This window comes from Orcinus orca, chromosome X (genome assembly GCF_937001465.1).
Source record: "Orcinus orca chromosome X, mOrcOrc1.1, whole genome shotgun sequence".
Taxonomy (NCBI): Eukaryota; Metazoa; Chordata; class Mammalia; order Artiodactyla; family Delphinidae; genus Orcinus; species Orcinus orca.
Window position 1 is genome coordinate 41,782,524 of NC_064580.1, and position 121,896 is coordinate 41,904,419.

Below are 121,896 nucleotides of genomic sequence, written 5' to 3' on the forward strand. Positions count from 1 at the left end.
CCCACTCCAGATTCTCAGAATCAGAAACTCTAAGGATGGGGCCCAATAGCCCATCTTTAATAGGCCCTCCAGGTGATTCTGATGCTCACTGAAGTGTAGGAACCACTGAGTTACCAGATGCCACACAGTCTGGTCCTTGCCAACACTTCTGACCTCATCTAGTTCCACTCCCCGCCTCGTCCACTCTGCTCTAACCCTCTAACCACTCTGGCCTTCTTTCTGCCTGTTAAATAATCCAGGCTGATGTCTAACTCGGGAATGTTTCACTTCTTACTCCCTCTGCCTGGAATGCATTTCCTGAGGTCTTGGTATGGCCTATGCCTTTTCATCTTACAGGTCTGAACTAAGATGTCATCTCCTCAGAGGAGCCTTCCCTAAATACTTTAAAAAGTCACCTTCCTCAATCCCCTATCTCATTACTTTCTTATCTTCATAACAGTTATCACTATAGGGGTGGGAGGGACTTTTCCTCTACCCTCTTAGGGTCAGTACCTGAGACCTTGAATTAAACAGACAAAAGACAGCTTAACAGGAGAAAAAGGCATACATAGTTAATTCATATTTCTAATTTTATGTTGGGGGGAGGTGCTATACAGAAAAGAAGTGAAAACTCCAAAGTGTTAGACTTTATCTAAGCCCCGGTTAGACTAAGCCCCGGTTAGGTACCATTTTAACAAAAGAGTGATAAATTGTGGAACAGTAACTAGTCAAAGTAAAAAGGGATTTGAGCTCCTAGGGGCTATAAATTGTGGGAAGGTAAATATATGGGGGAAACTAATGCTAGATGAGGGTTGTTTAGTAACGTTTGTTATGTAGATTTAAGTCAGTGCCATCTCCAGTGATAAGAGTCATCACTGGTGATTAAGAGTATTCTCCTCTTCCTCTTTTGTGAAAAGGAGACACCATTACAAATGGAAATTTTTGCCCTGCTTTAAGGCAGAAAGGGAGAAGGCAGAGATCCTCCTGTGTCTACTGTTTCTTAATTGCTTTCAGCTCAAAATAATATACCAAAGTGGCATATTTTGGGATGACATATTCTGATCCCCTTTCCCACCTTAAATTTTCTTATTAAGTTTCATTTTCTTAAATTGCTATCTCCTCATCACTATACTGTAAGCTCTGTGAAGGCAGGGACCTTATCTGTACCGCTGGTTCAATAGTTATTTGTTGAATGAACTGACCTGGATTTCTTCTGTCTCTGCCCAAGTGTTCCCCCACATATGTCTCACCTCAAGTAATGTATAAAGGAATATTGCTGTAAATCGATTGGACAGGTTTTTTCTTCTATCTTTAACTTAAAGAGGCAAAAATATGTGGAAAAAATATGTGCAAAATAAAATGACATTGAAAAAGCCACTTCTAAAGGAAAGTTGATATGTGCCTACTGAAGAGATCAGAACATGCCACCCGAAAATATGCATCTTTGACATATGGATTATTTTGAGTCAATTGAGAACCAGCAGACACAGGGAAAGCTCTTTATCTCCCCCTCACTGCCTGAAAATAGAGTATAAATTTCCCCTTTTGTATAGGAAATTTACATTTATAAAGGAAATTTCCATTTGTAAAGCTGTCTCCCATCAGGAAGAGAGCTACTTCTCAGGAGACAACTCAGCACCTGAGAGACTCTTATCTGCATACAAGATAACCCTTATTTACCACACATTTCCTCCCCTCCCCTTCCCATAATTTACCTCCCCAACCCAGAAGCCCCAAACCCCTTTTCCTTTGTTTAGCCTAAGGTGGTATATAAAGCTTCCATCATCTGGCCACCTACTTGAGCTACAGTTTTCTTTGTGATTTCTCATGTGCACATACATAATTAAAATTGTTTTTTTCTCTTGTTAATTGGTATTTTATCAATTTGATTCACAGGCTCCAGGAGGATAGAGGGGGAAAGAGATTTCCTCCCCTATACTACCAGGCCAGGAAATATTTTTTGCAAGAAATGTTTTAGGTCAAATTAATAAAACTCAGTTTGCCCCTTTGAATTTATCTTTATCAAGTGGGAGATATCCTTCCTTCTCAGTCCACTACTAGAAGTTACCTGAAATGAAAAAAAAATTTTTTAATCAAGATCCATATTGAAACAGGAGGGAAGGGGGCAGGGCACGACCCTTAAAGAATGACAGAGCCGTTGTGGGTATGACATAAACTGGTTAGAATCAACTAGGCCCAAGATGGCAGAAGATTCAACTTCCAGTAGACCTTGAGCCTCATTATATGCTCATTTTAATATATTAGCATACACTAAATGACACACCCACAGGCACCATGACAGTTCTGGGGCTAACCATAATAGGCTAAAAAGTGGGCGGTGGCCCAATTCCTGGAACTCCCCACCCCTTCTCCAAATTAGTTGGAATAATCTTCCCACTCTAGCCTATGAAATTATTCAGGCCATAAAAACTAACCATGCCATATTTCAGGGCCTCTCTCGCCTTTTGAGACGGACCATGTTCTGTCTATGGAATGTGTATCTCTCTAAATAAATCCACTTTTTACCTATCACTTTGCCTCTGGCTGAATTCCTTCTGTGCTGAGACATAAAGAACCTGAGCTTCATTAAGTCCTGAGACCAGGTGTGCAATTTCAATTAAAAGGTAGTGGGTTTGAGTCCCAATCTGTGGGTTCAAGTCCCAATCTGAGTTTTGGCTGCATTCAAATCCCATCTGAGTTGTGTGGTTTTCAATATTACGCATCTGGGAAGGTCCCTCTCATTCCAACACTCTTCCAAAATCATTGTCCTCATCATTATCATTAGCATTGGTATTGTTACCCAGTGCTCTGCTCTGATAATTCTCTTCTCATTCACATATCTAGTTTCAGATTTATTTTTTCTCAATGGGAAGCTATTGATCTTCACTGTTTATGTATATGTGAAATAGAGATAATAACTGCTTTTGATTCAAAAGTGCTATAGAAAGGAAAGGTATTATGTCATTATTATATTATTTTTCAAAGACATCTGCATGGGAGCAGATGCTTTTGTTTCCTTTAAAGATTTCCTACAAGCCATTCCCCCATCATCTATACCTACAACATGCATTGATTTTACATAGAATCAAGTAAGATTGCTTATTCCTATAGAGACCTAACCTTAAGTAAATGAGAGAAGCTAGGTAGCATGAAATTCAAGTCAGAACTCATGTTTAGGGAGGGTCTGAAGGAAATGGACATCAAAAAACTAACTCAAAGTGCAGCCATGGACCATCTATCACTCGTCAGCATTGTTCATCAGAGCATGCTTCATAAAGCCAGTTATATCAATACATACAAAGTAAAATAAATGTCTATCATGGATCACTGAATCAGAAATTCTCTTCTGAGATACATTCATGCAAGGGCCAAGCTATTCCCCCTACACAGACTGGAAACCTCTAGAAACATTGCGATTCTCTTTTTGTCACTAGGATTCCATTGTGAAAGCTGCTGCTTCTATATAGCAAATAGAAGTCTGGAGTTCTCTCCAAGGCCCCACATCCTCAAGAGCCCCTGCCTAACCTGCAAAAAGAGAACAACTACATTCCAAGAGAGCAACTTGGATTCTGAAAGAACACGATGCAGTGTCTCATGAGACCCTTTTCCGTGGCCAGGATTTGCATCAGGGCTTACATGCAAATCCTGGCATTATCCTTATTTGTAACAGCACAACACATAAGAACTAGGACAGAAAACCGTAAATGTGATTGTAATTTACAGGACAGTTGTGAAGTCATAATCATATGTAATAACACCTTGTAAAATAATGTCACTCCTGTCCCCTTAGGAGCCTCACGCACATTTCTTTGTTCTCAGCTCCTGTGCTGCAAACTAGCACTAAGCTTTCCTCCCTTCAACTTAGTAGGAGTGAAAGAAATTTTGTCCTCACTGTGTCTGAGCTGGACCTCCAGAGTGGAGGTCCTTGTATTAGTTTTCTATCGTTAGGTAGGAAATTACCACAAATGCAGCAGCTTAAACAACATAAATTTAGGACCTCACAGTTCTGTAAGTCAGGCACAGCATGGCTGGCTCTCTGCTCAGGGTGTGACATGGTTGATATCCAGGTGTTGGCCTGGCTGGGTTCTTGTCTGGATGCTCTGGGGAGAAAATCTACTTCCAAGCTCATTCTGATTGTTGGCAAAATTCAGTTCCTTGCAAGCTGTAGGACTGGAGTCCCCATTTCCTGGCTAGTTCTCAACGGGGGGCCATGCCCTGCTCTTAGAAATACATCATTATTTCTCAGTGCCTTGACTTTTTTTTAACCATTTTTTAATTGAAGTATAGTTAATTTACAATGTTTTATTAGTTTCAGGTGTACAGCAAAGTGATTCAGTTTTATGTATATATATTTTTCAGATTCTTTTCCATTATAGCTTATTACAAAATATTGAATAGAGTTCCCTGTGCTATACAGTAGTTCCCTGTTGTTTATCTATTTTATATATCGTAATGTCTATCTGTTAATACCAAATTCCCAATTTATCTCCCCACCCCACTATCCCCTCTGGTTTGTTTTTTATGTCTGTGAGTCTGTTTCTGTTTTGTAAATAAGTTCATTTATATCATTTTTTTAAGATTCCACATGTAAGTGATATCATATGATATTTGTCTTTCTCCACCTTGGTTCTTGTGCTTCAAAACTCTGCCCTCCTTTTTGGCAGCCAGCCAGAGGACACTCTGCTTTTTTTTGTTTGTTTGCGGTAAGCGGGCCTCTCGCTGCTGTGGCCTCTCCCGTTGCGGAGCACAGGCTCCGGACGCGCAGGCCCAGTGGCCATGGCTCACGGGCCCAGCCGCTCTGCGGCATGTGGGATCTTCCCGAACCGGGGCATGAACCCGTGTCCCCTGCATCGGCAGGCGGACTCTCAACCACTGCGCCACCAGGGAAGTCCTCACTCTTTGCTTTTAAAGGGCTCACCTGATTAGGTCAGGCCCACTCAGGATAACCTCCCTTTGCTACATAACATAACATCAGCACAGGAGTAATATATTCACAGGTTCCAACCGCACTCAAAGGGGAGAGGATTATATAAGAGCAAGGCTCATGGGGAGCCATCTTAGAATTCTGCCTACCACAGCCCAAACGGATAAAGGTGACAGAAATAGTGAATGTGGGCAAGTAGTGGGTATAACAAGCCTCCAGGGTCATTTCAAAAGCACAAACCCTTCAGCTCCCTTATTCCTCCAAGCGTGCTTACCACCCTTTTTAGAGGGCAATACTGAACTCACAGTACTCTAAAACTTGTGTTTCCTAAGGGAGCTTCCCCAAGCCCCCAAAATTCAGGAGATCCTCTAATGTTTACCTTGTCATACAGTTTGTCACAAGGGGCTCAAACAGGCTTTTGTTGTGTTCTCTACAAGATTCCAACTTATGGGTAGGAATCTGTCTTCTCCACTGCAATCTCACCACAGTGCCTGTAGACAGTAAGTTCTAAGTGCATGCCTGCTAAATGGATGGCATATAATAATGACACAACTGTCTTGTAATTCCTCCATGACATACTCCTGTTTGATCATGTTTGCTGGCTTCACTAACCATTATTTTTACCAATCTGTATGGTATTTATGAAACTCCATTAGATCAACCAGCATTTATAAATTGTCTATTGTGTGCAAAATTTTACAGGAGATACAAAAAATAATGAAGATAGGGACTTCCCTGGTGGTCCAGTGGTTGAGAATCCACCTTCCAATGCAGGGGACGTGGGTTCAATCCCTGGTCGGAGAACTAAGATCCCACATGCCGCGGGGCAGCTAAGCCCACGTGCTGCAACTACTGAGCCCACGCGCCACAACTAGAGAGGCTGTGTGCCACAACTACAGAACCCATGTGCCACAACTAGAGAGCCCACGCACCGCAACTATTGAGCCTGCACACCACAACTAAGAGAACCCGCGTACCACAACTAGAGAGAAGCCCACGTGCCTCAACGAAAGATCCTGCATACTGCAACTAAGACCTGATGCAGCTAAAAATAAATAAATATATATATAATTTTTTAAAAAATAATGAAGATGAAATCCCTCTCAAGGAGCTTGCACTCTTAAAAAAAACAAGCAGAAAATAAAAGGAGCTTTCTCTCTGATAGGAAAGACTGGCATATAAACAACTAGAACAAGAACACAAATCTGACCCTGCAACTCTCCTGATTTAAACTCTCAGATAGCCCCTAGATATACTTGGGTTAAAATCCAAAATCCTTGCTGTGGTTTTCAAGGCCCTGTATGACTTGGTCTGCACCTCCCCTCCAGCCACACTTCATTATGGTCCAGCCATAGGAGACACATGTCTTTTTTTTTAATAGAAGTATACTTGACTTACAATGTTGTGTTAGTTTCTGGTGTATAGCAAAGTGATTCAGTTATATATATATATTCTTTTCCAGATTCTTTTCCATTATAGGTTATTACAAGATATTGAATATAGTGCCCTGTGCTATACAGTAGGTCCTTGTTTATCTATTTTACACATAGTAGTGTGTATCTGTTAATCTCAAACTCCTAATTTATCCCTCCCCACTTTCCCCTTTGGTAACCATAAGTTAGTTTTCTATGTCTATGAGTCTGTTTCTGTTTCGTAGATAGGTTCACTTGTGTCATATTTTAGATTCCACATATAAGTGATATCATATATTTGTCTTTCTCTTTCTGACTTACTTCACTTAGTATGATAATCTCTAGTTGCATCCATGCTGCTGCAAGTGGCATTATTTCATTCTTTTTTATGGCTGAGTAATATTCCATTGTATATATACCACATTTTCTTTATCCATTCATCTGTCAATGGACATTTAGGTTGTTTCCATGACTTGGCTATTGTAAATAGTGCTGCTATGAACACTGGGGTGCACGTATCTTTTCGAATTAGAGTTTTCATCTTTTCCAGATATGTGCCCAGGAGTGGGATTGCTGGGTAATATGGTAGCTCTACTTTTAGTTTTTTGAGGATTGGCTGCACCAATTTACATTCCCACCAACAGTGTAGGAGGGTTCTCTTTTCTCCACACCCTCTGCAGCATTTACGTGTAGACTTTTTGATGATAGTCATTCTGATCTGTGTGAGGTGATACTTCATTGTAGTTTTGATTTGCATTTCTCTAGTAATTAGTGAGACACATCTCTTTTTGGACTCAAGGTCTTTAAAACAGTAGTGCACTGATTGAATGTTTAACAATTGCCTCTCCAGAAGAAAAATAAACAAATCTGATTTGTAGCATTCAACAATTTCCATGGTGTAAATACTCCCATCACGGCCAATTTCAAGTTACTGATGTAAAGTCAACCAAATAACAAAATTGCTGAAAATTTAACAATCAGCTCTTAAGAGTGCATTCGAGCCAACTTCCGCACGTCACTGCTTCAGACATATTATTTCTTCTGGTCATCCCCTGTAGTAGGTTGAATAGTATTCCCCCAAAATTCACGTCTACTCAGAAGCTCTGAATGTGAACCTATTTGGAAATAGGGGCTTTGCAGATTTAATTAGTTGAGGATCTCAAGATGAAATCATGCTAGATTTAAGGTGGGCCCTAAATCAAATAATTGGTGTCCTTATAAGAGGAGAGGAGACGGAGACATATGCACAGAGAAGAAGGCTATGTGAAGACACAAGCAGAGATTGGAGTTATGCTGCCACATGCCAACGAATGCCTGGGGCTACCAGAAGCTGGAAGAGGCAAGAAAGGATTCTTCCCTAGAGCCTTCAGAGAGAACCTGGTCTTGCTGCACCTTGATTTCTGACTTCTAACTTCCAGAACCGCAAGAGAATAAAATTCTGTTGTTTTAAGCCACCCAGCTTATAGAATTTTGTCATGGCAGCCCTATCAAACTAATATATCCCCCCAATTTTATCTTGGATGATCCCTTTCTATCCTTCAATCTTCGACTAAAATATCACTTCCTCAGAGAAGCCTTTCCTAACTAAATCAGATCCCCCCTGTATATATTTTCATTATGCTTTTCCTTCGGAGCCTGTATTATACTCCATAATGGGGGGGGGGGAGAGAGAGAGACCAAGAGAAAGAGACACAGAGAGAGAGAGAGATGATAGATGATATGGATGATTTTTTTTAACCTGTCTGTATACCCCACTTGACATAAGGTCCATGAAGGCAGGGACATGGTCGATCTTGTTCACTGCTTTATCCCCAATACCTAGCAGAAATCTTATACTCAGTAGGTGCTCTTCCTTTCTTCTCATTCTTTCTTGGTGTCTCCTCCTACTTCCATGTCTGCTCCTTCTCAGTCTCCTTTGTTGTCTTCTTCATCTCCCCAATCATTAAAGGTTAGAAGTTCCCACAGTTCGGTCCTCAAAGCCCCTCCTTATCCACATCCTCTTCCTAGGTGATTTCATCTTGTTTCATGGCTTTAACTACCATCTATATGCTGACAAATCTCAAATTTATTTCTCCGCTGGGCTACAGACTTGTATACCCAAATGCCTACTTGAAATCTCTACTTCTGTGTCTGTTATAGTGTTTTATTCCTTGAGCCAGATGCAGGTTATGCATGCAGTCACTTTGTGAAAATTCAATGAGTACTTTTCTGTTAGAATGTGATATTTCAATTAAAATTATTTTTAAAGTAAAAAAAAAACTGTAACAAATCCAAAATAAAACTCCTGATCTTGCCCCCCTCACCTGCTCCTTGCACCATCTTACCCATCCTGGGATTTAGCAATTCAGTATTTCTATCTGTTCTGGGCAGAAACATTGGAGTCATCCTTGATTTCTGATACCCCATGTCCAATCCATCAATTCTACAATTCTGCTCTACCCAAAAACTATATCCAGATGATCCCTTCTCACCACTTCCCAGTGCAAGCCACTATCAGCTCTTCACTCTTTGCCCATCAACAGTCTATCAACACTGCAGCCCTGTCATTCCTCAACTCAACACCTTCCAGTGGCTTCACATCCCACCAGAGTAAAAACCCAAGTCCTTTCCATAGTCCAATTTTATCTTCTGCTTTCCCCCTCACTCACTCTACGTCTCTGTCCTCCTTGCCCTTCCTCAAACACGCCAAGCACCATCCTACCTTAGGGCCTTTCTTCCCTCTGCTTGGAATGCTCTTACCCAAAATATCTGCATGGCTCACTTCCTCCCTTCCTTAAGATTTTTACCCAATGTCACCTTCCCGCCAAGGCATTCCCCAATCACCCAATAAAAAATAGTAACCTATCTCTTTCTAGCACTCCCTAACTCTCTTACATTTTTTGTTTTCTTCTCAATGGTTATTCATTTATTCACTAGAACATAATCTCCATGAGACTGGAGACTGTCTATTTCATTCACTTCAGTCTATTTCATTCACTGTTCTATCCCTAGGCCCAGACTAGCACCTAATACATAGAGGGGCCCAACAAATAAATCAACTCAGAAGGCAGATTTAAATTAAGTACCAGAATAGATGTGTAATGAAACAGCCTTGAGAATATTGAAGAGGACGGAATCTATTCCAGTATCTGTGGAGGGGTAGAAATCAATAATGCCTCACAAAGGAACTAGTATTTGAACATATTCATGGAACATGAGTAGGATTTCCATTCTCTGTGAAAGGATAAAAGGCATTCCACAATTCCGCTACAAGCAAAAACATAATAGTATTACTTGAAAATAAAAATCAAAAAATAAATTAAAAGAGTAAAAGGGACTGTCTCATTATTATAAACCAGGACTTTTCCCTACCAATTGTGGGACTAGTTGAAAATACAGGGCAAAACTTATGCTGGATTAAGCAATCTCATTGTTTAATATATCATTCTTAACAGAATCCATTTTAAAGTAAAGAATTCACTAACTTAACTGTGAAAATAGAAATGTGTTATAATGAGATCAGCAATGCCTCTTGAACTTCAGTTGATAAGCCTGCTCAATCTGGTTTCGGCTTATTCTAAGCCTATGCTTATAGGAAAGCAAGTTTTTAAACTACTGGCTTGAAGAGCAGTTTCTTATAACACTAGATTTACTCAAAAAAATTCAAGAACATTTATAAACATGTCTATTCTACTAAGATAAGATTTCTAAACCTAACACTATAAAAGCACACAAAAGTGACTTCAATTTTGCTTGTGCTTCATGTGATACAAAATGTAAATAACAAATCTGAAAATGTAATATCAACATTTCTTTCCTGTACTACTATTTGTAAGAAAAAGAGGAAAGTATACGACTGAATGACTGAAGTAGAATCCATCTGATAAATGTATCACCTCAAAATTTAACACTGTTTGGGCAGCCAAAGGGAGTAAAAACTAAGGTAAACTAGCTCAGAAGATAAAGCCCTGTATTCCCAGGGCTTCCCTGGTGGCACAGTGGTTAAGAATCCACCTGTCAATGCAGGGGACATGGGTTCGAGCCCTGGTCCAGGAAGATGCTGCAGAGCAACTAAGCCAGTGCACCACAACTACTGAGCCTGTGCTCTAGAGCCCACGAGCCCCAACTACTGAAGCCCGCACGTGTAGAGCCGGTGCTCCACAACAAGAGAAGCCACCACAATGAGAAGCCTGTGCACCTCAACGAAGAGTAACCCCCGCTCGCCGCAACTAGCGAAAGCCCACGCGCAACAGCCAAGACCCAACACAGCCAAAAATAAATAAATTAAATAAATAAATTAAAAAAAGAAAAACAAACCCTGTATTCTGATTTTCTGGTCTTGGCTTCGGCACTTATTAGCTTGGGCAAGTCACTGGGCCTCATTTGATCTACACTATTTACAAAGTCAATCCCTGCTCTCATGTTCTATCTGTAGAAGGTAATGCATTTGGAATTAAATCAAGCAGGCATTACGGAAGCTTAAATGTTTTGAAGTACTGGTACAGAAAATCATACATTTTCCCAAGGTAATCTGAGATTCAAGAGGAAGTTATTTTAGCTAGTACAGATTCTGATTTTGACATGCCTACGGCCTCACACCATGGGTCATTTTTTTCCCCTTCTAAATTCTTCCCACGGTGAACTGTGGAATGTTACCGTGCATCATTCAAGTTTTAAAATAACCAATTCACAAACCAGGTAAGTCAGTTGTGAATCTGAGAAGCCCTATAAGATCCAAATCAATTAAATGATACCAGTCTACTCTCAATGAAATCCAAGTAAAATTATGAGCTTTCTATTTTTCTCCTAGGAGAGGAAAGAAGGAAAGAAAGAGAAAAAACACTTCATCTTATGCCCCTAACAAATTCCATCCTAAGTGGTGTTGAATCATGGATGGGGGTATTATTCAGGTCGACACTTACAGCTTCTCTTTCTGTCTGCTCAGAGGACAGCACATGCAGCGGCCTGAAACCTGACCTCAGACACTGGTTTCTATGTGACCCCGTGAACTTTGCCTGGGACAGTTTGGTTATACACATTCATGAATCATGTGGCTATCACTTTCTCCTGTCACAGCTGATTAACCTCAGGGAATTGCCATGGGAACCCTCTTGCCCCATCAGACACTAACAAGATCCGATGCAGATACTGTGTACCTGCCTGAATTGAGTTCCCTGGGAGATGCTTCTCTTTTCTCCCCCAGCATCTGTCTCTCCTCAGTTAGAGGAGGGCTTTGTGTGCCCCCATACACCCCAAGACTTGCACATCTATAATGAATTCCAAACCCAGGAGACTTACTTTCTACTTTTCCTGATGTTTAGATTTGAACTGGGACCTCTGAAACCTAGAAGTTTCCTCATTATTATATTAGCTTAGGAATTCCAAATATTTTAACCAAGGTGTATGGCAGGGGTAACTTTAACACAGAGAAAAGGACTTTCCTGGATGCCAGTGAACCTAGGGTCATGCCAGTGGCTTCAACATGCTGAGGACTCATTCTGGAAATTCCAGGGATGCTTCTGGAGGGCTGCTGGTGCGAGAGAAGATCCTGAAGATCTACCGTTCACTGACAAATTGCCTGGGCCTGGAAATATTCAACAAACTTGCAGGCTTTTGTTATTTGAGTTAAGAATACGCTTGGAAAAGTGCATCATTCAGCTCTGAAACAGAATGATGTGGGCTCTAAATAGCTCCCATGACAGTCTGTCTTAGAAAAGAATGCACTTCACAGACATATTCAGGGATTCCACTTTAAAGAGTTCTTATAAGCTGGTAAGAACTGCACACATAAGATATTAGAAAGAAAGGAAAAAAAAAGCATGGAAAAATCTCCTTTCAAAGGTACTCCTGAGAAACTCAATTTGAAGTTCTTAGGAAAAACAATCTGCCATCATTGCAACCAGAGATTTGCTGGAGAAGAAAAGGTCAGGCTTAGGGGGAACTTCAATTCACTTCAAGAACATAACACAAACATCAATATCAGTAGCACAGGTATTTGCTTAAGCTCACTGCATCAATTGGTGTAAACTTTACTGAGAATTAAATGGCCACAACAAATACTCAATGGCAACTTTCTCAGCAAGTGGGACCAAACAGATCCTCGGGATCCAGCTACTGTTCTTACACTCAAGAAAACTCCAGAAGACCGCCAAACATAGAAAACATTGGTCAGGCTAGTTTGGAATTCACAGACATTCACTGCTACCTGGCTCGACAAGGCTTTTTGGAAACCAGAAAAAGAAAATAGACAGAAGGAGAGTTCTTTGTCTACAAGCAAGTGTGCAACAACTGTAGGTTGATGAAGGACTGTGAACTTCTCTTCACAGAGAAGCTAACAAACAAAATAATGTTTCTTCCCCCATGACACCGACTTTGAGGACAATATCTTGCACTCACTATTAAAATGCCAGGGAAGAAAGAGTTATGGTTGTTCATGGGTAGGGATGAGGTCTGAGGTGAGAAAGAGAAGATATGGGCCCAGATAGTAGAAAAAGCAAACAAAAAAGCCTTACTTATTCCAGAAACTATTTTCACTTATGTCAAGTTTCTTAACTCCAGAGCTAGGCTTGTGAGAATTGATTCAAAAGTAGAAATAACCTATCCCCCACCTGATCATAAATTCCAGGAAATGCCAGGCACTTTGATTATTATGGCCCATATGCCACAAATTCATTAAAACACAGACCTGTTTCTGCTACAGGAAGCACAGCTTTGTGCAATGAGCACCAGAGTGTGTCCTGGCTTGACTGTTCTCTTTTAAGTGATGCTAGGCAATTTGCTTAGGTCTTTCTCTGTGTTGTAACTCTCCAACTCTAAGAAGGGGCGGGGGAAGAAAGAAGGAGAAAGAGAAAGACAGAGAGAGAAGGAAGGAAAGAAATTCTCCATTCCTCCTGCTTATCATTCAGAGATGCTGTGAGAATTGACAAATAGCATCCTTAGAACACTGAGAGGCTTCTGGAAGCCCGATAGGGGGCATCTCCCAGGGCTGCATGCCTGGAGCTAGGCCCATATCACCATAGGACTGCACAGAGCCTGGGATGTTGAGAAGTTGACACTACAAGCTTCTTCCTTCAGCAAGTCCCACTTATAAATTACAGTTCATTGGTATTTTCTGATGTCCCTTGTGTAGGAGGTAAAAGCTGACTGCTTGTTTTAAAAATAATTTTGTAAGGAAGATTTTTTTTTTAAATATCAAGGCATTTTAACTCGGGAAAGGAAGGGAAGGGAAACATCTCATTCAGTGATAAATGGATTGATTCATTTACTCATTCCACAAACATGTATGGAGCAGCTCCAAGGTGCCAGAAACTCTGCTAGACTCTGGGAAGGCAAAGCCAAATGAGGCAGAGCTCTGGCCTCAGGGACTTTATGGTCTCATAGGAGAGGAAGAGGAGCTCTGTGATCTAGCACTGTGCTCAGGGTAAGACCAGGTGCTATGAAAGTCTATTGAGGCCACATCTAAATTGTTCCGGGGTTCCCAGAACAGGGTGTGCTTTTAGCTGGACTGTAAAGACACATAGGAATTAGATTGAGAAAAAGGAAAGGGTATTCTGGGCAGAAAGAGTAGCACCTGCAAAAATAATGTGAACAGGGACTTCCCTGGTGGTCCAGTGGCTAAGACTCCACACTCCCAATGCAGGGGGCCTGGGTTCGAAACCTGGTTAGGGAACTAGATCCCACATGCTGCAACTAAAGATCACAAATGCTGCAATAAGACCCGATGCAACCAAATAAATAAATAAAATTATTTTTAATAAATAAGACATGAACCAGCTTTCCTACAATGTAGTGAAATATTAAATGAGATATATGTGAGGAGCACCTAAGGAAGAGTAGGCATTCAACAAATGGGTGAAACAAATGAGGTAGAGACAGTGCAAGAGCTAAAGAGCTAGGCAGTTGGCAGGGTGGGCATAAGTGTCTCACTTCCTCTAGGAGGCCCTGATGTTTAAGGCTGGTAGGGGGACAGGCAGGACGAAGGGCGTGATACACACAGGATGGCAACCTTGGCCCTCCCAACCTCAGACCTCCACTGTAGTTCTTGCCCCAGCACCATGTTCTTGCCCCCAGAATCACTGATTTTATAAGGTTCCTTGAGAAGTCAGGGACTGAATTATGTATAGATTCATGACAGTAGAACTGTAGAAACTGTGCAGATCTTCTAGACAGTGTGAGCACCCTTAGCTAAAGAGATATAGCCCCCTCTGTATGCGGTGGTCCAAGAGCTTAGAGTTTATGCTTTGGTGAGTTGTAGCAGTTACCTTCTAAAAACACTAATGAAAACCAAACATTTATTGAGCCCTCACTAAACGCCAGGCACTATGATTGCCCTGAGGATATCCAATGACTAAAAAACAGTCCCTTGCTCTCAGTGACCACTGAAAAATTCATTAAAAAAAAAGCAAGCTCCTGCCCAACCTCTAATTAACTCGTGCAGTTTCTGTTATTAGTATTTTAAGGATAGTCATTTCTCTTAGTCGGGCAGTCTGGAAAAGGCATTTAGATCAAAGAGAATCGATCTCTCCATTTACCACAGTTCCAGGAGAGAAAGCTAGAAAAGCCAAGTGTCTGCTGCCCCCATGTGGCCACAGTTCATCCTTTACTTTCCTTAATCACATGAAAGTACATCTCACACACCAACATCAAAAATGTGAAATTAAGAATTGTGGAGAATAAGGGTACAGTCTTGGGTAAGGGGCTTCTCTTTTTCTGTGTCCCTAAGAAAATCCAATGATAAAAATTGAAAAAAAATTAAATCTCTCCAAGACAGCCTAAGAGATCCCAGTAGTAAATTCTGGTTTATCTTTCTGAATTGAAGGCCCTTGTTCTGGCATTCTAAATTCCATAAGTTTCTGCAATATCCAAACTGATAAAACAGTTCATGTCCAGGAATTCAGTAAGCAAATTATGGAAGCTACTTCAACCAACATCTTAGCTACGTGCTGTGAGAGTTGTGAAGAATTCCAACCAAGTTTCATATCTGTTATTTTCAGGTCTCCTTCAAATAATCTTTCCATCCTACACCCACTCCTTAAAAATCTGTCATGCAGTAAGTTTAGCCAAGCAAATACATTTGTTTTTCTCTGTACAGAGGCCAACAACTAATGAATCAAATTATTCTCCCATATTTATTTCAAGCCAATAATTCAGTATCTTCCACCCGAAGGAAAAAACAGAGCCAAAGATAGAAAGAGACAAAGAAAAAAAGACAAAGAGAAAGAATGAGTAGGAACTTATATATAAACTATTCAAAAGTAAGGACTGCACGTTGCCTTTCCATTTTGCCTTCTCCTACACTATTACAATGGGATATATATATGGAGAGAGAGACACACAATAATGAGAGGAGAGTTCAGGATACTATTATTTAAATCCACCTTTCCCAAGAAGAATTTTGAATTTTAACATCAGGTATGAAATATAATGGGAAAGAAAACCATAGCACGTTGAATATATTTCTATAAATGAAATTAGCTTAAAATATTACATTTAGAGATCTGTCTGTTACCTCAGCTAAATGTCAGGCACCTTGCATCTCATGGGTATGAACCATGCCTGCTTTGACTTTTAAAAAAACAGGTTTATTGATGAATAATTTATATGCCACAAAATTCACCCATTTTGAATGTACAATTCAATAATTTTTAGTAAATTTATAGAATTGGGAAACCATCAACACAATCGAGTTTAAGAACATTTCCATCACTCCAAAAATATCCTGTATGATGTTTGCAATCCCCACTCCAACTCCTCACTCCAAGCAACCATTAAACTGCTTTCCATCCCTATAGATTTGCCTTTTCTGGACATTTCATATAAATGGAATCATACATGTTATTTTGCTTCTGGCTTCTTCCATGTTATTACATGTATATGTACTTCATTCCTTTTACTTGTCCATTGAGTGGATATAACCCATTTTGTATTCATATGTCAGTTGATGGACATTTGAATTCTTCCCACTTTTCAACTATTATGAATAATGTTACTATGAACATTGAAGGTCAAGATACAGTCTTTCTATGTTATGTTTTCATTTCTCTTCATTAGATACCTAGAGAATTGCTGAATTTATGGTAACTTTATTTAAGAAACAGCCAAACTGGTTTTTTCCAAAGTGGTTGTCACATTTTATTATATATTCTCACCAGCAATGTGTGAATGTTCCAATTTCTCCACATCCTTACTAACATTCTAATGGGTATGAAGTGGTATGTCATTGTGGTTTTTATTTGCATTTCCCTAAAGATTAATGAGTGTTGAGCAACCTTTCGTGTGTTTATTGGTCATTTGTATGTCTTCTTTGGTGAAATGTGTATTCAAAATTTTGCCCGTTTTAAAATTTAGTTGTCTTTTTATTATTGAGTTATAAAAGTTCTTTTTACATTCTGGACACAGTCCTTTGCCAGAAATACAATTTGCAAATATTTTTTTCTGGTCTGTGGATTGTCTTTTCAATTTCTTAATAATGTCCTTTGAAACACAAAAGTTTTATAATTTTGATGCAGTCCAATTTGTTAATTTGTTCTTTCATGTATTTTGCATTTGGTGTTATATATAAGACATTTTTGCCTAACCCAACAACACCAAGATTTTCTCCTGCATTTTCCTTTTAAAGTTTTACAGTTTTAGCACTTACATTTAGGTCTATGACCCATTTTAACTGAATGTTTGCGTATGTTGTGAATTAAGGGTACAAATCTATCCTTTTACATATGGATATCCAATTATCCCAGCACCATCTGTTGAAAAGACTACCCTTTCTCCATTGAATTGTCTTGGCACTGTTTTCTTCTGAAGTATAGTTGATTTCAATATTATATTAGTCTCAGGTGTACAGCATAGTGATTCAGTTTTTTTATAGATTATACTTCATTTAAAGTTATTACAAAATAATGGCTATATTTCCCTGTGCTGTTCAATATATCCTTGATGCTTATTTATTCTATACATGGTAGTTTGCATCTCTTAATCCCATATCCCTATTTTACCCCTTCCCCCCTTACCTCTCCCCATTGGTAACCATTAGTTTGTCCTCTACGTGTCAGTCTGTTTCTATTTTGTTATATACATTCGTTTGTTTTTTTATTTTACTTTTTTTTATTTTTGGCTGCATTGGGTCTTCGTTGCTGTGCGCAGGCTTTCTCTAGTTGTGGAGAGAGGGGGCTACTCTTCGTTGTGGTGCGCGAGCTTCTCATTGCAGTGGCTTCTCTTGTTGCAGAGCACAGGCTCTAGGCGCACGGGCTTCAGTAGTTGTGGCACACGGGCTCTAGAGTGCAGGCTCAGTAGTTGTGGCGTACGGGCTTCATTGCTCCGCAGCATGTGGGATCTTTCTGGACCAGGGCTCGAACCCGTGTCCCCTGCATTGTTAGGCAGATTCTTAACCACTGCGCCATCAGGGAAGTCCCTAGTTTTTAGATTCCACATATAAGTGATAACATAAAGTATTTGTATTTTTCCATCTGACTTATTTCACTAAGCATAATATCTTCTAGGTCCATCCACACTGATGCAAGTAGCGGAATTTTATTCATTTTTATGCCTGAGTAATATTCCATTGCATATATGTACCACATCTTCTTTAGCCATTCATCAGTTGATGGACACTTGGATTGCTTCCATATCTTGGCTATTGTAAATAGTGCTGCTATGACTGTTAGGGTGATGCATCTTTTTGAATTAGTGTTTTTGGGGTTTTTTTCAGATATATACCCAGCAGTGGAATTGCTGGATCATATGGTAATTCTATATTTAGTTTTTTGAGGAACCTCCACACTCGTTTTCCATAGTGGCTGCAACAATTTACATTCCCACTATAGGTGTACAAGTGTTCCCTTTTCTCCTCATCCTCGCCAACATTTGTTATTTGTAGACAAATATTGAAACTCCCTGGAATAAATCCCACATGATCATGGTGTATGATCCTTTTTATACATTGTCAAATTCAGTTTGCTAATAGCTTTTTGAGGATTTTGCATCTAATTCATATTGGCCTGTAATTTCCTTTTTTTGTAGTGTCTTTATCTGTTTTTGGTATCAGAGTAATAATGGCCTCATAGAATGAATTTGGGAGTATTCAATCCTCTTCAATTTTTTGGAATAGTTCGAGAAAGACAGGTATTAGCTCTTCTTTATATGTTTGGTAGAATTCCCCTGTGAAGCCATCCAGTCCTGGACTTCTGCTTGCTGGGAGTTTATTACAAATTCAATTTCATTATTAGAGATAAGTCTGTTCAGATTGTCTATTTCTTCTTGATTCAGCCTTGGAAAATTTTATGTTTCTAGAAATTTTTCCATGTCTTCTAGGTTGTCCAATTTATTGACATATACCCGTTCATAATTTCTCTTATTATTTTCTGTATCTCTATGATATTGATTATTATTTCTCCTCTTTCATTTCTCATTTTACTTGGGTCCTCTTTTTTTCTTGATGAGCCTGACAAGATTTATCAATTTTATTTACCTTTTCAAAAAAAACAGCTCTTGGTTTCATTGATCTTTTCTATTGTTTTTTGATCTCTATTTTATTTATTTCCTCTCTTATCCTTATTATTTCCTTCCTTCTACTGACTTTGGGCTTTGTTCTTCTTTTTCTAATTCCTTTAGATGGTTGGTTAGAGTGTCTATTTGAGATTTTTGTTTCTTGAGGTAGGCTTATATCACTATAAACTTCCCTCTTAGAACTGCTTTTGCTGAATCCCATAGATTTAGGAAAATTGTGTTTCCATTTTCATTTGTCTCAAGGTATTTTCTGATTTCCTCTTTGACTTCCTTATTGACCCATTTTTTTTGTTTGTTTTTTGGGGTTTTTTTTTGCGGTACACAGGCCTCTCACTGCTGCAGCCTCTCCCGTTGCGGAGCACAGGCTCCAGATGCGCAGGCCCAGCGGCCATGGCTCACGGGCCCAGCCGCTCCGCGGCATGTGGGATCCTCCCAGAGCGGGGCATGAACCCGCGTGCCCTGCATCAGCAGGTGGACCCTCAACCACTGTGCCACCAGGGAAGCCCAACCCATTGGTTTCTTAGTAGCATGTTGTTTAGTCTCCACATGTTTGTGCTTTTCCCACTATTCTTCCTGTAATTGATTTCTGATTTCACGCTGTTGTGGTCAGAAAGAATGTTTGGTATGATTTCTAACCTCTTAAATTTGTTGAGACTTGTTTTGTGCCCCAGTATGTGATCTATCCTGGAGAAGGTTCCATGTGGACTTGAAAAGAATGTGCATTCTGCTGTTTTTGGATGGAATGTCCTGTAAATATCTATTAAGTCCAACTGGTCTAATATGTCTTAAAAGACTACTGTTTCTTTATTGATTTTCTGTCTGGATGATATGTCTACTGATATGCATAGAGTGTTAAGTACCCTAGTATTATTGTGTTATTGTCAATTTCTTCCTTTATGTCTCTTTTTTTTTTTTTCTTTATGTCTCTTAATATTTGCTTTACGTATTTAGGTGTTCCTGTAATAGGTGCATATATGTTAATGAGCGTTAGATCTTCTTCTAATATTTACCCCTTTATCACTATATAATGTTCTTCTTTGTCTTTTGTTATAGACTTTGTGTTAAGGTCTATTTTGTCTGAGTATTGCTACACCTGCTTTCTTGTCATTTGCATTTGCATGAAATACCTTTTCCCATTCCCTCTCTTTCAGTCTCTGTGTGTCTTTAGCTCTGAAGTAAGTCTCTTGTAAGCAGCATATAGATGGGTCTTGTTTTTTTTTAATCCAATCAGCCACCCTATGTCTTTTGATTGGGACATTTAGTCCATTGACATTTAAAGTGATTATTGATAGGTATGTTCTTATTGCCATTTTGTTACTCGTTTTCTTGTTGTTTTGTAGTTCTTCTCTGTTCTTTTCTAAGTCTTCTAGTTTATTCATTTGTGGTTTGATGATTTCCTTTAGTGGTATGCTTGAGTTCCTTTCTCTTTAGTTTTTATGTATCTACTCTAGGTTTTTGATTTGTGGTTACCATGGGGTTCATATATGTTGACTTATAACTATATCTACTAGTTTTACACTGGTAGTCATTTAAATTCAAATACATTCTAAAAGATCTGCATTTTTCCTCTCCTCTGACACATTTTGTGTTTTTGATGTCCTATATTACATCTTCATGTTCATCCCCTTACTCATTATTGTAGTTATAGTTGTTTTACAATTTTTGTCTTTTAATGTTTGTACTAGCTTATATAACTGGTTGATCTTCAGCCTTTAACATATATTTGTCTTTACTAGTGCGATATTTCTTTTCCTATAGATACTTCTTGTTATAGCCTTTTCTTTTCCACTTGGAGAAGACCCTTTACCATTTCTTTTAGGGTCAGTTTAGTGTTGATGAACTCTTTTCGCTTTTGCTTGTCTGAGAAGTTCTTTATCTCTCCTTCAATTCTAAATGATAATCTTGCTGGGTAGAGTATCTTAGGTTGCAGGTTTTTCCCTTCAGCACTTTGAATATATTATGTGACTCACTTCTAGCCTGCAACGTTTCTGCAGAAAAATCAGGCAATTGCCTTACAGGGGTTCCCTTGTATATTACTCTTTGTTTTTCTCTTGCTGCCTTTAGAATTCTCTATGTTTAGCTTTTGCCATTTTAATTATGTCTTGGTGTAGGTCTGTTTGGGTTCATCTTGTTTGGGACTCTCTGCTTCCTATACCTGGATATCTGTTTCCTTCTTCTTTTTTGGAAAGTTTTCAGCCATAATTTCATCAAGCACATTTTTTACCTCCTTCTCTTCTCTTCTCCTTCTGGGACCCCTATAATGCAAATGTTGGTATGCTTAATATTGTCCAAAGATCCCTTTCTAATTTTTTTATTTGCTTTTCTTTTTGCTGTTCTGATTGGGTGATTTCTATTATCCTATCTTTCAGATCACTTATGTGTTCTTCTATATAACCTAGTCTGCTGTTAATTCCTTCTAGTGTGTTTTTCATTTCAGTTATTGAATTCTTCAGTTCTGACTGGATCATTTTAATATTTTCTATTTCCGTGTTAAAATTGTCATTGTGTTCATCTATTCTTTTCCCTAATTCAGTTAACATTATTACTACTAATGTTTTGAATTCTTGTTCTGGTAAATTGTTTATTTCTGTTTCATTAGTTGCTTTTTTCAGGGGTTTTCTCTTGCTCTTTCAATTGAAACAAATTCCTCTGTCTTCACATTTTGCTTAACTTTCTCTGTCTCTATGAAAGTAAGTGAAACAGTTACCTATTGCGGTCTTGAAGGGGTGTCCTTGTGTGGCAGCAACACTATACTGCTTGCATGTGTCCTGTGGCTTTGAAGGAGGAACTGGATCTGACACGAACACAAGTCACATCTTTCCCCAGGGTGTGCAGGCAGTTATCACCTTGATAGGAGGTAGGGCTGGAGATTGAGGGGCTAGGGGCTGAGCCAGGTGTGAGCTGAGGGTTCTCCTCTGCTCAGTGGCCATCCCTGCCCTTTCTGGGTTGGGACTGGATCTCAAGTTGCTGGAGTAGAAACCCTGAGGGTTGAGTCCCAGCTGGCTCCATTCCCTTTAAGTGTGTGCTCTCCCCATTCCCAGCACCAGCACCCTCGCCCCAGAGGGGAGCAGCGCTGGGGCAGGAGTTGATGCAGGTGCTGGGCATGGGTTGGGGTGCAGGCTGTGGGAGTCAAGCCACAGTCAGTGACCCTGACCGCTTTTGATGCCCTGCCTGTGTAAGCACCAGTAATGGCTGCCCCTGCCCTGCTCAGATGCTCCTCTGGGACTGGGCCACCTTTATCCTCGGCTGCAGCAGTCCTTGCCCCAGTGTGGAGCTGTGCCATGAAGCTGTCACTCAGCTCAGACTGGGGTGCACACCAGGGTGGTGGGGGAAACTGGCCAGTGACCCATGAAGATTCAATCTGCCCTCTCTACCCTGTTTCAGGAGTAAATGTGTGCTCACTCTTCATGAGTGAAGTCCAGGCTTCCCACAGCCCTCCTGTTAGTCCCACTGACCCTCCAACCAGCCAAGGGGACTCATCTTCCCAGTGTCAGACCCAAGGGCTGAGGCACCCAATCTGTGGCTCAAACCACCACTCCCCAGGGAGGATCTCTACCTGTGTAATCCCCCTCCTCTTCTGAGTCCCCTCCTAGGGGCACAGGTCCCACCCTAATCACTTCTCTTCTCTTCCTATCCGATTCTGTGTGGATCTTTCTTACAGCCTTGGCTGTACAGGAGTAGTTCTGCCAGTCTCCTGTTAGTTTTCAGGGAAAATTGTTCCACATGTGGATGTATTTTTGATGTGTTCATAGGAGGAGTTGAGTTCCACCTCCTCCTTCTCCACCATCTTGGTCTCCTCTTCTCTCTTGGCATTATTGGGTTTGGCATTTCAATTGTCAAAAATCTACTGACCATAAATATAAGGGTTTATTTCTGGAGTCTTGATTCTGTACCACTGTCTGCCTGTACCACACTGTCTTGATTACTGTAGCTTTTTAGTAAGTTTTTGAAATGAAGAAGTGAAAGTCCTTCAACTTTGTTCTTCTTTCTCAAAAATCCTTTTGCTATTCTGGGCCATTTTAGGATCAACTTGTAAATTTCTGGGAGGCAGGGGGAAGCCGGTTAGGATTTTTGTAAGGATTGAGTTGAATCTATAGATCTAGCTAACAGAATTTGGTTTTCTAATCTATGAACATGGACTGTCTCTCCATTTACTTAGATCTTCTTTAATTCCTCAGCAATATTTTGTATTTTCGGTGTACAAGTCTTGCATTTCTTTTGTTACATTGATTCCTGAGTATTTTATTGTCTTTGGTGCTAGCGTGGATGGAATCCTTCCCTTAAATTTCATTTTCAGATGGTTCATTGCTAGTATATAAAAATACAATTGATTTTTGTGTATCAATCTTGTGTCCCACAACCTTGTTCACCTTGTTTATTAGATCTAGTAATTGCTTTTTGTAGATTCCCGTAGGATTTTCTTACATACAGGGTCCTATAATCTGCAAAGAAAGATAGTTTTACTTCTTTCTTTCCAATCTTGATACCTTTAATTTTTCCTCTTGTTGCATTGGCTAGAACATACAGTTCAATGTTGAATAAAAGTGGCAAGAGTAAACATCTTGCCTTTTTCCCAATTTAGGGAAAGCATTCAGTCTTTCATTATTACATAGGATTTTAGCTGTAGGTTTTTCATAGATGCCATTTATCTAATTGAGAAGTCCCTGCTTATTACTAGTTTGCTGACAGGTTTTGGTTTGTGTTTTTATCTTGAATGTTAGATTTTATTAAATGTTTTTTCTGTATCTATTGAGATGATTCATGCATTTTTAATCCATTACTTGCTAATACAATTTATTATACAAATTGATTTTGAGATGATAAAGTCAATCTTGCATTCTTGAAATAAATTCCACTTGGTAATGGTGTATAATCTTTTTAATATGCTGTTGGATTTGGTTTGCTAATATTTTGTTGAGGATTACTGTATCTATGTTCATGAAGGTTATCAGTCAGTATTGTTTACTTTTTTCTTGTGCTATCCTTATCAGGTTTGGGTATCAGGGTAATACTGGTCTCATAGAATGAATTGGGAAGTGTTCCCTTCTCTGTTTTCTACAAAAGTTTGTGAGAATCAATGTTAATTCTTCTTTACATATTACATAGAATTCACCAGTGAAACAATCTGAGCCTCAACTTTTCTTTGTGGGCAAAATTTTAATTACTAAATTCACTGCATTTACTTATTACAAGTCTATTCAGATTCTCTATTTCTATCAGTTTTATCTATACTCTATCAGTTTTGGTGATTTATATATTTCTAATAATTGGTCCATATTATCTACATTTTCTAATTTGTTCGCATAAAGTTGTTCATAGTATTCCCCAACCGTTCTTTTCATCAATAGTGAAAGATCAATAATGATGATGCCTCTTTCATGCCAGATTGTGGTAATTTGTGCCTCTCCTTTTTTCTTAGTCAGTCTAACTAAGGGTTTTTCAAATGCGTGGATTTTTTTCTAAAAACCAACTTTTGGTTTCATTGATTTTCTCAAAAGTTTTGTTTTTGTTATTGTTTTCTATTTAATTGATTTCTCCTCTAATCTTTATTATATTCTTCCTTCTGTTTGTTTCAGTTTGTTCTTCTTTTTCTAATTTCTTAAGACATAAGCTTAGGTTATTGATTTGGTATCTTCTCTATCTTTTCTAATATACATGTTTAAAGCTATAAAATATCCCTCTAAGCACTGCCTTAGCTGCATCCCATAAAATTTGATATGTTATATTTTCATTTTCTTTCACTTCAACATATTTTTAAATTCCTTTTCTGATTTTTTTCTTTCACTCAAGAGTTATTTAGAAGTTTGTTACTTAGTTTCCAAATATTTGGAAATTTCCCAAATTTCATTCTTTGTGGTTTCTAATTCATTTCTGTTGTGGCCAGGGAATATGCTTTGCATGATTTCAAATCTTTTAAATTTACTGAGACTTTTTATGGACTAATATGGTCTATCCTAGAGAATGTTCCATTTGCACTTGAAAATAATATGTATTCTGCTTTGGTTGGATGGAATGCTTTATAGATGTCAGTCAGTTCAAGTTTGCTAATCTTGTTCAAGTCATTTATATCCTTGCTGATTTTCTATCTAGATTTTTATTTATTATTTAGAGTAGGGTGTTGACATCTCCAGCTATGATTGTTAAATGTCTATTTCTCCTTTCAGTTCTATCAGCTTTTGCTTAGTGCATTTTGGGGCTCTATTGTCATGTGCATATAGGTTCATAATTGTTATAGATTCCTGGTCAATTTACACTTTTATCATCATGAAATATCCTCCTTTAACTCTGATAATACTTTTTTGTCTTAAACTCTATTTTGTCAGATATTAGCATGGCCACTTCAACACTTTCTTAGTTGCTGTTTGCATTGTATATCTTTTTTCATCCTTTTACTTTTAATGTACCTGTGTCCTCCAAAATAAAGTGTGTCTCTTACAGACAGCATAAAGTTGGATCTTGTTTTCTGTCCTAACAATGTCTGGTTTTTGACTGGAATGCTTAATCTACTCACATTTAATGTAATTATTTATATGGTGAATTTACATCTCCCATTTTGTTATTTTTTATATGTCCCATGTCTTTTTTGTTTCACTGTTCCTCCTTTACTTTCTTCTTTGCTGTTATACATTTTTCTATATTATACCATGTAAATTCCTTTGCTGAATTGTTTCACTATTTTTTTTAAGTTACGGTCTTAGTTGTTGCTCTAGGGATTACTATATGTATTTTAACTTGTCACTATCTACTTCATATTAATACTAACTTACCTTTGGCAAAATATAGAAAAATTACACTAACGTAGCTCCATTTCTTCCTCCCCCTTCTTTGTGCTATTATTGTCATATATTATATCTTTATATGTTACAAGCTGAACAAAAGAGGCTTATAATTATTATTTTATGAAACGTTATTTCTTTTAAATTTGTTAAGAAAATGTTTTAAATATATATAGCATTTTATATTTACCTACATTTTATCTTTTTCTGGAACTTTTAATTTTTCTAGGTGAATTAGAGTTACCACCTAGTGTCATTTCCTGTCAGCTTAAAGGACTATATGTATTATTTCTAGAAAAAAAATCTGTCTATAAAAAATAAGGTTATTGGAGAGACCTTCAAGATGGCAGAGGAGTAAGACTTGGAGATCACCTTCCTCCCCACAAATACATCAGAAATACATCTATATGTGGAACAACTCCTACAGAACACCTACTGAACGCTGGCAGAAGACCTCAGACTTCCCAAAAGGCAAGAAACTCCCCATGCGCCTGGGTAGGGCAAAAGAAAAAAGAAAAAACAGAGACAAAAGAATACGGATGGAACCTGCACCACTGGGAGGGAGTTGTGAAGGAGGAAAAGTTTCCACACACTAGGAAGCCCCTTCACTGGCGGAGATGGGGTGTGGTGGAGGGGAAGCTTCGGAGCCACGGAGGAGAGCACAGCAACAGGGGTGCAGAGAGGAAAGCGGAGAGATTCCCGCACAGAGGATTGGTGCCCGAACAGCACTCACCAGCCTGAGAGGCTTGTCTGCTCGCCCGCTGGCTGGGACGGGTGGGGGCTGGGAGCTGAGGCTCTGGCTTCTTCAGTGGTCAGATCCCAGGGAGAGGACTAGGGTTGGCTGCATGAACACAGCCTGAATGGGCTACTGTGCCACAGCCAGCTGGGAGGGAGTCCAGGAAAAAGTCTGAAACTGCCTAAGAGGCAAGAGACCATTGTTTCAGGGTGCGCGAGGAGAGGGGATTCAGAGCACCGCGTAAACAATCTCCAGAGATGGGTGTGAGCTGTGGCTATCAGCGCAGACACCAGAGATGGGTATGAAAAGCTAAGACTGCTGCTGCAGCCACCAAGAAGCCTGTGTGCAAGCACAGGTCACTATCCACACCTTCCCACCCAGGAGCCTGTGCAGCCCACCACGGCCAGGGTCCCGTGATCCAGGGACAACTTCCCCAGGAGAACACACAGCACACCTGTTGCAATGTCATGAGGGTCTCTGCCGCCGCAGGCTCACCACACATTCCATGGCCCTCCCTTCCCCTGGCCGCAGTAAGCCAGAGCCCCGTAATCAGCTGCTACTTTAACCCCGTTCTGTCTGAGTGAAGAACAGACACCCTCAGGCGACCTACATGCAGAGGCGTGGCCAAATCCAAAGCTGAACCCCAGGAACTGTGCAAACAAAGAAGAGAAAGGGAAATTTCTCCTAGCAGCCTCAGGAGCAGTGAATTAAATCTCCACAATCAACTTGATGTACCCTGCATCTCTGGAATATCTGAATAGATAATGAATCATCCCAAAATTGAGGTGGTGGATTTTGGGAGCAACGATATATATATATATTTCCTTTTTCTCTTTTTGTGAGTGTGTATGGGTATGCCTCTTCGTGTGATTTTGTCTGTATAGCTTTGCTTTTACCATTTGTCCTAGGGTTCTGCCTGCCCATTATTTTGTTGTTGGTGGTGGTGGTTTTGTTTTCTAGTACAGTTTTTGGTGCTTTTCATTGGTGGATTTGTTATTTGGCTTGCATGCCCTCTTCTTTCCTTCTCTTTTTTTTTCTTTTTTTATTACTTTTAAATTTTTTTCATTTTTAAAAATTATTTTTTATTTTTAAATTTAATAACTTTATTTTTTCTTTCTTCTTTTCTTTTTTTCTCCTTTTTCTTCTGAGCTGTGTGACTGACAAAGTCTTAGTGCTCTGACCGGGTGTCAGGCCTGTGCCTCTGATGTGGGATAGCGTAGTTCAGGACATTGGTCCACCAGAGAACTCCCAGCTCCACATAATATCAAACAGCGAAAGCTCTCCCAGAGATCTCTGTCTCAATGCTAAGACCCAGCTCCACTCAACGACCAGCAAGCTACAGTGCTGGACACCATATGCCAAAAAAGTAGCAAGACAGGAACACAACCCCACTTATTAGCAAAGAGGCTGCCTCAAATCATAATAAGATCACAGACACCCCAAAACACACCACCAGACAGGGTCCTGCCCACCAGAAATTCAAGATCCAGGCTCATCCACCAGAACACAGGCACTAGTCCCCTCCATCAGGAAGCCTACACAACCCACTGAACCAACCTTAGGCACTGGGGGCAGACACCAAACACAACGGGAACTACGAATCTGCAGCCTGCAAAAGGAGACCCCAAACACAGTAAGATAAGCAAAATGAGAAGACAAAAAAACACACAGAAGATGAAGGAGCAAGGTATAAACCCACCAGACCAAACAAATGAAGAGGAAATAGGCAGTCTACCTGAAAAATATTTCAGAGTAATGATAGTAAAGGTGATCCAAAATCTAGGAAATAGAATGGAAAAAATACAAGAAACGTTTAACAAGGACCTAGAAGAACTTAAGGGCAAACAAACAATGATGAACAAAACAATAAATTAAGTTAAAAATTCTCTACAAGGAATCGGTAGCAGAATAACTGAGGCAGAAGAACGGATAAGTGACCTGGAAGATAAAATAGTGGAAATAACTACTGCAGAGCAGAATAAAGAAAAAAGAATGAAAAGAATTGAGGACAGTCTCAGAGACCTCTGGGACAAAATTAAACTCACCAACATTCGAATTATAGGGGTCCCAGAAGAAGGAGAGAAAAAGAAAGTGACTGAGAAAATATTTGAAGACATTATAATTGAAAACTTCCCTAATATGTAAAAGGAAATAGTTAATTAAGTCCAGGAGGCGCAGAGAGTCCCATACAGGATAAATCTAAGAAGAAACACACCAAGACACATATTAATCAAACTATCAAAAATTAAATACAAAGAGAAAATATTAAAACCAGCAAGGGAAAAAAAACAACACACAAGGGAATTCCCATAAGGTTAACAGCTGATCTTTCAGTAGAAACTCTGCAAGCCAGAACGGCATGTCAGGACACATTTAAAGTGATGAAAGGGAAAAACCTACAACCAAGATTACTCTATCCAGCAAGGATCTCATTCAGATTCGATGGAGAAATTAAAACCTTTACAGACAAGCAAAAGTTCAGAGAATTCAGCACCACCAAACCAGTTTTACAACAAATGCTAAAGAAACTTCTCTAGGTAGGAAACACAAGAGAAGGAAAAGACCTACAAAAACAAACCCAAAACAATTAAGAAAATGGTAATAGGAACATACATATTGATAATTACCTTAAATGTAAATGGATTAAATGCTCCAACCAAAAGACATAGACTGGCTGAATGGATACAAAACCAAAACCCATATAAATGCTGTCTACAAGAGACCCACTTCAGACCTAGGGACACATACAGACTGAAAGTGAAGGGATGGAAAAAGATATTCCATGCAAATGGAAATCAGAAGAAGCTGGAGTAGCAATTCTCATATCAGACAAAATAAACTTTAAAGTAAAGATTAGTACAAGAGACAAAGAAAGACACTACATAATGATCAAGGGATCAATCCAAGAAAAAGACATAACAATTGTAAATATTTATGCACCCAATAAAGGAGCACTTCAACACATAAGGCAAATGCTAACAGTCATAACAGGGGAAATCAACAGTAACACAATCATAGTAGGGGACATTAACACCCCACTTTCACCAATGGACAGATCATCCAAAATGAAAATAAATAAGGAAACACAAGCTTTAAACGATACATTAAACAAGATGGACTTAACTGATATTTATAGGACATTCCATCCAAAAACAACAGAATACACTTTCATGTCAATTGCTCATCGAACATTTGCCAGGAAGGATCATATCTTGGGTCACAAATCAAGCCTTGGTAATTTAAGAAAACTGAAATCATATCAAGTATCTTTTCCAACCACAATGCTATGAGACTAGATATCAATTATTGGAAAATATTTGTAAAAAATACAAACACATGGAGGCTAAACAATACACTACTTAATAACCATGAGATCACTGAAGAAATCAAAGAGGAAATCAAAAAATACCTAGAAACAAATAACAATGAAAACACGATGACCCAAAACCTATAGGATGGAACAAAAGCAGTTCTAAGAGGGAAGTTTATAGCAATACAATCCTACCTCAAGAAACAAGAAACATCTCAAATAAACAACCTAACCTTACACCTAGAGCAATTAGAGAAAGAAGAACAAAACAAATCCCCAAAGTTAGAAGAAGGAAAGAAATCATAAACATCAGATCAGAAATAAATGAAAAAGAAATGAAGAAAACAATAGCAAAGATCAATAAAACTAAAAGCTGGTTCTTTGAGAAAATTTTAAAAATTGAGAAAACATTAGCCAAACTCATCATGAAAAAAAAAGGGAGAAGACTCAAATCAATAGAATTAAAAATGAAAAAGGAGAAGTAACAACTGACACTGCAGAAATACAAAGGATCATGAGAGATTACTACAAGCAACTATATGCCAATATAATGGACAACCTGGAAGAAATGGACAAATTCTTAGAAAAGCACAACCTGCCAGAACTGAATCAGGAAGAAATAGAAAATATAAACAGACCAATCACAAGCACTGAAGTTGAAACTGTGATTAAAAATCTTCCAACAAACAAAAGCCCAGGACCAGATGGCTTCTCGGGCAAATTCTATCAAGCATTTAGAGAAGGGCTAACATCTATCCTTCTCAAACTCTTCCAAAATATAGCAGAGGGAGGAACACTCCCAAACTCATTCTACGAGGCCACCATCACCCTGATACCAAAACCAAACAAAGATGTCACAAAGAAAGAAATCTATAGGCCAATATCACTGATGAACATAGATGCAAAAATCCTCAACAAAATACTAGCAAACAGAATCCAACAGCACATTAAAAGGATCATACAACATGATCAAGTGGGGTTTATCCCAGGAATGCAAGGACTCTTCACTATACGCAAGTCAATCAATGTGATACACCATATTAACAAAGTGAAGGAGAAAAACCATATGATCATCTCAATAGATGAAGGAAAAGCTTTCGACAAAATTCAGCACCAATTTATGATAAAAACTCTCCAGAAAGTAGGCATAGAGGGAACTTATCTCAACATAATAAAGGCCATATATGACAAACTCACAGCCAAGATCATTCTCAATGGTGAAAAACTGAAACCATTTCCTCTAAGACCAGCAACAAGACAAGGTTGCCCACTCTCACCACTATTATTCAACATAATTTTGGAAGTTTTAGACACAGCAATCAGAGAAAAAAAAGAAATAAAAGGAATCCAAATCAGAAAAGAAGTAAAGCTGTCACTGTTTGCAGATGACATGATACTATACATACAGAATCCTAAAGATGCTACCAGAAAACTACTAGAGCTAATCAATGAATTTGGTAAAGTAGAAGGATACAAAATTAATGCACAGAAATATTTTGCATTCCTATACACTAATGATGAAAAATCTGAAAGAGAAATTAAGGAAACACTCCCATTTACCACTGCAACAAAAAGAATAAAATACCTAGGGATAAACCTACCTAAGGAGACAAAAGACCTGCATGCAGAAAACTATAAGACACTGATGAAAGAAATTAAAGATGATGCAAACAGATGGAGAGATAAATCATGCTCTTGGATTCGAAGAATAAACATTGTAAAAATGACTATACTACCCTAAGCAAACTACAGATTCAGTGCAAACCCTATCAAACTACCAATGGCATTTTTCACAGAAGTAGAAAAAAAAATTCACAATTTGTATGGAAACACAGAAGACCCACAATAGCCAAAGCAATCTTGAGAAAGAAAAACGGAGCTGAAGGAATCAGGCTCCCTGACTTCAGACTACACTACAAAGCTACAGTAATCAATACAGTATGATACTGGCACAAAAACAGAAATATAGATCAATGGAACAGGATAGAAAGCCCAGAGATAAACCCACGCACATATGGTCACCTTAGTTTTGATAAAGGAAGCAAAAATATACAATGGTGAAAAGACCTCCTCTTCAATAAGTGCTGCTGGGAAAACTGGACAGCTACATGTAAAAGAATGAGATTAGAACACTCCCTAACACCATACACAAAAATAAGCTCAAAATGGCTTAAAGACCTAAATGTAAGGCCAGACAGTATAAAACTCTCAGAGGAAAACATAGGCAGAACACTCTATGACATAAATCACAGCAAGATCCTTTTTGACCCACCTCCTAGAGAAATGGAAATAAACAAATGTGAGGTAATGAATCTTAAAAGCTTTTGCACAGCAAAGGAAACCATAAACAAGATGAAAAGATAACCCTCAGAATGGGAGAAAATATTTGCAAATGAAGCAACTGACAAAGGATTAATCTCCAAATTATACAAGCAGCTCATGCAGCTCAATATGAAAAAAACAAACAACCCAATCCAATAATGGGCAGAAGACCTAAATAGACATTTCGCAAAAGAAGACATACAGATTGCCAACGAACACATGAAAGGATGCTCAACATCACGAATCATTAGAGAAATGCAAATCAAAACTACAGTGAGATATCACCTCACACCAGTCAGAATGGCCATCACCAAAACATCTACAAACAATAAATGCTGGAGAGGGTGTGCAGAAAAGGGAACCCTCTTGCACTGTTGGTGGGAGTGTAAATTGATACAGCCACTATGTAGAACAGTATGGAGGTTCCTTAAAAAACTAAAAATAGAACTACCATACGACCCAGCAATCCCACTACTGGGCATATACCCTGAGAAAACCATAATTCAAAAAGCATCATGTACCACAATGTTCATTGCAGTTCTATTTACAATAGCCAGGAAATGGAAGCAACCTAAGTGCCCATCGACAGATGAATGGATAAAGAAGATGTAGCACATATATACAGTGGAATATTACTCAGCCATAAAAAGAAACGAAATTGAGTTATTTGTAGTGAGGTGGATCGACCTAGAGTCTGTCATACAGAGTGAAGTAAGTCAGAAAGAGAAAAACAAATACCGTATGCTAACACATATATATGGAATCTGAGAAAAAAATGGTTATGAAGAACCTAGGGGCAGGACAGGAATAAAGACGCAGACGTAGAGAATGGACTTGAGGACATGGGGAGGGGCAAGGGTAAGCTGGGACAAAGTGAGAGAGTGGCATGGACTTATATACACTACCAAATGTAAAACAGATAGCTAGTGGGAAGCAGCCGCATAGCACAGGGAGATCAGCTCGGTGCTTTGTGACCACCTAGAGGGTGGGATAGGGAGGGTGGGAGGGAGATGCAAGAGGGGGGAGATATGGGGATATATGTATATGTATAGCTGATTCACTTTTTTATAAAGCAGAAACTAACACACCATTGTAAAGCAATTATACTCCAATAAAGATGTTAAAAAATATTAAATTAAATTTTTTTAAAAATTAAAAATAAGGTTATTTTGGCTTTACAAAATACTAGGTATCCCATCCTACAGGCAGGTACAAAGATAAAATGGGAAGAGTACAAATATTTTATTTATATCTATTAATTTCTGGAAGATTCATTCTCTTATGTGGTGTCTAGACATACTCTGGAAAATTTAACTGTAAGGTGGCCAAGTTCTTGGGTTATCAGTCCATCATTTTCCTTCAACCTTTGTGAGAGTAGGTTGGATATTTCTTTCTTAAAAGTATTTTTTGAGGGCTTCCCTGGTGGCGCAGTGGTTGAGGGTCCGCCTGCAGATGCAGGGGACGCGGGTTCGTGCCCTGGTCCAGGAGGATCCCACATGCCGCAGAGCGGCTGGGCCCATGAGCCATCGCTGCTGAGCCTGCGCATCCGGAGCCTGTGCTCCGCAACGGGAGAGGCCACAACAGTGAGAGGCCCACGTACAGCAAAAAAAAAAAAAAAAAGTATTTTTTGAAAGGAAATCTTGCTTTAGAGATTACTTTGCTGCTTTCTTTTGGATCTCACCACCACCACCTCAAGTTAAGAAGGGGAGTCCCAAGATAACTCAGAATAATGGAGGTTGCCTTTCAGATGGGGAGGCTGACATCTGTTTCTTCCCCAGCTGCTGAGCTGCAGAAATTCACAGACCAATCCTGTCTCTTGGGTGCAACTTGAGAGAGTTGTTGGTAAAACTTGTCCTCAGGACTTTGGAGTGTTGGTGAAGATAATGACTGATGACTTCTCCCACCTAGATGAACTTGTAGAGCAGAGGCTGGTATAGCAGCCTGAAATGGCAAGATGAAGAAAGAGCAGTGGTGAAGACAGTTTGCATGTCCAGAGTTTGGTGGAGTGAGAGGGTTTGGGTTTTCCCAGGGGCCAAGTGGATGCCACAGAAGGCATCCAGCTGGAAGAATCTTAAAGGGTCTTGACCCAAGTGGACAATCTGTCAGGTGAGGACACTAGGGGTAGGGGTAACCCCTGTGGTAGAAACTGAGGCAGTAAGTAAGTGAGCTGAGGAGTAAACACTGAGGAATTCAGTGCTCTTGGGATCATGGACCATCAGAATGACCCTATATTCCCTCTGGTACTCTTCCGTACTGCTAAACCTGTGCAAAGATCTTGCTGTTATTAATGTCTTGGTTTCACTCATTTGCATTATAAGGTTCCTGGGGATGCTTGTCACCTTGTTTTGTTCAAAATGTAGTCTGTGAAGTTTTTCTTTTGCTATCATAATGGTTCTATTTTTAAGACAGTATTTAGAGAAATCAAATCTACACCATCATCACCTTGCCATGACCTGTTAGCCTAATACTGACTTTTTGAAGAAACAGTGCTAGTTGACTTGTAGAATGTCCCATGTTCCATGTCATCTGATTGTTTCCTATGATCTCATCTCAACTTTTCTTTTCTCTCCTGTATTTTCTACAGACTTGAAGTTAGGTACAGAAGTTTGATCAGTTTTAGGTTAAGCATTTTTTAAAATTTATTTATTTTATTTTTGGCTGCATTGGGTCTTTGTTGCTGTGCACAGGCTTTCTCTAGTTGCAGCAAGCGGGGGCTACTCTTCGCTGCGGTGTGCGGACTTCTCGTTGCGGTGGCTTCTCTTGTTGCAGAGCACGGGCTCTAGGTGCGCGGGCTTCAGTAGTTGTGGCATGTGGGCTCAGTAGTTGTGGCTCATGGGCTCTAGAGCGCAGCCTCAGTAGTGGCACATGGGCTTAGTGGCTCCGCAGCATGTGGGATCTTCCCGGACCAGGGCTCGAACCCGTGTCCCTTGCATTGGCAGGCGGATTCTTAACCACTGCACCACCAGGGAAGCCCAGGTTAAGCATTTTTAACACAAATACTTAATAACTGCCAAGAATATTTCATAGGTGCTACTATGCAACCCCCTATTAAGGATGCAATTAGCAAATAATTTGTAGAATAACATTTTGGTTCTATGTGAGCATCTTGTTCAAACAACCTTTTATCAAATGCATTTAACATCTGCTACGGACTGAATGTGTCCCCCCCAAATCCATATGTTGAAATCCTAACCCTCAATGTGATAGTGTTAGGAGGTGGGGCCTTTGGAAGTTGATTAGGTCAGGAGGGTGGAGCCTCATGAATGGGATTGCTGCCCTAGTAAGAAGAGACCAGAGGGCTAGCTTGCTCCTTTTCCACCATGTGAGGATACAACAAGAAGTTCACCTAGCTACAACCCAGAAGTGGGCCCTCACCAAGAACCCAACCATACTGGCACCATGAGCTCCAATTTCCAGGCTCCAGAACTGTGAAAAATAAAGTTCTGTTGTTGATAAGCCACTCAGTTTATGGCATTTTGTTTTAACAGCTTAAGCTGACTAAGGTAACATCTCTTGAGGTTCCTTACCTGAATCAATTATCTAATTCTTTCTCTATTTATTGGGTGGCATTCTTCTATAAATAATTGCTGTAGTGAATACTGTGTTGCTCCACTCAAATCTCTTTTTTGGGGCCAATACATTATCCCCCAGTTTCTGGGAAAATCAGCTACTGACCTCACAGCTATCTCTCTCATTGGGAACTGCCCTCAGCTACAGGCAACTGCCTCACTCAAAGTTATGCCCTCACCTCCCCACCTCTGCTCAGGGAGCAGGCAGTATTAAATGAGTGTCTTATGCAGGAACACAAAGGTCCAGCCTTCCATTTGGGACAACTCTGAAGGGCCATCCCAGCTCCAGAGCTCCCTGTAAGACTGTCTGAGGCCTCAGTTGCAACTGCATTGAGGGTAAATTCTCCCTCTGTCCAATCCTATCTTCCTCAACCTCTTACAGATGTTTCTCCCCAATAAACCTTCTGTATGTAACTTTCCATTTTTGTTAACCCAGAACTCATTCTAAGACAACGACAAAGAGCTTTCTTCTCTTTTTCTTTCATCTTTTTTTCATTTGACTGTTTTTGGAGTATCAGTATGAACTCATGGTTTTGTATTTATTTAATGTATTACAACAAATTGCAGCCATTTTCATCTTGGTGCTCAAATGATCAAATGTGGCCAGTGAAGGCCCTTCATGATGCCTCCTATGTCCTTTAGACATTAATCTTTTATTTATTTATTTATTTATTTAGCGGTACGTGGGCCTCTCACTGCTGTGGCCTCTCCTGTTGCAGAGCACAGGCTCCGGACGCGCAGGCTCAGCGGCCATGGCTCACGGGCCTAGCCGCTCTGCGGCATGTGGGATCTTCCCGGACTGGGGCACGAACCTGTGTCCCCTGCATTGTCAGGCGGACGCTCAACCACTGCGCCACCAGGGAAGCCCTAGACATTAATCTTTAAGTGTGTCTTTTCTAGCACAAGAAGATAACCTATGCTCATCATGTATTCTTCTAGGTCCAGACCCAGAATCAGATATTTCTCTAAAAATCTCTGGTTCCCTTTTAGTGGGAATGGTGGTTAAAGATCAAGATCTGGGCACTAGGGATAAAATGTTTTCTTTTAATTTCATTTTCTAAATGTCTTTTTGCTGGTATACAGAAATACAATTTACTTTTGCATAGACATTTCACTATGGTCACATTAGAATTAGAACCAAGTTCTCCTGAATCTCAGTCTCTATTAGTTAGAAATATTTTCAGCTGCAAATAATGGGAAGCTGACTCACAATGGCCTGGGAAAAACAAGATGTTTAGTTAGCTCCTCTAATAAGGAGTCTGATGATAGCCAGTCTGGGACTGATGCAATGGCTCAATAATCCTGTCAGGGACCCAGATTGTTACTATTTAACCACTTCTTAGTTTGTTCTCATGTTTCTTTTCTTGTTCTTACAAAATGACTGGGCTCCTACCAGATATTATCTATATTCTAGGCAAAAATAAGCAAAGATAAAGAGGTTAATGGTAAAAAAGTTTTCTCCTTTCCAGGCTTTGTTTTTTTTAATTTGAGAAAGATGCCCTCTCCATATAATTCCACTTAATCATTAATGGACAGAACTGTCACGAGTCCAACTCAATATAAGGTAGGTGAGAAAACTGAGGGGTTTTATTTCTTAACTTCCAATAACTGTTAAAAGGAGGGAAAGTTAGAAGGAGTCAAGAATGGATGTTGAAAGTACCTCTTGTGGTATCTGCACTAAAGCCAACATTCTTCCCACTAGATAATTCCGTTAGGTAAAACTTTGACAAAGTGTGACAAAGCTTGATTCATGTAAAAAAGGATTCCTTTGAACAAAAAGACCTCAAAGTACTTATATTTAGTATGTGTATCTGAAGACAAGATACGCTATAAAAAATGTGATCCTTGTTCACTGGAGAAGAATTTTTATTTAGTTTTCTCAATATAACTGAGGTATAATATTAACATCATGTAAGAAAAAATTCTAACAAAAGATGAATTACTTGTTTTGGACCAACTATCCCAGGGAAAACAACTAGAAAACCTGGGGAAAATATAAAAACAACTGTTTGAAGGCATCATAGAATCATAGGCATTAAGACTTTGTACAGCTAAGACCCAGAAGTAGAAGGAAGCCAAGAACGGCTGGCTTTCCTCTCAAAGTGATCACCATTCTGCGCATTCTACAAGTGAGAGCTGCAACTCAGCGATTTCAGCACTCTCGTGGTCGTTGAAAGTTCAGGGCATGCCAATGCAGAGAGGTCTTTATAAACACTCCAAGATTTTAACTGGAATAAGTGTGAACTGAAATAGATCATTCCTAGGAACGAAGCTTGGACTTAAATTAGCTCAATACCTGACTGGATTAAGGTGGGAGGTCACAAATAAATTAAGATCAGGAATGAAAAAGGGAATATCACCACAGATCTTACAGACACTAAAAAGGTCATTAGAAAAGATTATGAAAAGCTTTTACTAAAAATATGAAACTGAGATGCAATGAGCTAAATTCTAAGGAAATACTGTAACAAACTGACACATGAGTAGAGAATCTAAATTTTCCTGCATCTATTTATAAACATTTAATCCATAATTTAAAACTTTTCCATACAGAAAACTCAAGGTTCACATGGCTTACTTGACAAATTTTATCAGGGAGCTAAGGAAGAACTAACACCAATATTACACAAACTCTTCCAAAGAAAAGGAACTCTTTCAGGGCTTCCCTGGTGGCGCAGTGGTTGAGAGTCCACCTGCCCATGCAGGGGACACGGGTTCGTGCCCCGGTCCGGGAAGATCCCACATGCCGTGGAGTGGCTGGGCCCGTGAGCCATGGCCGCTGAGCCTGCGCGTCCGGAGCCTGTGCTCCACAGCGGGAGAGGCCACAACAGTGAGAGGCCCGCGTACCGCAAAAACAAAACAAAACAAAAAGAAAAGGAACTCTTTCAAAGAGAAGAATGAAGGGCACCTTTTCCATCTCGTTTTATGAGGTCAGCATTACTTTGATCCAAAAGCTGACAAGAACATTACAAGAAAGGAAAATTTAGTTCAATCTTTTTCATGACATTCTAAATGAAACATTAGTAAATTAACTCCATAAATATATTAAAAGATAATAGGTCATTAGTAAACTGGGTTTATTCTGGGAATGTAATATTCATAAATCAATGAATGCAATGTTATAATGATAGAATAAAGAAGAAAAATCACATCTCAACAGATACAGAGAAGGCATTTAATAAATGTAACATCCATTCATATTAAAGCCTCTTTGCAAACCAGGGATAGAAGGAATCTTTCTTCAACTGGTAACTGATATCTATAGAAATTCTATAGCAAGGATTTTTTTCTTCCAAATGTGACACGTTATCTTCTCTCATACCAATTCTTTGGCTGATAGAAACTATGAAAACTAGACAAAACACCAAAAGATCACAGCTTTTTAAAGGCATCAGAGATAAAGCAAGGAAACCAGCATTAGAGAGGTCTAGATGATTAAGTAAAGGGAAACACACTGAGGTGAGCTGCTTCTTTCTCCCTTGAGGCATTTGTCAGTTCCTAAGCTGTGTGGAGCCAAGGTGAAGAGCCAAGGTGAAGAGCAGAAAATAGCGATTCATAGCTTTGAGAAGTCTCATGAAGTAGGGCACAAAAATTGGACTTACTGCTTGTTATTAAGGCAGCCAAGACTTGAAGGTCAAGATCCAACAAAAAAAAAAGGAACCACAGAAAACTGAGCTCCAAATTGTGAGCATAGTTCAATTTCTAAACTACACAAGACAAGATGTCATGAAGTCAAGCAGAAAGCAGCAACTAAAAAGCTAAAAACTTAAGCAGAGCTTTTGGAAGTCTCATAGTAATAGAGACAAAAACTAGAAAACTAGAGATCAGGGTCTACCAGGCTTTCAGGTAAAAATCCTGAATGGCTTTGTCCTAGGAGAGGCAAACCAGTTATACATCAGCCCTCATGAAGATGAAATAGATTCTCAGATCATCTTAATCCTTTTCTAAAATTTATTTATTTATTTATTTAATTTATTTTTGGCTGCGTTGGTTCTTCATTGCTTCGCACGGGCTTTCTCTAGTTGCGGCGAGCAGGGGCTACTCTTCGTTGAGGTGCGTGGGCTCCTCATTGTGGTGGCTTCACTTGTTGCTGAAGCACGGGCTCTAGGAGCATGGGCATCAGTAGTTGTGGCACGTGGGCTCAGTAGTTGTGGCTCACGGGGTCTAGAGTGTAGGCTCAGTAGTTGTGGCGCATGGGCTTAGTCGCTCCACAGCATGTGGGATCTTCCCAGACCAGGGCTCGAACCCATGTCCCCTGCATTGGCAGGCAGATTCTTAACCACTGCGCCACCAGGGAAGCCCTCATCTTAATCCTTGATGGACCAAGGTTATCTGCTTCCACTATATCTGGCCCCCAGAAGAAAAGTAAATTATTTCTAGAGGATGAAACATTATCCAGAGAAAATTTTTAAAACACTTCATATACAATTTCTGGCATTCAACAACAAAAAAATATCACAGGCATGCCATGAATCAGATGAAGGAAACCAAGATAAAACAGGTGATATAAATAAACCCAATAGTGATCCAAATATTTGAGTTATCAGACACAACTTTAAAAAAAAAACTATGATTACTATGTTCAAGAAATTAGGTGACAGGGACTTCTCCAGCGGTCCAGTGGTTAAGACTTCACCTTCCAAAGCAGGAGGTGCAGGTTTGATCCCTGGTCAGGGAGCTAAGATCCCACATGCCTCGCAGCCAAAACAACCAAAACATAAAACAGAAGCAATATTGTAACAAATACAATAAAAACTTTTAAAATGGTCCACATAAAAATAAAATGAAATTAGGTGACAAAATTATTGACATTAGAAAGAATCACATGGGGATTCTAGAACTAAAAAACACAGCTTAAATTAAGCACTAAGTAGATGTTAGATATAGCATAATAGAAGTTTAGTGAACTGGAAATGAGTTAGCAGAGACTATTCAGGCTGGAGCATTATGAAAAAAAGGAACGAAAAATAATGGAAGAGTGTAAGAGACATGGAACATGGTGTAAAGGTTCAATATATGTTTAATTGGAAGGAATACCAGATTGAAAAGATACCAGAATTGACAAATGATATCAAGCCACTGACTCAAAAAGCTCTACTAATCTCAAACAGAATGAATACAAAGGAAATCATAACTAGGCACATCATAGTCAAACTGCTGAAAACAAAAGAGAAAAAAGGAAAATCTAATTGCAGCCAGAGAAAAAAGGCACATTACATTCAAAGGAGAAACAATAAGAACGGCAACTGACTTTTCAACAAATACAATGAAATGATATCTTTAAAGTGCTGAAATAAAATAACTGCTAACTTAGAATTCTATTCTCAAGGAAAATATCCTTTTAAACGAAGATGAAATAAAGCTGATTTCAGAAAAACCAAAACTGATATAATTAATTGCCAGCAGACCTACACTAAAATAAACACTAGAGGGATTTCTTAAAGTTAGGAAATAATGATGCTTAAAAAATAAAAAGTGAAAGCGTTATGAAGAATAAAGAGTAAATATTTGGATAAAACTATATGAACACTGACTGTATTAAGCAATTATAATAATGCATAGAGAGACTTAAAGTATATGTAGAATTAAAATTCAGGTCAACAATAGTATAAATGATAACAGGGGATTGACCTAAAATATTTTCTATCATTGAATTGTGGAAGAAGCAGTAAAAGTATTAATCTACAGAAGACATAAATTGAGGCATGTATGTCGTAATCTCTAGGGTAACCACTAAAATAATAATTGGGGGCTTCCCTGGTGGCGCAGTGGTTGAGAGTCCACCTGCCGATGCAGGGGACATGGGTTCGTGCCCCGGTCTGGGAAGATCCCACATGCCGCAGAGCGGCTGGGCCTGTGAGCCATGGCCACTGAGCCTGCGCATCTGGAGCCTGTGCTCCACAATGGGAGAGGCCACAACAGCGAGAGGCCCGCGTACAGCAAAAGAAAAAAGAAAAAAGAATAATTAAAGACTGCAAAACTAACAGAGCAATAGAAGGGAAATGGAATGATAAAAGTTAATCAAGGGACTTCCCTGGTGGTGCAGTGGTTGGGACTCCGTGCTTCCAGTGTAGGGGACATGGGTTCGATCCCTGGTCGGGGAACTAAGATTCCGAATGCCATGTGGCACAGCCAAAAATTAAAAAAAAAAAAAAAAGTTAATTGATTCATCTAGACAAATTATCCAATCTCTCAGATTCCTTCAGCCCTTCATGGTACCAGTCTTGGGAGAAGCCTTACTATTTCCATGAAGTGTCACATTTTTACATGCACCTGACTTTCTCCAAAAGTCCTCTATCTGGTACACTGAATGATGATAAAATCTGAGGGGTTGGGCTGCATCAGCTGCCACAGTGGTGTCCGGATTTGAGGGGCCTTCTCTTGTCCCTTTCTTTTCATCTTTAAAGCTCAAAAGTAGGGTTTCCCTGGTGGCGCAGTGGTTGACAGTCTGCCTGCCGATGCAGGGGACACGGGTTCGTGTCCTGGTCCGGGAAGATCCCACATGCCGCGGAGCGGCTGGGCCCGTGAGCCATGGCCGCTGAGCCTGCACGTCTGGAGCCTGTGCTCCGCAACGGGACAGGCCACAACAGTGAGAGCCCAGTGTACCGCAAAAAAAAAAAAAAAAAAAAAAGCTCAAAAGTAGAGTAAACGAGAGATCTAACAACAGGCAGCCTTGTCTCTCAGCCTCAATTTTTCATAGTGACACAGCCAAATTATCTGCCCATTCAGGTGTGCATCTGTGGCCCCTAGACATTTTAACTACACAGTGACTAGCCACCAAGAAGCAAATGAACTGCCCATTCAGCAGTGTTTCTGGGACCTATAGACATTGTGGCCATACAATCATAAGGCCATAAGTTCACATGGCCTGCCAGTTCAGGGGCATTTGTGGCCCACAGAAAATGAGGCCATTCAATCATTAGCACTACTGGTGATTTGTCCTCAACCCCAGAGAGGATGCTTCCCACCCCTCAAGTGAAACAGTTCAACTTTTCTGCCATGTTCACTCCACATTAGGTACCACTGTCAGGCAAAGGGCTCAATCACCAGCAAGCATCATTGAGGCAGGCTGGGTCACAGACACATGGATCAGCACAAAGCACAAGTCTCACATTCTCTCGTTATCCTGTAGAGAGACATGCTTGGGTTGGGTGCAGCTGGACCAGGACCACCCCTGACAATCTTCCTTTTCACAGCATGAGCATGAAAGTGCCATTGTAAGCAGAGGAAAAGTATTTGAGCTCAGGTGCCAGATGTTCAGGGGAATGCTGAAAATGACAGCTGCCCAGCAACCTTGTGGGAAGTTGAGATCATGAGCAGCCCCTCACTCTATCTGGGGGAGGAGGAGCCACTGGTCCCGCCTAGCCCACTGTCAGGCCACCCAGAGAAAGCCTCTTATTATTCCACGTATAATCCTTTTTGTCTCCCAACACGTTCTTTGGAAAGAGTTCTATGGTGAAATACATTTGGAAAATGCTGTATTTTTTTTTTACCTTTTTTTCCACCTTTTTTTTTTTTTTTGCGGTACGCGGGCCTCTCACTGCTGTGGCCTCTCCCGTTGCGGAGCACAGGCTCCGGACGCGCAGGCTCAGTGGCCATGGCTCACGGGCCCAGCCGCTCCACGGCATGTGGGATCTTCCCGGACCGGGGCACGAACCCACGTCCCCTGCATCGGCAGGCGGACTCTCAACCACTGCGCCACCAGGGAAGCCCCTGGAAAATGCTGTATTTTACAGACCTTTTGGGAGATCTATATAGTATCCTACCTACATAGTATCCTAGTGGTTGTAGAAGTCTCTCCATTAAAAAAAAAACACATCTAAACAATGTTTCCCAAGTTTTTATGATCATAGAACCTTTTACTCACATCATGATTGTTAATAAGCTAGAGAACCAGTGTTTCATGGAAGACATTTTGTGAAATGCTGACCTAGGGCAGGCATAGCAAATAGGTTTCAACATAATTACCAACTCTGATTGGTAGAGGTAGACTAGAACATACTGTTGAGAAGAATTCTAAGAGCCTGTCTGACCTTGACCAGAAAGAATAACATTATTTTTTTTGAATTTTATTTTATTTTTTTATACAGCAGATTCTTATTAGTTATCTATTTTATACATATTAGTGTATATATGTCAATCCCAATCTCCCAATTCACATTATTGACAAACGATAGCTGCCGTGTATGTAGAATATAATGGCAGCATAAGGGCAACAGATTTGCCAGTCTTGATCTAGGTTCTCTAGCTTTATTTTCTCTGGCAAAAGATTCCTCTAGGTCAGAATCGGTGACTTAAGAATTCCTCCAACAGGAACACAACTTGGGAAATGTGAGTCTTCATTCATTATAATTTGCTCATGTTCACTGAGTCTTTACTGAGTAGACTGGTCCCTCAGGAAGGGAAGAAAATTCTTTCCATTGAAAGGAATGCTCTCAGAGGTGTCATATAAAATAAATCCTGGAATCCATCTCCAAGCTCAGTACCCAGGAGGATGCTCTTTACCCGAATGCCCCCATGACTACAGCCTTGGCCTCTGAGGTCAGGGGCATTTGGGCAGAATCTAGGAATTTCTCCCAACTCTCTGAAGCCTCCTTGGCCCTAACACCTATGAATGTTTTGGGCTTCTCCACTGTGAAGCTGCTCAGGGCTTTGGAGGCCAGTACTTTGCACTTGAGGATCTGCTGTCTGAGATGTGGGTCTGTGTGTATGTACCCGCACATCTATAAGAACATACATGTACAAGTGTGTACAAAGATAGTGGGGAGCACAAATTAGGGCTCACTTGATATCCATAGGGTCCAGGGCCAGGAGAAGAAGACAATTCCATGACACAAACCACTGTTGCTTGCCTCAGCAGTTGATGCTTCAGTTTGCAGAGTGACACTGGAGACATCGGCAGGGATCAACTTCAGTCTGGAAGGAGGAAAAGGGAGACAAATCTTTCAATTTTAATGGGATTTTCAAAGATGTGCCAGGTATTGTCTGTTGGCACTCTGCGATATTCCCATTCCCATTCCCATCCCCTCTCCTGTACTGCCGGGGCTGGAAGCATTGAGATTACATTTCTCAGACTTGCTTGCCAATGTGACCTCTCTGCATGAAATTTGGAAGAAGGGAGTTAGAAACCATACTTTTCCTCTAGCAGGAAGAGTAGGCAAGTATTTTTCAGCAGATGTGAGTTTTGTTTGGTTTTAATTTTATTTAAGTATAGTTGATTTACAATGTTGTATTAATTTCTGCTGTAAGCAGATGTGAGTTTTGCAGCACCTGCTAGACTCCTTGCTATGCTAATCACCCAACCACCCTGGGGCCATGGGACACCTGTGCTGTCAGCAATGGTTTTCCGCAGTTTTTTGACCTCTGGGTCTCAGAAAAAACTTCCTGACTTTCTGTACCATGGTGATCCTGAAAGCTAGTGGTGGCTCCTGACTTGTGCTCCTCCATTCTCTTTCTCACTTCCAGGAATGATGACAACTAGAGTGCCCTGGAAGCCATGTTGAAGAGGGCAGAGATGCCAACAGCCTCGATCTATATGGAGGAACGCCACCGGTCAATATGGACTACCCATGGTTGATTCTTATGTGAGCAAGAAAGGTTGTGTCTGAGCCATTATATTTTCCATCTAATTATTGCAGTAGTTTGGCTTACCCAGACTAATACAAGAGTTGTAGCATGTATCTAGTTACTGGTAGTCCCTGGGGTTGTAGACAGGGGTGTGCTTACAAATAGTGTCTGACCATCAGAGAGACCTCTGTGGGTCCGTTTTCCCCAGAGTGGTGCCTGCATGGGTATGCAGACCTATGAGGAGAGCTATTGGGGTTGGCCCAAAAGTTTGTTCCGGTTTTTCTGTAACATCTTATGGAAAAACCCAAACAAACTTTTTGGCCAACGCAATATTTTGACCTTTTGACCTGGGCTCAGTATAGCTGGGTCCTCTTGGGCAGCTGCGACCTGTGTTCAGTACAACATGGAGACAAGGAGGCCTATAATGGAGATCACCCTGGTGGTTCTTATAAAGTCTTAAATAATCCATCATTGAACAATGCCCATTCCTTTACTATTCTCTTCCCCCAGAAGCTCCTGTGCAACAGAAGGAGGGAAGGAGGAGAGGGGCACATTGGCTGGGAGGTCAAGTGGAACAGGTCCCAGTCTCAGCCTGTTAACAACTCCCTGAAGCATCCTCTCCCTCCACGGGCCTCAGAGTCTTCAACCCCAAAAGGGAATTAGTGAGGGGTCTCACTAGTGAGATCAGAGAGCACCCCAATCCTACTCCCTCATCACTGTGTCTCCATGTGTGCGTGTGTGCGTGTGTGTGTGTGTGTGTGTTCCAAGCAGAAGTCATAGCTGCTAAACCAGAGGGTCCATAAAACCTTATTTGGACTCAAAGTGTGTTCTGAGGACCAGCATATTAGCACCACCTGGGAGCTTGTGAGAAATGCAGACACTCAGCATCCCCAACAGAACTGCTGAATCAGAAGCTGCAATTTAACAAGATCCCTAGGGGAACCCTATGTAAATTCAAGTCTAAGATGTACTGCTCCAGAGGACGGGGGGAAAAGACGAATCACCTTGAAAAATGAATGGGATCTGGAGTCAGGACACCTAAATTCTAGTTTGAGTTCTGCCACTTACTCCACAAAATTCACCAAGACATGTAAACATCCAGATCCTTTTCTTAAATGACGATGTGCTCATGACTACTGAATGGTATAGAAGTCAAGGGTATGCATTCTGGAGCCAAACCGCCTAATCTTAACTCTTTATTTCATTTACTAGCTGTGAACTGCTGGATAACTCACTTGACATCTGTATGCTTCAGTCTGCCGATATGGAAGGTATGGTATAATAATAGTGAGGGATTCTACTGATAATTTTAAATTACAAATGAATATAAATAACACAGCACAGTGCCTGGCATAGTCTAAGTCCACAGTACATATTATTATACTCTGGCTTATTACAACATCCTTCAATAACACAAAGACCTTGAAAGTAGAATCGTCATCAGCTAGCTGAAGTCTTCCTCCTTTGGGGTTTATTGTGGTACACACACTTCTCAACTAACAGACACAGTCATCCAGAGACTAAAGCTCTAACCTCTGTGCCACCTGACAGTCATGTGATTGGCTTCATGCCAACATATTGGAGCCATCAACCAGTTCCCTGGGGTGGATTCCCATTTTGTCTATTCCAGCCCCATTCACTCTGCACACTCTCCTGCCTGTGGGAAATCTGCAGAGGCAGTGGCACACACAGCGATGCAGTGCAGCAGGAGATGAACACTTGCAACTGGCCTTCCCTTTCCTACAGGAACTCACGCAGTTCAAGGAGCAGAACGCCATCAAGACATTGCTTGATGGACCTGTCACCTCAGTCACTGCAGGGAAAACTTCCAGGAAGAGGCAGTACCAGGGACCCTCAGCAGAACCCTGCACCACAGCAAGACAGCAAGCTCCCTCAGCTGCCGCCCACTGCAAGTACTCAGGACCTCTGCTCCTCGGAGGCGGGAAAATCACAGCAGTGCCCTCCGGCTGCTGCTCCTCAGGTCTGCAACCTCCGCACAAACACCAAGCAAGTGTACTGCTGGGGGCGGAGTCACACTGTGTTCATGAGGTCCACCCACTGGGATGGTTGAAACAAACCAACCTCAGAATCTACAGGAACAGTATGTTCGGGTTCCCCAGGACCACCCTCAGGCTTAAAGATTCCCTAGAAGGACTCGGAACTCAGAAAAGCTGTTAGTTCTTTTCAGAGTCTGTGAGTCCAGCTGAGCTGTTATATACAGAATTATTATTATTTTTAAAAGAAATTTATTTATTTACTTATTTATTTGGCTGCACCAGGTCTTAGTTGTGGCATGCGGGCTCTTTAGTTGTGGCATGCGGGCTCTAGTTCCCTGACCAGGGATCGAACCCAGGCCCCCTGCATTCGGAGCATGGAGTCTTAACCACTGGACCACCAGGGAAGTCCCATACACATAGTTAGGATTTATGACAGTGAAAGTAAAATCAGCAAAGGCAAAAGGTGCAGGGGTGAAGTCCAGTGGAAACCAGTGGTGAGATCCAGTTGTCCTCTCCCAAAGCAGTCACATGGACAATGCTTAATTCTCCCAGAAATGATGTGTGACAACACATGCAAAGTGTTGCCAGTCAGGGAAGCTCACCCATGCCTAGGGGTCCAGAGATTTGACTGGAGGTCAGTCGTGCAGGCATGCAGCTTCCACGTCACTCACTTTAGCTACTCGGTCTACAGCCCCCAGATGTCAAACTAATACAGCACAGCTGAGGGCCTCAGACATACAAAACAGACCCTCACCATACGTCACACCATTAGCATGAAGCACCTGGTCAGATGGAACAGAGGTGCCTGGATTACAGAAATACCCTACTAGGCAGAACACGCCAGGCTCTTTGTGGTGCTCTCCCAGGAGTGGGGCAAGGACCAGTCTTCCCGAGACAGGCTTTTCCTGGAACGTAAGGGCTTGAGTAACCTGGGCCTGCTGGGGTTACACTTTACAATGAATTTTAACTTAGAGGCCTAATTGCCATTTAAAAACATGTTTTCAGGGAATTCCTGGCGGTCCAGTGGTTAGGACTCTGTGCTCTCACCGCCAAGGGCCCGGGTTCACTCCTGGGCCCTGGGCAAAAAAAAAACAAAACAAAAAGACATTTTCAGTGGTGACCCTGGGCAAGGTTGGTGGCGAAGGGGAGGGAAGCACACAGTGCAGGAAAGAGCAGCATTGGCACCAGCACGCCCCTAGTGTTGGGGAGAGGACAGCAGAAACTGCCACGGTAACCAAGCAGGACCCTAGAGGCCTTCCCGGGACAGACCCCTCCCATGTCCTCCACCTGCTTCTCATCTGTAGAAAAACTCTAGCCTCCTTGGTCTTCCCCAAGTTTCAAAGAATAATTTAATCAGAGAAGTGAGAAAATGCAGAAACAAAGGAAAACAGTCAAGCAAGACAAAATAACAGTTTAGCCATTAAACAAAGTCAAGGACCTTTAGTTCCTCCCCAAGGGCTATAGATAATATCCGGAGCCATACCCTGTGAGCTGTTTTGCAGATACTGAAATCCCCATCAGGTGGAAGACCTTAACTGCATGCTGACCACAAGCACTTAGACCCCAGACTGGTTGGAAGCAGAAGGTTGATGAGGTTGACTCCCCGATTACCTCACCAGCAACCAATCAGAAGAATGGCCATCAGCTGATCACACATCCCACAACCTCCTGCCTCACTCTGTCTTTAAAAACCCTTCCCTGAAAGCCATCGGGGAGTTCAGGCCTTTTGAGCACTAGTTGCCTGGACTCCTTGCTTGGTGCCCTGCAGTACACGCTGTACTTTCCTTCACCACGACCTGGTGTCAGTACATAAGTTTTATGGGGTGTGGGTGAGTGGACCCAAGCTTGCTTTGGTAATACCACCACTTACCAGGTGCCTGCCTCAGGACACATTCAGGGCTGGGGGCGCTAGAGATGTTCCTTTAAACAATCCTGACAGCCCGTTGGGATGTGCGGTCTTTAGTGCGGTCTTTAGCTATGACGTACAAGAGGCCCAAAGGGCCGGTAAGTGGTGGAGGCAAGCCTTCTCTTCTACGGATCGGTAGATCCCAACAGCTGGGAAGAGTGTGGGCTGGAAGAACACCTTGGCATGTTTCTTGGTTCCTGGATGCCCAAGTCACACTAGGACATGCTGGCACGGCATGAGCAACAACTGCACGCCCTTCGCCAGCCCCTTCTCTTTGAGAAAGCATTCATTCCTGCAGAGTCAGGATATGGGGAGCGTCTGACCAGGGCCAATGACCAGGTCTTTCTGCAGCTGGGGGTTTCTCTACTGTCCTCAGGACACTGTCATACTAACTCTATTAACTTTCTCCTGCCTCCTGACAGTGGTGTCAGAAAAACTTATCAGGTCACCTCTCTTCTGGAAATAAATAGGTTAGCATCCCTAAACCTGGCCAACATTTAAGGTACAAAGAATCACAGTGGGGGGCAAGTCCCCAGTCACGTGCCTGACAGAAAACAGACTCTTCTCCCGGGACTTCTACACAAGACTGGGACAGAGTCACTTCCCAGGAGACCTCCAGGTTGTAGATCTGGGCAATGATTCATCCAACCAACCTGGGAATATCATACATGCCACCACCTCCTCAGAGGCGAAAGGGAAAGACAGGAAGAAAGCAGTATGTTCAGATGGAAGAGTAAATAAATGTATGTTGGCTTCCATGACTGCTTTTGTCACTTGCTTCTCTCAACAGTGCCTGGCACCTGTTGGCTGTAGCACAGAAGGAATTGGGTGTACTGAGCCCAGACCCTGCCTTGACCAGCCCAAGGAGTTCTGCTTGGTGACCAGGCGGGTACCACAAGCACATGGCACACCCTTGGCCTCTTTCCCCAGACCCCGACAGGGAACAGAAAACTTTCCTCAAGGGCACTACAGAACTTTTAGCAGGCCACGTTGCCACTGGCTGACATCGTCAGAGAAACAGCTCTCCCTCCACTTTATGCTGTGCTTTCCAACCGGCAAAGCCCAGATTCTCCAAGGATCCCCAAGGTCCCAGAAATCGGAGTTCCTCGATTTATTTCAGGAGAATCAGGCATCATGGTTTCCCCCTCATTTGTGCATGCTGCCTGCCCTGCGGCACAACTCCCTGCCCCTCCTCCATGCTGCTTCCCCGACTGAGCCTGAACCCTGCTCCCCGACCCCTGGCCTGAGACCGGAGTCCGGCTCCGACGGCTCCACCCCGCGCCCAAGATGGCCGCGCCCATGTGCCGCCGTGGAGGCAGCAGGCACGACTACCGGTTTCTTATTCTGAGGATCTAAAGAAAGAGGAGAGCGTGGCTTTGGAAGATGGAGGGGCGGGAACTCCCCAGGGAGCACAGCAACAAGGAGGCCGGGCCGCGCGGGAGAACGGACTGGGAGAGCGGGCCTCGGCCTCGGAGGCGGCGGAATCGGATCGCCACGACAGTCCGCGCGGAGCCCGCTCGCCTCCCGCCGCCCGACACGCCTCCCCAGATTCTCATACGACTCGTCGCGGAAAATGCTCGCACGCTCTCGTCGCTCCATCTAACCTCAGAGGGAACCACTTCAGCATCCTTTGTCCCCGAAAGGCGCCGTGTTGCCCATTGGCTGTGTTGCACCCCCGCCCCCAAAGCCCACTCCTGCGCGTGCACAGCGCTCGGGCTCCTGGGGCCACGGCGAGCGGAAGTGCCCTGCTGACCCCGAGGGCGGTGCGAGTTGACGCTTCCGGTTGTTATCTGCCCTGAGACCTCAGGTTCCTGGCGGTGGAGTAAGGGGAGGCGGAGTTGGGGATGGGCTGGATGGGGAGGGCGGAGGAGCCTTGGGCAATGAGGTCGCGCCCCTGGGGGGTTGAGTGACAGGGCCGCGGTGGTGAGGGGAGGGGGGGCTACGGGGGTCAGCGAGTGATTGGTTCATTGCTTGATTCATTCAGCGACCATTTCCTCAGTGCCTAGTAAATGCCGGGCACCCCTGTGTTTCACAGTAGTCTGTTCACAATAGCCCTGTGAGTAGGTACTACGATGCTCTTTGTTTTACAGAGAGAAAGCAAGAACAGAAAGGCTGGGAAACCTAACCAAAGTCACACAGTAAAGTGGAGGGAGGGATCCTTTTTCTTTTTTCGTTTTTTCGGCATAGCGCTTATGCCTTTCCAACAAACGCACCCTAAATTTATCACTTTGCTGGCTCACTGTATCTCCCCTGCTAAGAGTATGGCTCCGCAAGATGGCGGAACTCTGAAGTTTTGTTCACGTAGAACAGTAGAACCCGTAGAACAGGCACACAGTAGGCCCTGACCTCTTATGAAACGAATAAAAGCCGCAGAGCAGGCAGTCAGTTTCGTTCCAGAGCCCAGACCTTATCGGGCGGTAATTGAGCTCTTACTGAATGTCAATTCTTAAAACTACAGTGAGGCACTGTGCCTTCTGATGGCAAGGAAAACTTTGGGCTTTTCCTCAACTTCGCTCCATCATGGAGGTTGCTAATTGCATCGCCTGTGTGGTCATTGCCTTTCCAGGGTCAGGGTTCATAAGTGAGCCCACGGCTCAGCAGCTTCAGACACCAGCTGATCTGCCATGGGCTTCCTTAGTTAGACTACAGAAGACCCAGTCTGAGGCCTCAGAAGGAGGTGAGCTCCTCGGGTCAGAGGCAGAGACATGGTCCTGAAGTGATGGTCCCAGCAAAGGTACCTTTGTCTTTGAATCCTTGGGTCCTGCCTCCTTAGAAATAAAATAGCTCCTCTGAGGGGAGTTGGAAGAGGAGCGCCAGCCCAGGCCCCAGGGGCAGAGGGGGAAGGCTCACAGGACAGACCCAGATGCTCTGGTTAGAGGGAGGGGGCTCACAGGATAGCAGGTCCTAGAAGAACTGGACCTGCAGTGCCCTCTGTCCCTTCCTTCAGCTGAGAGAGAGCAAGGCTGACTCGGTGACTCAACTTCTAGCCACCATCAAGAGCTGTGTGATGGTGGTCAGTTGAACCCCTATTGGAGGAGAGGGATGAAAGTTACAGACGGATGGAGGGACGCTGCCCTGCGGTAGTGCCTGCAAAGGCAGGATCAGGCTGGAAAGATTGACCACCTGCCTCACGGGACTTTCTCCACTCCTGACACATTTGTGCACACATCATTATATTTCCCTCTTGTGCCATGGGCTATTTTTGTTTTGTTTGTTTGTTTTTTGTTTTTGACCGCCCCGCGCGCCATGCGGGATCTTAGTTCCCCAACCAGGGATGGAACCCGCGCCCCCTGTGGTGGAAGCACAGAGTCTTACCCACTGTTCGGCCAGGGAAGTCCCCTGGGCTATTTTTGGATTTGAGTCAGTCCCATAGTATAAACAACCCACTTACCTGTAGCAGAAATGTTGAATCTCCTCTACCCTGACTAGATGACCAAAGAGGTGTGTTTGGTTTCTGTGTGTCTGTGACCTTTCAGCGTGGTCTCTAGGTAGGCCATCACCTAGCTCTGCTGCCTCTCATTTTGATGCTAGTAACTGGGTCTGGGAAGTGACTCATTAAGCTGCATCTTGCTGAGCCCTGTTGTCCTGATCCTAAGGCAGGGATTGCTACAGTAGCAATGGTTAACAAAAGCTTCTTGCTGAAACTGTGTTTTGAACACCGCCAAATAAGGGAGAGCATGGCGATCAAATGGACATAATGGGAAATAAGGAAGTATTGGGGCGGGAACAGGGTAGCGGTGGCCCACTGAAGGGCCGAAGGAGCCTGGCGCAAGGTCAGTGGTTTCCAGCTCCATGAGGAACTGACCAATGCCTGGCCCTTAACCTCCCTCTACCCGCCGCCTCTCCTCCCTCCTCGCCCCTCCCTTCTGCCCTGCGCTCAGCTCTGGTTTGTCTCCTTCCTCCAAACCACAGCAAGCTGTCCCTGTCCTCCAGACTTTGCTCAGGGTCTATCACCTCCAGGGCTCAGTGTGATAAGAGGTGATTTGTAATAATTTCTCCTTTCTATTTTACTAGTAAATGATATTGTGAAAAATGAAAAAAATGCAAGTAAATAAAAGAGGAAAGGTGGAGTTACCACTGGAAGGTAAGCACTCTCAACGTTTTCATAAATGCTCTTCTGGACTGCTCTTCCTCACTAAATACATATTGCTTAACAAAGGAGATCACACTACACTTGCTTTCTGGTAACCTACTTTTAAATATGTTAAGAAATGAGAACAGGATTGCATTGCATTTTTAAAGCCCATGTGGTATTTCCCATGTTGTGTGTCTAATTTTTGATCTGAGTCCACTTTGCTGGAGGTTTAGTTGCTTCCAAATTGTTGAATGGTGGAAACACCTACAGTTAACATCCTTGTAGCCTGTGCTTATTTATGATTGCCTTTTTACGATAAATTTCCAGGCATAGAATTCCTGAGAGAAAGGAGATGTCAGGTTGTTAATGGCTTCCGAGGAGATGTCTTTAAACACAAGTCATAAATCTGTCCAGGAAGAGAAAATAAATTCATGTGGAAAACCCACAGGATCTTAGCCGTGTCCCAGGGGAACAGGCTGGAGCTACCAGGCCACGTGTCCAGATCATCCCCGCTGTGGGGCAAGAGTGATTGTTATTAAGCTGGTGATGGTGGTCTCATGGCTGTATGCACTGATCTCGACCCCCCTAATTCTGCCTTCCTAGATCTCCATCCTTTGTCAGGGCGGAGCCACATGGCCGTGTCCCAGGTGAGTTCCTAATTTACCCCCTACTTTGTTTCCAGTGAATTTGAGGCAGCAATTAGGAAATTACATTGCAGCCTTGAAAAATCTATTAGTCCACTTAGCTCTGGCTGTTTTCTGTTCAACCTGTCATCGACCTCAGGTTTCTCCAATCCTTCTCTTCCCCACCAAAAAAAAAAAAAAAAAGGGTAAAATGAAACACACCTCTCAACTGCTTCCCTTTTTTTTTTTACATCTTTATTGGAGTATAATTGCTTTACAATGGTGTGTTAGTTTCTGCTTTATAACAAAGTGAATCAGTTATACATATACATATGTTCCCATATCTCTTCCCTCTTACGTCTCCCTCCCTCCCACCCTCCCTATCCCACCGCTCCAGGCGGTCACAAAGCACCGAGCTGATCTCCCTGTGCTATGCGGCTGCTTCCCGCTAGCTATCTACCTTACGTTTGGTAGTGTATATATGTCCATGCCGCTCTCTCGCTTTGTCACAGCTTATCTTTCCCCCTCCCCATATCCTCAACTCCATTCTCTAGTAGGTCTCTGTCTTTATTCCTGTCTTACCCCTAGGCTCTTCATGAGCTTTTTTTTTCTTAAATTCCATATATATGTGTTAGCATACAGTATTTGTCTTTCTCTTTCTGACTTACTTCACTCTGTATGACAGACTCTGGGTCTATCCACCTCATTACAAATAGCTCAATTTCTTTTCTTTTTATGGCTGAGTAATATCCCAATGTATATATGTGCCACATCTTCTTTATCCATTCATCCGATGATGGACACGTAGGTTGTTTCCATCTCCGGGCTATTGTAAATAGAGCTGCAATGAACATCTTGGTACATGACTCTTTTTGAATTATGGTTTTCTCAGGGTATATGCCCAGTAGTGGGATTGCTGGGTCATATGGTAGTTCTACTTGTACTTTTTTAAGTAACCTCCATACTGTTCTCCACAGTGGCTGTATCAATTTACATTCCCACCAACAGTGCAAGAGGGTTCCGTTTTCTCCACACCCTCTCCAGCATTTATTGTTTCTAGATTTTTTGATGATGGCCATTCTGACCGGTGTGACATGATATCTCATTGTAGTTTTGATTTCAGTTTCTCTAATGATTAATGAAGTTCAGCATTCTTTCATGTGTTTCTTGGCAGTCAGTATATCTTCTTTGGAGAAATGTCTATTTAGGTCTTCTGCCCATTTTTGGATTGGGTTGTTTGTTTTTTTGTTATTGAGCTGCATGAGCTGCTTATAAATTTTGGAGATCAATCCTTTGTCAGTTGCTTCATTTGCAAATATTTTCTCCCATTCTGAGGGTTGTCTTTTGGTCTTGTTTATGGTTTCCTTTGCTGTGCAAAAGCTTTGAAGTTTCATTAGGTCCCATTTGTTTATTTTTGTTTTCATTTCCATTCCTCTGGGAGGTGGGTCAGAAAGGATCTTGCTGTGATTTATGTCATAGAGTGTTCTGCCTATGTTTTCCTCTAAGAGTTTGATAGTTTCTGGCCTTACATTTAGGTCTTTAATCCATTTTGAGCTTATTTTTGTGTATGGTGTTAGGGAGTGATCTAATCTCATACTTTTACATGTACCTGTCCAGTTTTCCCAGCACCACTTATTGAAGAGGCTGTCCTTTCTCCACTGTACATTCCTGCCTCCTTTATCAAATCTAAGGTGACCATATGTGCGTGGGTTTATCTCTGGGCTTTCTATCCTGTTCCATTGATCTATATTTCTGTTTTTGTGCCAGTACCATACTGTCTTGATTACTATAGCTTTGTAGTATAGTCTGAATTCAGGAAGCCTGATTCCTCCAGCTCCGTTTTTCGTTCTCAAGATTGCTTCGGCTATTCGGGGTCTTTTGTGTTTCCATACAAGTTGTGAAATTTTTTGTTCTAGTTCTGTAAAAATACCAGTGGTAGTTTGATAGGGATTGCATTGAATCTGTAGATTGCTTTGGGTAGTAGAGTCATTTTCACAATGTTGATTCTTCCAATCCAAGAACATGGTATATCTCTCCATCTCTTTGTATCATCTTTAATTTCTTTCATCAGTGTCTTATAATTTTCTGCATACAGGTCTTTTGTCTCCTTAGGTAGGTTTATTCCTAGCTATTGTATTCTTTTCCTTGCAGTGTTAAATGGGAGTATTTTCTTGATTTCATTTTCAGATTTTCATCATTAGTGTATAGGAATGCCAGAGATTTCTGTGCATTAATTTTGTATCCTGCTAGTTTACCAAATTCATTGATTAGCTCTAGTAGTTTTCTGGTAACATCTTTAGGATTCTCTATGTATAGTATTATGTCATCTGCAAAGAGTGACAGCTTTACTTCTTTTCCGATTTGGATTCCTTTTATTTCCTTTTCTTCTCTGATTGCTGTGGCTAAAACTTCCAAAACTATGTTGAATAAGAGTGGTGAGCGTGGGAAACCTTGTCTTGTTCCTGATCTTAGTGGAAATGCTTTCAGTTTTTCACAATTGAGGACGATGTTGGCTGTGGGTTTGTCATATATGGCCTTTCTTTTGTTGAGGAGAGTTCCTTCTATGCCTACTTTCTGCAGGGTTTTTATCGTAAATGGGTGTTGAATTTCGTCAAAAGCTTTTTCTGCATCTGTTGAGATGATCATATGGTTTTACTCCTTCAATTTGTTAATATGGTTTATCACATTAATTGTTTTGCATATATTAAAGAATGCTTGCATTCCTGGAATAAACCCCACTTGATCATGGTGTATAATCCTTTTAATGTGCTGTTAGATTCTGTTTGCTAGTATTTTGTTGAGGATTTTTGCATCTATGTTCATCAGTGATATTGGCCTGTAGTTTTCTTTCTTTGTGACATCCTTGTCTGGTTTTGGTATCAAGGTGATGGTGGCCTTGTAGAATGAGTTTGAGAGTGTTCCTCCCTCTGCTATATTTTGGACGAGTTTGAGAAGGATATGTGTTAGCTCTTCTCTAAATGCTTGATAGAATTCGCCTGTGAAGCCATCTGGTCCTGGGCTTTTGTTTGTTGGAAGATTTTTAATCACAGTTTCAATTTCAGTGCTTGTGATTGGTCTGTTCATATTTTCTATTTCTTCCTGGTTCAGTCTGGGCAGGTTGTGCATTTCTAAGAATTTGTCCATTTCCTCCAGGTTGTCCATTTTATTGGCATAGAGTTGCTTGTAGTAATCTCTCATGATCTTTTGTATTTCTGCAGTGTCAGTTGTTACTTCTCCTTTTTCATTTCTAATTCTATTGATTTGAGTCTTCTCCCTTTTTTTCTTGATGAGTCTGGCTAATGGTTTATCAATTTTGTTTATCTTCACAAAGAACCAGCTTTTAGTTTTATTGACCTTTGCTATTGTATCCTTCATTTCTTTTTCATTTATTTCTGATCTGATTTTTATGATTTCTTTCCTTCTGCTAACTTTGGGGTTTTTTGGTTCTTCTTTCTCTAATTGCTTTAGGTGCAAGGTTAGGTTGTTTATTCGAGATGTTTCCTGTTTCTTAAGGTAGGATTTATTGCTATAAACTTCCCTCTAAGAACTGCTTTTGCTGCATCCCGTATATTTTGGGTCGTTGTGTCTCCATTGTCATTTGTTTCTAGGTATTTTTTAATTTCCTCTTTGATTTCTTCAGTGATCACTTCATTATTAAGTAGTGTATTGTTTAGCCTCCATGTGTTTGTATTTTTTACAGATCTTTTCCTGTAATTGGTATCTAGTTTCATAGCGTTGTGGTCGGAAAAGATACTTGAAACAATTTCAGTTTTCTTAAATTTACCAAGGCTTGACTTGTGACCCAAGATATGATCTATCCTGGAGAATGTTCCATGAGCACTTGAGAAAAATGTGTATTCTGTTGTTTTTGGATGGAATGTCCTATAAATATCAATTAAGTCCATCTTGTTTAATGTATCATTTAAAGCTTGTGTTTCCTTATTTATTTTCATTTTGGATGATCTGTCCATTGGTGAAAGTGGGGTGTTAAAGTTCCCTAGTATGAATGTGTTACTGTTGATTTCCCCTTTTATGGCTGTTAGTATTTGCCTTATGTATTGAGCTGCTCCTATGTTGGGTGCATAAATAGTTACAATTGTTATATCTTCTTCTTGGATCGATCCCTTGATCATTATGTAGTGTCCTTCTTTGTCTCTTCTAATACTCTTTATTTTAAAGTCTATTTTGTCGCATATAAGAATTGCTACTCCAGCTTTCTTTTGGTTTCCGTTTGCATGGAATATCTTTTTCCATCCCCTTACTTTCAGTCTGTATGTGTCTCTAGGTCTGAAGTGGGTGTCTTGTAGACAGCAAATATATGAGCCTTGTTTTTGCATCCATTCAGCCAATCTGTGTCTTTTGGTGGGAGCATTTAGTCCATTTACATTTAAGGTAATTATCAATGTGTATGTTCCTATTCCCATTTTCTTAATTGTTTTGGGTTCGTTATTGTAGGTGTTTTCCTTCTCTTGTGTTTCTTGCCTACATAAGTTCCTTTAGCAGTTGTTGTAAAGCTGGTTTGGTGGTGCTGAACTCTCAGCTTTTGCTTGTCTGTAAAGGTTTTAATTTCTCCATCACATCTGAATGAGATCCTTGCTGGGTAGAGTAATCTTGTTTGCAGGTTTTCTCCTTCATCACTTTAAATATGTCCTGCCAGTTCCTTCTGGCTTGCAGAGTTTCTGCTGAAAGGTCAGCTGTTAACCTTATGGGGATTCCCTTGTGTGTTATTTGTTGTTTTTCCCTTGCTGCTTTTAATATGCTTTCTTTGTATTTAATTTTTGACAGTTTCATTAATATGTGTCTTGGCGTATTTCTCCTTAGATTTATCCTGTATGGGAGTCTCTGTGCTTCCCGGACTTGATTAACTCTTTCCTTTCCCATATTAGGGAAGTTTTCAACTATAATCTCTTCAAATATTTTCTCAGTCCCTTTCTTTTTCTCTTCTTCTTCTGGAACCTCCATAATTCGAATGTTGGTGCGTTTAATGTTGTCCCAGAGGTCTCTGAGACTGTCCTCAGTTCTTTTCATTCTTTTTTCTTTATTCTGCTCTGCAGTAGTTATTTCCACTATTTTATCTTCCAGGTCACTTATCCGTTCTTCTGCCTCAGTTATTCTGCTATTGATCCCATCTAGAGTCTTTTTCATTTCATTTATTGTGTTGTTCATCATTGTTTGTGTCATCTTTAGTTCTTCTAGGTCTTTGTTAAATGTTTCCTGCATTTTGTCCATTCTATTTCCAAGATTTTGGATCATCTTTACTATCATTATTCTGAATTCTTTTTCAGGTAGACTGCCTATTTCCTCTTCATTTGTTACGTCATGTGGGTTTTTATCTTGCTCCTTCATGTGCTGTGTGTTTTTCTGTCTTCTCATTTTGCTTATCTTACTGTGTTTGGGGTCTCCTTTTTGCAGGCTGCAGGTTCGTAGTTCCCGTTGTTTTTGGTGTCTGTCCCCAGTGGCTAAGGTTGGTTCAGTGGGTTGTGTAGGCTTCCTGGTGGAGGGGACTAGTGCCTGTGTTCTGGTGGATGAAGCTGGATCTTGTCTTCTGGTGGGCAGGTCCACATCTGGTGGTGTGTTTTGGGGTGTCTGTGGACTTATTATTTTAGGCAGCCTCTCTGCTAATGGGTGGGGTTGTGTTCCTGTCTTGCTAGTTGTTTGGCATAGGATGTCCAGCACTGTAACTTGCTGGTCGTTGAGTGAAGCTGAGTGCTGGTGTTGAGATGGAGATCTCTGGGAGATTTTCGCCGTTTGATATTATGTGGAGCTGGGAGGTCTCTTGTTGACCAGTGACCTGAAGTTGGCTCTCCCAACTCAGAGGCACAGCACTGACTCCTGACTGCAGCACCAAGAGCCTTTCATCCACCCGGCTCAGAATAAAAGGGAGTAAAAGTAGAAGGAAAGAATTAGTAGAAGAAGGAAGAAAGAAAGAAAGAAAGGAGGGAGGGAGGGAGGAAGGAAGGGAGGAAGGAGGGAAGGAAGGAAAAAAAGAAAAAAAGAAAGAAGATAAAGTAAAATAAAAGTAAGATAAAATATAATAAAGTTATTAAAATAAAAAAATAATTGTTAAAAAAAATGGACGGATAGAACCCTAGGACAAATGGTGGAAGCAGAGCTATACAGACATAATCTCACACAGAAGCATACACATACACACTCACAAAAAGAGGAAAAGGGGAAAAATCATAAATCTTGCTCTCAAAGTCCACCTCCTCAATTTGGGATGATTCGTTGTGTATTCATGTATTCCACAGATGCATGGTATATCAAGTTGATTGTGGAGCTTTAATCCGCTGCTTCTGAGGCTGCTGGGAGAGATTTCCCTTTCTCTTCTTTGTTCTCACAGCTCCCAGGGGCTCAGCTTTGGATTTGGCCCTGCTTCTGCGTGTAGGTCGCTGGAGGGCATCTGTTCTTCGCTCAGACAGGATGGGGTTAAAGGAGACGCTGATTCGGGGGCTCTGGCTCACTCAGGCCGGGGGGAAGGAAGGGGCACGGAGTGTGGGGCGAGCCTGCGGTAGCAGAGGCCGGCGTGACATTGCACCAGCTGAGGCGAGCTGTGCGTTCTCCCGGGGGAGTTGTCCCTGGATCCCGGGACCCTGGCAGTGGCGGACTGCACAGGCTCCCCCGAAGGGGGGTGTGGATAGTAACCTGAGCTCGCACACAGGCTTTGTGGTGGCGGCAGCAGCAGCCTTAGCGTCTCATGCCCGTCCCTGGGGTCCGCGCTTTTAGCCGCGGCTCGCTCCCGTCTCTGGAGTTCCTTTAAGTAGTGCTCTTAATCCCCTCTCCTGGTGCACCAGGAAACAAAGAGGGAAGAAAAAGTCACTTGCCTCTTCGGCACGTCCAGACTTTTCCCTGGACTCCCTCCCGGCTAGCCGTGGTGCACTAACCCCCTGCAGGCTGTGTTCATGCCGCCAACCCCCGTCCTCTCCCTGCGCTCCGACGGAAGCCCGAGCCTCAGCTCCCAGTCTCCGCCCGCCCAGTCAGGTGAGCAGAGAAGCCTCTCGGGCTGGTGAGTGCCGGTCGGCCCTGATCCTCTGTGCGGGAATCTCTCAGCTTTGCCCTCCGCACCCCTGTTGCTGTGCTCTCCACCACGGCTCCGAAGCCTTCCCCCTCCGCCACCCACAGTCTCCGCCCGCGAAGGGGCTTCCTAGTGTGTGGAAACCCTTCCTCCTTCACAGCTCCCTCCCACTGGTCCAGGTCCCGTCCCTATCCTTTTGTCTCTGTTTATTCTTTTTCTTTTGCCCTACCCAGGTACGTGGGGGGGTTTCCTGACTTTTGGGAGGTCTGAGGTCTTCTGCCAGCGTTCAGTAGGTGTTCTGTAGGAGATGTTCCATGTGTAGATGTATTTCTGGTGTATCTGTGGGGAGGAAGGTGATCTCCGCGTCTTACTCTTCCGCCATCTTCCCAGAAGCCCCAACTACTTCCCTTTTGGAACTGCACTTCATCTTTTCCTCTTTTCCTTCTAAGAGAAGATTGTTTACATACATAGACTTACCTTTCTTCCAGTTCACTTTTTTCTTTTTAATTAGGGAAAATAATGAAAGTAAATTGATGCTTAATGTTTTAAAATGCATATAAAAATAGTAGCCCAATCATCCGTATTTCTTCTCCCCCCAGTACCTCAATTTTCCTCATAGATGCCCACTGTTAACATTTTGGTGATAAGGCACTGTAGATGCATTTACATCAGTGTAATTAAGTGAAAATAGACATATGTGTAACATGTTTTTGCACAAATGCCATCACATTCCCATACCCATCTTGCTTTCCCCACATGATTATATCCTGGGTGTTGTTTCTCATCAATACATAAAGATTATTTCAGTTCCTATTTCGTGGTATGGATGTATCATTTAACTATTTCTCTATTCGTAGATATTGGAGTTTTTATTCATTTTTTTTACTATTATAAACAGTGCCTCATGAACAGCTTTCTATATACCTATAAGCTCAGTAGTATAAGTGTTGTGGAGTGTTCACATGGAAATCAGATTGCTGAATAAAAGCCTGGAAAATTGGATCACAGAAATTATCTGGTCTTCGAAAATTAATGAAAGTAGTAATTATGAAGGATTTGGGAGTACAAATTTAAATGTAAGATGAAAAGGCACCCAATTCATTTTATGAAGCCACTTAAATTTGATGAAGAGGGCTTCCCTGGTGGCGCAGTGGTTGAGAGTCTGCCTGCCGATGCAGGGGACACGGGTTCGTGCCCCGGTCCGGGAAGATCCCACATGCCGCGGAGCTGCTGGGCCCGTGAGCCATGGCCACTGAGCCTGCGCGTCCGGAGCCTGTGCTCCACAACAGGAGAGGCCACAACAGTGAGAGGCCCGCATACCGCCAAAAAAAAAAATTTGATGAAGATACTACAAAAAAGAAAATTATAGACCAGCTTTGCTTAAGAATATGAATTCCCAAAATTTAAAAATATTCTGCATAGAACAGTAATAAATTGAATTACACATTTTTTAAAGTAATGCATGCACAGGGTAAAAATTTCAAGCAAAAGCTTTGTTCAAGAAAAGGTAAAAAGTAATTCTCCCTCTCACTCTGTCCCCATGTCTCCTTCAGTGTTTCATACATTCTTCCAGAGATAATGTATGCATCTCTATCTAGATATATGAATCTCTTAAAAAATTTGTTTTGCAAATTAAAGCACATTGTGGTCCTTGTCTTAATGATCATTCCATTGCAGTTGTACATAGCTTATCCCAGGGTTTCTGAACTGTGGCACTCTCGCCATTTTGGGCCAGATTATTCTTTGTTGTTTGGGACGGTCCTGTGCATTTTACCATGTATAGCAGCATCCCTGGCCTCTATCCGCTAGATGCCAGTAGCACTCCCTCCCCCAGTTTTGACAACCAGAATGTCTCCCGACATTGCCAAGTGTCTCCTGGGGGACAAAATTACACAAGGTTTCAAACCAGTGGTCTACCTTATTTACAAAAATAGCCACTTGATATTCTACTGGATGGAAATGCCATTTATTATTTACCTTTCTACTAGTGATGTATATTTAGGATATTTCTAGGCTTTTGCTACCATAAACAACATAGCAGTGAATATCCATGTACATTCCAGTTGTATGCATATGAGTATATCTTTCTAGAAGTGACATTTCTAGGTCAGTGGTTACAGACATTTTGAATTTTGATTTAAGATTGTCAAATTGCCCTCCAAATAGCACGTAGCAGTTTGTACTCCTAGCAGCAGTATGATGCCTTTTCCCATAAACAGGCAATCACAGTGATTTTTGCCATTGTGAGGGGAAAAAAGAGTGGTGCATTTTAATTTGCATTTCTTGAATTGAGTGTCTGTTCATATTTTTAAATGTCATTTGCACTTTTTCCTTTCAGATGATTATTCTAAGTTGTTTGCACATTTTTGTCTTGGGTGTGGAATTACTTTGATTGCTGATTGCTAGCTCTTTATGTTAACTTAATAAGTAAATTAGACCTCTATCATGTATGTTGTAAATATTTTTTCATGGTTTCTCATTTGACTGGGTTTACATATCTTGGAGAGTAGACACTTAAATTTTTAAAATGTGATCTAATTTCACAATCTTTAGTGGCTTCCAGATTTCATGTATTGCTTCAAAAGGCTTTTGTGAGTCAAGATTATAAAAATGTCATTTCAGTTATGGGAAAAGGAGTGGTTAATGAATGCTGGTGGCACAACTGAGTTTCCATCTGGATGGAAACAAAGCTAGACTCTTCTACATCATAGGAAAGTAAAATGCCAGATTGATTAAAGAACTACATATATATTTGAGAAATTAGATGAAAATTTAAGAGGATATTTCTGTAACCTTGCTCAATGCAAGAAATATTTTTAATGAAATACAAAACCCAGAAACCATACAGAGAAAGACTGTCAGATTAGACTGCATTAAAATGTTAAAATCTGTACAGTCAAAAGACATTTGAGGCTGAAAGGCGGTGCATATGGTACACAGAGGATTTATATACAGAAAATGCAAACTGATGATACAAAAAAGACCAAAAATGTGATAGAAAAATAGAAAGATAGTACAGACAATCCAAAAAAAAAAGTGGGTGATGCCATAAGGGAAGATGTTTACCTTTTCCTTATGGCTCATTTTTATTCCTCCTTTTCTGTTGCATTCCAACAAATGAAACCAGTCTTGGCCCTTCTACTAACTGTTTGCCTTCCAGGTGGAAGTGTGTGTGTGTGTGTGTGTGTGTGTGTGTGTGTGTACAAAAAAACCCAAAATTTTTGCACGGGTTATTTTTAATGAAAATATGCTACTACTATGCATACTCTGCTTTTTTTCATTTAACAAAAATATATCAGACATCCTTTCATGTCAGCCAATTTTTATAATGGCCGTTTTAGAGTATAGCCATAACAATTTATTTAACCACTCTGTCATCCACCAGTCCAGATGCAGCTTGTTGACTATCAGGGTTCATTCTTATCAGAATCAATGTTGCCTGGTGATATAGCTGTCATGCCACCATTATTAGATTCCCAGGAACACAGGACATTGAGGGTCATCTCCCCTTATTTTTTGCTAATACAAATAATGCTGCCTTGACCATCCTTATGCCCATATAAATATTTCAGTAGGATAGAGTCCTGGTTAAAATATGAGAAAAAATGTAATAGGTACTGCCAAACTACCTGTCAACCAGCCTTCTATGAGAGTATTCATGTTCCTATATGAGGAACAGTAGCTCATGAACAGTGAGCCGCTTGTGAACAGTGGCTCTTCTCTATCATTTGAATGTTTACCAACCTTATAGGTAAAAGACAGTATCTTACTGTTTAATTAGCATGTATTTGAACTTTAATGAGGTTTATAATCTATTTGTATGTTTATGCTTATATTTTTGTTGCTATGAATCTTTTGTCTATTTTATTGAGTTGTCTTTTCTTAACTGACATCAAAAAGTCTAGGGTAACAATCCTAGAAAGGGCACTGCTGCATTAAAGAGTATTTGCAACATACATTTTGATGTATATTAACCTGTTGCTCCACCCCCTCCCCCCGAAGGCAATAAATAGTTTATAACTTCTTTGGTGTTTTTCTACACACTTGACTGCAGTAGGTATTATCAACCTGTTGAATGTTTAAGAAGCTGAAGGGTATAAATAAATCCTGGAGATCTAATGCCCAGCATAGTGATTATAGTCAACAGTACTGTATTATAAACTTCAAAGTTGCCGAGAGACTAGATCTTAATTGTTCTCACTACAAAAAAGAAATGATAATTGTGTGATGTGATAGAGGTGTTAGCTAATGCTACTGGACTGTTGGTAATCATACTGCAAAATATAAATGTATCAAATCAACACATTGTACATCTTAAACTTACACAATGTTATATGTTAATTATATCTCAAGAAGAAAAAGAATCTGAAGGGTGATAAATGGTATACTATTATAAATTTATTCCACATTCCTCCAGTTATACTGTATTAGGTTGTGGTCTCTTTCTTAAAGATTTGTTAGAATTTTAGTGTATGAAGGAAATTAGATCATTGTTATGTAGCTTACAAATATTTTTACCACTTTGATACTGATGTTTGAGAATTTAAAAAATTATTTTCTTTCTGCTATTTAGAAATTTCTAATGTCTAGGTAATCAAGTTTGCCAGTCTTTAGCTATATGTCTTCTGAATTTGGGGATGGCTTAGAAAGACTTTCGCCACTCTAGAATTATAAAAACTTTCAACTAGTAATTTTATGGTCATCCTGCACACATTTAAATCTCTGACATATCTGTAATTTATTTTGGAGTTCGGAGTGAGATAGCTAATGCAGCTTTATGGTATGCTTTTTCCCTGCATAAATACCTAGCCAGATTTTGCTAATGACTTCTTTTCTACAGCGATTTGAGATACTTTCATTCTGAACTAAATTCTGACCCTGTGTGTGTAGGATCTGTTAGGGGTTTTTAACTTTCTTCATTGTCATTACTGAAGCATAACACTAAGTATAGCATGAATAAAATTCTTCCTCCTCATTAGGGAAATCTGACCTTGAGTTAACCCGGTTTTAGCTTTGTGTCCCTGGAAACCCAATAATGGTGGAATGACAGCTGTATTACCAGGCGTTGTTACTTAGGATCAAAATGACTCTTTTCTTTTTAATCTGTACAAATCAAGCATTTTATTTATATAGCAAGGAAGCACTCATTTATTCTCCATTTAAATACCACACTTGAGATTTAAGATCACGTTTAGCAGTGTACTGCAGGATGTTAAATAAGACTTCACTCATATCGCTTTGGATTTCTTGATACCTTGTTACAGTTTCCATCATCCACTGGAACAATTAGTTCAGCTTCCTTAACCTAAACTCGAAGCTTCCCGGATGTAAAAGCCACAATGACTCTTGATTGGTAAACAAACTGCACCTGGACTGGGAGGACTGTGAATAACTGAAAATTGCTGATAGGAAGCCACCGATTTGGGTTTTCCTGAGTCCAGTGTAACTCTCATAACTGGGCATGTCCTTTGCCAGGACCTTGGAAGATGTGCTCAGGGGCCTGTTACAAGAGATACTGGTACATGGAGCAGCTTCTGGCTTCCAAGCCAGATACTGCCTGCACTTGCCAGTGTGGCCCTGTTCCCGGGCACCTCAGGTGGGCAGGGGCAGGTTGAGCTACTGGATTGTACTGAGAACTCCTCTTGCTGGCGTCACTGCCCTTTGGCCCACTGTTTCCTGTCTCCCTCTGCAAAGCTGAGTAAACTGGTGCCACATATGGCCCATGGGGGCCTTGTGGGTGCAAAATGTCTCCTTGAATTTAAGGCCACCAAGTGTGGGTGGGACAGGATGGAATCCAGAATGTAAATAGGTGGATTATTGCTCTCTGATAGGAATCCAGGCACTTAGAGAAGTAAATTCTTATTTGGTGGTGATAAGATCAAGTACAGACCTTTCCTTTTTTACCTCAATCTGCTGACCAGGCCAGATATAGTCCTGTTCTTTGACTCATGATTGATTGGATAATCAGCACTGTTGGTCATGATTGAGTAGCTGTGTTTCGAACTGTTTCTTCTAGATCTACATCCCCTTCAAAGCCTTCTCTGTCAGCCCTAAGCAGAACTGACTTCTTCCTCTTCTGGGTTCCCTGCCCTACCTCTGCCATTGCCTCCTTCCTTTCCTCCCACCCTTTCATGTATGAGTTTGTAAGTGTTGTTTTTCTCCCTCTACTAGACTGTATGTAGCTCCTTCAATTCAGGAGGTGTTTGTTTTTATTAACCTTTACATCCTTAGAACTTATCAGCTTGCTCTCCAGTCAATAAATATGTGTTGGAAGAATGAATTTCCAGGGTAAAATATTTCTAACACTCGATCTCTTTCCCCATAGAGTTTAAAATAATTTTAGTTACATAAGCACCCTATATACTATACTGTGTCAAATTGTGGATGGTGAATAGCATAAGAACAATTACGTAGAGAAAGGCAATGCAGTGTCTAAAAAGTGCATGCGGAAACCAGACTGAATGGACTTTAATCCTTAATTCCTACCTGTGTGATCCTGAGCAGGTGACCTCACACTCTGTGAGCCTTCCTGTCCTCATCTGTCAGGGTTCTCCTGGGTGGTGGGGAGGACTGAAATCTTTCTACGTGTGAAGGACATAGGATGGGCACACAGTGGGCACTTGATGTAACATACTGTCTCCGTCTGCAAGCCCATCACTGGGCTAAAGAAGAGTGTGCTGTTGCAGGAAACGTTGACCTTCAGGGATGTGTTTGTGGACTTCACCCTGGAGGAGTGGCAGCAGCTGGACGCCACTCAGAAGAACCTCTGCAAGGATGTCATGCTGGAGAACTACAGCCACCTTGTCTCCGTGGGTGAGGGACCCTTCACAGGGTGACTGGAACGCACCCCCCGGGGCTCCCTCTCTGTCGGCTGCTGCAGCTCAGGGGCGTCTGGGCCCTGAATGAATCGGGCCTCAGGCTCAGGGTCAAGAATCCATAATGGCGTTTGCACCCTGCACGGGATGTCTGCTCTCACCTTCTCTGTGGATGGTCTTCACTGAGGGCCCACTAGCTGCGCTCACGGGGCAGTCACTGAGGCCAGACCATCTCTGCCCTGCAAGGATGGGCCTCGGTTCCGGAATGCCTCATGTGTCAATTAGAAAGTCCTCTGTCATTTCCCCTTAACAGGATTCCTCGTGGCCCAACCAGGTAGGACCTTCAGGTTGGGACAAGGAGAAGAGGAGGCCAGGATGGCAGCTGGAGAAAGCCCAACACGGAGGTGTCCAGGTGAGCCCGTGCCGGGCCAGTTGGTCCAGGGCAAGGGGACCTGGTGGGTCAGGGAGAGCTTGGCCTCGGGGGCGCGCCCAGGAGTTCTTCTCAGAAACCCCAGACTTGGGGACACAATTCGGGTCTGATGGAACGAGCTGCTGTGATAGCCACACGATGCCCCACCTGCTGCCCCTCTGCAGCCCCTTGTTCTTGGGGTTCAGACAGAGGCAGCCACTGCTGTTCTGTAGATCCCGTCTCCACCTTCCAGCATCTGGGTGGCTAGGGAGACGTGCCCAGCCTTGTCTCCTTCCTCCTCCCTCTCCTTTCTGGAAGCTGTTGGGACTTTCCCCATCTCTTGGGCATTTGTGTGTTCATCAGAAGACAAGCAGATGGAGGGGTGATGTTTCCTCTTTACTTGGCATACTGTGGGCCCTCGAAGTCTGAAACGCAGAGTCTTTAACCTCAGGGAAATTATCCTACCTGGTTTACTGGAGTTGGGATGGACAAAAAAAAAAGGCTTTGCTAGTGGCCTTCAGCTCCACCAGGCCAAGTACCACCATGCCCTTGTCTGCCCTCACTTTGTGGTTAAACAGTGTCCATTTCACACAGGTTTCTGTTTTCTTATTTCTCTGAGGCTCTTCCAAATCTGACTTTTTCCGCCTGTTGTTAGATTCCTCCTCTTGTCAATACTTCCCGCCCACTCAATTATTTTGTCTTTTGTGTTATCTCTATGTATTAAAAAAATAAATAAACTTCAGAGTATATTACTCGCACGATGGCATGTTCTGGATAGAGCTGCTTCTTTCCTTTTCTGTTGAATCTCCTCTACCCTGACTAGATGACCCAAGAGGTGTCTTTGGTTTCTGTGTGTCTGTGACCTTTCAGCGTGGTCTCTAGGTAGGCCATCACCTAGCTCTGCTGCCTCTCATTTTGATGCTAGTAACTGGGTCTGGGAAGTGACTCATTAAGCTGCATCTTGCTGAGCCCTGTTGTCCTGATCCTAAGGCAGGGATTGCTACAGTAGCAATGGTTAACAAAAGCTCCTTGCTGAAACTGTGTTTTGAACACCGCCAAATAAGGGAGAGCATGGCGATCAAATGGACATAATGGGAAATAAGGAAGTATTGGGGCGGGAACAGGGTGGCGGTGGCCCACTGAAGGGCCGAAGGAGCCTGGTGCAAGGTCAGTGGTTTCCAGCTCCATGTGGAAGTGACCAATGCCTGGCCCTTAACCTCCCTCTACTCCCCGCCTCTCCTCCCTCCTCGCCCCTCCCTTCTGCCCTGCGCTCAGCTCTGGTTTGTCTCCTTCCTCCAAACCACAGCAAGCTGTCCCTGTCCTCCAGACTTTGCTCAGGGTCTATCACCTCCAGGGCTCAGTGTGATAAGAGGTGATTTGTAATAATTTCTCCTTTCTATTTTACTAGTAAATGATATTGTGAAAAATGAAAAAATGCAAGTAAATAAAAGAGGAAAGGTGGAATTACCACTGGAATGTAAGCAGTGTCAACGTTTTCATAAATGCTCTTCTGGACTGCTCTTCCTCAATAAATATATATTGCTTAACAAAGGAGATCGCACTACACTTGCTTTCTGGTAACCTACTTTTAAATACGTTAAGAAATGAGAACAGGATTGCATTGCATTTTTAAAGCCCATGCGGTATTTCCCATGTTGCGTGTCTAATTTTTGATCTGAGTCCCCTTTGCTGGAGGTTTAGTTGCTTCCAAATTGTTGAATGGTGGAAACACCTACAGTTAACATCCTTGTAGCCTGTGCTTATTTATGATTGCCTTTTTACGATAAATTTCCAGGCATAGAATTCCTGAGAGAAAGGAGATGTCAGGTTGTTAATGGCTTCCGAGGAGATGTCTTTAAACACAAGTCATAAATCTGTCCAGGAAGAGAAAATAAATTGACGTGGAAAACCCACAGGATCTTAGCCGTGTCCCAGGGGAACAGGCTGGAGCTACCAGGCCACGTGTCCAGATCATCCCCGCTGTGGGGCAAGAGTGATTGTTATTAAGCTGGTGATGGTGGTCTCATGGCTGTATGCACTGATCTCGACCCTCCTAATTCTGCCTTCCTAGATCTCCATCCTTTGTCAGGGCGGAGCCACATGGCCGTGTCCCAGGTGAGTTCCTAATTTACCCCCTACTTTGTTTCCAGTGAATTTGAGGCAGCAATTAGGAAATTACATTGCAGCCTTGAAAAATCTATTAGTCCACTTAGCTCTGGCTGTTTTCTGTTCAACCTGTCATCCACCTCAGATTCTCCAATCCTTCCCCTCCCCACCAAAAACAGAGAGAAAAAAAAAAGGAACAAGATAGAAAGGAAAAGACTTTTAAAATCTACTTCTTACTCTTGGGACTGCTCTTCTTTTTTTTCTTTTCCTTCTCAGAGAAGATTGTTTACATACATAGACTCATCTTGCTTTTTCTCTTTCTTCACTTTCAGTTCACTTTTTGCTTTTTCATTATGTTTGAAGTAATGAAAGTAAATCCACATCTCATGTTCCAATATGCATAAAAACAGTATCCAAAAGATCCCTACTTCTTCTCTCCCCAGTACCACATCTTCCTCGCAGATGCCCACTGTTAACAATTTGGTGATAAGGTGCTGTAGATGCATTTACATCAATTTAACTAAAAATAGACATATATGTAACATGTGTTTTTGCACAAGTGCCATCACACTCCCATACCCACCTTGCTTTTCCCACCTGATTATATTCTGGGTTTTGTTCCTCATCAGTACATAAAGATTATTTCAGTTCCTATTTCGTGGTATAGAAGTATCATTTAACTATTTCTCTACAAATGGACACTTAGATTTTTAATTTTCTTTTCTATTATATACAGTGCCTCATGAACAACTTTCTATGTATCTCTTGGCCCATTAGTACAGGTATTTATGGAGAATACACCTGGAAGTAGGATTTTTGAATCAAAGGTGTTCACACTTTAAATTTGCTCTTCCAAATCCTGGACTAATTGCTGCTTTCACAAAATTTTAAAGAGCAGATAATTTCTGTGTTCAACTTTTCCAGGCTGTTAAAAGGTGAAAAGGAATCCAGTACATGTTATGATGCCAGTTAACTTAAATTCAAGGAAGATACTACAAGAAAGCAAAAGGTGAAAGACCACTTTCACTTAAGAATATGGATGCCAAAATTCTAAAAACATGTTCTGAATAGAGCATTAATAAATTGAATTGAGTCTTTTAAAAAGTACTCTGTGCATATGGTAAAAAATTCAAACAAAACTTTGTTCATCAAAAGGTGAAAAATAATTTTCCCTCTCACCCGTCTTTGTGTCTCCTTCATTTTTTCATGCATTCTTCTAAAAATCATGTGTGCCTATTTATCTATCTTGATATGAATCCCTTTTTCTTATGTTCTTCTTTTCGCATATTACAGCACATTCTAGTCCTTTTCATGATCATTCCATTTCACTGCTCAACCCCGGGTTTTCTCACCCCTGCCCTCTTGACCTTTGGGCAAGATAATGCTGTGTTGTGGAGGGCTGCCATGTGCATTGGAGGATATTTAGCAACATCGATGGCCTCTACCCTCTAGATGCCAGTGCCCCCCCCCACTGCCCACCTTGTTTTGACAGTGGGCTAAGGAGGAGTGTGCTGTTGCAGGAAATGTTGACCTTCAGGGATGTGTTTGTGGACTTCACCCTGGAGGAGTGGCAGCAGCTGGACGCCACTCAGAAGAACCTCTGCAAGGATGTCATGCTGGAGAACTACAGCCACCTTGTCTCCGTGGGTGAGGGACCCTTCACAGGGTGACTGGAACGCACCCCCCGGGGCTCCCTCTCTGTCGGCTGCTGCAGCTCAGGGGCGTCTGGGCCCTGAATGAATCGGGCCTCAGGCTCAGGGTCAAGAATCCATAATGGCGTTTGCACCCTGCACGGGATGTCTGTGCTCTCACCTTCTCTGTGGACGGTCTGCACTGAGGGCCCACTAGCTGGGCTCATGGGGCAGTCACCGAGGCCGGACCATCTCTGCCCTGCAAGGATGGGCCTCGGTTCCGGAATGCCTCATGTGTCAATTAGAAAGTCCTCTGTCATTTCCCCTTAACAGGATTCCTCGTGGCCCAACCAGGTAGGACCTTCAGGTTGGGACAAGGAGAAGAGGAGGCCAGGATGGCAGCTGGAGAAAGCCCAACACGGAGGTGTCCAGGTGAGCCCGTGCCGGGCCAGTTGGGCCAGGGCAAGGGGACCTGGTGGGTCAGGGAGAGCTTGGCCTCGGGGGCGCGCCCAGGAGTTCTTCTCAGAAACCCCAGACTTGGGGACACAATTCGGGTCTGATGGAACGAGCTGCTGTGATAGCCACACGATGCCCTACCTGCTGCCCCTCTGCAGCCCCTTGTTCTTGGGGTTCAGACAGAGGCAGCCACTGCTGTTCTGTAGATCCCGTCTCCACCGTCCAGCATCTGGGTGGCTAGGGAGACGTGCCCAGCCTTGTCTCCTTCCTCCTCCCGCTCCTTTCTGGAAGCTGTTGGGACTTTCCCCATCTCTTGGGCATTTGTGTGTTCATCAGAAGACAAGCAGATGGAGGGGTGATGTTTCCTCTTTACTTGGCATACTGTGGGCCCTCGAAGTCTGAAACGCAGAGTCTTTAACCTCAGGGAAATTATCCTACCTGGTTTACTGGAGTTGGGATGGACAAAAAAAAAGGCTTTGCTAGTGGCCTTCAGCTCTACCAGGCAAGTGAGAATGGTCTCATGGAGATTGTCCTCCAATATTTATAATGATATAATATCAATCCTATACAAACCCTTTAGGAAAATAAGGAGGAAATAATTCCCAGCAAGTTTTTTAGACCAGCATTACCCTGACACCTGACCAAGAAATTAAAGGGAAAGAAAAGTACAGACCAATAAATCTCATGAATATTTATGTACAAACCCTTGACAAAATATTTAGCAAATGGAATCCAATAATATTTGAAAATGAATGCAAGGTTAACATTCAGAATTCAATTTAATTAAATATATTAACAGAATAAAGGCAAAAGCATATGATCATCTCAATGGTTACAGGAAAATAATGTGGCAAAATTAATATATGTTCATGATTTTAAAAAATCCCTTAATAAACTAGGAATAGAAAGGAACTTCCTCAGTCTGTTAAAGGGCATTTATAAAACGCCAACACCATATTGAATGGTACAAGCCTAAACACTTTCTCTCAAGCTCATTAATTCTTTCCTTGGTTGTAATGAGTCTATGATGAGCCTGGCATCCCTAGGAGTAAGATTGATGGGCACCAACAGAATTGCAGTTTAATATTACAATCAGAAAAGGGCAAGATTTGGGAATTCCCTGGCCTAACCAGGGACTAACCACTGGACTCCGCGTTTCCATTGCAGGGGGCTCGAGTTCGATCCCTGGTCAGAGAACTAAGATCCTGCAAGCCAGCTGGTACGGCGAAAAATAAAAAAAAAAAAAAGGCAAGATTCAAAGAGAGAAGTCTGAGGGCAAATGCTTCATTAAAAAGTGAGGGTCCCTTGCTGAGTTCCCAGACCTGAGCCAAATTTTAGATCTGGAACCAATTGTCTAGAGAGGTGCCCATGTCCCTTATAGGAAGAACCCTACAACATTGTAGCAAACATAAAATACTTACCTTAGTCCCTTTCCGAGGGAACCTATGGCCATTTATCTGGGTGACTATGGTCATTGGGGAAAAGGGAATATTTTAGGACTATTGGACACAGCTTTCTGAGTTGACATTAATACCCAGATATGCACAGCATCACCATGGCCCTCCTGTTAAGAGTGGGGGCTTACTGGGTACAGGTGTTACACTGAGTCCTCGCTTAAACCTGATTCACAGTGGCCCACTGCACATGCAGACCCATCCAGTGGTGATTTCCTCAGTCTTCTAGTGTATAATTGGAATTCATATACTTATCAGTTGGACCATTTACTACCTCTCTCCTCACCTGTAAAGTTTGTTAGCTGATAATTTATGTAACAGTATTCAGTGGTTACAGTGTAAAGAACTATGGAGATAACTTATTTTTACCCAAAAAATCACATACAGATATTACAATCACAGGATACCCATTTTTAAGATGCAAAACATATACTCAAAACCATACACTCAGACAACCACATGGAAAAGGAATAGGGAATATATAGACATATGTGAAAATGGGGTCATTTTAAGAAGAGAATTGTGTCACATATTAAAGACAAAGCTGAATGGGAAAATGGATTGGAAGACAGAATCTACTATGCACAAGATCATTTTATGGGTAGTTTCTGCAGACGACATTTAAAAAATTAAAAACTCAATAATCCTACCACCCAAACGATAATCTGGATAATCTGCTTAATAATTTGTTGTATTTCCTTCCGAGCTTTTTGTTCTGTGTCTACCTATACACACACACCTACAACAGATACAAATATAAAACAAATATATTTGTATACATATATATGTGCAAATAATTTTACTCAGCATAAAACTGCTACTTTTCTGCCATCCAGAGTCACTGATATAATGGTGCATTATCCATCCTTGATGTATTTTTTTATAATGTAAACTATGTGGTACATTGTTTTATGTTTTTTCACTTAGCCAATTACCATGAACATTTCCCCAAATCCTCAAACATGAAAAAATTTTTCATTAATGCATACTATTCTATCTTATTGATATGTCAGTTTTTAATCAATTGACTATTGGATATTCAATTTATTTTTTTCTATTTTAAATAGTATTATGTTAAGGTAGATAAGCTGAAAATTAAAGAACTTTTACTGACTAATAAAATGAGGCATAAATGTAACCATAAAATGATTACCCTTAAATATTAAGTTATAAGCACTGTTCCTAAGTGAGGTGTGTCAAAGCTTAATATATGCCTTTTCTGTAAGGGGTTTGCATTTCTGCACTGAAAGTGTTGATGAATATGTGTGAGATCTCCTGTTTGAGCTCCTTTGTTTCAGGGATCATGATGACTCATCCTCCGTCACACCACTTAAGGAAGCAATTTTTCTATTTTGTTTAAGAAGTAAACTGGGAGTTTGCCCTAGCTAGGATTAACAATTTTTGCTTTACATTTTTCTTTCAAAAATGTTATCCTCTACTCCACAGTGAACATATCTTAATTATTGAGTGCTTGTTTGCAACCTCTGCACCTTTCACACAAAATGTGTGGTATAGACTATGGAACATATTTCTCTCATAATTTCTAACACAGTTTTCTAAACTCATTAAATTCTTTGTTTTTCCTCAGCATAAATACTCTGATAGGTCAGCATAAATACTCTGATAGGCAAGGATATTTAAATTCTTTCTAAAGTCTTTTCCACATCAATATATTCACAGTTTTGCCACTTTTGAATTCTCTGGTATACAGTTCTCCACTTGTGTAAGAATTCTGCGTGAAAAATTGATCACATTTATTATATCCTTCTGGAATTATACTTTTGTGCCTTTTATTAAGTTAAATGAACATTAAATAATATATGAAGAGTTTTTGACATTTTTTGATATTTATAAGGTTACTCCCCAGGATGAATTGATATATAATATAATGAGGTGTAACTAGTGAAATTATCTCACAGTAAAGTATCTTAATAGGTTTTCTCTCCTGTATGACTTTTCTGATGTTTAATGAGTGTTGACTTCCCACTGAAGGCTTTGCCACATTCTCTGCATTCATAAGGTTTCTCTCCTGTATGAGTTCTGTGATGTACAATGAGAGTTGATTTCACACTGAAGGCTTTGCCACATTCACTACATTCATAGGGTTTTTCTCCTGTATGAATTCTCTGATGTTTAATGAGAGTTGATTTCCTACTGAATGCTTTCCTACAGTCACTGCATTCATAGGGTCTCTCTCCTGTATGAATTCTCTGATGTTTAGTCAGTGGTGACTTTTCACTGAAGGCTTTCCCACATTCGTTGCATTTATAGGGTTTTTCTCCTGTATGAGTTCTCTGATGTACAATAAGGGTTGACTTCTCACCAAATGCTTTCCCACATCTTCTGCATTCATAAGGTTTCTCTCCTGTATGAGTTCTCTGATGGACAGAGAGGTGTGATTTTCCACTGAAAGTCTTCCCACATATGCTGCATTCATAGGGTTTCTCTCCTGTATGAACTCTCTGATGAACAGAAAGGTGTGACTTTCCCCTGAAGCCTTTTCCGCATTTACTGCACTCATAAGGTTTCTCTTTTGTATGAGTTCCTTGATGTTTAATGGGGGTGGGCGTCTCATCAAAGGCTTTCCCATGTTTATTGCACTCAGGTTTCTCACCTGTATGAGTCCTTTGATGTGTAAGGCTGGACTTACCACATTTGATAGCTTCATAAAATGCTTGTCTAATGTGTGTTTTTTCATGTCTAATAAGGTGATATGAACTCTTAAAAGCTTTTGCACATTCACCACATACAAATGGTTTCTCTCCTGTATGAGTTCGCTGATGTTTAATCAGAGTTGACTTCTGGATAAATGTTTTCCCACATTCACTGCATTCATACGGCTTCTCCCCTGTATGAGTTCTCTGGTGTGCAATGAGGGTTGACTTTTGGCTGAAGGTTTTTGCACATTCACAGCATTCATAAGGTTTCTCTCCGGTGTGAGTTCTCTGATGTACAACAAGGTTTGCTTTCTGGATAAATACTTTTCCACATTCAGAACATTTATAGAATTTCTCCCCAGTTTGAATTCTTGGACTTTTATTAAGGGATTGCTTATGGTGGAAGGCTTTTCCATGTTCATTAAGCTCAAAGAATTTCTCTCCAGGTTGAGCTTTATCAAGATTAGAATGGAAGCATAATTTCCAATATGCCTTACATTCATCATCTTTCTTTCTTACATAGCTTCTACTTTGACTAAGAAAATTTAAATTATGTTTTGAACACTTTCCCCATGAATCATATTTAGGGAGTCTTTGTCTTATAGAAACAAAGTTTGTGCTTGGATAAATGATTTTTCTGTATGTTCTGAATTTTGGGCCACTTCCATCCTTCAGTGTTTCCTTATCAACGGATGCAGCTTGCCACAGAGGTTTGTCTTGGCTTTCCTTATGATTATATATTGGGTCACCAACTTGCCAGAATTCTAGGGAAAAAAATGCAATGAATCATCAAACTTGTAAATATTTCTACTATAATGTTATGGCATAAAATTCATTCATAAATGCCCTGCTGTGAACTCCTATTAATGGACCTGAGCTGATGTGGATGAAACCTCCCTATGCTCCACCACCACCACCTCCCTCAACTGTAAATACAAACAAATGCTGGCCCACATTTAACAGAAAATAATTTAATACCCAGTCAAGCTCAAAACCAAGAAAAGAAAGTTTTTAGGTGTCAAAACTGAAGTGAGAGTTTAAAGGGATGGGGTGAACAGAAACTGAAGGTTGAAGATTTGCAGGGGAATCCAGACCACAGGGCACAAATGTTCAGGAAACTAGAATATAATTTGCACTAAAAGTAGGAGCCACAAAGGGCATCCATGTGTGTTAAACAGGAACTAGAAAGATTCCCCACTGGTCAAGGAAACTGGAAAGAAGGATGTTATATATAAGAAATCAAAAGCCTGATATGATACTATATATAGAAATCCCTAAAGACTCCACACAAAAACTACTAGAACTGATAAATTCAGCATGGTAGCAGGATACAAGATTAACATCCAGAAATCAGTTACATTTCTTTACACTAACAGTGAAATATCAGAAAGGGAAAGTAAATAAACAACCCCTTTTAAAATCACATCAAAGGGGAAGGCGGAAGATGGCGGAAGAGTAAGACGCGGAGATCACCTTCCTCCCCACAGATACACCAGAAATACATCTACACGTGGAACAACTCCTACAGAACACCTACTGAAGGCTGGCAGAAGACCTCAGACCTCCCAAAAGGCAAGAAACTCCCCACGTACCTGGGTAGGGCAAAAGAAAAAAAGAAAAAACAGAGACAAAAGAATAGGGACGGCACCTGCACCAGTGGGAGGGAGCTGTGAAGGAGGAAAAGTTTCCACCCACTAGGAAGCCCCTTCGCGGGCGGAGACTGCGGGAGGCGGAGGGGGGAGCTTCGAAGCTGCGGAGGAGTGCACAGCAACGGGTGCGGAGGGCAAAGCGGGGAGATTCCCGCACAGAGGATCGGTGCCGACCGGCACTCACCAGCCCGAGAGGCTTGTCTGCTCACCCGCCGGGGGCGGGCGGGGCTGCGAGCTGAGGCTCCGAGGCTCGGGTTTCGGTTTCGGACGGAGCGCAGGGAGAGGACTGGGGTTGGCGGCTTGAACATAGCCTGAAGGGGTTAGTGCACCACAGCTAGCCGGGAGGGAGTCCGGGGAAAAGTCTGCACCTGCCGAAGAGGCAGGAGACTTTTCCTTCCCTCTTTGTTTCCTGGGGCGTGAGGAGAGGGGTTTAAGAACGCTGCTTAAAGGAACTCCAGAGACGGGAGTGAGCCGCGGCTAAAAGCGCGAACCCCAGAGACGGGCGCGAGCCGCAGCTAAAAGCGCGGACCCCAGAGACGGGCGTGAGCCGCGGCTGAAAGCGCAGACCCCAGAGACGGGCGCGAGCCGCGGCTGAAAGCGCGGAATCCAGAGACGCGCGCGAGCCGCGGCTGAAAGCGCGGACCCCAGAGGCGGGCGGGAGACGTTAAGGCTGCTGCTGCCGCCACCGAGGGGCCTGTGTGCGAGCACAGGTCACTCTCCACACCCCTCTTCCGCAGAGCCTGTGCAGCCCGCCACTGCCAGGTTCCCGGGATCCAGGGACAACTTCCCCGGGAGAACGCACAGCGCGCCTCAGGCTGGTGCAAAGTCACGCCGGCCTCTGCCACCGCAGGCCCGCCCCGCACTCCGTGCCCCTCCCTCCCCGCCGGCCTGAGTGCGCCAGAGCCCCCGAATCAGCGGCTCCTTTAACCCCATCCTGTCTGAGCAAAAAACAGACGCCCTCCAGCGACCTACACGCAGTGGCAGGGCCAAATCCAAAGCTGAGCCCTGGGAGCTGTGAGAACAAAGAAGAGAAAGGGAAATCTCTCCCAGCAGCCTCAGAAGCAGCGGATTAAAGCTCCACAATCAACTTGATATACCCTGCATCTGTGGAATACCTGAATAGACAACCAAACATCCCAAATTAAGGAAGTGGACTTTAGGAGCAAGATCTATGATTTTTTCCCTTTTCCTCTTTTTGTGAATGTGTATGTGTATGCTTCTGTGTGAGATCTTGTCTGTATAGTCTTGCTTCCACCATTTGTCCTAGGGTTCTATCCGTCCATGTTTTTTTTTTTTATTTTTTTTCTTAATAGTTAATTTTAATAACGTTATTATACTTTACCTTCGTTCTTTCTTTCTTTCTTTCTTTCTTTCTTTCTTTCCTTCCTTCCTTCCTTCCCTCCTTTAGACAACGAATCATCCCAAATTGAGGAGGTGGTCTCTGACAGCAAGATTTATTATTTTTCCCCATTTACCTCTTTTAGTGAGGGTGTATGTGTATGCTTCTGTGTAAGATTTTGTCTGTATAGCTTTGCTTACATTTGTCCTAAGGTTCTATCCATCCCTTTTTTTTTCTAAATAAGAATTTTTTAATTCAATAACTTTATTATACTTTATTTTATTTTTACTGTATCTTCTTTCTTTCTATCTTTTTTCCTTCTTTCCCTCCTTCCTTCCTTCCTCCCTCCCTCCCTCCTTTCTTTCCTTCTTGACTTCTTTCCTTCTTTGCTTCTTTCTTTCTTTCTTCCTTCCTTCCTACCCTCCTTTCCTTCCTTCTTTCCTCATACTTCTACTAATTCCCTCTACTTTTTCTCCCTTTTATCCTGAGCCGTGTGGATGAAAAGCTCTTGGTGCTCCAGCCAGGAGGCAGGGCTCTGCCTCTGAGGTAGGAGAGCCAACTTCAGGACACTGGTCAACAAGAGACCTCCCAGCTCCACATAATATCAAACGGCAAAAATCTCCCAGAGACCTCCATCTTAACACCAGCACCCAGCTTCACTCAACGACCAGCAAGCCACAGTGCTGGAAAACCTATGCCAAACAACTAGCAAAACAGGAATACAACCCCACCCATTAGCAGAGAGGCTGCCTAAAATCATAAGGCCACAGACACCCCAAAACACACCACCAGACGTGAACCTGCCCACTAGAGAGACAAGATCCAGCCTCATCCACCACAACACAGGCACTAGTCCCCTCCACCAGGAAGCCTACACAACCCACTGAACCAACCTTAGCCACTGGAGACAGACATCAAAAACAGGAGGAACTACGAACCTGCAGCCTGCAAAAAGGAGACCCCAAACACAGCAAGATAAGCAAAATGAGAAGACAGAAAAACACACTGCAGATGAAGGAGAAAGATAAAAACCCACCAGACCTAAGAAATGAAGAGGAAATAGGCAGTCTACCTGAAAAAGAATTCAGAATAATGATAGTAAGGTTGATCCGAAATCTTGGAGATAGAATGGACAATAGAATGGACAAAATGCAAGAATCAGTTAACAAGGACCTAGAAGAACTAAAGATGAAACAAGCAACGATGAACAACACAATAAATGAAATTAAAAGTACTCTAGATGGGATCAATAGCAGAATAACTGAGGCAGAAGAACGGATAAGTGACCTGGAAGATAAAATAGTGGAAATAACTACTGCAGAGCAGAATAAAGAAAAAAGAATGAAAAGAACTGAGGACAGTCTCAGAGACCTCTGGGACAACATTAAACGCACCAACATTCGAATTATGGGGGTTCCAGAAGAAGAAGAGAAAAATAAAGGGACTGAGAAAATATTTGAAGAGATTATAGTTGAAAACTTCCCTAATATGGGAAAGGAAATAGTTAATCAAGTCCAGGAAGCACAGAGACTCCCATACAGGATAAATACAAGGAGAAATACACCAAGACACATATTAATCAAACTGTCAAAAATTAAATACAAAGAAAGCATATTAAAAGCAGCAAGGGAAAAACAACAAATAACACATAAGGGAATCCCCATAAGGTTAACAGCTGATCTCTCAGCAGAAACCCTACAAGCCAGAAGGGAGTGGCAGGACATACTGAAAGTGATGAAGGAGAAAAACCTGCAGCCAAGACTACTCTACCCAGCAAGGATCTCATTCAGATTTGATGGAGAAATTAAAACCTTTACAGACAAGCAAAAGCTGAGAGAGTTCAGCACCACCAAACCAGCTTTACAACAAATGCTAAAGGATCTTCTCTAGGCACGAAACACAAGAGAAGGAAAAGACCTATAATAACGAACCCAAAACAATTTAGAAAATGGGAATAGGAACATACACATTGATAATTACCTTAAATGTAAATGGACTAAATGCTCCCACCAAAAGACACAGATTAGCTGAATGGATACAAAAACAAGACCCTTATATATGCTGTCTACAAGAGACCCACTTCAGACCTAAAGACACATACAGACTGAAAGTAAGGGGATGGAAAAAGATATTCCATGCAAATGGAAACCAAAAGAAAGCTGGAGTAGCAATTCTCATATCAGACAAAATAGACTTTAAAATAAGGACTATTAAAAGAGACAAAGAAGGACACTACATAATGATCAAGGGATCGATCCAAGAAGAAGATATAACAATTGTAAATATTTATGCACCCAACATAGGAGCACCTCAATACATAAGGCAAATACTAACAGCCATAAAAGGGGAAATCGACAGTAACACATTCATAGTAGGGGACTTAAACACCACACTTTCACCAATGGACAGATCATCCAAAATGAAAATAAATAAGGAAACACAAGCTTTAAATGATACATTAAACAAGATGGACTTAATTGATATTTATAGGACACTCCATCCAAAAACAACAGAATACACATTTTTCTCAAGTGCTCATGGAACATTCTCCAGGACAGATCATATCTTAGGTCACAAATCAAGCCTTGGTAAATTTAAGAAAATTGAAATTGTATCAAGTATCTTTTCTGACCACAACGCCATGAGACTAGATATCAATTACAGGAAAAGATCTGTAAAAAATACAAACACATGGAGGCTAAACAATACACTACTTAATAATGAAGTGATCACTGAAGAAATCAAAGAGGAAATCAAAAAATACCTAGAAACAAATGACAATGGAGACACAACGACCCAAAACCTGTGGGATGCAGCAAAAGCAGTTCTAAGGGGGAAGTTTATAGCAATACAAGCCCACCTGAGGAAGCAGGAAACATCTCGAATAAACAACCTAACCTTGCACCTCAAGCAATTAGAGAAAGAAGAACAAAAAAACCCCAAAGCTAGCAGAAGGAAAGAAATCATAAAAATCAGATCAGAAATAAATGAAAAAGAAATGAAGGAAACAATAGCAAAGATCAATAAAACTAAAAGCTGGTTCTTTGAGAAGATAAACAAAATAGATAAACCACTAGCCAGACTCATCAAGAAAAAAAGGGAGAAGACTCAAATCAATAGAATTAGAAATGAAAAAGGAGAGGTAACAACTGACACTGCAGAAATAAAAGAGATCATGAGAGATTACTACAAGCAACTCTATGCCAATAAAATGGACAATCTGGAAGAAATGGACAAATTCTTAGAAATGCACAACCTGCCAAGACTGAATCAGGAAGAAATAGAAAATATGAACAGACCAATCACAAGCACTGAAATTGAAACTGTGATTAAAAATCTTCCAACAAAGAAAAGCCCAGGACCAGATGGCTTCACAGGCAAATTCTATCAAACATTTAGAGAAGAGCTAACACCGATCCTTCTCAAACTCTTCCAAAATATAGCAGAGGGAAGAACACTCCCAAACTCCTTCTACGAGGCCACCATCACCTTGATACCAAAACCAGACAAGGATGTCACAAAGAAAGAAAACTACAGGCCAATATCACTGATGAACATAGATGCAAAAATCCTCAACAAAATACTAGCAAACAGAATCTAACAGCACATTAAAAGGATCATACACCATGATCAAGTGGGGTTTATTCCAGGAATGCAAGGATTCTTCAATATACGCAAATCTATCAATGTGATAAACCATATTAACAAATTGAAGGAGAAAAACCATATGATCATCTCAATAGATGCAGAGAAAGCTTTTGACAAAATTCAACACCCATTTATGATAAAAACCCTGCAGAAAGTAGGCATACAGGGAACTCTCCTCAACATAATAAAGGCCATATATGACAAGCCCACAGCAAACATCCTCCTCAATGGTGAAAAACTGAAAGCATTTCCACTAAGATCAGGAACAAGACAAGGTTGCCCACTCTCACCACTCTTATTCAACATAGTTTTGGAAGTTTTAGCCACAGCAATCAGAGAAGAAAAGGAAATAAAAGGAATCCAAATCGGAAAAGAAGAAGTAAAGCTGTCACTGTTTGCAGATGACATGATCCTATACATAGAGAACCCTAAAGATGCTACCAGAAAACTACTAGAGCTAATCAATGAATTTGGTAAAGTGGCAGGATACAAAATTAATGCACAGAAATCTCTGGCATTTCTATATACTAACGATGAAAAATCTGAAAGTGAAATCAAGAAAACACTCCCATTTACCATTGCAACAAAAAGAATAAAATATCTAGGAATAAACCTACCTAAGGAGACAAAAGACCTGTATGCAGAAAATTATAAGACACTGATGAAAGAAATTAAAGATGATACAAATAGATGGAGAGATATACCATGTTCTTGGCTTGGAAGAATCAACATTGTGAAAATGACTCTACTACCCAAAGCAATCTATAGATTCAATGCAATCCCTATCAAACTACCACTGGCATTTTTCACAGAACTAGAACAAAAAATTTTGCAATTTGTATGGAAACACAAAAGACCCCGAATAGCCAAAGCAATCTTGAGAACGAAAGAAGGAACTGGAGGAATCAGGCTCCCTGACTTCAGACTATACTACAAAGCTACAGTTATCAAGACGGTATGGTACTGGCACAGAAACAGAAAGATAGATCAGTGGAACAGGATAGAAAGCCCAGAGATAAACCCATGCACATATGGACACCTTATCTTTGATAAAGGTGGCAGGAATGTACAGTGGAGAAAGGACAGCCTCTTCAATAAGTGGTGCTGGGAAAACTGGACAGGTACATGTAAAAGTATGAGATTAGATCACTCCCTAACACCATACACAAAAATAAGCTCAAAATGGATTAAAGACCTAAATGTAAGGCCAGAAACTATCAAACTCTTAGAGGAAAACATAGGCAGAACACTCTATGACATAAATCACAGCAAGATCCTTTCTGACCCACCTCCTAGAGTAATGGAAATAAAAACAAAAATAAACAAATGGGACCTAATGAAACTTCAAAGCTTTTGCACAGCAAAGGAAACCATAAACAAGACCAAAAGACAACCCTCAGAATGGGAGAAAATATTTGCAAATGAAGCAACTGACAAAGGATTAATCTCCAAAATTTACAAGCAGCTCATGCAGCTCAATAACAAGAAAACAAACAACCCAATACAAAAATGGGCAGAAGACCTAAATAGACATTTCTCCAAAGAAGATATACAGACTGCCAACAAACACATGAAAGAATGCTCAACATCATTAATCATTAGAGAAATGCAAATCAAAACTACAATAAGATATCATCTCACACCAGTCAGAATGGCCATCATCAAAAAATCTAGAATCAATAAATGCTGGAGAGGGTGTGGAGAAAAGGGAACACTCTTGCACTGCTGGTGGGAATGTGAATTGGTTCAGCCACTATGGAGAACAGTATGGAGGTTCCTTAAAAAACTACAAATAGAACTACCATATGACGCAGCAATCCCACTACTGGGCATACACCCTGAGAAAACCAAAATTCAAAAAGAGTCATGTACCAAAATGTTCATTGCAGCTCTATTTACAATAGCCCGGAGATGGAAACAACCTAAGTGCCCATCATCGGATGAATGGATAAAGAAGATGTGGCACATATATACAATGGAATATTACTCAGCCATAAAAAGAAACGAAATTGACCTATTTGTAATGAGGTGGATAGACCTAGAGTCTGTCATACAGAGTGAAGTAAGTCAGAAAGAGAAAGACAAATACTGTATCCTAACACATATATATGGAATTTAAGAAAAAATGTCATGAAGAACCTAGGTGTAAGACAGGAATAAAGACACAGACCTACTGGAGAATGGACTTAAGGATATGGGGAGGGGGAAGGGTGAGCCGTGACAAAGCGAGAGAGAGGCATGGACATATATACACTAACAAACGTAAGGTAGATAGCTAGTGGGAAGCAGCCACATAGCACAGGTATATCAGCTCCGTGCTTTGTGACCGCCTGGAGGGGTGGGATAGGGAGGGTGGGAGGGAGGGAGACGCAAGAGGGAAGAGATATGGGAACATATGTATATGTATAACTGATTCACTTTGTTAAAAAGCAGAAACTAACACACCATTGTAAAGCAATTATACCCCAATAAAGATGTTAAAAAAAAAAAGCATGATATTGGCACAAAAACAGATATATGAATCAATGGAACAGAATAGAGAGCCCAGAAATAAACCCACACACCTACAGTCAATTAATATTTGACAAAGCAGGCAAGAATATACAGTGGAGAAAAGACAGTCTCTTCAGCAAGGTGTTTTGGCAAAGTTGGACAGCTGCATGTAAATCAATGAAGTTAGAACACACCCTCACACCACACACAAAAATAAACTCAAAATGGCTTGAAGACTTAAATATAAAACAGGACACCATAAAACTCCTAGAAGAGAACATTCTCTGACATAAATCCTACCAATGTTTTCTTAGGTCAGTCTACCAAGGCAATAGAAATGAAAGCAGAAATAAACAAATGGAACCTTATCAAACATTAGCTTTTGCACAGCAAAGGAAACCATAAACAAAATGAAAAGACAACCTATGAAATGGGAGAAAATATTTACAAGTGATGTGACCGACAAGGGCTTAATTTCCAAAATATACAAAGAGCTCATACAACTCAATAACAAAAAAACAAACGGCCTAATAAAAAAAATGGGCAGAAGACCTAAATAGACATTTCTCCAAATAAGACATACAGATGGCCAATAGGCACATGAAAAGATGCTCAACATCGCTAATTATTAGAGAAATGCAAATCAAAACTACAATGAGGTACCACCTCGCACCGGTCAGAATGGCCATCATTAAAAAGTCTACAAATAACAAAAGCTGCATTAGGATGTGGAAAAAAGGGAACCCTTCTATACTGTTGGTGGGAATGTAACTTGGTGCAGCCACTATGGAGAACAGTATGGAGGTTCCTCTAAAAACTAAAAATAGAGTTGCTATATGATCCAGCAATCCCACTCCTGGGCATATATCTGGACAAAACTATAATTCAAAAAGATATATGCACGCCTATGTTCATAGCAGCACTATTAATAATAGCTAAGATATGGAAGCAACCTAAATGTCCATTGACAGATGAATGGATAAAGAAGATGTTGCATACACACACACACACACACACACACACACACACACACACACTGAAATATTACTCAGCCATAAAAAGAATGAAATAATGCCATTTGAAGCAACATGGATGGACCTAGAGATTATCATACTAAGTGAAGTCAGAAAGAGAAAGACAAATGCCATATGATATCACTTATATGTGGAATCTAAAATATGACACAAATGAACCTATCTATGAAACAGAAACAGACTCACAGACATAGAGAACAGACTTGTGGTCTGTTCCAGGGTCTCTGTGCCAAGGTGGAAGGGGCACGGGGGAGGGATGGATTGGGAGTTTGGGACTAGCAGATGCAAACTATTATGTATAGAATGGCTAAACAACAAGGTCCTACTGTATATCACAGGGAACTATATTCAATATCCTGTCATAAACCATAATGGAAAAGAATATATATGTATAACTGAGTTACTTTGCTGTACAGAAGAAATTAAACACAACATTGTAAATCACCTATACTTTAATAAAATTTAAAAAAATCAAAAGCCTAGTTCTATAACTCAATCCAAATGATTATAAGTGTAGTACAGAGCCCATAAGCTGAAAAATTAAACTAAAAATTGGTCCTGTATTAGTAGGTTCCTAGTAGTGGCAAGCTTTCCAAAAGATATATTATGTTTTTATAGCTTAAGAATCACAGGATATCTATGGAATACCAATTTTCACTGAAGAGTTCACAGTAAAAAATTAACAACTTCACAAGGAAATGACCCGTCATGAAAGAGAATCAGCAGATACATTTAAAGATACTCACATTCCTAGAACTGTAGCTAGTAGAACCATGTGAACTTCAAAATAAATATATTTCAACTATTCAAAGAAATAAGGTAAGAACTAGACTATGGGGGAAAAAACTAGGAAAATTATATACAGGCATTATTTTAAAAACTCTAAATAAAGAGGTTGAACAGTAGATAGAAGTTGAACTTCTAACTACTACTTCTATCTAGTCACAGATAAAGACAGATTTAACAAATTAGATGACAGATCTTGAGAAATCACCCAAAATGCAGCATGAAGAGCTAACAATGGAAATATGGTAAGAGAAATAGAGAAATGATAAGTTCCAAAATAGGTTTAATACCAAATCCAAATGGAAGACTAGAGAAAAAGGGAGAGGGGGCAATATGTCAAGAAACGGGTTAACAGAGCAACCCTGAGACTGCTATACTTAGACAGGGAAGCTTGCAAGGTTGGCCCTTGGCTGCCATCTGGGAATCTGGAGTTCAGGAATGTCCCCACCACTGCCTAACGGATATGGCTGCTTGTACAAACAATGTGATTTAAGCAGAACATTTCCTTTCCTTCTGGGGGTCTGGAATTTTGGTATGTGCTAGGCAGTCTGTGATGTGAGGACGCTGACCGAGTCTCTAATGGGCTTCCCTGGGCATAAACATCACACACATGTTGCTGCACTTTCACTGCTGGGAGAAGTGTGCCCTGTGTGACCCTAGGTGGGAGGGAGAGAGCATAAGGAACCCTGTACATGGAGTCCTCCAGATTCTGCTAATGTCTTTTTCCCTTATGCTCTAGTTGTATATCCATACTATATCACTGTAATAAATTTTAGCTGTAAATACAACTGGATGCCAAGTCCCGGGAGTCCCTCTCGAGAATCTCTGAATGTGGTAGTGGTCTTGGGGGACCCCCAATCTAGGCAATATTTGAAGAAACAATGACTGGCAGTTTTCTGGTATGGAAGAAAGGCATGTATCCTACTCTTAAATGTCCAGAGTCCTGAGTGTGGTAAATAAAAGCAAATCTGTACCTAGACACAGTTCTGTGTAACTGTAAGACTTTAAGAAAGTACGTATTGAAAGCTACCATGAAGAAATTTTAAAAATCACCTATAAAGAAACAATTAGGTCAGCAATAGATTTCATCAGATAAAAAAGAAGCCAAAAGATTACATATTTTCAAAGTCCTAAGAGAAGATGTCACCTTAGAACTCTATCCCCAGATAAATTATTGCAATGAAAGATGACAAAATACAGATGTTTTTGGACAAGAAAAGACAGAGAATCTGCCACAAACAAAGACTGCTAAGAATAATGCTTAATATTGAATTATTCAGGAGGAAAATGACCAAAGGGGAAAAAGGCAGGGGGGAAGGTAAAGAAAATCCAGCAAAGGCAGGAAAAAAGAGGTAAAGGAAAAGCAGGATATCTAGAAAATACAATAAAATAAGAAATACAAATAAAATAGTAGCACAATAAATAAGTATTAATCCCATTAATTATAGGCCAACCATATTAAATTGTACTTTTAAAAATCAGCTATAAGTTTTCAAAAGACAATTAGAGCAAAAAGAAAGAAATGTTGAAAATAAAATCATAGAAATATACTTGGCACTTAACCAAAGGAAAATTGGTAAAACAATGCTTATGTTATACAAAACAGAATGACCTGGATGCCAAAAGCAAGTAAGGACAGAATATGACAATATTATAAAGCAATTTCACTTACATAGATGCAAAACTCTTAAATATACAAGGCAAATTGATTCTATTTATGACAGAAAAAAGGTTATACATCTAGTAATGTTGAAAATGTATATACCCTACTATGTATTCCACTTATAGTTATACCAGAGAGAAATTCTGCAAATATGTACATGTACAAGAATGGCAACAAGATATTAGAAACAACCAAATGTCCAGCAATAGAGGCTTGGATTGATGGACTGTGATACTCAGATGTTGGAATGCTATGCAGGAGTGAAAAATGAATGAACTAAATCTAACATATCAGCATAGCTAAACTCAAAGGGTAACACTGAATACTGAAAGAAAGCTGTAGAAAGACCCCTATGGTTCTAGAGCACTAATCTGGTAAATTTACAAAAAACAATGCTATATTGATTACAGATGCAAATTTATATAGTAAAAGTTTAAAAACATGGGTTAGAAAGATAACGCACCAAATTCATGATATTGTTTGCCTGGGGTGGGAATGAAGGGAGCAGGATTCAGGAGAGGAAAAGGGAGGCTTCACCTTTAACTGTAAACCTCTATTTCTTTTATAAACACAAAACCACCGCCACCAAATGACAAAATCTTAGCACTTGCTAATTCTGGGAGGTAACTACAAGGGTATTTGTTATGACTATGATTTTCTATACTTTTCTGCAGTTTTAAGAGAAATGCCTTAAGGCAGGGCTTCTGGAACAGTGGAGTGAGGACCTTAGTAAATCCTCTTCCCCATAAAAGCAATGAAAATACTGGCAAAATTATCAAAATCTGTCATTTCAGGACTTTGGAAATTAACCAAAGGCACACAACAGATTAAAAATCATTTATTCAAGAAGAACCAGTGAACCTCACTAAGAGCAGCCAAGTGTGTGGTTTTCCACTTGGTGCTACTTTCCCCCACCCCCACCTCCACCCCAAACCCCTGGCTCCTCAGCTCTGTGGTCCGGAAGCAGTGAAAACTGGCATTGTTACAGCAACTGAAGGGAGTTCCACCAAAAGCCTCATCTCCGGAGTGCTGTCATTACTTGACCTAACTTGGAGCTCAGCTCCAAGAAAGAAGGGACAGTATATGGTAACACCAATCCCCATGAAGAAATAAACAGCACCAGTAAAGGTAATGTGCAGCAAAGTGTTAACATGTCAGGCCTGGCTCCTGCCTGAAGTTTGGGAATGCAGATTGTGGAATGTTCCCTATGATGATAAGATGATTTTTTGCCTGCCTGGGGCACTGAACACCTGATTTTCTTCTGGGTGACTAGATGCCTGGCGGTGCCTATTTTTAGTGGGTCAATTTGGAATCTCCCACAGACAAAGTGAAAAGGGCTTTCTATAAAGCCTTACTTGCCGCTTGGACTTGAATTGCAGCTGTCTAGCCCTGTAGCATCTTGGCTTTGCACGAGAAAGGAGCAACTATCCCTGCGGGGATTTGTCTCCTCTACCAAGTGCCCAGCAATGCTGGTGAAAATGAACCCCTATTAGGACACATGAAGAAATGTCAGCAAGCATTGAAATAAAGGGGAAAAAATCTTACAAGCTTACAGATAGAAAAAAAATGATACCAAGTATCAATAATCAGAATAGGCTTCAGAGTTCTCAAAAGGAAAATTACAATCAGAAGACAATGGAACAATGCCTTCAAAAGTCTAAGGGAAAGAAATGTCCATCCTAGAACTCTACCCCAACCAAGCTCAACTCTCCATCTTGGATGAGGATTCAACACTTTCAGATATTCAAAAATCTCAAAAAATTTACCTCCCATGGACCTACATTCTTTCTTAGGAAAGTACTGGAAGAATGTGCTCCAGTGAAATGTGGAAAAAGGCATGGCATAAAGCAAACGAAGGAATCCAACAATGCAGAAAGTGGAGGGAATTCCCAGAATGATGGTGAAGAGATGTCAGGATGGTAGCTGAGCAAACAGGAATGAGGATAATCCACCCAGAAGGAAGTGGTCAGAGGCCTCCAGAGAAACTCAGGGGTATGACATTGATGGGACACTTGAAGCTCTGAAAGCATTCAGAATCACTCTAGACAACTGGTCATTTTTAAGTTAAACTGGTGATAAGTACATAGCGAAAGAAGCAAATGAAAGAAACAAGACAATTTTTAACCAAAGGAAACTAAAAGTTATGCAGAAAAGGTAAATTAATCATAGATGACTACATGGCTAAGCTGTCTATAGTGTTTATATGGTCATTATATTATAAACAGTAGTACTGATGTAAACCAAATTTATGGTATAATCATATTGGGAACATGGGAGAACAAGAAGTTTTTGTGTTCCAAAGAAGACATAGAGATGGCCAACAGGCACGTGAAAAGATATTCAACATCACTAATCATCAGGGAAATGCAAATCAAAATCACAATGAGATACCACCTCACACCTGTCAGAATGGCTACCATCAGAAAGAACACAAATAACAAATGTTGGTGAGGATGTGGAGAAAAGGGGACCCTTGTACACTGTTGGCGGGAATGCAAACTGGTGCAGCCACTATGGAAGACACTATGGAGGTTCCTCAAAAAGTCAAAAATAGAAACTACCATATGATCCAGTAATTCCACTCCTGGGTATACATCTGAAGAAAACGAAAACACTAATTTGAAAAGATACATGCATGTCAATGTTCATAACAGCATTATTTACAATAGCCAAGACATGGAAGCAACCTAAGTGTCCATCAAGAGATGAATGGATAAGGAAGATACACACACACACACATACATACATACACACACACATATACATGCAATGGAATATTACTTAGCTATAAAAAGGAATGAAATTTTGCCATCTGTAAGAACATGGATGGGCCTAGAGGGTATTATGCTTAGTGAAATAAGTCAGACAGGGAAAGACAAATACCGTGTTTTTGCTTAAATGTGGAATCTAAAAACTAAAACAAATGAATATAACAAAACAGAAACAGACTGACAGATACTGAGAACAATTTTAGTTGTTACCAATTGGGAGAGGGAATGGGGAGGGGCCAGATAGGAGCAGGGGATTAAGAGATAAAAACTACAAGGTATAAAATAAATACGACACAAGGATGTAATGTACACACAGGGAATATAGTCAATATTTTATAATAACTTTAAATGGAGTATTCTATAAAAATATCAAATCACTGTGTTGTACACCTAAAACTAATATAATATTGTAAATCAACTATACTTCAATAAAAAAGAAAAAAAAACATTCAAAAAAGAAGTCTTTGTGTGTTTGTATGTGTATGAGTGGCAAAAACAATGAAGTGAGCTAAATCTTCATCTTCCATAGCAGAAAATTTTAAATAATTTTTGTAAGATATATGTAAATTATAAAGAACAGAGATACCAAAAAGTATCTGCGCATCCACCACTCATTAAAAAACAAATTATTTTTTACCTTTGAAGTTCTTCATGTGCCCATTTCATTCTCTTCTCAGATAATCACTATTCTGAATTTTTATGTTTGTCATGCCCTGACTGCTTCTCAGCCTTTTGGCTAAGACCAAGTACACTATCATGCCCTTGACATTCATTATAGTTTTATCACATTTATTTTATTCTTTAAACCTCGGGCATGATTTAATTTGATAAAAATTAAACTTTTTTTTAATCAAAAGAGACTACTGCCTTGGGTCAGTAAATTTGAAATCTCAGATGAAACATAATTGTCTAAAAAAATGACCAGAATTGACAGAAGATACAGAAAACATGAATAAATCAGTAATTATTTTAAATAACTATACAATTCACTAGGTAATCAAAAGTCTTGCCCTAAAATGGGGCCTCTTATCCAAATGTTGTTGTAGATGACTGCTATCAAACTCTTAAGAACAGGTATACTCCAGTCAGTGCAGTTTCAGAAACTAGGAAAAAAAAAAAAAAAGGGAAGATTACCCAGTCTCTTTTATGCAGCTAGGATAACCATAGACCAGAGTAAGAGTAGAGTACAAGAAAAGAAAATCTAAGATCTGTCTCACTTCTGAACATTAACGGAAAACTCTGAAATTAAATATGAGTAAACTGAATTCAATTTATTAAAAAAATGTTTTACAACTAAGTAGAGTTTAGTGCAGGAATGCAAGAACAGTTCAACATGAGAAAATCTATTAATATAATCCACCACATTAATAGATTAAAGGACAAAAAAATTATCTTCCCAATAGATGCAGAAAATAAGCATTTGAGAAAATATAACACACACTCATGATTTTTTTCTTATTTATTTTTAATTGTGGTAAAATAAATATAACATTTATCATTTTAATCATTTTTAAGTGTATATAGTTCAGTGGCATTAAATACACTTACATTGTTGTGCAACAATCACCACTATCCATCACCATAGCATTTTTTATCTTATAAAACCAAAACTCTGTACCCATTAAACAACAACTCTTCATTCCTTGCTTCCCCTAACCCCTGGAAACCACCATTCTACTTTCTGTCTCTATTAACTACTCCAGGTACCTCATATAAGTGGAATCATATAGCATTTACCCTCTCATGACTGTCTTATTTCACTTAGCATAATGTTTTCAAGGTTCACCCATGTTGTAGCTTGTGTCAGAATGTCCTTCCTTTTTAAAGCAGAAACATATTCCACTGTGCATATATGCCACATTTTGTTTATTCATCTGTTGACAAATACATGGTTGTATATCAATTATATCTCAATAAAGCTGAAAAAAAATTAAATAACCAGAAATAAGACAAAATAATTTAGACTTAATATAATTTTCATCTTCTAGATCTTTGGCAAAAACTTTGTGTATATTCATAGACATTCTTTCTCAGGAAAATCAATATTATATTACTCCTTATTTTAAGGTAATAAAATGAAACTCTGAATGAAAACTATTTTCTTACAGGAACTAATATTTTTGTTTTTTGTTTTTTTACATCTTTATTGGAGTATAATTGCTTTACAATGGTGTGTTAGTTTCTGCTTTATAACAAAGTGAATCAGTTATACATATACATATGTTCCCACATCTCTTCCCTCTTGCATCTCCCTCCCTCCCACCCTCCCTATCCCACCCCTCCAGGTGGTCACAAAACACCGAGCTGATCTCCCTGTGCTATGCGGCTGCTTCCCACTAGCTATCTACCTTACGTTTGGTAGTGTATATATGTTCATGCCTCTCTCTTGCTTTGTCACAGCTTACCCTTCCCCCTCCCCACATCCTCAAGTCCATGCTCTAGTAGGTCTGTGTCTTTATTCCCGTCTTACCCCTAGGTACTTTATGACCTTTTTTTTTTTCTTAGATTCCATATATATGTGTTAGCATATGGTATTTGTTTTTCTCTTTCTGACTTACTTCACTCTGTATGACAGACTCTAGGTCCATATACCTCACTACAAATAACTCAATTTCATTTCTTTTTATGGCTGAGTAATATTCCATTGTCTACCAAATGTAAAATAGATAGCTAGTGGGAAGCAGCCGCATAGCACAGGGAGATCAGCTCGGTGCTTTGTGACCGCCTGGAGGGGTGGGATAGGGAGGGTGGGAGGGAGGGAGACGCAAGAGGGAAGAGATATGGGAACATATGTATATGTATAACTGATTCACTTTGTTATAAAGCAGAAACTAACACACCATTGTAAAGCAATTATACTCCAATAAAGATGTTAAAAAAAAAGTCTTAGTCAACTAGGGATATAAAAGGAGCTTTTGATGAAAGGTATCTTTCAAAAAACCACAGCAAATATACTTAATGGTGAAAGTTTTAGAAGTTACATTTTCTCTCTGTGCCTCAGTTTCTCATCTATAAAATAAGGATAACAACCAGTCTCCTTTACAGGGTCATTTGGAGGATTAAGCTCTGTAATGTGTACAAAGCACACAGAATGCTGCATTTGTGGCACACAGCAAGTGCTCACACATTGACTATCATTACATTTCTAGCATTGTCCTCATCATTATTTCCATTAGAATCAGAAACAAACAAGGAATTCGCTATCACCGTATCTAAAACACTGTAATACAGGCCCTGACTAATAGAATGGGAGAAGAAAAAGAAAATGTATAATTGGACAGGAAAATACAAAATTTTTTTATGAAGATAATTGTTTACACAGAAGACCCAAGAGAATCTAAAAACTATTAGTATTAATAAAAACATTCAGAGAGGTTTCTGTACACAAGTTGAATATATAAATATCACTGCATTGTCATACATTAGTATTAACTAATTAGGAACCATAATAGGAAAAAAGATCCCAAACACAATTGCAATCATACCTAAGAGGTATCTAGGAATAAATTTAATAAAACATGTGCAAGCACTTCCTGAAGACAAGTTCAAACCATTACTAAATGGCAGAAAACACAGGCTGAATAAGAGTTCACTGATGGTAAAATTCAATAAAGATACCAAACCCCAACGTACTTCCAACTCATCTCCAAACACAGTGCAATTGCAATTAAAATCCCTACTAGTTTTCCATGGAACTTCACAAACGAATCCTATGATTCCTATTTGAAGACCAAAGAGTCCAAAGAGATAAGGAGAATCATCCTACCAACTATTTACAACATCAGTAACAGTAAGAATGGTGTGTGTAACAGTTGACATTTATATAGCATTCACTCAGTATCAGGCACTTGTAAGTGCTTTACATACTTTAACTCATTAGAATAAAGTTATAAAAACATGCAAATGGAAAAGGGACAAACAGACCAATGGAACAACATAGCCTGGGAACAGACCCACATGGATATGGAACTTGACCTGTAGCTGAAGGGGCATCGCAACCCACTGTTGAAAGGGTTCAGTATGCAGCATGATACAAGTGTATGTCCACGTGGGGAAATAAGGTGATGTAATAGTTTCCTTCCTCACGAGTTATATAAAAATAAATTCCAGGCAGATTTTAAGAAAATAAAGCGCAAAATTTGAAACTTTTAGAAGAAAATTATATGACAACATCTTTATGAGCTCAGTCAGAAAAAAGTTACATAAAATTATACAAAAAGCACAAAGTAAAAAGTTGATCAATCTAATTACAATGAAAACTTCTATTAAAAAGACACCAGCAAAAAAAAAAAAAAGACACCAGCAATAACCAAGATAAAGAAAAGATATTGACTACACACGAACACTCTATGACATAAATCACAGCAAGATCCTTTTTGACCCACCTCCTAGAGAAATGGAAATAAAAACAAAAATAAACAAATGGGACCTAATGAAACTTCAAAGCTTTTGCACAGCAAAGCAAACCATAACCAAGACCAAAAGACAACCCTCAGAATGAGAGAAAATATTTGCAAATGAAGCAACTGACAAAGGATTACTCTCCAAAATTTGCAAGCAGCTCATGCAGCTCAATAACAAAAAAACAAACAACCCAATCCAAAAATGGGCAGAAGACCTAAATAGACATTTCTCCAAAGAAGATATATAGACTGCCAACAAACACATGAAAGAATGCTCAACATCATTAATCATTAGAGAAATGCAAATCAAAACTACAATGAGATATCATCTCACACCGGTCAGAATGGCCATCATCAAAAAATCTAGAAACAATAAATGCTGGAGAGGGTGTGGAGAAAAGGGAACCCTCTTGCACTGTTGGTGGGAATGTAAATTGATACAGCCACTATGGAGAACAGTATGGAGGTTTCTTAAAAAAGTACGAATAGAACTACCATACGACCCAGCAATCCCACTACTGGGCATATACCCTGAGAAAACCATAATTCAAAAAGAGTCATATACCAAAATGTTCATTGCAGCTCTATTTACAATAGCCAGGACATGGAAGCAACCTAAGTGTCCATCAACAGATGAATGGATAAAGAAGATGTGGCACATATATACAATGGAATATTACTCAGCCATAAAAAGAAACGAAATTGAGTTATTTGTGGTGAGGTGGATGGACCTAGAGTCTGTCATACAGAGCGAAGTAAGTCAGAAAGAGAAAAACAAATACCGTATGCTAACACATATATATGGAATCTAAGAAAGAAAGAATAAAAAAGGTCATGAAGAACCTAGGGGTAAGATGGGAATGAAGACACAGACCTACTAGAGCATGGACTTGAGGATATGGGGAGGGGGAGGGGTAGGCTATGACGAGGTGAGAGAGTGGCATGGACATATATACACTACCAAGCGTGAAGTGGATAGCTGGTGGGAAACAGCCGCGTAGCACAGGGAGATCAGCTAGGTGGTTTGTGACCGCCTAGAGGTGTGGGATAAGGAGGGTGGGAGGGAGGGAGATGCAGGAGGGAAGAGATATGGGAACATGTGTTATGTATAACTGATTCACTTTGTTATAAAGCAGAAACTAACACACCATTGTAAAGCAATTATACTCCAATAAAGATGTTAAAAAAAAGAATCTATATAAATCAAAAAAGACAAACACCCCAACAAAAACACAAATATAGGGTATGCACAGGTTAAGTCACAGAAGAGGAAATCCAAACAGTCAACACCAAATATGAAATGACAAATACTTTTACTCATAATCAGGGAAATGAAAATTATAATAAGATACCAACTCATACTTAGCAGATTACCAAAATGTAAAGAGTGTGCCCATACTACAATTCTAGAGAGAAAGAACAGTGCCATCACTGCAGAATGTTCTATTGGGTAGCACTGGTCTGAGTCATACATTGTCTGTATCATCAGTATGGCTGCATAAGGTTACAGAGCTTTGCATTTTTACATTGACACTTCCTGTTCAAAAGCTGAAGTTTCAGATATTTGAGAAGCTACATCTGCCAACCCAGCTGCAATCCATGCTCTTAGGGAATTGGTTTAACATGATATTTATTAAAACCCATGTAACATCATGGTGACTATAGTTAATAATACCATATTGCATACTTGAAAGTTGCTAAGACAGTGAATCTCAAAAGTTCTCATCACATGGATAAAGAAGTATGTATATTGTACATACATACAATGGAATACTACTCAGCCATAAAAAAAGAATGAAATAATGCCATTTGCAGCAACATGGATGGACCCAAAGATTATCATACTAAGTGAAGTAGGTTCAGAAAGAGAAAGACAAATACCATATGGTACCACGTATATGTGGAATCTCAAATATGACACAAATGAACCTATCTATGAAACAGAAGCAGACTCACAGACATAGAGGACAGACCTGTGGTTGCCAAGGGGGAAGCAGGGTGAGGGAGGGATGGAGTGGGAGTTTGGGGTTAGCGGATGCAAACCATTATACATAGAAAGGATAAACAACAAGGTCCTACTGTATAGCACAGGGAACTATATTCAATATCCTGTGATAAACCATAATGGAAAAGAATATAAAAGAGGATGCGTATATGTATGTATATATGTATCTCTGAATCACAACATCGTAAATCAACTATACCTCAATTAAAAAATCTATTATGAAATTGTTTTATAAATAATTTTTTAAATGTTCTCATCACAAGAAAATAAAAACATTTTTAAAACCCCACTCTTTTTGTTTCAAAGGCTGGTAATAAAATACTACCAAGTGCTTCCCCAGTCCAGAGGCCTTTGCAGGACTTAAAATGAGTAGGCCAAAACCACTTAATGTCCCTCAGCAGTAACAGACACCTTAAAACTATGAGTATTAAGGTTGAAGAAGCTGAGGGAGAAACTTTCTTCAGAGAGAGCTGTTGGAAAGCTGTGGCGTTTTCTCTAACAATAGGGGCAGGAGGAGTACATTCGCCTCAGCCCTAATCTAGTAAGAAAAACTTCAAGGAGACAACTTGCTTGATATACGCCCAGTAGAGTTTTGGGGATGCAGGGGACTTGGCACCTGATTTGCACCTAGAAAACCTCTACAGGTGACAGGCAGGGTTAGGCAGTCTGTGACTGCAGAAAAGAGGTTGCATGGGGGGTGAAGAGATCAAGGTGCAGATCCCACCACACACACATACTCCACAAGCCAGATGTGGACCCTCTGGATAGGAACAGGATTGGGTTACTTTGGAGAGAGAGCTTTCTGCTAGTATCAAGGTGACCTCAGCAAAAAGAGATTGGAAGTATACAGTGGTGCTGCAGGGTGAGAGTGGGGAGGAGATATATTAAATAACTTGTTGGAAAAGAGGCACTGTCTATATTGAGGAAACTGCAGTCAAGGTTCCTAGCTGGGACGTCTCCAAGGAAACCATAAACATGCCAGGGACAGGAAGAATCAGTCTTTGGAAATCTGCCACATGCAGAGGGCATTGATATCAGATGACATCTTTATCAGTTAGGGCAAACTGTTTTTGTCCTTTGTATGTCCTTCCTTCCTCACTTGCTTCACCCAAGGAGCCAGAGATGGCCTAGTTGTTGCGAAGGGGAGTGAGGGGGAGTAAAGAAAGAAAAAGCTGAGCATGCTTCCTTTGCTACTAAAAACTCCAGCCTGAAGCACTGAAGCAGGCATTAGCTGGGGGAGAGATTTCCCTTTCAATGAAGTTCATAGTTTTCACTTCTACATGTGATTAGACTTTTTTTTTTAACTAAAATGAGACTACCACACACCCTCAGAAATTAAAAGGATAATAAGGAAATATTGTAAACAAATTTATGCCAATAAATTTGACAACTTAGGTGAAATGGACAAACTCCTTGAAAGACAAGTTACCAAAGTTTTTGTTCATGAAGAAATAATCTGAATAACCCAATATCTATTAAAGAAATTGACCTTGTAGTTTAATGCTTTCCCACAAAGAAAACTCCAGGCCCAGGTGAGTTCACTGGGGAATTCTATCAAACTTTTAAGGAAGAAATAACACCAATTCCATACAAATTCTTCCAAAGAACTAAAGAGGGGATGGAATACTTCCTAGCTCACTCTATGACTTCACTATCTTGATTGTGGTGATGGATTCTTGGGTGTGTGCATGTCAAAACTTATCCAATTATGCACTTTAAATATATGCAGTTTTTTGTATGTCAGTTATACCACAAATACAGAGGCTAAAACAGCTAAATCAGTACTTAGAGGCAGTCATAGCATTCACAATGCTTACATTAGAAAGGGAAGCTATCAAATCAGTGATCTAAGCTTCTACCTTATGAAACTAGGAAAAGAGAAAATTAAATTCAAACTAGCAGAAGAACAGAAATAATAAAGATAAAAGCAAGAACGAATGAAATCAAGGTTTCCATTTCTAGCCACAGTGGAGTATGTCTACTACAGCCCCTGTCTCCTGCTGATTATTGCAGCTAAAAACTCTGGACAAAATATATAAAGCAGCTACTTAGGACTCTGACAAGTTAAAAAAAAAAAAAGCAGGTAGACTCTGAAGGTGAGTCAAAAAGTGGAGAAGCAGCCCATACACCAGTGAGTTTCTTTTTTGTCCCTGCTCTTTTTTCACAAGACTCTGTCCCAATGGCATACAAAACTCCAGAAGTCCTGAGCTCATCCAAGAGCTGTGTGTACAAGGGAAAGCCAAGCCTCACACCAAAGCTTTAAGAACTGAACAAAACTAAGATTTCAACCACAGCTCAAGTCTAACACCTGAGTGAGAAATGCATGGAGACAACCGTAAAACAGGAGAGCAAAGGCTCTGAAAACTGCACAAAGACTTAAACCACCACACAAGACTAAAGTCTCAAATTAACCTCCAAATGGTGCATACACAACACAGATGCAAACAAGCACAACAAAGGCTTTGAACACCGAACCAACCGGAATCAACACCCACAGAAGGCAAGACAAAACTAGTGGTTTGAATCTAACTAGGTTTATTACATGATAAACAAAGATTAAAAGGAACAAAACAATCACCCCTATCTAAGATAGAATCCAAAATCATTCAACATAACAAACAACTAGCAAAATGTGACCAATTCTCAAGGGAAAAGATAATCAACAGATGCCAGATGCTGGAAATACCAAAGACATTTAAGCAGCTGTCGAAACTAAGCTCTATGAGGCAAACACACTTGAAATGAATGGATAAACAGAAGTTCTCAACAGAGATACAGAAACTGTAAAAAAAAAAAAAAGAAATGGAAACTTTAGAACTAAAAAAGACAATATCTGAAATTAAAAACAAACAAACAAAAACAACACATGGGATGAACTGAGCAGAACAGAGATGACAGGGCCAAGAGTCAATGAACTTGGAGTTAAACTGACAGAAATGATCCAACCTGCCAAGGTGAGGAGTAGAGACAAAAAAATTGGGAAAAATAAAAGAAAGAACTACAGCATCAGGTATTCCTAGGACAATATCAAAAGGTCCAACATTCACGTCATTGGAGTCCTCAAAGGAAAAGAGACTAGTGCAGAAAAAAATGTCTGAAGAAATAATGGCCAAAAAACTTCCCAAATTTGGAGAAAGACGTAAATTGACAGATTCAAGAAGCTCAGCATACCAGAAACAACGTAAACTCAAAGAAACACCCAGAAATATGACAATCAAATATCTGGAATGCAAAGTTAAAGAAAACATCTTGAATATAGCCAGGAAAAAAAAAAGCACACTGCATATGAGGAAACAATGATTCAAATGACTGTGAGGTTCTCATCAGAAACAATGGAGGCCAGAAGATAATGGAACACCTTAAAAATACTAAAGGAAAAGAAATGTCAACCCAGAATTCTACACTGATGCAAAAATATTCTTCAAGAACAAAGACAAAATTTTAAAATTCTCAGGAGAACAAAAAGTAAGAGATCTTGTCACCAGCAGACCTGTTCTAAGAGAAATGATACAGGATCTTCTTCAGGGTGAAGGGAAATCATATCAGAAGGAAACGTGGAACTTCAGGAATAAATAAAGATCAACAGAAATGGTAAAATATCTGGTAAATATAGAGACTATTTTTCTCCTTTTGAATTCTTTAAGGTATGTATGACAGTTGAAAGCAAACATTATAACATCGTCTGAGGGGTTTAAAATATGAAAACCTATAACATAAAGGAGGGAAGGTAAGAGACCTATATTACTGTAAACCTTCTACATATGACTTGAAAAGTTAAAATATAACTACAGGTGGTGAAAGGGTTAAGTATGTATATCTTAATCCCCAGAGCAACCACTAAAGTAAAAAACAAAAAAAAAAAGGAGATATTGACAAAAAGCAAATAGATACGTTTAAAATGAAATATTTAAATTGCAGTTGCATTCCCTATGCAAGACCTATGCATTCAAAACTACCAAATATTACTGAGATGAATTTTTATAGACCTAAATAAATTGAGAGATACACTATGTTTGTGAATCGGAACACTCAATATTGTTAGTATTTCAATGACCCACAGATTCAAAGTAATCCCAAACAAAATCCCTGTAGGCGTTTGTGCAGAAATTGGCAAGCTGATTCTAAAATTTATATGAAAATATCAAGGACCAAAACATTATGAAAAGGAAGAACAAAGCTGGAAGTCACAGTACCTGATGTGAACACTTAATGTAGGCTACAGTAATTAAGACACTGCGGTATTGGCAGGTAGACCAACGCTTATGTGCTCAACTGTTTTTGACAAGGGTGCCCAGGTAAATCAGTGGAGAAGAGACAGTCTTTCCAAAAATGCTGCTTGAACAATTAAATATGCATATGCCAAAAAAAGAAGAAAAACAATGACCCTTGCCTCATACCAGGTAAAAATATCCATCTCATTATTGGCCATAGGCCTAAATATAAGAGCTAAAATTATAAATCCTCTGAAATAAAACATATGAGAAAATCTTTGTTACCTTGGGTTACAGAATTATTATATAGGGCACAAAAAGCATGAACCATAAAAGAAAAACTTGATAAACTGGACTTTATCAAAATTAAAAATGTCTTTTTATGGAAAGACACTGTTAAGATAAAATCAAGCCACAGCATGGGGGTAAAAACTTGGAAAACACATAGCTGATAGAGGGCTTGCATCCGGAATATATAAAGAACTCTCACAACTTAATAATAACAAAAATGGCAACAGATTACAAGAAACAGTTCACCAAAGATGTAGAGATGGCAAATAAACACATGAAAAGATGCTGAACATCAGTTACTGGAGAAATGCAAATTAATATCACAATGAGATACTCTTATACAGCTACTAGAAAGAAAGACTAACAATATTAATAATACCAAGTGCCGGCAAAGTAGCAAAACACCGGAACTCTCATATGCTGCTGCTGGGCATCCAAAATGGTACAGTTACACTGGAAAGCAGTTTGGTAGCGTCTTGTGAAGTTGAACATACACTTACCACATGACCAAGCAATCCCACTCTAGATATTTACCTAAGAAATAAGAAAATATATGTCCACACAAAGACCTGAACATGAATGTTCATACCAGCTTCTTTCATAATAACCGAAAGTTGGAAAAACTTCAAAAGTGCATACCCTGGTCTATGGATAAGCAAATGGAGTATCATTCAGCTACAAATAGGAACAAACTGCTGATACATGTCACAACATGGATGAACCTAAAAAGCATTAAGGTAAATGAAAGAAGCAAGATACATAAGGCTGCATACTATAAGATTCATTTATATGACATTCTAGAAGAAACAAAACTAGAAGAAGAAACAAGATCAGGTGTGGGAGTAGGGGAGAAGTTTAATTGTAAAGGGGAACAAGGGAGTGTTTTAGGGGGAATGAAAATGTCCAATATCTTGATTGTGGTGGTGTTTAAATGACTATATATTTGTTAAACCTATAGAACTGTACACTTGAGAGGTGAACTTCATGGTATATAAATTATACCTCAATAAACCTCATTTTATAGAAAAGAATGCAGTTACATCAGAATAAATATATCATGACAATACATGGAAAATGCATATGGAAATTACGTTGAAACATTACCATATACAACCCACTATCATATTGTGCTATTTATGCATTTCCTTTTATTAAACTACCTGTTAAGTATTAAGGATAGAAAAAATACTAACAAATATTTAATTCTAGTTAATGATATGCCTCTGGGAATATTTAGGTGTGAAGTGTACTGATCTCCACAACTTTTGAAATGCATCCCACACAAAAAATAAGGGAGATTGATGGAACAACAGAGGAATTAGTACACAAATAGGAGATAAAGAAAATATGGCAAAACATTCATTGTAGAATCTAGGTGGTATTATATGGATGTTCAAACCATAATTCTTTTGCTTGTTTTGTCTGAAAATTTTCATAATAAAATGTTGGGGGGAAAAGGAGCTGATAAAGAACAGCAAAGTAAGCTCAAAGAAGTAGAAGTAGAAATAAAAGTAAAAGGAAAACGGAAAACACACAATAGAGAAAATTAACAAAGGTAAAAGTTCTTTCTGTGAAAAGCTCAACAAACTTAAAATAATAAATACGACAGTGAGGCTACTCTTGATACTTGGATCTTGATAGAAGATTTTTATTATCTCAGAATGACCAGAGAATTTATGAGACCTGTCAGAGATTTCATCCAGGGGCCAGAGGAGAATACAGGCCCAGAAGTAGCTTAAAGAATGGAGGAATGGGGGAAGAGAACCAAGCTGTTGCGCTCCTGTTTTCCATCCCACCTGACCTGTGCTCCTAGGTGATGGCCTTGCTAAGTCTCCCAGTCCTTTGAACCCTTTGCAGTGGACATTTAAAGCAATGAATCTGAACTAGACATGGGCTTCACAACTATCTGGGGTGTTATTCACAACGTGCATAACTAGGCCTACCCCAGATTTCTGAAACAATTTCTAGAGGGTGGGGCCTACTCATGAGTATCCCAAGGGTTCCACAGGTCACTATGTGATACACCTCCAGCTGACGACCACTACGTTTAAAAAAATATTCCGTATGGCTAATAACAATAATAAAAAGCGTGATAATATATACTGAGAACTTCCCTTATTCCAAGCACCCTTTTTGGTGCTTTACATTCATCAACTCATTAAATTCCGACAATCCTGTAAATTCTAGCATTAGCCCCATTCTACAAACAGGCAGAGAAAGGCTAAGCCACGCGTGCAAAGCGACAGCTTGTGAGTGAAGAAGCCAGAATCTGAATCCAGGCTGTGAGCTCCAAAGCCCAAGCTCTTCACCACTGGGCTGTGGAAGAATAACAAACCTCCTTCCTCTGCTCAGGTCCAAAACAATGAAAGCAATACTTATCCAGTGCTTCTACCAGCCCCCCGCCTGGATGAATGAGAATAAGATGCAGGCTCTCGCCTCTAGGGGTTTGTGTTCCAGGCAGAGAAAAAAGCCACAGGCACTTGGCTAGGTTTTAAAAAAGTTACCAAATGGAATGCAAACCTAGAAGTTTAGTATGTTATTTAAAGTTACAAATGTAGCTAACAAAAAAACAAAAAATAAAAATTTAATAAACATTGAGAAGAACGGGAGCAGAAGGCCGTGTAATTGAGGTAAATCCTTATTTTTTCATAGAGGGGAGAGAAAACTGAGAGCTCCAGAAATGCAGGTGTGTAGGTATACGCTGGACCTATGGAGATGCACATGAGAGGAATTAAAAACAAAAACCTTGAAAACAAGCTGTGCTTGGAGGTGTGACTGGGAATGCACCGAGATTACTTTGTACTCCATAATGTTCTGCAGACTTAGACTGAACGTGCGCATGTGACACTTCTAATATAATACAGCTTGTAATATAAGTGAAATGTGACTCAAAGGGTGGAAGGTGCCTCTGAGTTTGCTTCCTCCTTCCTGTAAACACTGGAAGCATGTTAAGCCATGCCATTACCAGACAAGAAACCCTGATGAATCTCTACAGGGCAGCAGATACGGGATTGACGGAGCAATAAAGAGGGAATTGTAGCCCAAAAAGTCCCTGGGAGAAGGTACAGGGAGGTGGGTGCACACGCCAGCAAAACTGTGGAGGCTCTGAGCGAGAGGGTGCATCTGCCAGGCAGGAGTGGGCTCTGGGAAAGACAGCTGGGGAGTCACCTGGGATCAGCTGGGCCCGCGTCTGACTATAGCTGCAGCTGTGAAACTAAACTCTAAACAGCTGTTGAAAAGCAGATTCAGATTCAGTCAATCTGAGGTGGCTCCCAAGAGTCTTCACTTCTACTCTGAGGCCGGGCCGTGCCCAGGCTGCCGGTCCACGAACCACAGTGAATAGTTACAGCGCTCCAGACAGACTTCTTCGGGAGGGGCCGCTGAGTGGCCACTGTGAGTGGGAGAGAAAAGGAGGAAGACCAATGTCTGAAGACTTTCTGGATAAGGGGCCCTGAGAAAAAAAACAAAGAAACAACAGAAAAGGAAAGAAGCAGCTCTGTCCAGAACTGAGACACTGCTCACTGAAGCATGCCATCGTGGGAGTAATATGCTCTGAAGTTTATTTATTTTTTAATAAATAGAGATAACACAAAAGACAAAATAATTGAGTGGGAGGGAAGTATTGACAAGAGGAGGAATCTAACAACAGGCGGAAAAAGTCAGATTTGGAAGAGCCTCAGGGAAATAAGAAAACAGAAACCTGTGTGAAGTGGACACTGTTTAACCACAAAGTGAGGGCAGACAAGGGCATGGTGGTGCTTGGCCTGGTAGAGCTGAAGGTCACTAGCAAAGCTTTTTTTTTTGTCCATCCCAACTCCAGTAAACCAGGTAGGATAATTTCCCTGAGGTTAAAGACTCTGCGTTTCAGACTTCGAGGGCCCACAGTATGCCAAGTAAAGAGGAAACATCACCCCTCCATCTGCTTGTCTTCTGATGAACACACAAATGCCCAAGAGATGGGGAAAGTCCCAACAGCTTCCAGAAAGGAGAGGGAGGAGGAAGGAGACAAGGCTGGGCACGTCTCCCTAGCCACCCAGATGCTGGAAGGTGGAGACGGGATCTACAGAACAGCAGTGGCTGCCTCTGTCTGAACCCCAAGAACAAGGGGCTGCAGAGGGGCAGCAGGTGGGGCATCGTGTGGCTATCACAGCAGCTCGTTCCATCAGACCCGAATTGTGTCCCCAAGTCTGGGGTTTCTGAGAAGAACTCCTGGGCGCGCCCCCGAGGCCAAGCTCTCCCTGACCCACCAGGTCCCCTTGCCCTGGCCCAACTGGCCCGGCACGGGCTCACCTGGACACCTCCGTGTTGGGCTTTCTCCAGCTGCCATCCTGGCCTCCTCGTCTCCTTGTCCCAACCTGAAGGTCCTACCTGGTTGGGCCACGAGGAATCCTGTTAAGGGGAAATGACAGAGGACTTTCTAATTGACACATGAGGCATTCCGGAACCGAGGCCCATCCTTGCAGGGCAGAGATGGTCCGGCCTCGGTGACTGCCCCATGAGCCCAGCTAGTGGGCCCTCAGTGCAGACCGTCCACAGAGAAGGTGAGAGCACAGACATCCCGTGCAGGGTGCAAACGCCATTATGGATTCTTGACCCTGAGCCTGAGGCCCGATTCATTCAGGGCCCAGACGCCCCTGAGCTGCAGCAGCCGACAGAGAGGGAGCCCCGGGGGGTGCGTTCCAGTCACCCTGTGAAGGGTCCCTCACCCACGGAGACAAGGTGGCTGTAGTTCTCCAGCATGACATCCTTGCAGAGGTTCTTCTGAGTGGCGTCCAGCTGCTGCCACTCCTCCAGGGTGAAGTCCACAAACACATCCCTGAAGGTCAACATTTCCTGCAACAGCACACTCCTCCTTAGCCCACTGTCAAAACAAGGTGGGCAGTGGGGGGGGGGGGCACTGGCATCTAGAGGGTAGAGGCCATCGATGTTGCTAAATATCCTCCAATGCACATGGCAGCCCTCCACAACACAGCATTATCTTGCCCAAAGGTCAAGAGGGCAGGGGTGAGAAAACCCGGGGTTGAGCAGTGAAATGGAATGATCATGAAAAGGACTAGAATGTGCTGTAATATGCGAAAAGAAGAACATAAGAAAAAGGGATTCATATCAAGATAGATAAATAGGCACACATGATTTTCAGAAGAATGCATGAAAAAATGAAGGAGACACAAAGACGGGTGAGAGGGAAAATTATTTTTCACCTTTTGATGAACAAAGTTTTGTTTGAATTTTTTGCCATATGCACAGAGTACTTTTTAAAAGACTCAATTCAATTTATTAATGCTCTATTCAGAACATGTTTTTAGAATTTTGGCATCCATATTCTTAAGTGAAAGTGGTCTTTCACCTTTTGCTTTCTTGTAGTATCTTCCTTGAATTTAAGTTAACTGGCATCATAACATGTACTGGATTCCTTTTCACCTTTTAACAGCCTGGAAAAGTTGAACACAGAAATTATCTGCTCTTTAAAATTTTGTGAAAGCAGCAATTAGTCCAGGATTTGGAAGAGCAAATTTAAAGTGTGAACACCTTTGATTCAAAAATCCTACTTCCAGGTGTATTCTCCATAAATACCTGTACTAATGGGCCAAGAGATACATAGAAAGTTGTTCATGAGGCACTGTATATAATAGAAAAGAAAATTAAAAATCTAAGTGTCCATTTGTAGAGAAATAGTTAAATGATACTTCTATACCACGAAATAGGAACTGAAATAATCTTTATGTACTGATGAGGAACAAAACCCAGAATATAATCAGGTGGGAAAAGCAAGGTGGGTATGGGAGTGTGATGGCACTTGTGCAAAAACACATGTTACATATATGTCTATTTTTAGTTAAATTGATGTAAATGCATCTACAGCACCTTATCACCAAATTGTTAACAGTGGGCATCTGCGAGGAAGATGTGGTACTGGGGAGAGAAGAAGTAGGGATCTTTTGGATACTGTTTTTATGCATATTGGAACATGAGATGTGGATTTACTTTCATTACTTCAAACATAATGAAAAAGCAAAAAGTGAACTGAAAGTGAAGAAAGAGAAAAAGCAAGATGAGTCTATGTATGTAAACAATCTTCTCTGAGAAGGAAAAGAAAAAAAAGAAGAGCAGTCCCAAGAGTAAGAAGTAGATTTTAAAAGTCTTTTCCTTTCTATCTTGTTCCTTTTTTTTTTCTCTCTGTTTTTGGTGGGGAGGGGAAGGATTGGAGAAACCTGAGGTCGATGACAGGTTGAACAGAAAACAGCCAGAGCTAAGTGGACTAATAGATTTTTCAAGGCTGCAATGTAATTTCCTAATTGCTGCCTCAAATTCACTGGAAACAAAGTAGGGGGTAAATTAGGAACTCACCTGGGACACGGCCATGTGGCTCCGCCCTGACAAAGGATGGAGATCTAGGAAGGCAGAATTAGGAGGGTCGAGATCAGTGCATACAGCCATGAGACCACCATCACCAGCTTAATAACAATCACTCTTGCCCCACAGCGGGGATGATCTGGACACGTGGCCTGGTAGCTCCAGCCTGTTCCCCTGGGACACGGCTAAGATCCTGTGGGTTTTCCACGTCAATTTATTTTCTCTTCCTGGACAGATTTATGACTTGTGTTTAAAGACATCTCCTCGGAAGCCATTAACAACCTGACATCTCCTTTCTCTCAGGAATTCTATGCCTGGAAATTTATCGTAAAAAGGCAATCATAAATAAGCACAGGCTACAAGGATGTTAACTGTAGGTGTTTCCACCATTCAACAATTTGGAAGCAACTAAACCTCCAGCAAAGGGGACTCAGATCAAAAATTAGACACGCAACATGGGAAATACCGCATGGGCTTTAAAAATGCAATGCAATCCTGTTCTCATTTCTTAACGTATTTAAAAGTAGGTTACCAGAAAGCAAGTGTAGTGCGATCTCCTTTGTTAAGCAATATATATTTATTGAGGAAGAGCAGTCCAGAAGAGCATTTATGAAAACGTTGACACTGCTTACATTCCAGTGGTAATTCCACCTTTCCTCTTTTATTTACTTGCATTTTTTCATTTTTCACAATATCATTTACTAGTAAAATAGAAAGGAGAAATTATTACAAATCACCTCTTATCACACTGAGCCCTGGAGGTGATAGACCCTGAGCAAAGTCTGGAGGACAGGGACAGCTTGCTGTGGTTTGGAGGAAGGAGACAAACCAGAGCTGAGCGCAGGGCAGAAGGGAGGGGCGAGGAGGGAGGAGAGGCGGGGAGTAGAGGGAGGTTAAGGGCCAGGCATTGGTCACTTCCACATGGAGCTGGAAACCACTGACCTTGCACCAGGCTCCTTCGGCCCTTCAGTGGGCCACCGCCACCCTGTTCCCGCCCCAATACTTCCTTATTTCCCATTATGTCCATTTGATCGCCATGCTCTCCCTTATTTGGCGGTGTTCAAAACACAGTTTCAGCAAGGAGCTTTTGTTAACCATTGCTACTGTAGCAATCCCTGCCTTAGGATCAGGACAACAGGGCTCAGCAAGATGCAGCTTAATGAGTCACTTCCCAGACCCAGTTACTAGCATCAAAATGAGAGGCAGCAGAGCTAGGTGATGGCCTACCTAGAGACCACGCTGAAAGGTCACAGACACACAGAAACCAAACACACCTCTTTGGTCATCTAGTCAGGGTAGAGGAGATTCAACATTTCTGCTACAGGTAAGTGGGTTGTTTATACTATGGGACTGACTCAAATCCAAAAATAGCCCAGGGGACTTCCCTGGCCGAACAGTGGGTAAGACTCTGTGCTTCCACCACAGGGGGCGCGGGTTCCATCCCTGGTTGGGGAACTAAGATCCCGCATGGCGCGCGGGGCGGTCAAAAACAAAAAACAAACAAACAAAACAAAAATAGCCCATGGCACAAGAGAGAAATATAATGATGTGTGCACAAATGTGTCAGGAGTGGAGAAAGTCCCGTGAGGCAGGTGGTCAATCTTTCCAGCCTGATCCTGCCTTTGCAGGCACTACCGCAGGGCAGCGTCCCTCCATCCGTCTGTAACTTTCATCCCTCTCCTCCAATAGGGGTTCAACTGACCACCATCACACAGCTCTTGATGGTGGCTAGAAGTTGAGTCACCGAGTCAGCCTTGCTCTCTCTCAGCTGAAGGAAGGGACAGAGGGCACTGCAGGTCCAGTTCTTCTAGGACCTGCTATCCTGTGAGCCCCCTCCCTCTAACCAGAGCATCTGGGTCTGTCCTGTGAGCCTTCCCCCTCTGCCCCTGGGGCCTGGGCTGGCGCTCCTCTTCCAATTCCCCTTAGAGGACCTATTTTATTTCTAAGGAGGCAGGACCCAAGGATTCAAAGACAAAGGTACCTTTGCTGGGACCATCACTTCAGGACCATGTCTCTGCCTCTGACCCGAGGAGCTCACCTCCTTCTGAGGCCTCAGACTGGGTCTTCTGTAGTCTAACTAAGGAAGCCCATGGCAGATCAGCTGGTGTCTGAAGCTGCTGAGCCGTGGACTCACTTATGAACCCTGACCCTGGAAAGGCAATGACCACACAGGCGATGCAATTAGCAACCTCCATGATGGAGCGAAGTTGAGGAAAACCCCAAAGTTTTCCTTGCCATCAGGCACAGTGCCTCACTGTAGTTTTAAGAATTGACATTCAGTAAGAGCTCAATTACCGCCCGATAAGGTCTGGGCTCTGGAACGAAACTGACTGCCTGCTCTGCGGCTTTTATTCGTTTCATAAGAGGTCAGGGCCTACTGTGTGCCTGTTCTACGGGTTCTACTGTTCTACGTGAACAAAACTTCAGAGTTCCGCCATCTTGCGGAGCCATACTCTTAGCAGGGGAGATACAGCAGTGAGCCAGCAAAGTGATAAATTTAGGGTGCGTTTGTTGGAAAGGCATAAGCGTTATGCCGAAAAAACGAAAAAAGAAAAAGGATCCCTCCACTTTACTGTGTGACTTTGGTTAGGTTTCCCAGCCTTTCTGTTCTTGCTTTCTCTCTGTAAAACAAAGAGCATCGTAGTACCTACTCACAGGGCTATTGTGAACAGACTACTGTGAAACACAGGGGTGCCCGGCATTTACTAGGCACTGAGGAAATGGTCGCTGAATGAATCAAGCAATGAACCAATCACTCGCTGACCCCCGTAGCCCCCCCCTTCCCTCACCACCGCGGCCCTGTCACTCAACCCCCCAGGGGCGCGACCTCATTGCCCAAGGCTCCTCCGCCCTCCCCATCCAGCCCATCCCCAACTCCGCCTCCCCTTACTCCACCGCCAGGAACCCGAGGTCTCAGGGCAGATAACAACCGGAAGCGTCAACTCGCACCGCCCTCGGGGGGCACTTCCGCTCGCCGTGGCCCCGGGAGCCCGAGCGGTGTGCATGCGCAGGAGCGGGCTTGGGGGCGGGGTGGGGGGGCAACACAGCCAATGGGCAACACGGCGCCTTTCGGGGAGAAAGGATTTTGACGTGGTTCCCTCTGAGGTTAGATGGAGCGACGAGAGCGTGCGAGCATTTTCCGCGACGAGTCGTATGAGAGGCTGGGGAGGCGAGCGGGCTCCGCGCGGACTGTCGTGGCGATCCGAGTCCGCCGCCTCCGAGGCCGAGGCCCGCTCTCCCAGTCCGTTCTCCCGCGCGGCCCGGCCTCCTTGTTGCTGTGCTCCCTGGGGAGTTCCCGCCCCTCCATCTTCCAAAGCCACGCTCTCCTCTTTCTTTAGATCCTCAGAATAAGAAACCGGTAGTCGTGCCTGCTGCCTCCACGGCGGCACATGGGCGCGGCCATCTTGGGCGCGGGGTGGAGCCGTCGGAGCCGGACTCCGGTCTCAGGCCAGGGGTCGGGGAGCAGGGTTCAGGCTCAGTCGGGGAAGCAGCATGGAGGAGGGGCTGGGAGTTGTGCTGCAGGGCAGGCAGCATGCAGAAATGAGGGGGAAACCATGATGCCTGATTCTCCTGAAATAAATCGAGGAACTCCGGTTTCTGGGACCTTGGGGATCCTTGGAGAATCTGGGCTTTGCCGGTTGGAAAGCACAGCATAAAGTGGAGGGAGAGCTGTTTCTCTGAAGATGTCAGCCAGTGGCAACGTGGCCTGCTAAAAGTCCTGTAGTGCCCTTGAGGAAAGTTTTCTGTTCCCTGTCGGGGTCTGGGGAAAGAGGCCAAGGGTGTGCCGTGTGCTTGTGGTACCTGCCTGATCACCAAGCAGAACTCCTTGGGCTGGGCAAGGCAGGGTCTGGGCTCAGTACACCCAATTCCTTCTGTGCTACAGCCAACAGGTGCCAGGCACTGTTGAGAGAAGCAAGTGACAAAAGCAGTCATGGAAGCCAACGTACATTTATTTACTCTTCCATCTGAACATACTGCTTTCTCCCTGTCTTTCCCTTTCGCCTCTGAGGAGGTGGTGGCATGTGTGATATTCCCAGGTTGGTTGGATGAATCATTGCCCAGATCTACAACCTGGAGGTCTCCTGGGAAGTGACTCTGTCCCAGTCTTGTGTAGAAGTCCTGGGAGAAGAGTCTGTTTTCTGTCAGGCACGTGACTGGGGCCTTGCCCCCCACTGTGATTCTTTGTACCTTAAATGTTGGCCAGGTTTAGGGATGCTAACCTATTTATTTCCAGAAGAGAGGTGACCTGATAAGTTTTTCTGACACCACTGTCAGGAGGCAGGAGAAAGTTAATAGAATTAGTATGACAGTGTCCTGAGGACAGTAGAGAAACCCCCAGCTGCAGAAAGACCTGGTCATTGGCCCTGGTCAGACGCTCCCCATATCCTGACTCTGCAGGAATGAATGCTTTCTCAAAGAGAAGGGGCTGGCGAAGGGCGTGCCAGCATGTCCTAGTGTGACTTGGGCATCCAGGAACCAAGAAACATGCCAAGGTGTTCTTCCAGCCCACACTGCCCAGCTGTTGGGATCTACCGATCCGTAGAAGAGAAGGCTTGCCTCCACCACTTACCGGCCCTTTGGGCCTCTTCTACGTCATAGCTAAAGACCACACATCCCAACGGGCTGTCAGGATTGTTTAAAGGAACATCTCTAGCGCCCACAGCCCAGAATGTGTCCTAAGGCAGGCACCTGGTAAGTGGTGGTATTACCAAAGCAAGCTTGGGTCCACTCACCCACACCCCATAAAACTTATGTACTGACACCAGGTCGTGGTGAAGGAAAGTACGGCGTGTACTGCAGGGCACCAAGCATGAGTCCAGGCAACTAGTGCTCAAAAGGCCTGAACTCCCCGATGGCTTTCAGGGAAGGGTTTTTAAAGACAGAGTGAGGCAGGAGGTTGTGGGATGTGTGATCAGCTGATGGCCATTCTTCTGATTGGTTGCTGGTGAGGTAATCGGGGAGTCAACCTCATCAACCTTCTGCTTCCAACCAGTCTGGGGTCTAAGTGCTTGTGGTCAGCATGCAGTTAAGGTCTTCCACCTGATGGGGATTTCAGTATCTGCAAAACAGCTCACAGGATATGGCTCCGGATATTATCTATAGCCCTTGGGGAGGAACTAAAGGTCCTTGACTTTGTTTAATGGGTAAACTATTATTTTGTCTTGCTTGACTGTTTTCCTTTGTTTCTGCATTTTCTCACTTCTCTGATTAAATTATTCTTTGAAACTTGGGGAAGACCAAGGAGGCTAGAGTTTTTCTACAGATGAGAAGCAGGTGGAGGACATGGGAGGGGTCTGTCCCGGGAAGGCCTCTAGGGTCCTGCTTGGTTACCGTGGCAGTTTCTGCTGTCCTCTCCCCAACACTAGGGGGCGTGCTGGTGCCAATGCTGCTCCTTCCTGCACTGTGTGCTTCCCTCCCCTTCGCCACCAACTGAAAACGTCTGTTTTTTGTTTTTTGTTTTTGCCCAGGGCCCAGGAGTGAACCGGGGCCCTTGGTGGTGAGAGCACAGAGTCCTAACCACTGGACCGCCAGGAATTCCCTGAAAACATTTTTTTAAATGGCAATTAGGCCTCTAATTAACTTAAAATTCATTGTAAAGTGTAACCCCAGCAGGCCCAGGTTACTCAAGCCCTTACGTTACCAAGAAAAGCCTGTCTCGGGAAGACTGGTCCTTGCCCCACTCCTGGGAGAGCACCACAAAGAGCCTGGCGTGTTCTGCCTAGTAGGGTATTTCTGTAATCCAGGCACCTCTGTTCCATCTGACCAGGTGCTTCATGCTAATGGTGTGACGTATGGTGAGGGTCTGTTTTGTATGTCTGAGGCCCTCGGCTGTGCTGCATTAGTTTGACATCTGGGGGCTGTAGACCGAGTAGCTAAAGTGAGTGACGTGGAAGCTGCATGCCTGCACGACTGACCTCCAGTCAAATCTCTGGACCCCTAGGCATGGGTGAGCTTCCCTGACTGGCAACACTTTGCAGGTGTTGTCACACATCATTTCTGGGAGAATTAAGCATTGTCCATGTGACTCCTTTGGGAGAGGACAACTGGATCTCACCACTGGTTTCCACTGGAACTTCACCCCTGCACACCTTTTGCCTTTGCTGATTTTACTTTCACTGTCATAAATCCTAACTATGTGTATGGGACTTCCCTGGTGGTCCAGTGGTTAAGACTCCATGCTCCAAATGCAGGGGGCCTGGGTTCGATCCCTGGTCAGGGAACTAGAGCCCACATGCCACAACTAAAGAGCCCGCATGCCACAACTAAGACCTGGTGCAGCCAAATAAATAAGTAAATAAATAAATAAATTTCTTTAAAAAATAATAATTCTGTATATAACAGCTCAGCTGGACTCACAGACTCTGAAAAGAACTAACAGCTTTTCTGAGTTCCGAGTCCTTCTAGGGAATCTTCAAGCCTGAGGGTGGTCCTGGGGAACCCGAACATACTGTTCCTGTAGATTCTGAGGTTGGTTTGTTTCAACCATCCCAGTGGGTGGACCTCATGAACACAGTGTGACTCCGCCCCCAGCAGTACACTTGCTTGGTGTTTGTGCAGAGGTTGCAGACCTGAGGAGCAGCAGCCGGAGGGCACTGCTGTGATTTTCCCGCCTCCGAGGAGCAGAGGTCCTGAGTACTTGCAGTGGGCGGCAGCTGAGGGAGCTTGCTGTCTTGCTGTGGTGCAGGGTTCTGCTGAGGGTCCCTGGTACTGCCTCTTCCTGGAAGTTTTCCCTGCAGTGACTGAGGTGACAGGTCCATCAAGCAATGTCTTGATGGCGTTCTGCTCTTTGAACTGCGTGAGTTCCTGTAGGAAAGGGAAGGCCAGTTGCAAGTGTTCATCTCCTGCTGCACTGCATCGCTGTGTGTGCCACTGCCTCTGCAGATTTCCCACAGGCAGGAGAGTGTGCAGAGTGAATGGGGCTGGAATAGACAAAATGGGAATCCACCCCAGGGAACTGGTTGATGGCTCCAATATGTTGGCATGAAGCCAATCACATGACTGTCAGGTGGCACAGAGGTTAGAGCTTTAGTCTCTGGATGACTGTGTCTGTTAGTTGAGAAGTGTGTGTACCACAATAAACCCCAAAGGAGGAAGACTTCAGCTAGCTGATGACGATTCTACTTTCAAGGTCTCTTTCTGTTATTGAAAGATGTTGTAATAAGCCAGTGTGTAATAATATGTACTGTGGGAAACAGGCAGGAGAGTATGTAGAGTGAGTAGAGCTGCTGTTTTCAGAAGTGAAGGCCCTTTCCTCTTGTGCCCCTCTCTTCATTTTGCTGTACTCGTCATGTCCTATGTTGATGTCACTATCTCATCTGAATTTAATAGTGGTTTTTGCCAGATGTCTTACCACTGGTTAATATATTAAAATTATTGCCTGTAGCCAAATGTATTTTTATACTTCTGCTTGCTTCAGTTATTTTTGTACGAGTTTCCTGTTGATTTCTAATGTAGTAGCACAAAACTAATTCTTAATGTCCATCTCCAGTGTGAATTTCACATGCTAAACCAAGAAAAACCTATAGGGCTTCCCTGGTAGTGCAGTGGTTAAGAATCCCCCTGCCAATGCAGGGGACATGAGTTCGAGCCCTGGTCCGGGAAGATCCCACATGCCGCGGAGCAACTAAGCCTGTGCTCTAGAGCCTGCGAGTCACAACTACTGAGTCCGTGTGCCACAACTACTGAAGCCTGCACGCCTAGAGCCCGTGCTCCATAACAGGAGAAGCCACCGCAATGAGAAGCCCGTGCACCGCAACGAAGAGTAGCCCCTACTCACTGCAACTAGAGAAAGCCTGTGTGCAACAACAACAACCCAACGCAGCCAAAAATAAAATAATTTTTTAAAATAATAATAAGATGGGGGAGTTTCCTTAAAAATGCTTGATTCTTTAAGGAAAAAAAGGACAACCTATGAATTACAATTATTTAGATTTTATTAAATTATCTGTTGGTGAATAAAGCATGAGGTATGCTTAAAAGAGTATAGAGGAGATTCATATTTCTATTTTATATGAATTTTCTAAGTAAGAACACATCCCTCCCATCCACGTTCACTGTATTCACAGGGTTTCTGAAGTATGAATTCTCTCATGCTTGGTAATGGCAACAGTGCAGCCACATCTAAAGGATTTCCCAGATTTAATACATTTGTAGGATTCTCTCCTGCAAGAATTCTCATATCTCAGCAACACAGAGGTCGTATCTGTAGGCCTTCCGTCATTCATGTCATTTACAGAGTTTCACTTCAGTATGAATGCTACAATGTTGAGTAAGATATGGGGATTGGCTAATTCAACACATTTGCAGGATTTCTCTCTGATATGAATTCTCTAATGTTGAGTAAGAAGTGAGTATTGGCTAAGGTCTTTCCATGTTCCTTACTTTAATAAGTTTTCTATTCAGTAGAAAGTTTATAATGCTGAATAAGTTGTGATCCAGAACTAAATGCATTTGCAAATTGCTTTGAATCGCACGTTTTCTCTACACCATGTTTTCTCTGATGTTTACGCTGAGCATTAACTAAAAGTCTTTGCCATTTCTCAAGCTTATAGGATTTTACTCAAAATAAATCTCTGTCCTTGAGCACAAGAGTAGAATTCTCTCTTTTTTTAAAACATGCTGGGTTCTTTTTTAAAATTATTCATTTATTTATTTTTGGCCACACCACGCGGGCATGTGAGATCTTAGTTCCCTGACTGGAGATGGAAGCCAGGCCCATGGCTGTGGAAGTGCAGAGCCCTAACCATTGGACCGCCAGGGAATTCCCAAGAGTAGAATTCTCTTCACGCTCATTATATTTCAAGGGTTTTTCTTTAGCATAAGCAACTTTGTTTTATTGGGAGTAAATTTATTTGGGTATAAATTAATACAGTATTAATATATAATACTGATATATATAATATATATCACATATATAATATTGTTTAATTGGGAGTAAATTTATATGGGAATTTTTTATCATATATATAATACTGAGTTTCTCTAATTCCTTTTGTGAAAATGCTCTTGAACCACTGGCTTCAAATGGAAACCTTTACCAGGTTTGTTACATTTGCCTCTTTTTTCCCCAGTTTTTTCTTTAGCATAGATAACTTTTACCTGAAATGCCTCCCATTTCCCCTCTGCATCTCAAATTAACCTTTGCATTGTCACTTTTTTCTGAAATTAAAATTGTATCATTGTTAATATGCACAGATATCCTAGCTAGATGCCAACTAGGGACTCTGTAGAATCAAGATTAGCCATCATGTACATGTCAATGATAACTAGTAAAATATATATACTAGGAAGAATAATGCACATCAAAAAGCAAGAATTCAACTATAAATAAACCTAAGAAGATTGTATGTCATCTATATAAAAGAGAATAAACTATATTCATGAATGAAGACTCAATACTGTAAAACCCCAGTTGTCCATAAACCTAATCCATGAATTTCAGGCAATTTGAATCAATATTCTAAATAGGATCAGGGGCCTTTGGTACAATTCTTCATTTTAATTGGCAGGAAAAAATATATATGAAAACAGCCAAGGGTATTTGGAGGATAGTTATAATAAGGGAAGACATATAAGATATTATACTCCATTATAAACTACAGTAAATAAAACATGTGGCATAGAGCAGAATTAAAGAAATCACTGAAACAATAAAAAATCCAGAATCAGTGTCAAGTATATGAAATACTAGATGAAGTTTAGCTAACAATAGTGTGAAAAAACTAAGAAATTGAGAGGGGAATTTGCCTTACTGTATATAAAGTTATAAATCTACTTAAACTAGGTTATGATGGTTGATGAAAAAGTCAGTGGAAGGCAGAGGTCCAATGCATAGCCATGCATATATGGAAAATAACATGACAAATGTGTTGTTCCAAGTTTGTGGAAACTGATAGTGCTGATATGATGTAAATCTTTTTGTAAGGGAAAAAAATTCTGGACCCCTAAATCATATCGTATACAATGATAAACTCCAGATGGATTAAAATTAAATATGACAAAATAATAAAATGTCATAATGAAATATAGGAAAATATCATATAACATTGTGATGGAGGATAAATAAGAACAACTCAGAAGCCATGAAGTAAATCCTAGACCTCATTAAAACATCTTTAAAATAAAAACAAAATCAAAAGGTAAGATGTACATTGGGGGGACTTCCCTCATGGCGCAGTGGTTAAGAATCTGCCTACCAATGCAGGGGACACGGCCCTGGCCTGGGAAGATCCTACATGCCGCAGAGCAACTAAGCCCGTGTGGCGCAACTACTGAGCCTGCGCTCTAAAGCCAGTGAGCCACAACTACTGAAGCCCACATGCCTAAAGCCTGTGCTCTGCAACAAGAGAAGCCACCACAATGAAAAGCCCCCGCTTGCCACAACTAGAGAAACCCCAGGTGCAGCAACGAACACCCAATGCACCCAAAAATAATAAATAAATAAATAAATAATAAATTTTAAAAAAAGATGTACATTGGGGAAAATATTTGCAACCCTTACAACAGAGCTACTATTCCTAATAAAAATGTCCCCACAAACTGTTGTAAGAGAGAATAGAAAAATGGACAAAGAATATGAAGAAGCTAGTCACAGAATAAGAAAAAAGTTGTAACTATTTTGAACTGGTTTTTCTTTTGGATGGTATACCATGTGGATATAGTCTTCAAAGGAATAAAGGAAGTTCATATTTATGAGGGGGAGGTGTGCTCAATCTCATATTTGCATCTCTGACTCTGAATTTTTTCTAAACTATAATCTTACATTTCCATACACTACCAAACGTAAAATAGATAGCTAGTGGGAAGCAGCCGCATAGCACAGGGAGATCAGCTCGGTGCTTTGTGACCACCTAGAGGGGTGGGATAGGGAGGGTGGGAGGGAGGGAGACACAAGAGGGAAGAGATGTGGGAACATATGTATATGTATAACTGATTCACTTTGTTATAAAGCAGAAACTAACACACCATTGTAAAGCAATTATACTCCAATAAAGATGTAAAAAAAAAATCTTACATTTCCTACTGCACATAATGCTTGGGAATCTAATTCACACCTCAAACCTATTAAAAGCCAAACAAACTCATCATATTTTTAAACAGAGTAACATGCAATCATTGTATTAAAATTAATGAGAAGAAACTGGAACTCTCCTACTTTTCTGGTGGGAATGTATTGAATAAAAAGATACAGCCACTTGGGAAGACAGTTTGGCAGTCCCTCAAAAGATTAAACAGTTACCATATGGCCCAGCAATTTCACTCCTAGGTGTATACCCAAGGAAATTGAAAAACATGTTCACCAAAAAAACTTGTTGTACATAAATGTTCAGAGCAACATCATTCCTAATAACTAAAAAGTGGAAACAAACCAAATGTCAATCAACTGATAAATGGATTAAAAAATGTGTATCTATACAATGAAATATTACTTAACCATAAAAAGGAATGAAGTACTGATACAATGTGCAATGTGTATGAACCATTATAAGTTAAAGAAGTCAAATACTACTCAACCATGAAAAAGAATGAAATTTTGCCATTTGCAACAACATGGATGGACTTGGAGGGTATTATGCTAAGTGCAATAAATCAGAGAAAGATAAATACTATGTGAAATCACTTATATGTGGATTCTAAAAAATTAATGAATATAACAAAACAGAAACAGATATAGACAACAAAATACCAGTGGGGAAAGGGAATGGGGTAGGGGCAAGATAAGGGTAGAGGATTAAGAGGTACAAGCTACTATGTATAAAATCAATAAGCTACAAGGATGTATGGTACATCACAGGGAACATAGCCAACATTTTATAATAACTATACATGAAATATAACCTTTAAAAATCGAATCACTATGTTGTACACCTGAAACATATACTATTGTACATCAACTATACCTCAGTTAAAAAAAGAAAGAAGCCAGACACAAAAAGCCACCTATTCTATGATTCCATTGATATGAAATATCCAGAATAGACAAATACCTAGAAACAAAAGTAGATTAGTTTCCAGTGGCTGAGGGGAGGGGGAAGTGGAGAGTGGCTATTAATGGATTATTAATTTACTAGGGCTGCCATAACAAAGTACCACAACTGGGTGGCTTAAACAACAGAAATTCATTGTCTCATAATTCTGGAAACTAGAGGTCTGAGATCAAGGTGTTAGCAGTGCCCATGTTCCCCCTGGAGGCATTAGAGAAGTGTCTGCCCCAGGCCTTTCTCCCAGCTTCTGGTAGTTCCTTGGCTTGTGGCAGCATAATACTAATCTTCACGTGGTGTTCTCCCTGTGTGTGTCTGTTTTTGTGTCCAAATTTCCCCTTTTTATAAGGACATCAGTCACATTGGATTAGGGACCCACCCTACTCCAGTATGATTTCATATTAACTAATTCCATCTGCAATTACCCTATTTCCAAATAAGGACACTTTCTGAAGTAGGGCTTCAACATGAAATTTGGGGAACAAACACAATTCAACCTGTAACAAATGGGTATGGAGTTTCTTTTGGGGGTGATGGAACTGTTCTGGGAATTAGTGAGTGGTGGTGGGTGCACAGCATTGTGAATATACTATAAACCACTGAATTGAACATTGTAATGGTGAATTTTGTGTTATGTGAATTAAATTTCAATTAAAAATTACCCCCCCAAAAAACCTTAACCCTCTGGCAAGGTTGTCTCTTTCAAGCCTGGGTGCAATGTTATTCCTCACAATTTACGTAGAATATAAGCTCCCATGAGGACAAGGATTTTTGTGTAATCTGTATCTTAGTGCCTAGTATACTGCTGGAAACATCATAGATGATGAATAAATATTTGTTGAATTAATAGATAAATAAATGAGAGTTTTATACCATGGCTTAAAATTGTGCATCCGAGAGGTAAAATATCTTAAATATGTAACCTTTAAAATTAATCTGGTTTTAAATACTACAGTCAAACAGTGCCTTAATAGTCTTCTCATTGCAGAAATCTTGTTGCAGCCTTAGTAGAGAGGGGTGGCAAAGTCTAATTCAGGGTCATCACTGCT

At 41.1% G+C, this 121,896-nt stretch overlaps 2 protein-coding genes across 27 annotated transcripts; one reads left to right on the plus strand and one right to left on the minus strand.

Annotated features, from left to right (window-relative positions):
- The first annotated feature begins 50,646 nt into the window (after positions 1-50,646).
- On the plus strand, positions 50,647-73,434 carry KRBOX4 (KRAB box domain containing 4). Of its 25 annotated transcripts, none has more exons than XM_049704848.1 (9): positions 50,653-50,785; positions 52,993-53,062; positions 53,657-53,700; positions 67,342-67,504; positions 67,820-67,918; positions 69,324-69,392; positions 69,987-70,030; positions 71,542-71,664; positions 71,986-72,878. In XM_049704848.1, the coding sequence occupies exons 2-9, from the start codon at positions 53,011-53,013 to the stop codon at positions 72,508-72,510; spliced, it is 1,119 nt and encodes a 372-aa protein (XP_049560805.1). In that variant the 5' UTR covers positions 50,653-50,785; positions 52,993-53,010; the 3' UTR covers positions 72,511-72,878. The 25 variants fall into 25 exon arrangements, 24 of the variants coding, with proteins under 24 accessions (XP_049560811.1, XP_049560812.1, XP_049560825.1 ...); XM_049704850.1 differs by having other exon boundaries at positions 67,378-67,504; XM_049704847.1 differs by having other exon boundaries at positions 50,697-50,800.
- Positions 73,435-75,341: 1,907 nt separating this feature from the next.
- On the minus strand, positions 75,342-111,622 carry ZNF674 (zinc finger protein 674). Of its 2 annotated transcripts, XM_049704874.1 has the most exons (4): positions 108,861-111,622; positions 107,219-107,345; positions 106,788-106,901; positions 75,342-76,983 (listed from the first exon to the last, which is right to left on the minus strand). In XM_049704874.1, exons 1-4 carry the CDS (start codon positions 108,948-108,950, stop codon positions 75,491-75,493), a joined length of 1,824 nt encoding a protein of 607 aa, XP_049560831.1. In that variant the 5' UTR covers positions 108,951-111,622; the 3' UTR covers positions 75,342-75,490. The 2 variants fall into 2 exon arrangements, 1 of the variants encoding a protein (XP_049560831.1); XR_007474843.1 differs by lacking the exons at positions 75,342-76,983; positions 106,788-106,901 and having other exon boundaries at positions 106,908-107,373.
- Positions 111,623-121,896: the final 10,274 nt, after the last annotated feature.

What these genes read in the sequence shown, in the direction of transcription:
- KRBOX4 (XM_049704848.1), top strand. Translation starts at nt 53,011, where the DNA reads ATGAAAAAAATGCAAGTAAATAAAAGAGGAAAGGTGGAGTTACCACTG. An exon ending in GCCACATGGCCGTGTCCCAG is followed by an intron (nt 53,701 to 67,341) that starts GTGAGTTCCTAA and finishes TCCGTCTGCAAG; the next exon opens with CCCATCACTGGGCTAAAGAA. An exon ending in GGTGGAATTACCACTGGAAT is followed by an intron (nt 69,393 to 69,986) that starts GTAAGCAGTGTC and finishes CTGCCTTCCTAG; the next exon opens with ATCTCCATCCTTTGTCAGGG.
- ZNF674 (XM_049704874.1), bottom strand. Translation starts at nt 108,950, where the DNA reads ATGGCTGTATGCACTGATCTCGACCCTCCTAATTCTGCCTTCCTAGAT. An exon ending in CAGCCACCTTGTCTCCGTGG is followed by an intron (nt 106,902 to 107,218) that starts GTGAGGGACCCT and finishes TCCCCTTAACAG; the next exon opens with GATTCCTCGTGGCCCAACCA. An exon ending in TCCAGGTGAGCCCGTGCCGG is followed by an intron (nt 76,984 to 106,787) that starts GCCAGTTGGGCC and finishes TTTTTTCCCTAG; the next exon opens with AATTCTGGCAAGTTGGTGAC.